Consider the following 142,668-nt stretch of genomic DNA (forward strand, 5'->3'; position numbering starts at 1 on the left):
CCTTCAAATACCTGAATGTGTGCAAAACAGCATGCTTTGCCCATAAAAAGAGCATGTGAAGGTCAGTGATAGCAAGATCTGAAGGAAAAGCTCTTGAGATGGGTACATAAGGTTTAGGTCTCCAAGCAGCCTCCAAGCTTCCTTGCTCCTTCAGAGCAGCTCTTTGCCTGTGGCTGGACGGAGAAAGGCAGCAAGAAGAGCAATCAAAGATGTCCTGCTAAGGGATGCAGCAATGAGTCTGGCCAAATACAGCACTGTCAAAACCTTGTAAGAATTCCCATCAGGGTCACTTGGGTACCTGCCTTCATCTCCCCAGCGAGGAAAGCTCGTGTTCAGAAGCACAGCTTGGTTGCAAAAGCATTTGTGCCCTGTGGCAATCGTGTCAGGTTAAGGACGCCTGCGCAACCTCAGATCCATGGGGCGTCAGCGAGGTTGAAAACCTGGCCCTGTCCAGGGCATTTGCAAAACTTTTTGCCTGTCTAGTGAAGTCTGGATTTTGCTGCTGGCCACTCACGTGCTTTGTGGCCATGTTAAGGACAAGCTGGTGACAGAGCAGGTTTCCCTGCCATGCTGTCTATTCACATGGGTGCGTGCATCTCTCTCTGCCCAAGTTGTGCCAATGCCCGGTCCATTCAAGAGAAGTTGGAAGAAACCTGGAATGACTCCTCCCAGTATGCGCTTCCAACTTCTCCCACCTTTGTTCCTCTTTAAATCCAAGTGGGCACCTTGTTCTTTCAAGGCAGTTTATTTCCCAGCCAGTGTTACGGTTTTCATGATTGTGAGGAGGGAACAAAGCTGCAGTGTTTGTTTGCTTCCAGATCTGTCCTCTCAGCTTAGTGTGAGTGCCTATTCTGAGGCTTCCCAGCTGCAGGGGGAGGTGGGGGTCTGACAGGATTCCATCCGCAGTGGCCCGTGTGTTTCTGTGGCTTGCAGAATGGTTCCCTGCTGGTCCCTTGCCTGGTGTTAAAGCCGTGGCCTGGAGCTCAGCTGCTGCTTCCCCTCTTCCCCCAAGTGTCTGTGCTCCTGTCTCATGTCAGCTGCCCTCAGTGGGGTGGTTCACAAGACTTCCCACAATGCTCCTGTAGCCTCCTCCCCAGTGAGAATTCATTCTGCTCCCTCTGGACTGTGAGATGCTGCAAATGAAGGTCACAAATTGAAATGGAAATGTTTTCAGTCCTGTTTCTGCCTCTTGGAGATTTTTTGCTTCTGCTGAGGGATCTCATTACCTTTTAATCTAGAGCTGTCTTTTTAGGGCTTTCTTTTCTCCTTTTCTTTCCCTCCCCTTTCCACAGATGCTGCCATTCACGTGAGGCCCATTTGGTTGTCCAAGGGCAGGGTTCTAAGGGCACATTTACACTTAAAATGGAACCAGATATCCTGGAGCGTGTAGCATGGCCTGGTTTGTCATGCTCTTGGCCCAGTGTGGAGCTAGGAGCTGACCTGAAATGCAGCACCAGCACTGGGGGCAGGGGAAAATGGATCTCTTGGTTCTCCCCTTCTCAGCTACGTGGAATCCCCATGTTTGCATGGTTGATGTTTAGGAGCACTGCAGTGACTCCCAGTTGGGCACTCAAGGCTCTGAGTGCAGCAAGTCCCCGGAGATCTGGACCCCTGCTTTAGGTCTGAACTCATGCAGATGGTGAATTCTGTTTGTTCTCTTCCAGAGAAGCTGATCGAACTGAGGCTTCGTAATGGAACCTACGGACAACCTGAACAGAGACAATAGGTAGGAATTAATTTGATGTAATCTTGGCTTCCCAGGTGCTCTGATGAATGTTGAGACAGTTTAAAAAATAATCCCCCCTTAATGCAGTTAAGTAAGGATTGTCCTGTCAGTGGGAGTGGCTTCAGAGCACCTTGGTATTTTCAGAGCTCCTGTAACAGGCTCAGGCCTGGATGATGTCGTGGGTCTGGGCAGGTTCTGGGCTGAACTTTCTGAAGCCAATCTCTTGTTCCTGGGGCCAGGGCACTCCCTTCTGCAGTTTGGGAAGCTTTGGGCCTAGGAGTATTTTCCTGTTTCAGTGTGCAGCAAAGCAGGAGCTGTGTTTTTTGGGGTGGGGGCGCTTTGTGCAAGTTTTTACTTCTTGTGGAACATGTTTGAAGGTGAGGAGGCCTGAGCTGATGTTTCAGGGCAGACATTCAGTTTCACTTGCCTCTTTGAACAGTCGGGATGTTTGGGTTTTCCTGGTGACACATCAAGTGTAGACCAGCTGCAGCAAGTACAGCACTGTTTTTAACTCTCCAATACTGAGCTGTGTTCCCCCTGGAGATGGAGGGGGTAGGACTGTGGAGTCCCCCTGTTCCAAGGTTCCCAGGTGCTGGGCGTGTTGGTGCTAAGGCTGGAGGTCCAGTTCCCAAAGCTTCCAAAGTTCCCTGGCCTTAAGGGAAGTGTGCAGGCTTGTGAGGAACAGCAGAGCGCAGGTTTGCAAAGGTTTTGAAGAGCATCTTGCCAAACACCTTCAATGGCCAGGGCAGAGATGGGCAGCAATGGTGTCTCCAGGGCTGCGGAGGCTGGGAGAGCTACGGGCTTATCTGAAGAAGCTGGGCATTTCAGTAGACAGCAGACTCTTCTACTCTGAATTAGGAATGCCATCCAGTGCAAAAACCTGATTTATTGCCAATAACAGCCCCTCAGCATGAGATGAGGCAGCTGTGCTTCTGCTCTAGGGGTGATTAAACTTTCAGGAGCTGATTATGGGTGTGGTATTTGGGAAGGTGTCATTGCAGGGGCACACAAGGCTCTCCCCTTGCATCCTGGGGCACTTGGGAAGTTGGATGAGTGAAGAAGAATCCAGGAATTGTAGGTATAGAGTAGACTGTGCAGTAGAGTAGAACTAGATTCCTGCATCTACCATGCCTGCTGCCTTTTCCTTCCCCAATGTCCACAAATGTCAGAGGCAGAGTTTCCCTCATTTTGCAGTAGCCTTTCACAGACCAGGGACAGTTTAAAGGATCTGGTTTCCCATGATGGGACACAGCCTTATCAGTGTTTTGATGTGGGGCTGGTGGAATTGAGTACATGCACATGTGGCTGAAGAGGAACAGGGGCATTTGAGCTGGTGTTTTCTGAATGTCTGAGATCTCCTATCTAATCTCGTTGGTGGGAAGGCTTTAAATGCAGCTACATGATTGTCAGTACGCAGCTCTCCGCATATCCGTTTACAGTAGAGAGTGCATTTGTAAGGCTGTTTATAAAGTGGACAAAGTTCAGGCGTTGAAAGTGGCAAGACCTTCAAAAGAGAGGATTCTCTTTGACGCTCAGTGGGAGAGTGGGGTGGGAAGTCAGAAAGAGAACAAGAATGGCAGTTTCTCCCATTGATCACTGCAAGTGGGTTTGCCAGCTCACCTGCTGACCGCCCCCAGTGACTGCTTCCCCATTTGTTTCACAGGGAAATGGGGGGACAGTTTTTCCCTTCCCACCCTTCTTGATGGCTGGGATGAGCAGTAGCAATCCCTGAGAAGGATGCGTGCTGTTCCTTGTGTGTCTCGTTGCTCTGGGGCACAGCACACGCTGGACAGAACTGATTTGGGCACTGTCACCATCCTGTGGATTTCAGCATTGCTTTGCTGCTGGACCTGTGCCCTTGTGTGAACGCCCCAGTGTGTGCAGGGAGTAGAAACAGGGCTTCAAGTGTTAACTCTCCTTTCTCTTTCTCTTTCTCTTTCTCTTTCTGAAAGCTGGCACAACAACAGAGACTTGCTCCGCATTCTGGAGCGAGACAGGCGCAGGAGGCAGGCGGCTCCAGAGGAGAAAGATCCATTCTCGGAGGAGACTCCCCTCTTTGCCAAACCCTACAAAGTAATGGGAGTGGGGTGCAGGCTGGAAGGAGAGGAGGAAGGAGGCTTGGGGTGGGAGAGGGAGCTGTGTCTTCTGCATGGGCTGTAGCAAACTTGAGCCTGACAACTGCAAACACAGCAGCTTCCCATGTGCTCCACTGAGCTTGCCTGACTTCCCTTGTGGCGATGCGTGGGGATTCCATGAAGATCCTGAGGAGTGTCTCTTGCTGAGCTGCATCTTTGCTTGGGGTGGGAGAGGGAGCTGTGTCTTCTGCATGGGCTGTAGCAAACTTGAGCCTGACAACTGCAAACACAGCAGCTTCCCATGTGCTCCACTGAGCTTGCCTGACTTCCCTTGTGGCGATGCGTGGGGATTCCATGAAGATCCTGAGGAGTGTCTCTTGCTGAGCTGCATCTCTTGCTTGGGGTGTTTTTGACATTCCCCCTCTCTGTTGTTCTGCTGCAGACTGATAAAGAAGATGAGCTGTCGAGGCGCGTTAAGAAGGTGCTGGGCGATTGGGACTTCAAGGCGCTTCTGAGCCACAAGTGCCCTCTGAATCCCATATGGATTCCAAGAAAGTCCAAGTCCCAGTCACACACCCGCAGGCATCGGCGGACCTGCAGTAAGACAAAGCCCTATGAGGACATCTGGGGAAAATCCTCACCGGAATCACCAGACCTCTCACCTCGCCCTGAGCAGAACTGTGACAGCGATGAGGGTCCCTCCAATTGGAAGGCAGAAGCCAAAGCGGAACAATCGCAACTCCTGCCTGTCAGGGTGAGTGCAGTTGTTGGGGGCTCTGTTGTTGGCAGCCCCTCAAGGCCAAGGGAGCAGCACACGGGCCCTGCCTTTCTCGGGGCTTGGCCTCGCCAGAGCTCAAAGGCATTTGGTTCCCAGGTGCATGTTGGGGTTTTGGCAGGCTCATCCTTCAGCATCCTGGGATATTGCTGTGCCCTATGGAATGTAGGAGCCCATGGTGCTGAGCCATGGCAGCTGGGCCAGGAGAGCCACAGGGAAGGTTTTCAAACTGTGTTTGGCCTCTGGAAGGAGAAGGAAGAGCTAGAGGCTGCAGGCAGCTTTTCCTGGGAAAGGCTGGTGATCAGCTGCAAGGGACTGTGGGCAATACCTTGTGGAAAATGAGAGGAAGCTGAGAGAAGTAAAGCAGTGCAGGGCCTTGCCTTCTGCAGGAGCCATTCTTCAGCATCAGTTGCCAAAAAGATAAAGCACGATCCTGGCTCTCAAAGTCTTGGGAGTGCAGAGTGCTGCAACCAGCCCTCAGGCCAGCAGAAGTGGGCAGTGTTTGTCCTTGCTGCTGGGAAGCCCAGTTAAGGAGTGTCAGTGTGAAGTAAGGAGCAGGGATGCTGCATCTGCCTTGGAGTGGGTGGTGAGGGGGGGGAAGGAGGGGCTGCGTTTCTGAGAGAGGGGTGGAGTCCCTGCCGGCTTCTGCCATCAGCTGGGGGGCGACTCAGCTCCCTGGGGTAGCCCAAAGGCAACTTGTCTCCACAGTGTGTCTCTGGGCACCCCTGCAGAACATGCATTTGTCCAAATTTGGCTGCTAAATCCATCACTTTGCCAGGCAATGGGAGAGTGAGAAATGGTAGCTGGGGAGTTGCAAGTCCTGCAGGGGCAAGAACAGGATGGATAAAGTCAGCCAGGATTTGCATGAACTGTGTTGCATCTTTCCCGATGTGTGAGATGTCAGTGTCTTGTCCACACTGCTGTGGACTTCAGAAGGACTAGGAGTCTCATTTATTTGGGTGAATGAGAAATATTCCTCTTGCTCTAGGACTGGCTTAGAAGAATTGGGAACTATTATTTCTAACTGTTCTTTTTAACTAAGGAAACTTTTTGCTCAACTCTTTTAAATGCAGAGGCAGCCTGTGCCTTTGAAAGCAAAGCTTGGCTGCCTCAAAGCAAAATTCCATAAAGGAAGCAGACTGCAGGAACATACTTATATAATAATAATAACAACAGTAATGATAAATAGTAGCAGTAGTAGCAGGAGTAGTAGTAATTTAAGAAAGGAAACATTGTTCTCTGACTGCCAGGTTGCAAAGGGAACACTGGCATTTTTCTCAGAGGAAGAGGAGGTGACTGTGGGGATTTCAGTTCATTTTCTACCTGGCCTCCATTAGTAACTCCCCCTCAGATGGGCCTTTTAATCCTTAGCAGCACTTTATTATTAATGGGCTTGCAGGACATTTCTAGAGCTGTTGGTAAGCAAATGCTGGCTGAGTGCATGTCAATTAGTAAAAAAACTAACAAAAAAAACGCAAACAAACTCCTTCTGCCTCCCTCGTTCTTGTTTCAGGAAAAGAAGCCCATTGAGGTGCCATCAACTGAAAACACTTGGAAGGTTGGTGCTCTTCAATAATAGATCTCTGGTTTTGCCTATGTTTTGCGTCCATTAAGGAATTGGGAATTCCTGAAAATTGGGAATTTCCTTGAAAAAGGAATTGGGTGGGGAAGAAATACATTGCTGAGCTCCTGTTCACTCAGCAGATGTTTCCCTCACTGAAAGTGTGTTTTGGGGTGTGCTGAGGAGAAGTAGAGGTAAAAGCTGGAGTTGTAAGATCAGCCTTCCTCTCAGTCTGTGAGTGTAGCATTCTCAAATGCAGTTCTAGAGCCGGAGTGACAACTCATCCCAGGCAGCCTGAGCTGCTCCTCCCTCAAGCTGGGGGTTGCTTTTCCCGAGTGGCCCTTGTCCAAAGGCTCTGCACCTGCTGCTCATGTCCTGAATGGACGTGCATGACACTTAGAGAGCTGCTGGTAATCAGATGTTTGCTGAGTGCATGCTTGTTTCCTGTCAATGAGTAAAATACCCAGACAAGCTCACACTGCTTCCCTCTTTCTTGTCTCAGCCCATTGTGCACATTTATGTGCAGTCCATTGAAGGAATATTGGAGGTAGGTGCTCTTCAATAACAGATCTCCAGGTGGAAGCCTGTACAAATCCATGAGGAGCTGGATCCCTCTGACTCTCTGCAGGGTGAAACGTTCTCTTGTGTCCATCAGCAAAACTCCTGAGAGCTGCTTCTCTCCCTCTCTTTCCAGAAAATGAGGAACTCACTGTCACTTCTCCTGCCACCTCTTCAGACGCCTCTGAGAAAAGAGACTTTCAATCTTCCATTGCCAGCAAAGGTAAGCCAGCCCATTTTTGCCAGGGCTGCTGATAAATTCCAAGAGATCTTTCTGCTGAGCAGAAGTTCAGCTCAGCTGTTTGGCAGCTCTTAGGATGTTTTAAAAGTATTTATTCAAAAATGCACATGTCCCTAATGTGCCAGCAACACACCGTTTAGGTGTCAGTGGATGTATTTATTGTGAAGCTACACGCTGAACTACTTTGCACTTTGTCCTTTAATCCTAGGAATCCCAACGTGATGGGCAAGTGGCCAGGGAGTTTCAGAAGAGTTTTGGCCAAGTGGCCAAGGAGTTTCAGAAGAGTTTTGGCCAAGTGGCCAAGACTTCTCCCAGAAGCTGTGGCCAAGTGGCCAAGGCTTCTCTGGAAGGTCACGTTACAAGCAAACAGAGCTTCCTGAAGCGTCCTGTGCACACTGACGGGCCCTTGCCCAGGAAGACCATGGGTATCAAAAGGCCCGGCCAGCCCCTGGTGCCTGATGAATCCAAGAGAGTCCGGAAGGTGGAGAGTGAGCCTGGTCCTTTGGAGGTCACAGAGAAGCCTTGCAAGGACCAGCCCAAAGTCCTAGAAACAGTGAAGCCAAAAGCCATCAAAAGGACAGAAAGACAAAAAAGACCCACAGACAGGAAAGACCTGAAGCCGGCACCTCACAAGCTCTCTGAGAAGCCAAAGGACAAGGGCTCCCAGCAGGCCAACGCCAAAGGCTTTCTGGAGCCCCGGCCCCTGGGAGCTGGCCAGGAACGTGACGCTCTCATCCCCAGCAGGCACAGGCCTGGCAATTTGCACAAGGAGAAAGTGCCCTTGCCTCCTGGGGAGAAGAAGTTGTTCTCGCCTGCAAGGAAGCCGGACTGGAAGAGGAAAGCCATGAAGAGTCCTGAGGAGCCCCCTGGAAAGAAGAAGGTGAGAGGGGCAGGGGGAGGTGGGTTTGGACAATGACCAAGGTGGTGTTTGGAAAACCCATGTGGAGTTTCCACTTCATAGGTTGGCAGTAGAGCCATGATCCTTCTCTAATGGTGTTACCAAACTTCTAAGGGGTGTGTTCCCACCGCTGTTTCCAATTGGTCACAGATCCCCTCCTGAGCAAATGGAAAGCCCTGTAAGCTGTCTAACATGCTCTGGTGTTTTGGGGCTTTTCTTGGAATCCTAGTTTCCTGCAAGAAGAAATCCCCAGCCCTCCTCTGTCAGAGGAGGTTTTGGCAGCAGGCTGTGGCAGCTTGTGGCTGACCAGCCCCCGCCAGCACTGCTGGGTTTCTCTGGGTTTCAGCCCAAGCAGAGCTTTGTAGGGTGGCGGTGCCCCCTTCCTGTGCCCCCCATTACAAGCAGTGTGGTACTGAGGCACTTGGCACATGGATAAATGGGCAAAAAGCTTGCTTGGGTTTCCTTGGAGCTGCTGTGATGCCAGCAGTGATGCCTGAGAGGTGGCTGGGTGCACTCAGGGGCTTTCCAGGGAGCCCTTTGCAGAGTCCCTCAGCCATTGCAGTGGCTTTCCCTTGAATTCCAAGAGAGCCCTTCATTTAACTGAGCAGGTCGATGCTCCCAAGTGTTTTTTGGGAAGCTGACTCCCAAAGGGGCCTGGGTCAGCTGCAGCAAGAGTTGTCTGCAGGCTTCATGGTGAATGGGCACTGCCTGTGGACTCCCTGACTGCAGGAAATCCCAAGTCAGAGCCTGTATCCCAGACGGGAGTGCAGCCTGGAAGGAGAACTCATTGAGAGCAGCACTGCTGAGAAGCTGCTCCATGGTTCCATGTTTCTCTGCACTCTGGGAGAGAGGCAGAAACCAGCAGGCACACTGTGGGTAATGCCAAGAGATAAGGGCACTTTCTTTTACATTTTCTTGGCTTGTAGCAAACGGTTCTGAAGTTTCTCCTTCAGCTGAGCTGATGATTTGCACACTTGATGCTGCACAATCGATGTTATAAAATCTGTAAAAATCTTTCAGTGATTGGCTCTCTGCCTTAATGGTTCCCGTGCTTCTGGAAGACAATGGCAGCAATTTTCACTGACTGTTTAAATTTCACCCCTCTCAGATTCTTGTCAATACAATCAGAACCCCCTGCACATCTGGGGGATCTCAGGGATCTCACTCTCCTGTGACTGGAGTTTTTCCTTCCCTTCGATAAGGGGTGTCACAAAGCACAATTGCTTACCGTTCTTGACTGTGCCCCAAGGCATCTGAATAAGTTTCTGTACCATTCAGACTGAGTAGGAGGACAAAAAGCCCATCCAGGACAGATGGAATGCTTGTTTTCAGCAATGGAAGGGCCTTACTTTAGATTACAGTTTGCATCGAGAGGTTTAGCAGTTCCATCCCTGCCACTGGAAAGCAATTAATGTATGCAAGCAAGATAGGTAAAATGTCATTTTAGGTTTACTTGTCAGTGAGCCTGAAAGCTCTATCTGCTGTGCTTGGGTTTCCACTTTGTGAGTTCCAGTATCTTATTTTTTCTGTTTTCAACCAGAATCTGTAAAACTGAGCTGTATTGGTCTGTACTTTGTGTGAACTTTCAAGACATGAGTGATTTTTTTTCCTCCTTTTTTCTTTCTTCCTGTTAGAGGGAAGACAAGGGGGATACTCCCAGGAAGAAAAAGGAATGAAAACACCCAACAAAATAATTTCAGCCTTCAGCAAACAAAGGCCCCAATAAACTGAAGTGAGTATGCAGTGGTAGGATGTCAGAAAGAAGTGTAAATCTTAGTTTTTGTTCAGAAGGGTGAGACCCAGAACCCTATCTCCTGTCCTGGCACTCGAGAGTTTGCTTGGAACATCGTGTGCCTTCTGCAACTCCAGATGCTGCAGACTGGCCTTACCAGGCTGGAAGCACCCGGTGCAGAAAGCAGCTCTGTAGGTGTGGGTGGGTAAGGGCAGGGAGTCTTTCCCTTCTGACATCCTCTTAAAGCACAGAGGTGTTGGGGCTGACGTTTGGCTGGGGGAAGGGATGTTCCCATTGCGGTAGGAATGGAAGAGCTTTAATTCTGGAGTTCCTTCCTGCCTTTTTTCAGGGAAAATGAGCAGCTGCCTTAGTCATGTGCTGGCTTCTGGGGTGGGAAGGGTAGGAGGTGTTTTTGGGGAGAGAGGGCTCTGGATCAGGTGGGGGATAGTGCTGTGCTCCGTGTCAAACCGTGCTCTGTGCAGCATCAGCTGTGCCAAGGCAGAGCAGCTGGAGAGCACGTGGGCAGTGAATAGGGACCAAAGCACTGGAAAAGTGGGTGCTGAAAGAGGGGAGAGGACTGTCCCACGCACAGCAGAGTCAGGCAAGAGGTGCAGCCTCACACCCGAGCCTTCCCACTGGGTTTAACTTCATTGCCTCTTCTGATGCTGCAGCCCATGGGCTGGGATTCGCTGTTGGTGTGTTCTTGGAAACTTTGAGAAGCTGACTAAAAATGGTGTCAGTGAGCAGTGGTGAAACAAGGCTGAGAGCTCTTTGGTGCTGCTTCTTGCTGCCAGAGTTCCCTGGCCATCCTGATTTCAGATGACCAGAAATCTGCTAGGCCACTCTGTTAGTGAATGTGAAAGTCTCTGCCAATTAAAAGTCTCTCTCGCTTGAAGCCTCTCAGCTTTGGAAGTGTTGCCTACTTGAGGCACTGGCAAGAACTGGCCAGTTCAGGATGTAGCCAAGTTTGTCAGAAATCCCTACGGTGTGTGTGCATCATATTCATGAATTTGCTTCTCTTGTCCTGACCATCAGAAGCTTCATTCCAAACCGAGAGGAAAACTGTGGTGCTGCCACCACTGCCGGCCATGACTGCTGCACAACGGGCACCAAACTCGACCACGACGGCTCAAAAGAGCCCCAGAACCGAGAGTGACGACCTGGACCTGCCTGCCATGGATAACCCTGCCAGGAACCAGGATCCTTTGTTTGCCACGCTCAGGAAAGTGGAGAAAGATCCCGAGGAACTATCCCAGGGCATCAACACTGGTATCCAGGAGAGCTGGCGGGAGGTTTCCTGCAACCCACGCGTGCTGTGTGGTTCTCTTCAGAAACGCCCTCTCACCTAAGTGACCACTTCTGGTTGTGGGCAACTGCAGATACAAGCCTGGTGGGAGGAGGAGTACGTTTATAATAAGAAAGGGTGGTTTGCTTAAAATGAAGAAACAACAAAGCTGTGGGTTTGGCTGCAACCTGGGCCTAAGGTTTTATAGCTTTTTTTACAAACTTGCTCATGACCCTTGCAGCTTTGCATTCCCTGGTAATAAAATTGGATTACTTGGCTGTTTGCTGATGGCTCGGGGTGCGGGGTCTAGGGCGTTGGGGGGTGTGTGTTAGGCCAGCCTGTGCACACTGTAGTAGCTGCCTTCTCACTGCTTGCTTTTTCCTGACAATTTTCCTGCTTGCAGCCCTCACAGCTCTTTCAGCCACTGAGCGAGGAAACCTGCTGCTGGATTTCTCCGCGCTTGGGAAAAGTGTAATGGTGCAAAGCATTGTGAGCTGCCAGGTGAGAAGCCAAGGTTCCATTTCCATTGTCGGAGGGATTGCTGGGGAAGAAGGCAAGAGGGGGAGAGCCTGGAGAAGAGACTGTGCCTGGGACCAATGAACATTTTCTCTGGAAACTTAGGAGAGCCAGGCTTTGGAATGGCTTTAGGCATCTCTCTCTGACCAGCTTGTTCTCTGTGGTTTTTCAGGGATCTGCAGGGGATGACAGGAATCCTTTCCCAGTGACTTTGCTGCCAAATGAAGACAAGACAAGAAGACCTCAAGTCTGAACAGTAAGTGTTTGTTTTACAGCCCTGCCTGGAGTTTCTGCAGCCACCAGGCAGGGCTGGCCCTGCAGCCACCCTGGCTTCTGCTTCCTCATGAGCACCTCCTTTAGGAGAAAGGAGAGAGATTGGGGAGAGCTGCCCTGTGAGGGCAGCACCTGCTAAGTAGCTTGGCTACAGCTGGGCAGCACTTGAATTTTTGACTCCTTGCTGGGCCTGTGACCAGTATTGGCCAACAGAAATTCCTCGAGTTGCTGCCACATTTTTTATTGTACACCTTAGTCATTACAAATGTTGTGTTGTCCTGTGGTGCAAGCAGTGGGGAATACTCAGAAGCTGTAACCTGCCATCCCACGGGGCCTTTGCAGTGTCATTTTCCATAAAACACAAAGCTCTGTGAGCCCCTCTGGGCAAAGGGATGCATTGCCTTGATCTGCTGGCAAGCTTGCAAAAGAAAATGAGCACGATGTGCCTGGCTGAAGGGCTGGGAGGCTGTAAAAACCCTCTCCCTAAAGCGGCACCTGCTGAAAGCCAAAAGGCTTTGCAGGTCCTCTTGGAGCCAAGTGACTGCAGTCATTGACTGGACTCTGCCAGTGTGCCTGTTGGATGAGTCCAACCAAATGTTTTCTCTTCCCTCCCTTTGTCCCAGACCTTTCTGCTGGACAAAGCCAAGTGACGTGACCAAGAGCCGGACTGACCTCGTGCACCGAATGAGACCGAATTTACAGTGACCCAGACTGGAATCCAGTGTGCCTTGACTGGGTCTCCAGGATGTAAATAGTTCCAAGTTCTCTGTTCTTTTGAAGCCTTACAAACAGTTCTGTTGTGTTTTTATTGTTCAATGCAAAGATCTGCATATTATTTTTGTTTGAAATACAGTTGTAAGTTATTTTGGTTACCTTTGGGAAACTTTGTGGTTTTTGAGGGTAATGCTTTTCTGCCTTGCAAAAGAAGAGATGGAGGGGGGTACCTGCCTTTAAAAAGACCACGTGAAATTTTTGGAAAGGCTGGTTATTTACTTTAAAAATAATGATTGGAACAAAACTGTTAGCACTTTCTGCTTAAAATCTGAGCCCAAAGAAAGGTTGGTGAGTTATGCTGTGGTCTGCACTTCATTAGAATGGCCTAAGCATGGCAGAATTGGGTCTGTTGGCAAACAACCGCAAAGTCAGAACAGAAAACGGGACTGTTTGGGAAACAACTCCTTCTCACACACTCAGCTGTGGTAAATGCAGAGATAGTTGTGACTGGAGTGAAAGGAGCTGGTGCTGACTCCAGCTGTGCACAGCTGTAATTAGCAGCCCTCACTCTGCCCTGAGCCAGTCATACAGTGCCATGCACGAGTGATCCCTACATTGTCCCTTCCTGGTGCAGTATCTGGCATCTGCTGACTGAGATGCCATCATCTAATGTAGCTTCACTTTGGAATTTACTAGGAAAACAAACAAAAACAGAGCAAATGCTCATAAGCTCTGCTCAGTTTTGGCCTGTTAAGAACACCGATCCAAAGGCAGCAGTTTTGTGTAAACAGAAATGATGAAAAGTCAGCTTTGCTGAGGAGTCCCAGATGCAGATTTCCTGTACAGCAGCACAGCTCCTACTGGCACAGGACATGAGTTCCTATTTGCCTGTGACTGATTTGCAAACACCTGCTGAGAACAAGCTGAGTAACCACACTTGGCTCTTCAAAAAGTCCAACAACGTGATATGTGTAGCAGTGTTAACAGCCAGGCCACAGCATGTCACACGTTGAATTGTCCTCGCAGCCCTCGAAGAAATCAGTTAAACTGCTTAAACTTAGCGAACCCTAAAGGAAAATGCTTTAATGCTGAAGCTTTAAAAGTATCCATTTTCACCAAAATGCCATCAAAGAATCCCAATCCAAAACAAACCACGAGCATTTGGTTTTAAAGTAGTCTAAATAAAAACTTTTTGAGCAAGCAGAAGGGAAAGATTTATTAAGTAGCTAAGCAGCACTTCATTTGTAATAGTGGTTGAGTGTACACATGCAGTAAGTGAAAGGAGCTAAACCTTAGTCTCCCAAATGGTGTCCTGCAAGTTAGAGAAAATCCCTTTTCTTTCAGTAAGTAAGTAAAACAAGCAAAATACTTTGCTTGTAGATTATTCAAGTGTTTCCCCCAGCATCTGGAAAAAATAAGCTCCCTTTTTAAATGTATTTTCCCGTATTTTGATGTTATTATCAAGCAAACAAATAGGCTCTTATTGTACAATATGGGAAAGCAGTCAATTATTCTGAAGTGCTAGAATCCATTTAAGAATGTTTGAAAGCATTTAAAGCATCGACATACTATTTTTCTAGTGTGGCTTTACAATAGTTTTAATTCTCACTGACTGTGTGCCATGCTTTCCTTGCAGACAACTGCAATTACAGCTTTACCTGTGAGAGCCTCCTGTCCTTATGGCTGGGATCCTCATTAAGATTTGAGACAACACTCTCTGCCACCTTAAAAAATACACCCAAACACATAGAAAGCCCCAACAAACCAGAACCCCCCTCGTGCACATTTACTATAAGCACCAAGTTTTCCATTTGGAAAGCACCAAGTATCAGATTCATCCAGACAGAGGTCCCAGGTCTGCTGTGAAATACATCTTAATTCAAGTCAATGGCAGAAAGAGGCACTTGGGGAAAGGATTCATCTTTTCTTAAGGCAGACTGCTGGAGTAGAGCAGATACAGTATGTTCTAAAAGAGCTTGTTTCTTCTTAGTGTCAATGCAGAAAGGCTATTGCATTTATCTAACAAAACACAGGTCTAATTCACGCAAAAACTCCACTTCAGGAGACCCAGAAAGAGGCACGGGGAATTCTAATTAATCTGACTTTTCTCTCCTTTTATTTCATAGAAATATATATATATGTAAATATATATGTTATATATATATACATCAATCACTTTTTTTTAAGTTGCAAGAAAATCAAGTCTAATTTCTTACGTTTTTCCCTATGCAAAAAGGCCCTCCGGATCTAAAAATGCCTGCCATCCCATGCATGCTTTGTTGACATACCAGGATCTTGAATCTGGGTGAGTCAGCCAGGCATCCATCCCAGACATCCATCCCTGTTCCTGATGGTCTGGCTGTACTTGGGCACTGCACCAGGGCAAAGGAACACCTCAGTGTTGCAGCTGAAGGAGACACAGAGATTCTGAACTGGATCCACCATCACTCACCCATAGATTTCAGATCCTGGTAAAGCGGATTAACACATTTACATTACACCAGTCAATCTAAAATTATTAAATCAGGTTGTTACCACGCTGTTCTCAAAAATTCTCAGGAGAGGAATTACCTAACTTTAGGCATATTTCTTTTTGTATGTAAAGACAGTGTGTTCCATGACCACCACTACTGTTTGATCATGGGTTTTAGTCTTACCTTCTGTTACAATTCATCCTGAATGGTGGCTCTTACAGTGCAGCTCTTTCTAAGGAAGTTCCCTTCTCTTCACTAGAGGGCAGCCCATAACCCCTTATAAGCAACTACCAGCCTGATAACATTACAGCAAGCAAAATAAAGTTCTTTAAGGACAGCTGAGTTTTAGACTGATAAATTGTAGATACAAAAATGCTGCTAGCAAGGATTTTCTTGCTATTTTCTAAGTCCGTGAGAGACTTTTCTCTCTCACAGAAGAGGTGGCAGGGAATGTAAACAACCAAGCCACCTGCAACCTTGAGAAGTCTTGTTTATGGTATAGTAGAAAAATATTTTGGCAATGGATGTTTTAGGATTTTAGCCAACCACCCCCAAGGGGTGGCTGATCCTTTGTCCAATTAGACTATAAAGAAAAAGTCTATAAAAGAGTTTGTAAAATAATTAAATAGATCAATCTTGCTGCACAATTCCTGCCTGCTGGATCTTCTGTCCTCCTCCTCCCTATGGCTGCAGGACATGGTGATATACCCTAGGGCCCAGGCCTGTGGTAATAATAAATCAGGGACCAATTAAAACCAAAATTATTTCTGGTCCAATACTGCCATTACTGTAAGTTTCACTGGAACCTGGTAACAGTTCCCATCAGTGAGTGAGTTCAGTGGGTGTGAGCATATGCCCTGGGCCAGAACTCAGAACAAGACCAAGAATGATTCTCTGTTTTAGATGAGTTATTCTGCATCCCGTCTGCAACTGAGAATAGCTGCATGACCAAGTCAAGGAGCCTCAGTGTACAAGTATTTGATTCCTGCACTTCTGATAGGAATAACCTAAGCAATGAAGTTTGCTTTCAAGAAAATAATTTATTAGAACAGTAGCTATTTTGTATTCCCCAAAGGAAAACTTACCAAAAAGAAAAGACGAAAGTACCGCTATATACAAAGACAACAAACTTTAACAGCAGTTAAAGCATTTTAAACAGCAGTTTCCTTGTTTTAGAAAATTAACTCTTTAGAGAAGCATTACATCTTTAGACGTATTCTGTACAATTCTTATGTGATCTGTTTTCACACAACAAAGGTAACCAATTAACAACTGGTCTTGAAGGCATAAGCTACCAGCTCATTAATTATCTTTCTTTTCTAGCAAAATCAGGCCTTATTTTCCAAGAAGTATGCTTTATTGTAAAAGATTATAACATCTAATTTCAGAAAATTTTCACTGCTTACAGGTAATGGACAAAGTCTAGACAAGAAATAAGCAAGATAAAAGTGGCTCACATCAAGAATTGACTCTGTTCTCCATTTAGCTGATGATTTTCCCAAAATTTGCAAAAAAAAAGTACTCCAGAAGCCTCTGCTTACTGAAAGAGACCATTTAATAAAACCAAAGATTGCTGAGCAACTTTTACTATGCACAATACTAATGTAAGTTTCAACACCTGTTTAATGTCTCACTAATTCTTCACCAATTCCATATTTCAGAACTGGGAAAAGGCTGGAACAGCAGGTATATTACCCTTTTTACAGTAACATTTTCCAGAGTTTTTAAGAGATACTAAGTGCATTCTAAGGAATCCATTCTTTATGTTGAGACTTTAGTACTTTTAGTCCAAAAATAACAAATGGGAAAACTTGATTCCATAAAGCTGAAAAATCACTCAGCTTCCTATTCGGTACTTTGTAGGAGGAATATGAAGGGGCAATTTCTAGGAAAAAGAAGCATTCACATTATGTACTTTACACTTGAATTTTTCAGAGAAACAACACTGAAAATTACAACAAATGGTATCTTTAAAACCGGCCAATATGAAATTAGAAGGTTGCCAGTTCTGCAGTTATGACCATAGAATCACAGAATGGTTTGGGTTGGGAGGGACCTTAAAGATCATCTCGTTCCAACCCTCTGCCATGGGCAGGGGCATCTTCCACTAGACCAAGTTGCTCAGAGCCCCATCCAGCCTGGCCTTGGACACTTCCAGGAGTGGGGCATCCACAACTTCTCTGAGCAACCTCTTCCAGTGCCTCATCATCCTCACAAGAATTTATTCCTAATACCTAATCTAAACCTTTTTCAGTTTGAAGTCATTCTCCCTTGTTTTGCCATGCTCTTCTAAATAGTCTCTCTCCATGTTTTCCTCTTGTCAAAATATATTTCATAAAAGCCTTGAATTTCATAAGAGACAGACGCCTCTTTTTAGTGTTTTCCTAAAAATACTGCCCTAGTTTACTGCTTTCTTGGTTTTATTACTCCTAAGGAGGAGTTGATGTCATGCCAAGTGTTACAAGACCTTGAGGAAAAGGATTAGATTGCTGTGAGCAGGTAAAAGCTGGCCATGTGCTTGGCACATGGATCCTGCTACTACGAAAAATGGATTTTCTTTCTGTAACCCTTAGAGACAGTATGAATATATATTTACCAGTACTAAACTAGTAAAGAACAGTACATTAATAATCCAAATGACAGGTCATTTCTTTTCTCTCTGATGAACAGTCCATCCCACCAGCATCTCAAACTTTGGTTTATTTTGGGTGGTTGGCACTGTTCCTATCAATTCCTTCAAGTGAAATTATATTTATTTACAACAGCTGTCCTGTGAATGCAAGAATATTTGCTGTTGGCTTTGATTTGCTGGATAGCTAAAATTTACTGAAAGAGGTCAGAAAGATAGAAAGCAGTTCAGGGGAATAAACAGTGAAGGAGATTAAAGGAGTGAAAAGTTGGAGAAACACAAAAGGAAGAAAACACCAAAACCCACCAGGTCTGAAAAAGAAAGTAGAAACCTATATGAAAGGGAAACAGTTGCAAATGCTGAAAAAGTTCAAAAGGAAGATGAGAGAGAGTATAAAATCTAAATTAATTTGTAACTTTAGCTAAATAATTAAGGCTTGGTAAAGTAAAAAATGGGGCCTCATCCCCCCAAAACCAAAAAAAACTTCAAAGACTATTTAGCAAGAGACAGAAAACAGGTCAGGAAATGCCAGTCTGCTGGGATCTAGGCCGTTTTTGTCTTTATTTTGATGGAAGTTACACTTCTCTGAAAAAAAACCCCAAACCCTCCAAGTGCTGCAGTCACCTTTCAGCTGACTTTGACAGGTTTTGGATCAATGCCATTTGTATAAGTGTAGCGGGTTTAGTTCAGAAACCGGGCAGAAACACTAATTAAGTGCAGTGGTTTGGTTCAAAATATCTATTACTTACTTATTTTCCTTCTGTGAGATAAGAACTAGGAAAAAGCAAAGCAGGCACAAACCTTAAACAGCTGCAGTAAGAGTTTTATTACTAATAGAATTAAAAGTAAAGAGAAATAACAAGAAATTAAAGCAAACCCCCTCCCACTCTCCAGCACTTTCCTCCTTTTATCCAACTCACACAAAGGGTAACAGAACATGGGATGTTAGTCAGTGTTACAGTTCTTGGTAAGTCTCTCTCTTACGCTTAAGGGAAAAAGGGTTTTCTTCAGCTGCACGTGGTTCCCAAACTGCCATCAACAGCAGACCCACCCAGAAAGAAACAATCTGCTCTGGTGTAAAACATCTCTTCCGTGAAAAATCTCAGTTCCTTCACACTGCCAAACATGGGCCATCACACGGGGTTATTAATCTTTTTAAGGACGAGTTATTTTGACCTGAACACAAAGGCGTTCTTCCCCACAAGCCTCTAAAAGCCTCTCACTGCTTCTATATAGCCTGGCATAGGCACTCTTCACAGTCTTCATGGGCCACACATGAATTCTCCATCCCCCCATGTACTTCAAATGGATTAAAGAGACAAACAGATTGTGATATTACAGTTTCTTCCCACGGCAGGCAAGAAAGTTTTTTTAAGCTACACGTGAAAAACGTGGCACCAGCCTCTTTTCTCCGGTTGCCATTTTCAGCTTTGTCTCACATGACTCACTTTCTCTTTCTCTCTGGCTCTGAAACTGCCATGTTGAAGAGTGTTCTTGTTCTGGCTTTACAGCAGAAGAAAGCCTCGCTCCCTCTGTGCTGCTGGCTGCATGGTGTCTTCCTCAGTTTAGCACGAAGTGTGCTGACTGCAGAAAGGAGGCTCCACTGGCTCCTGCTGGCTCCACCGGCTCCACGTGGAGAGGAGAGGGACCCGCCAGTCCCAAGAAGCCGCGCCGGATGGGTTTAGCTGTGTGGCAGACCATGGCTGGTTTTAGCTGCCTGCGGCTCTGGGATAGTTCCTCCCCCAGAGACCCAGGGTCCACGCTGCGGCATTGGGAAAAGGGGAAGGTAGCAGGGGGCCCGGCCCGGCCCAGCAGGGCCCAGAGGCTCGAAGCCCCCCCACCTTCTGGCAGGCGAACTGGGACAAAAGGCAATTCCCGCCTTTCCACGTGGTTTAAATATGTAAATTGCGAGAAGCGTCATTAGTCTAAAAGACTGTCCATCAACTCAGGTTCACCCACTACATTAAGGTATCTAGAGTCAAGTTGAAAGAACTGTTAAACAAAAGGTTTCATCGGCACAAATAGTTTCATTGTGCCTCAAACACAGCTGAGCAGCTTCCTTACTACAGTCATATTCCCCTGTATTCCCCCACAATCCACTGTATTTCAGTATGAAAACAAGTTATCAGTAATGGTCATAAGATGGTGAATAAAACATGGCTGCTTGGTATCAGTGAGAGATTCTGGAATCTTCATTTATCACCATGCTAGTCCAGTGTTACAGCAGCAGAAATACAACTAAAAGGTGAAAGCTTTCCATTTTTCCTCCACACTGTACATGTCTTTCATTAATACTCCTGATTCCAAATGGGGCTCAAGAATGTTTCTGCTCAATATTCACATAAAAGCATAAGGAATTCATAGCTAGGAGACAGTCCAAACCTGGGTGCAGCACAACAGACACAGCTGGCTCCTCAAGTTGTATGTCTGGGCCAATTAAAAAAAAAAAAAAAAAGGTAGCAAGCAAACAGAGAATGCAGAAATAGTTGCTCCAGAGGGTTTTTAAGGTGGAAAAGGAAATCTCCACCTGTTCCATTAAAAAATAAATAATCACTTCGCACTAGTTGCCCATGCATCACATTCCACAGGCTGCCAGCATTAGGATCATGTGGGTAGATGACAAGAATTCAAACTACTGACATCAATTATAATTCATTGGTGACATCAGCTCCTGGTTGGATCATTCCCTAAGTACTCTATCACTGTTACTCCCACCGTCACCAGGCTGAATATACACACAGGCCTTCTGATTCAGCTACACAGAACATATAAATACAAATGTTTAGTCATAAATTGAAATCATATAGCAAGGATTTGAATAATAGAAGATATTTTCCCTCTGTAAGGAAGTTATTTGAAGTATACCATAGCTGTACTTGCAGGATGTCAAGATCAAGCATAAGAATTTGGATTCTTCTTTCCCAGCTTTCCACAATTACATTAGAACAAAAAAATGCTGGTTTATATAGAAATTATTTTGTTCCATGAGTCAAACCGAGATAAGTTTGAGATTTCCTAGCTAGAATCCAACTATGTCAGTCCATTTTCAAAATAATGTGGGGTAACACAAATGATCCCACTTCATGAAGGGCAGCCACTGAGCTGGCTGGAAGGAACAGGGTATTGTTCCATGAAAGACTTCCAGGTTTCTTCTCTCCCCACAGCCCTGTAACTGTGTCATGGCACTGTGCCATAGGGAACATCCCAAGGAGGCCGGGAAATGCACTGGATTTATGGCAAAGGCAGGAAACGGGCCTGTTCTGTATCCCACACACTTCCAGAGCGCTGCCAAGGCACACGGGGCTGCAGGGACACGCCGTGTGCCAGGCGGGATTTGGTGTCACCCAGGTGCCTCAGCCCCAGGGCTGGCAGGGTTCCAGGCACAGGGCAGCTGCCCCCGTCCCGTTTCCCGGCAGCCCTCCCGGCTCCACGGGGGCCACAGGCCTTGCCCACAGCCGGACGCCGCTGGCAGCTTTCCCCTTCGGCCACGCACAATTCCCTCTCCCTCCGTGGCACCAGCGGCCCCCGGGCTGCCTGCCTGAGCCCTCCGCACCCCCGGCCTCTTCCCGGGCACCTTTGAAGCCCTCTCTACCCGAAAGAACGGCAGCAGCCCCCTCCCCGGTGCTGTGGGATGCGGCAGGAAGCTCCTGGGAAAGCCGCTCAGCCCTCCTGAGGCCGGGTGCCACAGCTGCCCTCAGGCTGCGAGGGAGAACAGCAGCGGCCTCTGCCAGCACCTGCCAACTCCCGCGGGTGCCTCCCGAGCCTCCTCTGCTCCAGGCTGAGCACCCCCAGCTCCCTCAGCTGCTCCTCATCACACCTGTGCTCCGGAGCCTGCACCAGCTCCATGCCCATCTCCTGGACGCGCCCCAGCCTCGTAGTGCGCTCCCAAAAGCGGGCCCGGGATTCCAGATGCACCCTCAGCAGTGCCGAGCACAGGAGCATTGCTCCAGGTCACAGAATCATAGAATATTCTGTGCTGGAAGGGCTCCACAAGGGCCCTGAAGTACAACCAAAACCTCTCACAGCGATGTTCAAATGTCAGAAGCAGCAGAAGAAAGGAAGACATTTTTCTTATCAGAGCATCAACCAACCTGAATTAATACAATGAAATGAAAAAACAGGTTAGGATGGAACACTCTCAACTTATTTACATACTGCCTTCCATCATTTTAAAACTTGACTTTATGTGGTTGGTTTCTAGCATTTTTCACTTTCCTTTTCCTGGCCAGAAATGAAATAGTTCCCTTAAAAATAAGACCAAGACGTGCCCACCGCTGGCCATAAAGGAGCCCATCAGCAATGGCAGTAATGCCGCTGGGATAAAATACTCAAGAGGGGGAAAAAAAGGTATGGCCCAGATTGCAGCCGGAGAAGAAACCACGGTGCCAAGAGAGAGCCTCAGGGAAATTGACTTTTTTAGATTATTTGTGTCTATTTGGCCGAGAGGATTTAAGACTGCATTCCCCATCTGATGGAGTCACTCAGTGTGCAGAATGCTTTTTCACATGAAGTCTCTCAAGACTTATCTCTGCTTGAAAGAATCAAGAACTTGCGAATGATATACATAAGTTGGGTTGTTCTGGTGTCTTGGTTTTTTATCCCATTACCAAGTAATTTACATGTGAAATTCTTGTTGCAGAGGCCCCAGTCCAGGGGCTCTCCTGTCTGGACCGGGACACAGCCTCCCTGAGTTTCCATCAGTGCTCAAGGGCCACAAGACGTGCAAGTCCCATCAGTGAATTTCTTGCCAGCTTTACTCATGGGATGCCCCTGAGCCTTTGGACAAAGCAGCTGCAGCTCTGGCCCTGGGCCCTGAGGGCTCCCTCAGTGGCTCCTTCTCAGCTGCCGGGCAGGGCCCTGCGGCTCGGTGGCGCAGGGCCGTGCGGCCCCGCCTCGGGCACAGCCCGTGTGCGGCTGCCGGGCAGGGCTGGGCTCCCGTGTGCAGCAGGGGGTGCGGGCGGGGCTCCAGCAGGGTTCCGTGCCCTCTGAGCCCCGCCCTGGGCACCTGGACACCGCCCCGGCCGTGCCTGTGACGCTCCGTTGCCACCGGGGCCATGGCAACAGCAGAAGCGTCTTCGGGAATCGCCCCGCGGGCTGCAGCAGCACGGAGCGAGCGCGGCTGCCATTGTGGGAGGCATTCCTTGGCCAGAGAGCCTGTTGGCAGCGCCACTGCCGTTCCCGGAGGCATTCCTTGGCCAGAGAGCCTGTTGGCAGCGGCACTGCCGTTCCCGGAGGCATTCCTTGGTCAGAGGGCCTGTTGGCAGCGGCACTGCCGTTCCCGGAGGCATTCCTTGGTCAGAGGGCCTGTTGGCAGCGGCACTGCCGTTCCAGGAGGCATTCCTCGCCCGCAAGGCCCACTTGTGCCAGGTGATTCTCCCCTTGGCTGCGCGGGGGCAAACGGGCCAGCCACGGATGGCTCTGCTGCCTTCCTGCACCGTGCAGCAACAGGAACAGCTTCAAATGCGGGTTCTTACTGCTGCCTCTGCGAGCTGACAGCAGTTTGCTGGGAAAGAGGCCTCTGACCAGAGCGACTGCCTTTAAGGCCTTGTTTGTGCAATTATTTCAGAGTATTATTACCCAGCCCTCAGTGGGACAAATTAATGTCGGGTGGAGAGGGCAAGGTTGCAGGAGGGCTTGCTGCTGATTCAGCTTTAATCCTCAGTGTCTTTGAGGCGCAGCAGAGCCAGGCAGTCCCTGGGAAAGGAGGGCAGCACAGAGGCCCCTGGGTTCTGCCCCGTGTGCTGCCAAAAGGTGCCAGCACTGAGGAGGAGAGGCTTGAGCGGAGAGCCAGCAGATGTGTGGCAGGGGAAACTCTGGGCTTTTCCTGGGCAGTGCCTGCAGCAGCTGGGGCCTGGGATTGCCCTGTTGTCGGGATTGAGAGCGGCTGCGAGGGGCCGCTCTTCCCGTTGAACTGTCACAGGCAGTGACTCCAGAGAGAGGTGGCAAAGCCGGTGTGGAAGAACCCACATCCCAAAGTGAAGCCAAAGCTATGGATTTATTACTTTCCACTTTTAAGAATCAAGGCCATTTTAATCACAATGGTCTTGTACATCTACTGGTATATTATATGTATATAAGTCCAATGGCCACCAGAATATTTTAATACTTTGAGTTCAGGTTGGACAGGCCTTTGAGCAGCCTGGTCTAGCGAAAGGTGTCCCTGCCCATGGAAGGAGGGTTGGAAGTAGATAATCTTTAAGGCCCCTTCCAAGCTAAAACATTCTGTGGTTCTGTAGTTCTGTATTTCTACGAATCCGGTGTGTTCTCTGCCTGTATGTCAAGGTGACCCTTCAAATACCTGAATGTGTGCAAAACAGCATGCTTTGCCCATAAAAAGAGCATGTGAAGGTCAGTGATAGCAAGATCTGAAGGAAAAGCTCTTGAGATGGGTACATAAGGTTTAGGTCTCCAAGCAGCCTCCAAGCTTCCTTGCTCCTTCAGAGCAGCTCTTTGCCTGTGGCTGGACGGAGAAAGGCAGCAAGAAGAGCAATCAAAGATGTCCTGCTAAGGGATGCAGCAATGAGTCTGGCCAAATACAGCACTGTCAAAACCTTGTAAGAATTCCCATCAGGGTCACTTGGGTACCTGCCTTCATCTCCCCAGCGAGGAAAGCTCGTGTTCAGAAGCACAGCTTGGTTGCAAAAGCATTTGTGCCCTGTGGCAATCGTGTCAGGTTAAGGACGCCTGCGCAACCTCAGATCCATGGGGCGTCAGCGAGGTTGAAAACCTGGCCCTGTCCAGGGCATTTGCAAAACTTTTTGCCTGTCTAGTGAAGTCTGGATTTTGCTGCTGGCCACTCACGTGCTTTGTGGCCATGTTAAGGACAAGCTGGTGACAGAGCAGGTTTCCCTGCCATGCTGTCTATTCACATGGGTGCGTGCATCTCTCTCTGCCCAAGTTGTGCCAATGCCCGGTCCATTCAAGAGAAGTTGGAAGAAACCTGGAATGACTCCTCCCAGTATGCGCTTCCAACTTCTCCCACCTTTGTTTCTCTTTAAATCCAAGTGGGCACCTTGTTCTTTCAAGGCAGTTTATTTCCCAGCCAGTGTTACGGTTTTCATGATTGTGAGGAGGGAACAAAGCTGCAGTGTTTGTTTGCTTCCAGATCTGTCCTCTCAGCTTAGTGTGAGTGCCTATTCTGAGGCTTCCCAGCTGCAGGGGGAGGTGGGGGTCTGACAGGATTCCATCCGCAGTGGCCCATGTGTTTCTGTGGCTTGCAGAATGGTTCCCTGCTGGTCCCTTGCCTGGTGTTAAAGCCGTGGCCTGGAGCTCAGCTGCTGCTTCCCCTCTTCCCCCAAGTGTCTGTGCTCCTGTCTCATGTCAGCTGCCCTCAGTGGGGTGGTTCACAAGACTTCCCACAATGCTCCTGTAGCCTCCTCCCCAGTGAGAATTCATTCTGCTCCCTCTGGACTGTGAGATGCTGCAAATGAAGGTCACAAATTGAAATGGAAATGTTTTCAGTCCTGTTTCTGCCTCTTGGAGATTTTTTGCTTCTGCTGAGGGATCTCATTACCTTTTAATCTAGAGCTGTCTTTTTAGGGCTTTCTTTTCTCCTTTTCTTTCCCTCCCCTTTCCACAGATGCTGCCATTCACGTGAGGCCCATTTGGTTGTCCAAGGGCAGGGTTCTAAGGGCACATTTACACTTAAAATGGAACCAGATATCCTGGAGCGTGTAGCATGGCCTGGTTTGTCATGCTCTTGGCCCAGTGTGGAGCTAGGAGCTGACCTGAAATGCAGCACCAGCACTGGGGGCAGGGGAAAATGGATCTCTTGGTTCTCCCCTTCTCAGCTACGTGGAATCCCCATGTTTGCATGGTTGATGTTTAGGAGCACTGCAGTGACTCCCAGTTGGGCACTCAAGGCTCTGAGTGCAGCAAGTCCCCGGAGATCTGGACCCCTGCTTTAGGTCTGAACTCATGCAGATGGTGAATTCTGTTTGTTCTCTTCCAGAGAAGCTGATCGAACTGAGGCTTCGTAATGGAACCTACGGACAACCTGAACAGAGACAATAGGTAGGAATTAATTTGATGTAATCTTGGCTTCCCAGGTGCTCTGATGAATGTTGAGACAGTTTAAAAAATAATCCCCCCTTAATGCAGTTAAGTAAGGATTGTCCTGTCAGTGGGAGTGGCTTCAGAGCACCTTGGTATTTTCAGAGCTCCTGTAACAGGCTCAGGCCTGGATGATGTCGTGGGTCTGGGCAGGTTCTGGGCTGAACTTTCTGAAGCCAATCTCTTGTTCCTGGGGCCAGGGCACTCCCTTCTGCAGTTTGGGAAGCTTTGGGCCTAGGAGTATTTTCCTGTTTCAGTGTGCAGCAAAGCAGGAGCTGTGTTTTTTGGGGTGGGGGCGCTTTGTGCAAGTTTTTACTTCTTGTGGAACATGTTTGAAGGTGAGGAGGCCTGAGCTGATGTTTCAGGGCAGACATTCAGTTTCACTTGCCTCTTTGAACAGTCGGGATGTTTGGGTTTTCCTGGTGACACATCAAGTGTAGACCAGCTGCAGCAAGTACAGCACTGTTTTTAACTCTCCAATACTGAGCTGTGTTCCCCCTGGAGATGGAGGGGGTAGGACTGTGGAGTCCCCCTGTTCCAAGGTTCCCAGGTGCTGGGCGTGTTGGTGCTAAGGCTGGAGGTCCAGTTCCCAAAGCTTCCAAAGTTCCCTGGCCTTAAGGGAAGTGTGCAGGCTTGTGAGGAACAGCAGAGCGCAGGTTTGCAAAGGTTTTGAAGAGCATCTTGCCAAACACCTTCAATGGCCAGGGCAGAGATGGGCAGCAATGGTGTCTCCAGGGCTGCGGAGGCTGGGAGAGCTACGGGCTTATCTGAAGAAGCTGGGCATTTCAGTAGACAGCAGACTCTTCTACTCTGAATTAGGAATGCCATCCAGTGCAAAAACCTGATTTATTGCCAATAACAGCCCCTCAGCATGAGATGAGGCAGCTGTGCTTCTGCTCTAGGGGTGATTAAACTTTCAGGAGCTGATTATGGGTGTGGTATTTGGGAAGGTGTCATTGCAGGGGCACACAAGGCTCTCCCCTTGCATCCTGGGGCACCTGGGAAGTTGGATGAGTGAAGAAGAATCCAGGAATTGTAGGTATAGAGTAGACTGTGCAGTAGAGTAGAACTAGATTCCTGCATCTACCATGCCTGCTGCCTTTTCCTTCCCCAATGTCCACAAATGTCAGAGGCAGAGTTTCCCTCATTTTGCAGTAGCCTTTCACAGACCAGGGACAGTTTAAAGGATCTGGTTTCCCATGATGGGACACAGCCTTATCAGTGTTTTGATGTGGGGCTGGTGGAATTGAGTACATGCACATGTGGCTGAGGAGGAACAGGGGCATTTGAGCTGGTGTTTTCTGAATGTCTGAGATCTCCTATCTAATCTCGTTGGTGGGAAGGCTTTAAATGCAGCTACATGATTGTCAGTACGCAGCTCTCCGCATATCCGTTTACAGTAGAGAGTGCATTTGTAAGGCTGTTTATAAAGTGGACAAAGTTCAGGCGTTGAAAGTGGCAAGACCTTCAAAAGAGAGGATTCTCTTTGACGCTCAGTGGGAGAGTGGGGTGGGAAGTCAGAAGGAGAACAAGAATGGCAGTTTCTCCCATTGATCACTGCAAGTGGGTTTGCCAGCTCACCTGCTGACTGCCCCCAGTGACTGCTTCCCCATTTGTTTCACAGGGAAATGGGGGGACAGTTTTTCCCTTCCCACCCTTCTTGATGGCTGGGATGAGCAGTAGCAATCCCTGAGAAGGATGCGTGCTGTTCCTTGTGTGTCTCGTTGCTCTGGGGCACAGCACACGCTGGACAGAACTGATTTGGGCACTGTCACCATCCTGTGGATTTCAGCATTGCTTTGCTGCTGGACCTGTGCCCTTGTGTGAACGCCCCAGTGTGTGCAGGGAGTAGAAACAGGGCTTCAAGTGTTAACTCTCCTTTCTCTTTCTCTTTCTCTTTCTCTTTCTGAAAGCTGGCACAACAACAGAGACTTGCTCCGCATTCTGGAGCGAGACAGGCGCAGGAGGCAGGCGGCTCCAGAGGAGAAAGATCCATTCTCGGAGGAGACTCCCCTCTTTGCCAAACCCTACAAAGTAATGGGAGTGGGGTGCAGGCTGGCAGGAGAGGAGGAAGGAGGCTTGGGGTGGGAGAGGGAGCTGTGTCTTCTGCATGGGCTGTAGCAAACTTGAGCCTGACAACTGCAAACACAGCAGCTTCCCATGTGCTCCACTGAGCTTGCCTGACTTCCCTTGTGGCGATGCGTGGGGATTCCATGAAGATCCTGAGGAGTGTCTCTTGCTGAGCTGCATCTTTGCTTGGGGTGGGAGAGGGAGCTGTGTCTTCTGCATGGGCTGTAGCAAACTTGAGCCTGACAACTGCAAACACAGCAGCTTCCCATGTGCTCCACTGAAGCTTGCCTGACTTCCCTTGTGGCGATGCGTGGGGATTCCATGAAGATCCTGAGGAGTGTCTCTTGCTGAGCTGCATCTCTTGCTTGGGGTGTTTTTGACATTCCCCCTCTCTGTTGTTCTGCTGCAGACTGATAAAGAAGATGAGCTGTCGAGGCGCGTTAAGAAGGTGCTGGGCGATTGGGACTTCAAGGCGCTTCTGAGCCACAAGTGCCCTCTGAATCCCATATGGATTCCAAGAAAGTCCAAGTCCCAGTCACACACCCGCAGGCATCGGCGGACCTGCAGTAAGACAAAGCCCTATGAGGACATCTGGGGAAAATCCTCACCGGAATCACCAGACCTCTCACCTCGCCCTGAGCAGAACTGTGACAGCGATGAGGGTCCCTCCAATTGGAAGGCAGAAGCCAAAGCGGAACAATCGCAACTCCTGCCTGTCAGGGTGAGTGCAGTTGTTGGGGGCTCTGTTGTTGGCAGCCCCTCAAGGCCAAGGGAGCAGCACACGGGCCCTGCCTTTCTCGGGGCTTGGCCTCGCCAGAGCTCAAAGGCATTTGGTTCCCAGGTGCATGTTGGGGTTTTGGCAGGCTCATCCTTCAGCATCCTGGGATATTGCTGTGCCCTATGGAATGTAGGAGCCCATGGTGCTGAGCCATGGCAGCTGGGCCAGGAGAGCCACAGGGAAGGTTTTCAAACTGTGTTTGGCCTCTGGAAGGAGAAGGAAGAGCTAGAGGCTGCAGGCAGCTTTTCCTGGGAAAGGCTGGTGATCAGCTGCAAGGGACTGTGGGCAATACCTTGTGGAAAATGAGAGGAAGCTGAGAGAAGTAAAGCAGTGCAGGGCCTTGCCTTCTGCAGGAGCCATTCTTCAGCATCAGTTGCCAAAAAGATAAAGCACGATCCTGGCTCTCAAAGTCTTGGGAGTGCAGAGTGCTGCAACCAGCCCTCAGGCCAGCAGAAGTGGGCAGTGTTTGTCCTTGCTGCTGGGAAGCCCAGTTAAGGAGTGTCAGTGTGAAGTAAGGAGCAGGGATGCTGCATCTGCCTTGGAGTGGGTGGTGAGGGGGGGGAAGGAGGGGCTGCGTTTCTGAGAGAGGGGTGGAGTCCCTGCCGGCTTCTGCCATCAGCTGGGGGGCGACTCAGCTCCCTGGGGTAGCCCAAAGGCAACTTGTCTCCACAGTGTGTCTCTGGGCACCCCTGCAGAACATGCATTTGTCCAAATTTGGCTGCTAAATCCATCACTTTGCCAGGCAATGGGAGAGTGAGAAATGGTAGCTGGGGAGTTGCAAGTCCTGCAGGGGCAAGAACAGGATGGATAAAGTCAGCCAGGATTTGCATGAACTGTGTTGCATCTTTCCCGATGTGTGAGATGTCAGTGTCTTGTCCACACTGCTGTGGACTTCAGAAGGACTAGGAGTCTCATTTATTTGGGTGAATGAGAAATATTCCTCTTGCTCTAGGACTGGCTTAGAAGAATTGGGAACTATTATTTCTAACTGTTCTTTTTAACTAAGGAAACTTTTTGCTCAACTCTTTTAAATGCAGAGGCAGCCTGTGCCTTTGAAAGCAAAGCTTGGCTGCCTCAAAGCAAAATTCCATAAAGGAAGCAGACTGCAGGAACATACTTATATAATAATAATAACAACAGTAATGATAAATAGTAGCAGTAGTAGCAGGAGTAGTAGTAATTTAAGAAAGGAAACATTGTTCTCTGACTGCCAGGTTGCAAAGGGAACACTGGCATTTTTCTCAGAGGAAGAGGAGGTGACTGTGGGGATTTCAGTTCATTTTCTACCTGGCCTCCATTAGTAACTCCCCCTCAGATGGGCCTTTTAATCCTTAGCAGCACTTTATTATTAATGGGCTTGCAGGACATTTCTAGAGCTGTTGGTAAGCAAATGCTGGCTGAGTGCATGTCAATTAGTAAAAAAACTAACAAAAAAAACGCAAACAAACTCCTTCTGCCTCCCTCGTTCTTGTTTCAGGAAAAGAAGCCCATTGAGGTGCCATCAACTGAAAACACTTGGAAGGTTGGTGCTCTTCAATAATAGATCTCTGGTTTTGCCTATGTTTTGCGTCCATTAAGGAATTGGGAATTCCTGAAAATTGGGAATTTCCTTGAAAAAGGAATTGGGTGGGGAAGAAATACATTGCTGAGCTCCTGTTCACTCAGCAGATGTTTCCCTCACTGAAAGTGTGTTTTGGGGTGTGCTGAGGAGAAGTAGAGGTAAAAGCTGGAGTTGTAAGATCAGCCTTCCTCTCAGTCTGTGAGTGTAGCATTCTCAAATGCAGTTCTAGAGCCAGAGTGACAACTCATCCCAGGCAGCCTGAGCTGCTCCTCCCTCAAGCTGGGGGTTGCTTTTCCCGAGTGGCCCTTGTCCAAAGGCTCTGCACCTGCTGCTCATGTCCTGAATGGACGTGCATGACACTTAGAGAGCTGCTGGTAATCAGATGTTTGCTGAGTGCATGCTTGTTTCCTGTCAATGAGTAAAATACCCAGACAAGCTCACACTGCTTCCCTCTTTCTTGTCTCAGCCCATTGTGCACATTTATGTGCAGTCCATTGAAGGAATATTGGAGGTAGGTGCTCTTCAATAACAGATCTCCAGGTGGAAGCCTGTACAAATCCATGAGGAGCTGGATCCCTCTGACTCTCTGCAGGGTGAAACGTTCTCTTGTGTCCATCAGCAAAACTCCTGAGAGCTGCTTCTCTCCCTCTCTTTCCAGAAAATGAGGAACTCACTGTCACTTCTCCTGCCACCTCTTCAGACGCCTCTGAGAAAAGAGACTTTCAATCTTCCATTGCCAGCAAAGGTAAGCCAGCCCATTTTTGCCAGGGCTGCTGATAAATTCCAAGAGATCTTTCTGCTGAGCAGAAGTTCAGCTCAGCTGTTTGGCAGCTCTTAGGATGTTTTAAAAGTATTTATTCAAAAATGCACATGTCCCTAATGTGCCAGCAACACACCGTTTAGGTGTCAGTGGATGTATTTATTGTGAAGCTACACGCTGAACTACTTTGCACTTTGTCCTTTAATCCTAGGAATCCCAACGTGATGGGCAAGTGGCCAGGGAGTTTCAGAAGAGTTTTGGCCAAGTGGCCAAGGAGTTTCAGAAGAGTTTTGGCCAAGTGGCCAAGACTTCTCCCAGAAGCTGTGGCCAAGTGGCCAAGGCTTCTCTGGAAGGTCACGTTACAAGCAAACAGAGCTTCCTGAAGCGTCCTGTGCACACTGACGGGCCCTTGCCCAGGAAGACCATGGGTATCAAAAGGCCCGGCCAGCCCCTGGTGCCTGATGAATCCAAGAGAGTCCGGAAGGTGGAGAGTGAGCCTGGTCCTTTGGAGGTCACAGAGAAGCCTTGCAAGGACCAGCCCAAAGTCCTAGAAACAGTGAAGCCAAAAGCCATCAAAAGGACAGAAAGACAAAAAAGACCCACAGACAGGAAAGACCTGAAGCCGGCACCTCACAAGCTCTCTGAGAAGCCAAAGGACAAGGGCTCCCAGCAGGCCAACGCCAAAGGCTTTCTGGAGCCCCGGCCCCTGGGAGCTGGCCAGGAACGTGACGCTCTCATCCCCAGCAGGCACAGGCCTGGCAATTTGCACAAGGAGAAAGTGCCCTTGCCTCCTGGGGAGAAGAAGTTGTTCTCGCCTGCAAGGAAGCCGGACTGGAAGAGGAAAGCCATGAAGAGTCCTGAGGAGCCCCCTGGAAAGAAGAAGGTGAGAGGGGCAGGGGGAGGTGGGTTTGGACAATGACCAAGGTGGTGTTTGGAAAACCCATGTGGAGTTTCCACTTCATAGGTTGGCAGTAGAGCCATGATCCTTCTCTAATGGTGTTACCAAACTTCTAAGGGGTGTGTTCCCACCGCTGTTTCCAATTGGTCACAGATCCCCTCCTGAGCAAATGGAAAGCCCTGTAAGCTGTCTAACATGCTCTGGTGTTTTGGGGCTTTTCTTGGAATCCTAGTTTCCTGCAAGAAGAAATCCCCAGCCCTCCTCTGTCAGAGGAGGTTTTGGCAGCAGGCTGTGGCAGCTTGTGGCTGACCAGCCCCCGCCAGCACTGCTGGGTTTCTCTGGGTTTCAGCCCAAGCAGAGCTTTGTAGGGTGGCGGTGCCCCCTTCCTGTGCCCCCCATTACAAGCAGTGTGGTACTGAGGCACTTGGCACATGGATAAATGGGCAAAAAGCTTGCTTGGGTTTCCTTGGAGCTGCTGTGATGCCAGCAGTGATGCCTGAGAGGTGGCTGGGTGCACTCAGGGGCTTTCCAGGGAGCCCTTTGCAGAGTCCCTCAGCCATTGCAGTGGCTTTCCCTTGAATTCCAAGAGAGCCCTTCATTTAACTGAGCAGGTCGATGCTCCCAAGTGTTTTTTGGGAAGCTGACTCCCAAAGGGGCCTGGGTCAGCTGCAGCAAGAGTTGTCTGCAGGCTTCATGGTGAATGGGCACTGCCTGTGGACTCCCTGACTGCAGGAAATCCCAAGTCAGAGCCTGTATCCCAGACGGGAGTGCAGCCTGGAAGGAGAACTCATTGAGAGCAGCACTGCTGAGAAGCTGCTCCATGGTTCCATGTTTCTCTGCACTCTGGGAGAGAGGCAGAAACCAGCAGGCACACTGTGGGTAATGCCAAGAGATAAGGGCACTTTCTTTTACATTTTCTTGGCTTGTAGCAAACGGTTCTGAAGTTTCTCCTTCAGCTGAGCTGATGATTTGCACACTTGATGCTGCACAATCGATGTTATAAAATCTGTAAAAATCTTTCAGTGATTGGCTCTCTGCCTTAATGGTTCCCGTGCTTCTGGAAGACAATGGCAGCAATTTTCACTGACTGTTTAAATTTCACCCCTCTCAGATTCTTGTCAATACAATCAGAACCCCCTGCACATCTGGGGGATCTCAGGGATCTCACTCTCCTGTGACTGGAGTTTTTCCTTCCCTTCGATAAGGGGTGTCACAAAGCACAATTGCTTACCGTTCTTGACTGTGCCCCAAGGCATCTGAATAAGTTTCTGTACCATTCAGACTGAGTAGGAGGACAAAAAGCCCATCCAGGACAGATGGAATGCTTGTTTTCAGCAATGGAAGGGCCTTACTTTAGATTACAGTTTGCATCGAGAGGTTTAGCAGTTCCATCCCTGCCACTGGAAAGCAATTAATGTATGCAAGCAAGATAGGTAAAATGTCATTTTAGGTTTACTTGTCAGTGAGCCTGAAAGCTCTATCTGCTGTGCTTGGGTTTCCACTTTGTGAGTTCCAGTATCTTATTTTTTCTGTTTTCAACCAGAATCTGTAAAACTGAGCTGTATTGGTCTGTACTTTGTGTGAACTTTCAAGACATGAGTGATTTTTTTTCCTCCTTTTTTCTTTCTTCCTGTTAGAGGGAAGACAAGGGGGATACTCCCAGGAAGAAAAAGGAATGAAAACACCCAACAAAATAATTTCAGCCTTCAGCAAACAAAGGCCCCAATAAACTGAAGTGAGTATGCAGTGGTAGGATGTCAGAAAGAAGTGTAAATCTTAGTTTTTGTTCAGAAGGGTGAGACCCAGAACCCTATCTCCTGTCCTGGCACTCGAGAGTTTGCTTGGAACATCGTGTGCCTTCTGCAACTCCAGATGCTGCAGACTGGCCTTACCAGGCTGGAAGCACCCGGTGCAGAAAGCAGCTCTGTAGGTGTGGGTGGGTAAGGGCAGGGAGTCTTTCCCTTCTGACATCCTCTTAAAGCACAGAGGTGTTGGGGCTGACGTTTGGCTGGGGGAAGGGATGTTCCCATTGCGGTAGGAATGGAAGAGCTTTAATTCTGGAGTTCCTTCCTGCCTTTTTTCAGGGAAAATGAGCAGCTGCCTTAGTCATGTGCTGGCTTCTGGGGTGGGAAGGGTAGGAGGTGTTTTTGGGGAGAGAGGGCTCTGGATCAGGTGGGGGATAGTGCTGTGCTCCGTGTCAAACCGTGCTCTGTGCAGCATCAGCTGTGCCAAGGCAGAGCAGCTGGAGAGCACGTGGGCAGTGAATAGGGACCAAAGCACTGGAAAAGTGGGTGCTGAAAGAGGGGAGAGGACTGTCCCACGCACAGCAGAGTCAGGCAAGAGGTGCAGCCTCACACCCGAGCCTTCCCACTGGGTTTAACTTCATTGCCTCTTCTGATGCTGCAGCCCATGGGCTGGGATTCGCTGTTGGTGTGTTCTTGGAAACTTTGAGAAGCTGACTAAAAATGGTGTCAGTGAGCAGTGGTGAAACAAGGCTGAGAGCTCTTTGGTGCTGCTTCTTGCTGCCAGAGTTCCCTGGCCATCCTGATTTCAGATGACCAGAAATCTGCTAGGCCACTCTGTTAGTGAATGTGAAAGTCTCTGCCAATTAAAAGTCTCTCTCGCTTGAAGCCTCTCAGCTTTGGAAGTGTTGCCTACTTGAGGCACTGGCAAGAACTGGCCAGTTCAGGATGTAGCCAAGTTTGTCAGAAATCCCTACGGTGTGTGTGCATCATATTCATGAATTTGCTTCTCTTGTCCTGACCATCAGAAGCTTCATTCCAAACCGAGAGGAAAACTGTGGTGCTGCCACCACTGCCGGCCATGACTGCTGCACAACGGGCACCAAACTCGACCACGACGGCTCAAAAGAGCCCCAGAACCGAGAGTGACGACCTGGACCTGCCTGCCATGGATAACCCTGCCAGGAACCAGGATCCTTTGTTTGCCACGCTCAGGAAAGTGGAGAAAGATCCCGAGGAACTATCCCAGGGCATCAACACTGGTATCCAGGAGAGCTGGCGGGAGGTTTCCTGCAACCCACGCGTGCTGTGTGGTTCTCTTCAGAAACGCCCTCTCACCTAAGTGACCACTTCTGGTTGTGGGCAACTGCAGATACAAGCCTGGTGGGAGGAGGAGTACGTTTATAATAAGAAAGGGTGGTTTGCTTAAAATGAAGAAACAACAAAGCTGTGGGTTTGGCTGCAACCTGGGCCTAAGGTTTTATAGCTTTTTTTACAAACTTGCTCATGACCCTTGCAGCTTTGCATTCCCTGGTAATAAAATTGGATTACTTGGCTGTTTGCTGATGGCTCGGGGTGCGGGGTCTAGGGCGTTGGGGGGTGTGTGTTAGGCCAGCCTGTGCACACTGTAGTAGCTGCCTTCTCACTGCTTGCTTTTTCCTGACAATTTTCCTGCTTGCAGCCCTCACAGCTCTTTCAGCCACTGAGCGAGGAAACCTGCTGCTGGATTTCTCCGCGCTTGGGAAAAGTGTAATGGTGCAAAGCATTGTGAGCTGCCAGGTGAGAAGCCAAGGTTCCATTTCCATTGTCGGAGGGATTGCTGGGGAAGAAGGCAAGAGGGGGAGAGCCTGGAGAAGAGACTGTGCCTGGGACCAATGAACATTTTCTCTGGAAACTTAGGAGAGCCAGGCTTTGGAATGGCTTTAGGCATCTCTCTCTGACCAGCTTGTTCTCTGTGGTTTTTCAGGGATCTGCAGGGGATGACAGGAATCCTTTCCCAGTGACTTTGCTGCCAAATGAAGACAAGACAAGAAGACCTCAAGTCTGAACAGTAAGTGTTTGTTTTACAGCCCTGCCTGGAGTTTCTGCAGCCACCAGGCAGGGCTGGCCCTGCAGCCACCCTGGCTTCTGCTTCCTCATGAGCACCTCCTTTAGGAGAAAGGAGAGAGATTGGGGAGAGCTGCCCTGTGAGGGCAGCACCTGCTAAGTAGCTTGGCTACAGCTGGGCAGCACTTGAATTTTTGACTCCTTGCTGGGCCTGTGACCAGTATTGGCCAACAGAAATTCCTCGAGTTGCTGCCACATTTTTTATTGTACACCTTAGTCATTACAAATGTTGTGTTGTCCTGTGGTGCAAGCAGTGGGGAATACTCAGAAGCTGTAACCTGCCATCCCACGGGGCCTTTGCAGTGTCATTTTCCATAAAACACAAAGCTCTGTGAGCCCCTCTGGGCAAAGGGATGCATTGCCTTGATCTGCTGGCAAGCTTGCAAAAGAAAATGAGCACGATGTGCCTGGCTGAAGGGCTGGGAGGCTGTAAAAACCCTCTCCCTAAAGCGGCACCTGCTGAAAGCCAAAAGGCTTTGCAGGTCCTCTTGGAGCCAAGTGACTGCAGTCATTGACTGGACTCTGCCAGTGTGCCTGTTGGATGAGTCCAACCAAATGTTTTCTCTTCCCTCCCTTTGTCCCAGACCTTTCTGCTGGACAAAGCCAAGTGACGTGACCAAGAGCCGGACTGACCTCGTGCACCGAATGAGACCGAATTTACAGTGACCCAGACTGGAATCCAGTGTGCCTTGACTGGGTCTCCAGGATGTAAATAGTTCCAAGTTCTCTGTTCTTTTGAAGCCTTACAAACAGTTCTGTTTTGTTTTTATTGTTCAATGCAAAGATCTGCATATTATTTTTGTTTGAAATACAGTTGTAAGTTATTTTGGTTACCTTTGGGAAACTTTGTGGTTTTTGAGGGTAATGCTTTTCTGCCTTGCAAAAGAAGAGATGGAGGGGGGTACCTGCCTTTAAAAAGACCACGTGAAATTTTTGGAAAGGCTGGTTATTTACTTTAAAAATAATGATTGGAACAAAACTGTTAGCACTTTCTGCTTAAAATCTGAGCCCAAAGAAAGGTTGGTGAGTTATGCTGTGGTCTGCACTTCATTAGAATGGCCTAAGCATGGCAGAATTGGGTCTGTTGGCAAACAACCGCAAAGTCAGAACAGAAAACGGGACTGTTTGGGAAACAACTCCTTCTCACACACTCAGCTGTGGTAAATGCAGAGATAGTTGTGACTGGAGTGAAAGGAGCTGGTGCTGACTCCAGCTGTGCACAGCTGTAATTAGCAGCCCTCACTCTGCCCTGAGCCAGTCATACAGTGCCATGCACGAGTGATCCCTACATTGTCCCTTCCTGGTGCAGTATCTGGCATCTGCTGACTGAGATGCCATCATCTAATGTAGCTTCACTTTGGAATTTACTAGGAAAACAAACAAAAACAGAGCAAATGCTCATAAGCTCTGCTCAGTTTTGGCCTGTTAAGAACACCGATCCAAAGGCAGCAGTTTTGTGTAAACAGAAATGATGAAAAGTCAGCTTTGCTGAGGAGTCCCAGATGCAGATTTCCTGTACAGCAGCACAGCTCCTACTGGCACAGGACATGAGTTCCTATTTGCCTGTGACTGATTTGCAAACACCTGCTGAGAACAAGCTGAGTAACCACACTTGGCTCTTCAAAAAGTCCAACAACGTGATATGTGTAGCAGTGTTAACAGCCAGGCCACAGCATGTCACACGTTGAATTGTCCTCGCAGCCCTCGAAGAAATCAGTTAAACTGCTTAAACTTAGCGAACCCTAAAGGAAAATGCTTTAATGCTGAAGCTTTAAAAGTATCCATTTTCACCAAAATGCCATCAAAGAATCCCAATCCAAAACAAACCACGAGCATTTGGTTTTAAAGTAGTCTAAATAAAAACTTTTTGAGCAAGCAGAAGGGAAAGATTTATTAAGTAGCTAAGCAGCACTTCATTTGTAATAGTGGTTGAGTGTACACATGCAGTAAGTGAAAGGAGCTAAACCTTAGTCTCCCAAATGGTGTCCTGCAAGTTAGAGAAAATCCCTTTTCTTTCAGTAAGTAAGTAAAACAAGCAAAATACTTTGCTTGTAGATTATTCAAGTGTTTCCCCCAGCATCTGGAAAAAATAAGCTCCCTTTTTAAATGTATTTTCCCGTATTTTGATGTTATTATCAAGCAAACAAATAGGCTCTTATTGTACAATATGGGAAAGCAGTCAATTATTCTGAAGTGCTAGAATCCATTTAAGAATGTTTGAAAGCATTTAAAGCATCGACATACTATTTTTCTAGTGTGGCTTTACAATAGTTTTAATTCTCACTGACTGTGTGCCATGCTTTCCTTGCAGACAACTGCAATTACAGCTTTACCTGTGAGAGCCTCCTGTCCTTATGGCTGGGATCCTCATTAAGATTTGAGACAACACTCTCTGCCACCTTAAAAAATACACCCAAACACATAGAAAGCCCCAACAAACCAGAACCCCCCTCGTGCACATTTACTATAAGCACCAAGTTTTCCATTTGGAAAGCACCAAGTATCAGATTCATCCAGACAGAGGTCCCAGGTCTGCTGTGAAATACATCTTAATTCAAGTCAATGGCAGAAAGAGGCACTTGGGGAAAGGATTCATCTTTTCTTAAGGCAGACTGCTGGAGTAGAGCAGATACAGTATGTTCTAAAAGAGCTTGTTTCTTCTTAGTGTCAATGCAGAAAGGCTATTGCATTTATCTAACAAAACACAGGTCTAATTCACGCAAAAACTCCACTTCAGGAGACCCAGAAAGAGGCACGGGGAATTCTAATTAATCTGACTTTTCTCTCCTTTTATTTCATAGAAATATATATATATGTAAATATATATGTTATATATATATACATCAATCACTTTTTTTTTAAGTTGCAAGAAAATCAAGTCTAATTTCTTACGTTTTTCCCTATGCAAAAAGGCCCTCCGGATCTAAAAATGCCTGCCATCCCATGCATGCTTTGTTGACATACCAGGATCTTGAATCTGGGTGAGTCAGCCAGGCATCCATCCCAGACATCCATCCCTGTTCCTGATGGTCTGGCTGTACTTGGGCACTGCACCAGGGCAAAGGAACACCTCAGTGTTGCAGCTGAAGGAGACACAGAGATTCTGAACTGGATCCACCATCACTCACCCATAGATTTCAGATCCTGGTAAAGCGGATTAACACATTTACATTACACCAGTCAATCTAAAATTATTAAATCAGGTTGTTACCACGCTGTTCTCAAAAATTCTCAGGAGAGGAATTACCTAACTTTAGGCATATTTCTTTTTGTATGTAAAGACAGTGTGTTCCATGACCACCACTACTGTTTGATCATGGGTTTTAGTCTTACCTTCTGTTACAATTCATCCTGAATGGTGGCTCTTACAGTGCAGCTCTTTCTAAGGAAGTTCCCTTCTCTTCACTAGAGGGCAGCCCATAACCCCTTATAAGCAACTACCAGCCTGATAACATTACAGCAAGCAAAATAAAGTTCTTTAAGGACAGCTGAGTTTTAGACTGATAAATTGTAGATACAAAAATGCTGCTAGCAAGGATTTTCTTGCTATTTTCTAAGTCCGTGAGAGACTTTTCTCTCTCACAGAAGAGGTGGCAGGGAATGTAAACAACCAAGCCACCTGCAACCTTGAGAAGTCTTGTTTATGGTATAGTAGAAAAATATTTTGGCAATGGATGTTTTAGGATTTTAGCCAACCACCCCCAAGGGGTGGCTGATCCTTTGTCCAATTAGACTATAAAGAAAAAGTCTATAAAAGAGTTTGTAAAATAATTAAATAGATCAATCTTGCTGCACAATTCCTGCCTGCTGGATCATCTCTCCTCCTCCTCCCTATGGCTGCAGGACATGGTGATATACCCTAGGGCCCAGGCCTGTGGTAATAATAAATCAGGGACCAATTAAAACCAAAATTATTTCTGCTCCAATACTGCCATTACTGTAAGTTTCACTGGAACCTGGTAACAGTTCCCATCAGTGAGTGAGTTCAGTGGGTGTGAGCATATGCCCTGGGCCAGAACTCAGAACAAGACCAAGAATGATTCTCTGTTTTAGATGAGTTATTCTGCATCCCGTCTGCAACTGAGAATAGCTGCATGACCAAGTCAAGGAGCCTCAGTGTACAAGTATTTGATTCCTGCACTTCTGATAGGAATAACCTAAGCAATGAAGTTTGCTTTCAAGAAAATAATTTATTAGAACAGTAGCTATTTTGTATTCCCCAAAGGAAAACTTACCAAAAAGAAAAGACGAAAGTACCGCTATATACAAAGACAACAAACTTTAACAGCAGTTAAAGCATTTTAAACAGCAGTTTCCTTGTTTTAGAAAATTAACTCTTTAGAGAAGCATTACATCTTTAGACGTATTCTGTACAATTCTTATGTGATCTGTTTTCACACAACAAAGGTAACCAATTAACAACTGGTCTTGAAGGCATAAGCTACCAGCTCATTAATTATCTTTCTTTTCTAGCAAAATCAGGCCTTATTTTCCAAGAAGTATGCTTTATTGTAAAAGATTATAACATCTAATTTCAGAAAATTTTCACTGCTTACAGGTAATGGACAAAGTCTAGACAAGAAATAAGCAAGATAAAAGTGGCTCACATCAAGAATTGACTCTGTTCTCCATTTAGCTGATGATTTTCCCAAAATTTGCAAAAAAAAAGTACTCCAGAAGCCTCTGCTTACTGAAAGAGACCATTTAATAAAACCAAAGATTGCTGAGCAACTTTTACTATGCACAATACTAATGTAAGTTTCAACACCTGTTTAATGTCTCACTAATTCTTCACCAATTCCATATTTCAGAACTGGGAAAAGGCTGGAACAGCAGGTATATTACCCTTTTTACAGTAACATTTTCCAGAGTTTTTAAGAGATACTAAGTGCATTCTAAGGAATCCATTCTTTATGTTGAGACTTTAGTACTTTTAGTCCAAAAATAACAAATGGGAAAACTTGATTCCATAAAGCTGAAAAATCACTCAGCTTCCTATTCGGTACTTTGTAGGAGGAATATGAAGGGGCAATTTCTAGGAAAAAGAAGCATTCACATTATGTACTTTACACTTGAATTTTTCAGAGAAACAACACTGAAAATTACAACAAATGGTATCTTTAAAACCGGCCAATATGAAATTAGAAGGTTGCCAGTTCTGCAGTTATGACCATAGAATCACAGAATGGTTTGGGTTGGGAGGGACCTTAAAGATCATCTCGTTCCAACCCTCTGCCATGGGCAGGGGCATCTTCCACTAGACCAAGTTGCTCAGAGCCCCATCCAGCCTGGCCTTGGACACTTCCAGGAGTGGGGCATCCACAACTTCTCTGAGCAACCTCTTCCAGTGCCTCATCATCCTCACAAGAATTTATTCCTAATACCTAATCTAAACCTTTTTCAGTTTGAAGTCATTCTCCCTTGTTTTGCCATGCTCTTCTAAATAGTCTCTCTCCATGTTTTCCTCTTGTCAAAATATATTTCATAAAAGCCTTGAATTTCATAAGAGACAGACGCCTCTTTTTAGTGTTTTCCTAAAAATACTGCCCTAGTTTACTGCTTTCTTGGTTTTATTACTCCTAAGGAGGAGTTGATGTCATGCCAAGTGTTACAAGACCTTGAGGAAAAGGATTAGATTGCTGTGAGCAGGTAAAAGCTGGCCATGTGCTTGGCACATGGATCCTGCTACTACGAAAAATGGATTTTCTTTCTGTAACCCTTAGAGACAGTATGAATATATATTTACCAGTACTAAACTAGTAAAGAACAGTACATTAATAATCCAAATGACAGGTCATTTCTTTTCTCTCTGATGAACAGTCCATCCCACCAGCATCTCAAACTTTGGTTTATTTTGGGTGGTTGGCACTGTTCCTATCAATTCCTTCAAGTGAAATTATATTTATTTACAACAGCTGTCCTGTGAATGCAAGAATATTTGCTGTTGGCTTTGATTTGCTGGATAGCTAAAATTTACTGAAAGAGGTCAGAAAGATAGAAAGCAGTTCAGGGGAATAAACAGTGAAGGAGATTAAAGGAGTGAAAAGTTGGAGAAACACAAAAGGAAGAAAACACCAAAACCCACCAGGTCTGAAAAAGAAAGTAGAAACCTATATGAAAGGGAAACAGTTGCAAATGCTGAAAAAGTTCAAAAGGAAGATGAGAGAGAGTATAAAATCTAAATTAATTTGTAACTTTAGCTAAATAATTAAGGCTTGGTAAAGTAAAAAATGGGGCCTCATCCCCCCAAAACCAAAAAAAACTTCAAAGACTATTTAGCAAGAGACAGAAAACAGGTCAGGAAATGCCAGTCTGCTGGGATCTAGGCCGTTTTTGTCTTTATTTTGATGGAAGTTACACTTCTCTGAAAAAAAACCCCAAACCCTCCAAGTGCTGCAGTCACCTTTCAGCTGACTTTGACAGGTTTTGGATCAATGCCATTTGTATAAGTGTAGCGGGTTTAGTTCAGAAACCGGGCAGAAACACTAATTAAGTGCAGTGGTTTGGTTCAAAATATCTATTACTTACTTATTTTCCTTCTGTGAGATAAGAACTAGGAAAAAGCAAAGCAGGCACAAACCTTAAACAGCTGCAGTAAGAGTTTTATTACTAATAGAATTAAAAGTAAAGAGAAATAACAAGAAATTAAAGCAAACCCCCTCCCACTCTCCAGCACTTTCCTCCTTTTATCCAACTCACACAAAGGGTAACAGAACATGGGATGTTAGTCAGTGTTACAGTTCTTGGTAAGTCTCTCTCTTACGCTTAAGGGAAAAAGGGTTTTCTTCAGCTGCACGTGGTTCCCAAACTGCCATCAACAGCAGACCCACCCAGAAAGAAACAATCTGCTCTGGTGTAAAACATCTCTTCCGTGAAAAATCTCAGTTCCTTCACACTGCCAAACATGGGCCATCACACGGGGTTATTAATCTTTTTAAGGACGAGTTATTTTGACCTGAACACAAAGGCGTTCTTCCCCACAAGCCTCTAAAAGCCTCTCACTGCTTCTATATAGCCTGGCATAGGCACTCTTCACAGTCTTCATGGGCCACACATGAATTCTCCATCCCCCCATGTACTTCAAATGGATTAAAGAGACAAACAGATTGTGATATTACAGTTTCTTCCCACGGCAGGCAAGAAAGTTTTTTTAAGCTACACGTGAAAAACGTGGCACCAGCCTCTTTTCTCCGGTTGCCATTTTCAGCTTTGTCTCACATGACTCACTTTCTCTTTCTCTCTGGCTCTGAAACTGCCATGTTGAAGAGTGTTCTTGTTCTGGCTTTACAGCAGAAGAAAGCCTCGCTCCCTCTGTGCTGCTGGCTGCATGGTGTCTTCCTCAGTTTAGCACGAAGTGTGCTGACTGCAGAAAGGAGGCTCCACTGGCTCCTGCTGGCTCCACCGGCTCCACGTGGAGAGGAGAGGGACCCGCCAGTCCCAAGAAGCCGCGCCGGATGGGTTTAGCTGTGTGGCAGACCATGGCTGGTTTTAGCTGCCTGCGGCTCTGGGATAGTTCCTCCCCCAGAGACCCAGGGTCCACGCTGCGGCATTGGGAAAAGGGGAAGGTAGCAGGGGGCCCGGCCTGGCCCAGCAGGGCCCAGAGGCTCGAAGCCCCCCCACCTTCTGGCAGGCGAACTGGGACAAAAGGCAATTCCCGCCTTTCCACGTGGTTTAAATATGTAAATTGCGAGAAGCGTCATTAGTCTAAAAGACTGTCCATCAACTCAGGTTCACCCACTACATTAAGGTATCTAGAGTCAAGTTGAAAGAACTGTTAAACAAAAGGTTTCATCGGCACAAATAGTTTCATTGTGCCTCAAACACAGCTGAGCAGCTTCCTTACTACAGTCATATTCCCCTGTATTCCCCCACAATCCACTGTATTTCAGTATGAAAACAAGTTATCAGTAATGGTCATAAGATGGTGAATAAAACATGGCTGCTTGGTATCAGTGAGAGATTCTGGAATCTTCATTTATCACCATGCTAGTCCAGTGTTACAGCAGCAGAAATACAACTAAAAGGTGAAAGCTTTCCATTTTTCCTCCACACTGTACATGTCTTTCATTAATACTCCTGATTCCAAATGGGGCTCAAGAATGTTTCTGCTCAATATTCACATAAAAGCATAAGGAATTCATAGCTAGGAGACAGTCCAAACCTGGGTGCAGCACAACAGACACAGCTGGCTCCTCAAGTTGTATGTCTGGGCCAATTAAAAAAAAAAAAAAAGGTAGCAAGCAAACAGAGAATGCAGAAATAGTTGCTCCAGAGGGTTTTTAAGGTGGAAAAGGAAATCTCCACCTGTTCCATTAAAAAATAAATAATCACTTCGCACTAGTTGCCCATGCATCACATTCCACAGGCTGCCAGCATTAGGATCATGTGGGTAGATGACAAGAATTCAAACTACTGACATCAATTATAATTCATTGGTGACATCAGCTCCTGGTTGGATCATTCCCTAAGTACTCTATCACTGTTACTCCCACCGTCACCAGGCTGAATATACACACAGGCCTTCTGATTCAGCTACACAGAACATATAAATACAAATGTTTAGTCATAAATTGAAATCATATAGCAAGGATTTGAATAATAGAAGATATTTTCCCTCTGTAAGGAAGTTATTTGAAGTATACCATAGCTGTACTTGCAGGATGTCAAGATCAAGCATAAGAATTTGGATTCTTCTTTCCCAGCTTTCCACAATTACATTAGAACAAAAAAATGCTGGTTTATATAGAAATTATTTTGTTCCATGAGTCAAACCGAGATAAGTTTGAGATTTCCTAGCTAGAATCCAACTATGTCAGTCCATTTTCAAAATAATGTGGGGTAACACAAATGATCCCACTTCATGAAGGGCAGCCACTGAGCTGGCTGGAAGGAACAGGGTATTGTTCCATGAAAGACTTCCAGGTTTCTTCTCTCCCCACAGCCCTGTAACTGTGTCATGGCACTGTGCCATAGGGAACATCCCAAGGAGGCCGGGAAATGCACTGGATTTATGGCAAAGGCAGGAAACGGGCCTGTTCTGTATCCCACACACTTCCAGAGCGCTGCCAAGGCACACGGGGCTGCAGGGACACGCCGTGTGCCAGGCGGGATTTGGTGTCACCCAGGTGCCTCAGCCCCAGGGCTGGCAGGGTTCCAGGCACAGGGCAGCTGCCCCCGTCCCGTTTCCCGGCAGCCCTCCCGGCTCCACGGGGGCCACAGGCCTTGCCCACAGCCGGACGCCGCTGGCAGCTTTCCCCTTCGGCCACGCACAATTCCCTCTCCCTCCGTGGCACCAGCGGCCCCCGGGCTGCCTGCCTGAGCCCTCCGCACCCCCGGCCTCTTCCCGGGCACCTTTGAAGCCCTCTCTACCCGAAAGAACGGCAGCAGCCCCCTCCCCGGTGCTGTGGGATGCGGCAGGAAGCTCCTGGGAAAGCCGCTCAGCCCTCCTGAGGCCGGGTGCCACAGCTGCCCTCAGGCTGCGAGGGAGAACAGCAGCGGCCTCTGCCAGCACCTGCCAACTCCCGCGGGTGCCTCCCGAGCCTCCTCTGCTCCAGGCTGAGCACCCCCAGCTCCCTCAGCTGCTCCTCATCACACCTGTGCTCCGGAGCCTGCACCAGCTCCATGCCCATCTCCTGGACGCGCCCCAGCCTCGTAGTGCGCTCCCAAAAGCGGGCCCGGGATTCCAGATGCACCCTCAGCAGTGCCGAGCACAGGAGCATTGCTCCAGGTCACAGAATCATAGAATATTCTGTGCTGGAAGGGCTCCACAAGGGCCCTGAAGTACAACCAAAACCTCTCACAGCGATGTTCAAATGTCAGAAGCAGCAGAAGAAAGGAAGACATTTTTCTTATCAGAGCATCAACCAACCTGAATTAATACAATGAAATGAAAAAACAGGTTAGGATGGAACACTCTCAACTTATTTACATACTGCCTTCCATCATTTTAAAACTTGACTTTATGTGGTTGGTTTCTAGCATTTTTCACTTTCCTTTTCCTGGCCAGAAATGAAATAGTTCCCTTAAAAATAAGACCAAGACGTGCCCACCGCTGGCCATAAAGGAGCCCATCAGCAATGGCAGTAATGCCGCTGGGATAAAATACTCAAGAGGGGGAAAAAAAGGTATGGCCCAGATTGCAGCCGGAGAAGAAACCACGGTGCCAAGAGAGAGCCTCAGGGAAATTGACTTTTTTAGATTATTTGTGTCTATTTGGCCGAGAGGATTTAAGACTGCATTCCCCATCTGATGGAGTCACTCAGTGTGCAGAATGCTTTTTCACATGAAGTCTCTCAAGACTTATCTCTGCTTGAAAGAATCAAGAACTTGCGAATGATATACATAAGTTGGGTTGTTCTGGTGTCTTGGTTTTTTATCCCATTACCAAGTAATTTACATGTGAAATTCTTGTTGCAGAGGCCCCAGTCCAGGGGCTCTCCTGTCTGGACCGGGACACAGCCTCCCTGAGTTTCCATCAGTGCTCAAGGGCCACAAGACGTGCAAGTCCCATCAGTGAATTTCTTGCCAGCTTTACTCATGGGATGCCCCTGAGCCTTTGGACAAAGCAGCTGCAGCTCTGGCCCTGGGCCCTGAGGGCTCCCTCAGTGGCTCCTTCTCAGCTGCCGGGCAGGGCCCTGCGGCTCGGTGGCGCAGGGCCGTGCGGCCCCGCCTCGGGCACAGCCCGTGTGCGGCTGCCGGGCAGGGCTGGGCTCCCGTGTGCAGCAGGGGGTGCGGGCGGGGCTCCAGCAGGGTTCCGTGCCCTCTGAGCCCCGCCCTGGGCACCTGGACACCGCCCCGGCCGTGCCTGTGACGCTCCGTTGCCACCGGGGCCATGGCAACAGCAGAAGCGTCTTCGGGAATCGCCCCGCGGGCTGCAGCAGCACGGAGCGAGCGCGGCTGCCATTGTGGGAGGCATTCCTTGGCCAGAGAGCCTGTTGGCAGCGGCACTGCCGTTCCCGGAGGCATTCCTTGGTCAGAGGGCCTGTTGGCAGCGGCACTGCCGTTCCCGGAGGCATTCCTTGGTCAGAGGGCCTGTTGGCAGCGGCACTGCCGTTCCAGGAGGCATTCCTCGCCCGCAAGGCCCACTTGTGCCAGGTGATTCTCCCCTTGGCTGCGCGGGGGCAAACGGGCCAGCCACGGATGGCTCTGCTGCCTTCCTGCACCGTGCAGCAACAGGAACAGCTTCAAATGCGGGTTCTTACTGCTGCCTCTGCGAGCTGACAGCAGTTTGCTGGGAAAGAGGCCTCTGACCAGAGCGACTGCCTTTAAGGCCTTGTTTGTGCAATTATTTCAGAGTATTATTACCCAGCCCTCAGTGGGACAAATTAATGTCGGGTGGAGAGGGCAAGGTTGCAGGAGGGCTTGCTGCTGATTCAGCTTTAATCCTCAGTGTCTTTGAGGCGCAGCAGAGCCAGGCAGTCCCTGGGAAAGGAGGGCAGCACAGAGGCCCCTGGGTTCTGCCCCGTGTGCTGCCAAAAGGTGCCAGCACTGAGGAGGAGAGGCTTGAGCGGAGAGCCAGCAGATGTGTGGCAGGGGAAACTCTGGGCTTTTCCTGGGCAGTGCCTGCAGCAGCTGGGGCCTGGGATTGCCCTGTTGTCGGGATTGAGAGCGGCTGCGAGGGGCCGCTCTTCCCGTTGAACTGTCACAGGCAGTGACTCCAGAGAGAGGTGGCAAAGCCGGTGTGGAAGAACCCACATCCCAAAGTGAAGCCAAAGCTATGGATTTATTACTTTCCACTTTTAAGAATCAAGGCCATTTTAATCACAATGGTCTTGTACATCTACTGGTATATTATATGTATATAAGTCCAATGGCCACCAGAATATTTTAATACTTTGAGTTCAGGTTGGACAGGCCTTTGAGCAGCCTGGTCTAGCGAAAGGTGTCCCTGCCCATGGAAGGAGGGTTGGAAGTAGATAATCTTTAAGGCCCCTTCCAAGCTAAAACATTCTGTGGTTCTGTAGTTCTGTATTTCTACGAATCCGGTGTGTTCTCTGCCTGTATGTCAAGGTGACCCTTCAAATACCTGAATGTGTGCAAAACAGCATGCTTTGCCCATAAAAAGAGCATGTGAAGGTCAGTGATAGCAAGATCTGAAGGAAAAGCTCTTGAGATGGGTACATAAGGTTTAGGTCTCCAAGCAGCCTCCAAGCTTCCTTGCTCCTTCAGAGCAGCTCTTTGCCTGTGGCTGGACGGAGAAAGGCAGCAAGAAGAGCAATCAAAGATGTCCTGCTAAGGGATGCAGCAATGAGTCTGGCCAAATACAGCACTGTCAAAACCTTGTAAGAATTCCCATCAGGGTCACTTGGGTACCTGCCTTCATCTCCCCAGCGAGGAAAGCTCGTGTTCAGAAGCACAGCTTGGTTGCAAAAGCATTTGTGCCCTGTGGCAATCGTGTCAGGTTAAGGACGCCTGCGCAACCTCAGATCCATGGGGCGTCAGCGAGGTTGAAAACCTGGCCCTGTCCAGGGCATTTGCAAAACTTTTTGCCTGTCTAGTGAAGTCTGGATTTTGCTGCTGGCCACTCACGTGCTTTGTGGCCATGTTAAGGACAAGCTGGTGACAGAGCAGGTTTCCCTGCCATGCTGTCTATTCACATGGGTGCGTGCATCTCTCTCTGCCCAAGTTGTGCCAATGCCCGGTCCATTCAAGAGAAGTTGGAAGAAACCTGGAATGACTCCTCCCAGTATGCGCTTCCAACTTCTCCCACCTTTGTTTCTCTTTAAATCCAAGTGGGCACCTTGTTCTTTCAAGGCAGTTTATTTCCCAGCCAGTGTTACGGTTTTCATGATTGTGAGGAGGGAACAAAGCTGCAGTGTTTGTTTGCTTCCAGATCTGTCCTCTCAGCTTAGTGTGAGTGCCTATTCTGAGGCTTCCCAGCTGCAGGGGGAGGTGGGGGTCTGACAGGATTCCATCCGCAGTGGCCCGTGTGTTTCTGTGGCTTGCAGAATGGTTCCCTGCTGGTCCCTTGCCTGGTGTTAAAGCCGTGGCCTGGAGCTCAGCTGCTGCTTCCCCTCTTCCCCCAAGTGTCTGTGCTCCTGTCTCATGTCAGCTGCCCTCAGTGGGGTGGTTCACAAGACTTCCCACAATGCTCCTGTAGCCTCCTCCCCAGTGAGAATTCATTCTGCTCCCTCTGGACTGTGAGATGCTGCAAATGAAGGTCACAAATTGAAATGGAAATGTTTTCAGTCCTGTTTCTGCCTCTTGGAGATTTTTTGCTTCTGCTGAGGGATCTCATTACCTTTTAATCTAGAGCTGTCTTTTTAGGGCTTTCTTTTCTCCTTTTCTTTCCCTCCCCTTTCCACAGATGCTGCCATTCACGTGAGGCCCATTTGGTTGTCCAAGGGCAGGGTTCTAAGGGCACATTTACACTTAAAATGGAACCAGATATCCTGGAGCGTGTAGCATGGCCTGGTTTGTCATGCTCTTGGCCCAGTGTGGAGCTAGGAGCTGACCTGAAATGCAGCACCAGCACTGGGGGCAGGGGAAAATGGATCTCTTGGTTCTCCCCTTCTCAGCTACGTGGAATCCCCATGTTTGCATGGTTGATGTTTAGGAGCACTGCAGTGACTCCCAGTTGGGCACTCAAGGCTCTGAGTGCAGCAAGTCCCCGGAGATCTGGACCCCTGCTTTAGGTCTGAACTCATGCAGATGGTGAATTCTGTTTGTTCTCTTCCAGAGAAGCTGATCGAACTGAGGCTTCGTAATGGAACCTACGGACAACCTGAACAGAGACAATAGGTAGGAATTAATTTGATGTAATCTTGGCTTCCCAGGTGCTCTGATGAATGTTGAGACAGTTTAAAAAATAATCCCCCCTTAATGCAGTTAAGTAAGGATTGTCCTGTCAGTGGGAGTGGCTTCAGAGCACCTTGGTATTTTCAGAGCTCCTGTAACAGGCTCAGGCCTGGATGATGTCGTGGGTCTGGGCAGGTTCTGGGCTGAACTTTCTGAAGCCAATCTCTTGTTCCTGGGGCCAGGGCACTCCCTTCTGCAGTTTGGGAAGCTTTGGGCCTAGGAGTATTTTCCTGTTTCAGTGTGCAGCAAAGCAGGAGCTGTGTTTTTTGGGGTGGGGGCGCTTTGTGCAAGTTTTTACTTCTTGTGGAACATGTTTGAAGGTGAGGAGGCCTGAGCTGATGTTTCAGGGCAGACATTCAGTTTCACTTGCCTCTTTGAACAGTCGGGATGTTTGGGTTTTCCTGGTGACACATCAAGTGTAGACCAGCTGCAGCAAGTACAGCACTGTTTTTAACTCTCCAATACTGAGCTGTGTTCCCCCTGGAGATGGAGGGGGTAGGACTGTGGAGTCCCCCTGTTCCAAGGTTCCCAGGTGCTGGGCGTGTTGGTGCTAAGGCTGGAGGTCCAGTTCCCAAAGCTTCCAAAGTTCCCTGGCCTTAAGGGAAGTGTGCAGGCTTGTGAGGAACAGCAGAGCGCAGGTTTGCAAAGGTTTTGAAGAGCATCTTGCCAAACACCTTCAATGGCCAGGGCAGAGATGGGCAGCAATGGTGTCTCCAGGGCTGCGGAGGCTGGGAGAGCTACGGGCTTATCTGAAGAAGCTGGGCATTTCAGTAGACAGCAGACTCTTCTACTCTGAATTAGGAATGCCATCCAGTGCAAAAACCTGATTTATTGCCAATAACAGCCCCTCAGCATGAGATGAGGCAGCTGTGCTTCTGCTCTAGGGGTGATTAAACTTTCAGGAGCTGATTATGGGTGTGGTATTTGGGAAGGTGTCATTGCAGGGGCACACAAGGCTCTCCCCTTGCATCCTGGGGCACTTGGGAAGTTGGATGAGTGAAGAAGAATCCAGGAATTGTAGGTATAGAGTAGACTGTGCAGTAGAGTAGAACTAGATTCCTGCATCTACCATGCCTGCTGCCTTTTCCTTCCCCAATGTCCACAAATGTCAGAGGCAGAGTTTCCCTCATTTTGCAGTAGCCTTTCACAGACCAGGGACAGTTTAAAGGATCTGGTTTCCCATGATGGGACACAGCCTTATCAGTGTTTTGATGTGGGGCTGGTGGAATTGAGTACATGCACATGTGGCTGAAGAGGAACAGGGGCATTTGAGCTGGTGTTTTCTGAATGTCTGAGATCTCCTATCTAATCTCGTTGGTGGGAAGGCTTTAAATGCAGCTACATGATTGTCAGTACGCAGCTCTCCGCATATCCGTTTACAGTAGAGAGTGCATTTGTAAGGCTGTTTATAAAGTGGACAAAGTTCAGGCGTTGAAAGTGGCAAGACCTTCAAAAGAGAGGATTCTCTTTGACGCTCAGTGGGAGAGTGGGGTGGGAAGTCAGAAAGAGAACAAGAATGGCAGTTTCTCCCATTGATCACTGCAAGTGGGTTTGCCAGCTCACCTGCTGACCGCCCCCAGTGACTGCTTCCCCATTTGTTTCACAGGGAAATGGGGGGACAGTTTTTCCCTTCCCACCCTTCTTGATGGCTGGGATGAGCAGTAGCAATCCCTGAGAAGGATGCGTGCTGTTCCTTGTGTGTCTCGTTGCTCTGGGGCACAGCACACGCTGGACAGAACTGATTTGGGCACTGTCACCATCCTGTGGATTTCAGCATTGCTTTGCTGCTGGACCTGTGCCCTTGTGTGAACGCCCCAGTGTGTGCAGGGAGTAGAAACAGGGCTTCAAGTGTTAACTCTCCTTTCTCTTTCTCTTTCTCTTTCTCTTTCTGAAAGCTGGCACAACAACAGAGACTTGCTCCGCATTCTGGAGCGAGACAGGCGCAGGAGGCAGGCGGCTCCAGAGGAGAAAGATCCATTCTCGGAGGAGACTCCCCTCTTTGCCAAACCCTACAAAGTAATGGGAGTGGGGTGCAGGCTGGAAGGAGAGGAGGAAGGAGGCTTGGGGTGGGAGAGGGAGCTGTGTCTTCTGCATGGGCTGTAGCAAACTTGAGCCTGACAACTGCAAACACAGCAGCTTCCCATGTGCTCCACTGAGCTTGCCTGACTTCCCTTGTGGCGATGCGTGGGGATTCCATGAAGATCCTGAGGAGTGTCTCTTGCTGAGCTGCATCTTTGCTTGGGGTGGGAGAGGGAGCTGTGTCTTCTGCATGGGCTGTAGCAAACTTGAGCCTGACAACTGCAAACACAGCAGCTTCCCATGTGCTCCACTGAGCTTGCCTGACTTCCCTTGTGGCGATGCGTGGGGATTCCATGAAGATCCTGAGGAGTGTCTCTTGCTGAGCTGCATCTTTGCTTGGGGTGGGAGAGGGAGCTGTGTCTTCTGCATGGGCTGTAGCAAACTTGAGCCTGACAACTGCAAACACAGCAGCTTCCCATGTGCTCCACTGAGCTTGCCTGACTTCCCTTGTGGCGATGCGTGGGGATTCCATGAAGATCCTGAGGAGTGTCTCTTGCTGAGCTGCATCTCTTGCTTGGGGTGTTTTTGACATTCCCCCTCTCTGTTGTTCTGCTGCAGACTGATAAAGAAGATGAGCTGTCGAGGCGCGTTAAGAAGGTGCTGGGCGATTGGGACTTCAAGGCGCTTCTGAGCCACAAGTGCCCTCTGAATCCCATATGGATTCCAAGAAAGTCCAAGTCCCAGTCACACACCCGCAGGCATCGGCGGACCTGCAGTAAGACAAAGCCCTATGAGGACATCTGGGGAAAATCCTCACCGGAATCACCAGACCTCTCACCTCGCCCTGAGCAGAACTGTGACAGCGATGAGGGTCCCTCCAATTGGAAGGCAGAAGCCAAAGCGGAACAATCGCAACTCCTGCCTGTCAGGGTGAGTGCAGTTGTTGGGGGCTCTGTTGTTGGCAGCCCCTCAAGGCCAAGGGAGCAGCACACGGGCCCTGCCTTTCTCGGGGCTTGGCCTCGCCAGAGCTCAAAGGCATTTGGTTCCCAGGTGCATGTTGGGGTTTTGGCAGGCTCATCCTTCAGCATCCTGGGATATTGCTGTGCCCTATGGAATGTAGGAGCCCATGGTGCTGAGCCATGGCAGCTGGGCCAGGAGAGCCACAGGGAAGGTTTTCAAACTGTGTTTGGCCTCTGGAAGGAGAAGGAAGAGCTAGAGGCTGCAGGCAGCTTTTCCTGGGAAAGGCTGGTGATCAGCTGCAAGGGACTGTGGGCAATACCTTGTGGAAAATGAGAGGAAGCTGAGAGAAGTAAAGCAGTGCAGGGCCTTGCCTTCTGCAGGAGCCATTCTTCAGCATCAGTTGCCAAAAAGATAAAGCACGATCCTGGCTCTCAAAGTCTTGGGAGTGCAGAGTGCTGCAACCAGCCCTCAGGCCAGCAGAAGTGGGCAGTGTTTGTCCTTGCTGCTGGGAAGCCCAGTTAAGGAGTGTCAGTGTGAAGTAAGGAGCAGGGATGCTGCATCTGCCTTGGAGTGGGTGGTGAGGGGGGGGAAGGAGGGGCTGCGTTTCTGAGAGAGGGGTGGAGTCCCTGCCGGCTTCTGCCATCAGCTGGGGGGCGACTCAGCTCCCTGGGGTAGCCCAAAGGCAACTTGTCTCCACAGTGTGTCTCTGGGCACCCCTGCAGAACATGCATTTGTCCAAATTTGGCTGCTAAATCCATCACTTTGCCAGGCAATGGGAGAGTGAGAAATGGTAGCTGGGGAGTTGCAAGTCCTGCAGGGGCAAGAACAGGATGGATAAAGTCAGCCAGGATTTGCATGAACTGTGTTGCATCTTTCCCGATGTGTGAGATGTCAGTGTCTTGTCCACACTGCTGTGGACTTCAGAAGGACTAGGAGTCTCATTTATTTGGGTGAATGAGAAATATTCCTCTTGCTCTAGGACTGGCTTAGAAGAATTGGGAACTATTATTTCTAACTGTTCTTTTTAACTAAGGAAACTTTTTGCTCAACTCTTTTAAATGCAGAGGCAGCCTGTGCCTTTGAAAGCAAAGCTTGGCTGCCTCAAAGCAAAATTCCATAAAGGAAGCAGACTGCAGGAACATACTTATATAATAATAATAACAACAGTAATGATAAATAGTAGCAGTAGTAGCAGGAGTAGTAGTAATTTAAGAAAGGAAACATTGTTCTCTGACTGCCAGGTTGCAAAGGGAACACTGGCATTTTTCTCAGAGGAAGAGGAGGTGACTGTGGGGATTTCAGTTCATTTTCTACCTGGCCTCCATTAGTAACTCCCCCTCAGATGGGCCTTTTAATCCTTAGCAGCACTTTATTATTAATGGGCTTGCAGGACATTTCTAGAGCTGTTGGTAAGCAAATGCTGGCTGAGTGCATGTCAATTAGTAAAAAAACTAACAAAAAAAACGCAAACAAACTCCTTCTGCCTCCCTCGTTCTTGTTTCAGGAAAAGAAGCCCATTGAGGTGCCATCAACTGAAAACACTTGGAAGGTTGGTGCTCTTCAATAATAGATCTCTGGTTTTGCCTATGTTTTGCGTCCATTAAGGAATTGGGAATTCCTGAAAATTGGGAATTTCCTTGAAAAAGGAATTGGGTGGGGAAGAAATACTTTGCTGAGCTCCTGTTCACTCAGCAGATGTTTCCCTCACTGAAAGTGTGTTTTGGGGTGTGCTGAGGAGAAGTAGAGGTAAAAGCTGGAGTTGTAAGATCAGCCTTCCTCTCAGTCTGTGAGTGTAGCATTCTCAAATGCAGTTCTAGAGCCAGAGTGACAACTCATCCCAGGCAGCCTGAGCTGCTCCTCCCTCAAGCTGGGGGTTGCTTTTCCCGAGTGGCCCTTGTCCAAAGGCTCTGCACCTGCTGCTCATGTCCTGAATGGACGTGCATGACACTTAGAGAGCTGCTGGTAATCAGATGTTTGCTGAGTGCATGCTTGTTTCCTGTCAATGAGTAAAATACCCAGACAAGCTCACACTGCTTCCCTCTTTCTTGTCTCAGCCCATTGTGCACATTTATGTGCAGTCCATTGAAGGAATATTGGAGGTAGGTGCTCTTCAATAACAGATCTCCAGGTGGAAGCCTGTACAAATCCATGAGGAGCTGGATCCCTCTGACTCTCTGCAGGGTGAAACGTTCTCTTGTGTCCATCAGCAAAACTCCTGAGAGCTGCTTCTCTCCCTCTCTTTCCAGAAAATGAGGAACTCACTGTCACTTCTCCTGCCACCTCTTCAGACGCCTCTGAGAAAAGAGACTTTCAATCTTCCATTGCCAGCAAAGGTAAGCCAGCCCATTTTTGCCAGGGCTGCTGATAAATTCCAAGAGATCTTTCTGCTGAGCAGAAGTTCAGCTCAGCTGTTTGGCAGCTCTTAGGATGTTTTAAAAGTATTTATTCAAAAATGCACATGTCCCTAATGTGCCAGCAACACACCGTTTAGGTGTCAGTGGATGTATTTATTGTGAAGCTACACGCTGAACTACTTTGCACTTTGTCCTTTAATCCTAGGAATCCCAACGTGATGGGCAAGTGGCCAGGGAGTTTCAGAAGAGTTTTGGCCAAGTGGCCAAGGAGTTTCAGAAGAGTTTTGGCCAAGTGGCCAAGACTTCTCCCAGAAGCTGTGGCCAAGTGGCCAAGGCTTCTCTGGAAGGTCACGTTACAAGCAAACAGAGCTTCCTGAAGCGTCCTGTGCACACTGACGGGCCCTTGCCCAGGAAGACCATGGGTATCAAAAGGCCCGGCCAGCCCCTGGTGCCTGATGAATCCAAGAGAGTCCGGAAGGTGGAGAGTGAGCCTGGTCCTTTGGAGGTCACAGAGAAGCCTTGCAAGGACCAGCCCAAAGTCCTAGAAACAGTGAAGCCAAAAGCCATCAAAAGGACAGAAAGACAAAAAAGACCCACAGACAGGAAAGACCTGAAGCCGGCACCTCACAAGCTCTCTGAGAAGCCAAAGGACAAGGGCTCCCAGCAGGCCAACGCCAAAGGCTTTCTGGAGCCCCGGCCCCTGGGAGCTGGCCAGGAACGTGACGCTCTCATCCCCAGCAGGCACAGGCCTGGCAATTTGCACAAGGAGAAAGTGCCCTTGCCTCCTGGGGAGAAGAAGTTGTTCTCGCCTGCAAGGAAGCCGGACTGGAAGAGGAAAGCCATGAAGAGTCCTGAGGAGCCCCCTGGAAAGAAGAAGGTGAGAGGGGCAGGGGGAGGTGGGTTTGGACAATGACCAAGGTGGTGTTTGGAAAACCCATGTGGAGTTTCCACTTCATAGGTTGGCAGTAGAGCCATGATCCTTCTCTAATGGTGTTACCAAACTTCTAAGGGGTGTGTTCCCACCGCTGTTTCCAATTGGTCACAGATCCCCTCCTGAGCAAATGGAAAGCCCTGTAAGCTGTCTAACATGCTCTGGTGTTTTGGGGCTTTTCTTGGAATCCTAGTTTCCTGCAAGAAGAAATCCCCAGCCCTCCTCTGTCAGAGGAGGTTTTGGCAGCAGGCTGTGGCAGCTTGTGGCTGACCAGCCCCCGCCAGCACTGCTGGGTTTCTCTGGGTTTCAGCCCAAGCAGAGCTTTGTAGGGTGGCGGTGCCCCCTTCCTGTGCCCCCCATTACAAGCAGTGTGGTACTGAGGCACTTGGCACATGGATAAATGGGCAAAAAGCTTGCTTGGGTTTCCTTGGAGCTGCTGTGATGCCAGCAGTGATGCCTGAGAGGTGGCTGGGTGCACTCAGGGGCTTTCCAGGGAGCCCTTTGCAGAGTCCCTCAGCCATTGCAGTGGCTTTCCCTTGAATTCCAAGAGAGCCCTTCATTTAACTGAGCAGGTCGATGCTCCCAAGTGTTTTTTGGGAAGCTGACTCCCAAAGGGGCCTGGGTCAGCTGCAGCAAGAGTTGTCTGCAGGCTTCATGGTGAATGGGCACTGCCTGTGGACTCCCTGACTGCAGGAAATCCCAAGTCAGAGCCTGTATCCCAGACGGGAGTGCAGCCTGGAAGGAGAACTCATTGAGAGCAGCACTGCTGAGAAGCTGCTCCATGGTTCCATGTTTCTCTGCACTCTGGGAGAGAGGCAGAAACCAGCAGGCACACTGTGGGTAATGCCAAGAGATAAGGGCACTTTCTTTTACATTTTCTTGGCTTGTAGCAAACGGTTCTGAAGTTTCTCCTTCAGCTGAGCTGATGATTTGCACACTTGATGCTGCACAATCGATGTTATAAAATCTGTAAAAATCTTTCAGTGATTGGCTCTCTGCCTTAATGGTTCCCGTGCTTCTGGAAGACAATGGCAGCAATTTTCACTGACTGTTTAAATTTCACCCCTCTCAGATTCTTGTCAATACAATCAGAACCCCCTGCACATCTGGGGGATCTCAGGGATCTCACTCTCCTGTGACTGGAGTTTTTCCTTCCCTTCGATAAGGGGTGTCACAAAGCACAATTGCTTACCGTTCTTGACTGTGCCCCAAGGCATCTGAATAAGTTTCTGTACCATTCAGACTGAGTAGGAGGAAAAAAGCCCATCCAGGACAGATGGAATGCTTGTTTTCAGCAATGGAAGGGCCTTACTTTAGATTACAGTTTGCATCGAGAGGTTTAGCAGTTCCATCCCTGCCACTGGAAAGCAATTAATGTATGCAAGCAAGATAGGTAAAATGTCATTTTAGGTTTACTTGTCAGTGAGCCTGAAAGCTCTATCTGCTGTGCTTGGGTTTCCACTTTGTGAGTTCCAGTATCTTATTTTTTCTGTTTTCAACCAGAATCTGTAAAACTGAGCTGTATTGGTCTGTACTTTGTGTGAACTTTCAAGACATGAGTGATTTTTTTTCCTCCTTTTTTCTTTCTTCCTGTTAGAGGGAAGACAAGGGGGATACTCCCAGGAAGAAAAAGGAATGAAAACACCCAACAAAATAATTTCAGCCTTCAGCAAACAAAGGCCCCAATAAACTGAAGTGAGTATGCAGTGGTAGGATGTCAGAAAGAAGTGTAAATCTTAGTTTTTGTTCAGAAGGGTGAGACCCAGAACCCTATCTCCTGTCCTGGCACTCGAGAGTTTGCTTGGAACATCGTGTGCCTTCTGCAACTCCAGATGCTGCAGACTGGCCTTACCAGGCTGGAAGCACCCGGTGCAGAAAGCAGCTCTGTAGGTGTGGGTGGGTAAGGGCAGGGAGTCTTTCCCTTCTGACATCCTCTTAAAGCACAGAGGTGTTGGGGCTGACGTTTGGCTGGGGGAAGGGATGTTCCCATTGCGGTAGGAATGGAAGAGCTTTAATTCTGGAGTTCCTTCCTGCCTTTTTTCAGGGAAAATGAGCAGCTGCCTTAGTCATGTGCTGGCTTCTGGGGTGGGAAGGGTAGGAGGTGTTTTTGGGGAGAGAGGGCTCTGGATCAGGTGGGGGATAGTGCTGTGCTCCGTGTCAAACCGTGCTCTGTGCAGCATCAGCTGTGCCAAGGCAGAGCAGCTGGAGAGCACGTGGGCAGTGAATAGGGACCAAAGCACTGGAAAAGTGGGTGCTGAAAGAGGGGAGAGGACTGTCCCACGAACAGCAGAGTCAGGCAAGAGGTGCAGCCTCACACCCGAGCCTTCCCACTGGGTTTAACTTCATTGCCTCTTCTGATGCTGCAGCCCATGGGCTGGGATTCGCTGTTGGTGTGTTCTTGGAAACTTTGAGAAGCTGACTAAAAATGGTGTCAGTGAGCAGTGGTGAAACAAGGCTGAGAGCTCTTTGGTGCTGCTTCTTGCTGCCAGAGTTCCCTGGCCATCCTGATTTCAGATGACCAGAAATCTGCTAGGCCACTCTGTTAGTGAATGTGAAAGTCTCTGCCAATTAAAAGTCTCTCTCGCTTGAAGCCTCTCAGCTTTGGAAGTGTTGCCTACTTGAGGCACTGGCAAGAACTGGCCAGTTCAGGATGTAGCCAAGTTTGTCAGAAATCCCTACGGTGTGTGTGCATCATATTCATGAATTTGCTTCTCTTGTCCTGACCATCAGAAGCTTCATTCCAAACCGAGAGGAAAACTGTGGTGCTGCCACCACTGCCGGCCATGACTGCTGCACAACGGGCACCAAACTCGACCACGACGGCTCAAAAGAGCCCCAGAACCGAGAGTGACGACCTGGACCTGCCTGCCATGGATAACCCTGCCAGGAACCAGGATCCTTTGTTTGCCACGCTCAGGAAAGTGGAGAAAGATCCCGAGGAACTATCCCAGGGCATCAACACTGGTATCCAGGAGAGCTGGCGGGAGGTTTCCTGCAACCCACGCGTGCTGTGTGGTTCTCTTCAGAAACGCCCTCTCACCTAAGTGACCACTTCTGGTTGTGGGCAACTGCAGATACAAGCCTGGTGGGAGGAGGAGTACGTTTATAATAAGAAAGGGTGGTTTGCTTAAAATGAAGAAACAACAAAGCTGTGGGTTTGGCTGCAACCTGGGCCTAAGGTTTTATAGCTTTTTTTACAAACTTGCTCATGACCCTTGCAGCTTTGCATTCCCTGGTAATAAAATTGGATTACTTGGCTGTTTGCTGATGGCTCGGGGTGCGGGGTCTAGGGCGTTGGGGGGTGTGTGTTAGGCCAGCCTGTGCACACTGTAGTAGCTGCCTTCTCACTGCTTGCTTTTTCCTGACAATTTTCCTGCTTGCAGCCCTCACAGCTCTTTCAGCCACTGAGCGAGGAAACCTGCTGCTGGATTTCTCCGCGCTTGGGAAAAGTGTAATGGTGCAAAGCATTGTGAGCTGCCAGGTGAGAAGCCAAGGTTCCATTTCCATTGTCGGAGGGATTGCTGGGGAAGAAGGCAAGAGGGGGAGAGCCTGGAGAAGAGACTGTGCCTGGGACCAATGAACATTTTCTCTGGAAACTTAGGAGAGCCAGGCTTTGGAATGGCTTTAGGCATCTCTCTCTGACCAGCTTGTTCTCTGTGGTTTTTCAGGGATCTGCAGGGGATGACAGGAATCCTTTCCCAGTGACTTTGCTGCCAAATGAAGACAAGACAAGAAGACCTCAAGTCTGAACAGTAAGTGTTTGTTTTACAGCCCTGCCTGGAGTTTCTGCAGCCACCAGGCAGGGCTGGCCCTGCAGCCACCCTGGCTTCTGCTTCCTCATGAGCACCTCCTTTAGGAGAAAGGAGAGAGATTGGGGAGAGCTGCCCTGTGAGGGCAGCACCTGCTAAGTAGCTTGGCTACAGCTGGGCAGCACTTGAATTTTTGACTCCTTGCTGGGCCTGTGACCAGTATTGGCCAACAGAAATTCCTCGAGTTGCTGCCACATTTTTTATTGTACATCTTAGTCATTACAAATGTTGTGTTGTCCTGTGGTGCAAGCAGTGGGGAATACTCAGAAGCTGTAACCTGCCATCCCACGGGGCCTTTGCAGTGTCATTTTCCATAAAACACAAAGCTCTGTGAGCCCCTCTGGGCAAAGGGATGCATTGCCTTGATCTGCTGGCAAGCTTGCAAAAGAAAATGAGCACGATGTGCCTGGCTGAAGGGCTGGGAGGCTGTAAAAACCCTCTCCCTAAAGCGGCACCTGCTGAAAGCCAAAAGGCTTTGCAGGTCCTCTTGGAGCCAAGTGACTGCAGTCATTGACTGGACTCTGCCAGTGTGCCTGTTGGATGAGTCCAACCAAATGTTTTCTCTTCCCTCCCTTTGTCCCAGACCTTTCTGCTGGACAAAGCCAAGTGACGTGACCAAGAGCCGGACTGACCTCGTGCACCGAATGAGACCGAATTTACAGTGACCCAGACTGGAATCCAGTGTGCCTTGACTGGGTCTCCAGGATGTAAATAGTTCCAAGTTCTCTGTTCTTTTGAAGCCTTACAAACAGTTCTGTTTTGTTTTTATTGTTCAATGCAAAGATCTGCATATTATTTTTGTTTGAAATACAGTTGTAAGTTATTTTGGTTACCTTTGGGAAACTTTGTGGTTTTTGAGGGTAATGCTTTTCTGCCTTGCAAAAGAAGAGATGGAGGGGGGTACCTGCCTTTAAAAAGACCACGTGAAATTTTTGGAAAGGCTGGTTATTTACTTTAAAAATAATGATTGGAACAAAACTGTTAGCACTTTCTGCTTAAAATCTGAGCCCAAAGAAAGGTTGGTGAGTTATGCTGTGGTCTGCACTTCATTAGAATGGCCTAAGCATGGCAGAATTGGGTCTGTTGGCAAACAACCGCAAAGTCAGAACAGAAAACGGGACTGTTTGGGAAACAACTCCTTCTCACACACTCAGCTGTGGTAAATGCAGAGATAGTTGTGACTGGAGTGAAAGGAGCTGGTGCTGACTCCAGCTGTGCACAGCTGTAATTAGCAGCCCTCACTCTGCCCTGAGCCAGTCATACAGTGCCATGCACGAGTGATCCCTACATTGTCCCTTCCTGGTGCAGTATCTGGCATCTGCTGACTGAGATGCCATCATCTAATGTAGCTTCACTTTGGAATTTACTAGGAAAACAAACAAAAACAGAGCAAATGCTCATAAGCTCTGCTCAGTTTTGGCCTGTTAAGAACACCGATCCAAAGGCAGCAGTTTTGTGTAAACAGAAATGATGAAAAGTCAGCTTTGCTGAGGAGTCCCAGATGCAGATTTCCTGTACAGCAGCACAGCTCCTACTGGCACAGGACATGAGTTCCTATTTGCCTGTGACTGATTTGCAAACACCTGCTGAGAACAAGCTGAGTAACCACACTTGGCTCTTCAAAAAGTCCAACAACGTGATATGTGTAGCAGTGTTAACAGCCAGGCCACAGCATGTCACACGTTGAATTGTCCTCGCAGCCCTCGAAGAAATCAGTTAAACTGCTTAAACTTAGCGAACCCTAAAGGAAAATGCTTTAATGCTGAAGCTTTAAAAGTATCCATTTTCACCAAAATGCCATCAAAGAATCCCAATCCAAAACAAACCACGAGCATTTGGTTTTAAAGTAGTCTAAATAAAAACTTTTTGAGCAAGCAGAAGGGAAAGATTTATTAAGTAGCTAAGCAGCACTTCATTTGTAATAGTGGTTGAGTGTACACATGCAGTAAGTGAAAGGAGCTAAACCTTAGTCTCCCAAATGGTGTCCTGCAAGTTAGAGAAAATCCCTTTTCTTTCAGTAAGTAAGTAAAACAAGCAAAATACTTTGCTTGTAGATTATTCAAGTGTTTCCCCCAGCATCTGGAAAAAATAAGCTCCCTTTTTAAATGTATTTTCCCGTATTTTGATGTTATTATCAAGCAAACAAATAGGCTCTTATTGTACAATATGGGAAAGCAGTCAATTATTCTGAAGTGCTAGAATCCATTTAAGAATGTTTGAAAGCATTTAAAGCATCGACATACTATTTTTCTAGTGTGGCTTTACAATAGTTTTAATTCTCACTGACTGTGTGCCATGCTTTCCTTGCAGACAACTGCAATTACAGCTTTACCTGTGAGAGCCTCCTGTCCTTATGGCTGGGATCCTCATTAAGATTTGAGACAACACTCTCTGCCACCTTAAAAAATACACCCAAACACATAGAAAGCCCCAACAAACCAGAACCCCCCTCGTGCACATTTACTATAAGCACCAAGTTTTCCATTTGGAAAGCACCAAGTATCAGATTCATCCAGACAGAGGTCCCAGGTCTGCTGTGAAATACATCTTAATTCAAGTCAATGGCAGAAAGAGGCACTTGGGGAAAGGATTCATCTTTTCTTAAGGCAGACTGCTGGAGTAGAGCAGATACAGTATGTTCTAAAAGAGCTTGTTTCTTCTTAGTGTCAATGCAGAAAGGCTATTGCATTTATCTAACAAAACACAGGTCTAATTCACGCAAAAACTCCACTTCAGGAGACCCAGAAAGAGGCACGGGGAATTCTAATTAATCTGACTTTTCTCTCCTTTTATTTCATAGAAATATATATATATGTAAATATATATGTTATATATATATACATCAATCACTTTTTTTTTAAGTTGCAAGAAAATCAAGTCTAATTTCTTACGTTTTTCCCTATGCAAAAAGGCCCTCCGGATCTAAAAATGCCTGCCATCCCATGCATGCTTTGTTGACATACCAGGATCTTGAATCTGGGTGAGTCAGCCAGGCATCCATCCCAGACATCCATCCCTGTTCCTGATGGTCTGGCTGTACTTGGGCACTGCACCAGGGCAAAGGAACACCTCAGTGTTGCAGCTGAAGGAGACACAGAGATTCTGAACTGGATCCACCATCACTCACCCATAGATTTCAGATCCTGGTAAAGCGGATTAACACATTTACATTACACCAGTCAATCTAAAATTATTAAATCAGGTTGTTACCACGCTGTTCTCAAAAATTCTCAGGAGAGGAATTACCTAACTTTAGGCATATTTCTTTTTGTATGTAAAGACAGTGTGTTCCATGACCACCACTACTGTTTGATCATGGGTTTTAGTCTTACCTTCTGTTACAATTCATCCTGAATGGTGGCTCTTACAGTGCAGCTCTTTCTAAGGAAGTTCCCTTCTCTTCACTAGAGGGCAGCCCATAACCCCTTATAAGCAACTACCAGCCTGATAACATTACAGCAAGCAAAATAAAGTTCTTTAAGGACAGCTGAGTTTTAGACTGATAAATTGTAGATACAAAAATGCTGCTAGCAAGGATTTTCTTGCTATTTTCTAAGTCCGTGAGAGACTTTTCTCTCTCACAGAAGAGGTGGCAGGGAATGTAAACAACCAAGCCACCTGCAACCTTGAGAAGTCTTGTTTATGGTATAGTAGAAAAATATTTTGGCAATGGATGTTTTAGGATTTTAGCCAACCACCCCCAAGGGGTGGCTGATCCTTTGTCCAATTAGACTATAAAGAAAAAGTCTATAAAAGAGTTTGTAAAATAATTAAATAGATCAATCTTGCTGCACAATTCCTGCCTGCTGGATCATCTCTCCTCCTCCTCCCTATGGCTGCAGGACATGGTGATATACCCTAGGGCCCAGGCCTGTGGTAATAATAAATCAGGGACCAATTAAAACCAAAATTATTTCTGCTCCAATACTGCCATTACTGTAAGTTTCACTGGAACCTGGTAACAGTTCCCATCAGTGAGTGAGTTCAGTGGGTGTGAGCATATGCCCTGGGCCAGAACTCAGAACAAGACCAAGAATGATTCTCTGTTTTAGATGAGTTATTCTGCATCCCGTCTGCAACTGAGAATAGCTGCATGACCAAGTCAAGGAGCCTCAGTGTACAAGTATTTGATTCCTGCACTTCTGATAGGAATAACCTAAGCAATGAAGTTTGCTTTCAAGAAAATAATTTATTAGAACAGTAGCTATTTTGTATTCCCCAAAGGAAAACTTACCAAAAAGAAAAGACGAAAGTACCGCTATATACAAAGACAACAAACTTTAACAGCAGTTAAAGCATTTTAAACAGCAGTTTCCTTGTTTTAGAAAATTAACTCTTTAGAGAAGCATTACATCTTTAGACGTATTCTGTACAATTCTTATGTGATCTGTTTTCACACAACAAAGGTAACCAATTAACAACTGGTCTTGAAGGCATAAGCTACCAGCTCATTAATTATCTTTCTTTTCTAGCAAAATCAGGCCTTATTTTCCAAGAAGTATGCTTTATTGTAAAAGATTATAACATCTAATTTCAGAAAATTTTCACTGCTTACAGGTAATGGACAAAGTCTAGACAAGAAATAAGCAAGATAAAAGTGGCTCACATCAAGAATTGACTCTGTTCTCCATTTAGCTGATGATTTTCCCAAAATTTGCAAAAAAAAAGTACTCCAGAAGCCTCTGCTTACTGAAAGAGACCATTTAATAAAACCAAAGATTGCTGAGCAACTTTTACTATGCACAATACTAATGTAAGTTTCAACACCTGTTTAATGTCTCACTAATTCTTCACCAATTCCATATTTCAGAACTGGGAAAAGGCTGGAACAGCAGGTATATTACCCTTTTTACAGTAACATTTTCCAGAGTTTTTAAGAGATACTAAGTGCATTCTAAGGAATCCATTCTTTATGTTGAGACTTTAGTACTTTTAGTCCAAAAATAACAAATGGGAAAACTTGATTCCATAAAGCTGAAAAATCACTCAGCTTTCTATTCGGTACTTTGTAGGAGGAATATGAAGGGGCAATTTCTAGGAAAAAGAAGCATTCACATTATGTACTTTACACTTGAATTTTTCAGAGAAACAACACTGAAAATTACAACAAATGGTATCTTTAAAACCGGCCAATATGAAATTAGAAGGTTGCCAGTTCTGCAGTTATGACCATAGAATCACAGAATGGTTTGGGTTGGGAGGGACCTTAAAGATCATCTCGTTCCAACCCTCTGCCATGGGCAGGGGCATCTTCCACTAGACCAAGTTGCTCAGAGCCCCATCCAGCCTGGCCTTGGACACTTCCAGGAGTGGGGCATCCACAACTTCTCTGAGCAACCTCTTCCAGTGCCTCATCATCCTCACAAGAATTTATTCCTAATACCTAATCTAAACCTTTTTCAGTTTGAAGTCATTCTCCCTTGTTTTGCCATGCTCTTCTAAATAGTCTCTCTCCATGTTTTCCTCTTGTCAAAATATATTTCATAAAAGCCTTGAATTTCATAAGAGACAGACGCCTCTTTTTAGTGTTTTCCTAAAAATACTGCCCTAGTTTACTGCTTTCTTGGTTTTATTACTCCTAAGGAGGAGTTGATGTCATGCCAAGTGTTACAAGACCTTGAGGAAAAGGATTAGATTGCTGTGAGCAGGTAAAAGCTGGCCATGTGCTTGGCACATGGATCCTGCTACTACGAAAAATGGATTTTCTTTCTGTAACCCTTAGAGACAGTATGAATATATATTTACCAGTACTAAACTAGTAAAGAACAGTACATTAATAATCCAAATGACAGGTCATTTCTTTTCTCTCTGATGAACAGTCCATCCCACCAGCATCTCAAACTTTGGTTTATTTTGGGTGGTTGGCACTGTTCCTATCAATTCCTTCAAGTGAAATTATATTTATTTACAACAGCTGTCCTGTGAATGCAAGAATATTTGCTGTTGGCTTTGATTTGCTGGATAGCTAAAATTTACTGAAAGAGGTCAGAAAGATAGAAAGCAGTTCAGGGGAATAAACAGTGAAGGAGATTAAAGGAGTGAAAAGTTGGAGAAACACAAAAGGAAGAAAACACCAAAACCCACCAGGTCTGAAAAAGAAAGTAGAAACCTATATGAAAGGGAAACAGTTGCAAATGCTGAAAAAGTTCAAAAGGAAGATGAGAGAGAGTATAAAATCTAAATTAATTTGTAACTTTAGCTAAATAATTAAGGCTTGGTAAAGTAAAAAATGGGGCCTCATCCCCCCAAAACCAAAAAAAACTTCAAAGACTATTTAGCAAGAGACAGAAAACAGGTCAGGAAATGCCAGTCTGCTGGGATCTAGGCCGTTTTTGTCTTTATTTTGATGGAAGTTACACTTCTCTGAAAAAAAACCCCAAACCCTCCAAGTGCTGCAGTCACCTTTCAGCTGACTTTGACAGGTTTTGGATCAATGCCATTTGTATAAGTGTAGCGGGTTTAGTTCAGAAACCGGGCAGAAACACTAATTAAGTGCGGTGGTTTGGTTCAAAATATCTATTACTTACTTATTTTCCTTCTGTGAGATAAGAACTAGGAAAAAGCAAAGCAGGCACAAACCTTAAACAGCTGCAGTAAGAGTTTTATTACTAATAGAATTAAAAGTAAAGAGAAATAACAAGAAATTAAAGCAAACCCCCTCCCACTCTCCAGCACTTTCCTCCTTTTATCCAACTCACACAAAGGGTAACAGAACATGGGATGTTAGTCAGTGTTACAGTTCTTGGTAAGTCTCTCTCTTACGCTTAAGGGAAAAAGGGTTTTCTTCAGCTGCACGTGGTTCCCAAACTGCCATCAACAGCAGACCCACCCAGAAAGAAACAATCTGCTCTGGTGTAAAACATCTCTTCCGTGAAAAATCTCAGTTCCTTCACACTGCCAAACATGGGCCATCACACGGGGTTATTAATCTTTTTAAGGACGAGTTATTTTGACCTGAACACAAAGGCGTTCTTCCCCACAAGCCTCTAAAAGCCTCTCACTGCTTCTATATAGCCTGGCATAGGCACTCTTCACAGTCTTCATGGGCCACACATGAATTCTCCATCCCCCCATGTACTTCAAATGGATTAAAGAGACAAACAGATTGTGATATTACAGTTTCTTCCCACGGCAGGCAAGAAAGTTTTTTTAAGCTACACGTGAAAAACGTGGCACCAGCCTCTTTTCTCCGGTTGCCATTTTCAGCTTTGTCTCACATGACTCACTTTCTCTTTCTCTCTGGCTCTGAAACTGCCATGTTGAAGAGTGTTCTTGTTCTGGCTTTACAGCAGAAGAAAGCCTCGCTCCCTCTGTGCTGCTGGCTGCATGGTGTCTTCCTCAGTTTAGCACGAAGTGTGCTGACTGCAGAAAGGAGGCTCCACTGGCTCCTGCTGGCTCCACCGGCTCCACGTGGAGAGGAGAGGGACCCGCCAGTCCCAAGAAGCCGCGCCGGATGGGTTTAGCTGTGTGGCAGACCATGGCTGGTTTTAGCTGCCTGCGGCTCTGGGATAGTTCCTCCCCCAGAGACCCAGGGTCCACGCTGCGGCATTGGGAAAAGGGGAAGGTAGCAGGGGGCCCGGCCTGGCCCAGCAGGGCCCAGAGGCTCGAAGCCCCCCCACCTTCTGGCAGGCGAACTGGGACAAAAGGCAATTCCCGCCTTTCCACGTGGTTTAAATATGTAAATTGCGAGAAGCGTCATTAGTCTAAAAGACTGTCCATCAACTCAGGTTCACCCACTACATTAAGGTATCTAGAGTCAAGTTGAAAGAACTGTTAAACAAAAGGTTTCATCGGCACAAATAGTTTCATTGTGCCTCAAACACAGCTGAGCAGCTTCCTTACTACAGTCATATTCCCCTGTATTCCCCCACAATCCACTGTATTTCAGTATGAAAACAAGTTATCAGTAATGGTCATAAGATGGTGAATAAAACATGGCTGCTTGGTATCAGTGAGAGATTCTGGAATCTTCATTTATCACCATGCTAGTCCAGTGTTACAGCAGCAGAAATACAACTAAAAGGTGAAAGCTTTCCATTTTTCCTCCACACTGTACATGTCTTTCATTAATACTCCTGATTCCAAATGGGGCTCAAGAATGTTTCTGCTCAATATTCACATAAAAGCATAAGGAATTCATAGCTAGGAGACAGTCCAAACCTGGGTGCAGCACAACAGACACAGCTGGCTCCTCAAGTTGTATGTCTAGGCCAATTAAAAAAAAAAAAAAAAGGTAGCAAGCAAACAGAGAATGCAGAAATAGTTGCTCCAGAGGGTTTTTAAGGTGGAAAAGGAAATCTCCACCTGTTCCATTAAAAAATAAATAATCACTTCGCACTAGTTGCCCATGCATCACATTCCACAGGCTGCCAGCATTAGGATCATGTGGGTAGATGACAAGAATTCAAACTACTGACATCAATTATAATTCATTGGTGACATCAGCTCCTGGTTGGATCATTCCCTAAGTACTCTATCACTGTTACTCCCACCGTCACCAGGCTGAATATACACACAGGCCTTCTGATTCAGCTACACAGAACATATAAATACAAATGTTTAGTCATAAATTGAAATCATATAGCAAGGATTTGAATAATAGAAGATATTTTCCCTCTGTAAGGAAGTTATTTGAAGTATACCATAGCTGTACTTGCAGGATGTCAAGATCAAGCATAAGAATTTGGATTCTTCTTTCCCAGCTTTCCACAATTACATTAGAACAAAAAAATGCTGGTTTATATAGAAATTATTTTGTTCCATGAGTCAAACCGAGATAAGTTTGAGATTTCCTAGCTAGAATCCAACTATGTCAGTCCATTTTCAAAATAATGTGGGGTAACACAAATGATCCCACTTCATGAAGGGCAGCCACTGAGCTGGCTGGAAGGAACAGGGTATTGTTCCATGAAAGACTTCCAGGTTTCTTCTCTCCCCACAGCCCTGTAACTGTGTCATGGCACTGTGCCATAGGGAACATCCCAAGGAGGCCGGGAAATGCACTGGATTTATGGCAAAGGCAGGAAACGGGCCTGTTCTGTATCCCACACACTTCCAGAGCGCTGCCAAGGCACACGGGGCTGCAGGGACACGCCGTGTGCCAGGCGGGATTTGGTGTCACCCAGGTGCCTCAGCCCCAGGGCTGGCAGGGTTCCAGGCACAGGGCAGCTGCCCCCGTCCCGTTTCCCGGCAGCCCTCCCGGCTCCACGGGGGCCACAGGCCTTGCCCACAGCCGGACGCCGCTGGCAGCTTTCCCCTTCGGCCACGCACAATTCCCTCTCCCTCCGTGGCACCAGCGGCCCCCGGGCTGCCTGCCTGAGCCCTCCGCACCCCCGGCCTCTTCCCGGGCACCTTTGAAGCCCTCTCTACCCGAAAGAACGGCAGCAGCCCCCTCCCCGGTGCTGTGGGATGCGGCAGGAAGCTCCTGGGAAAGCCGCTCAGCCCTCCTGAGGCCGGGTGCCACAGCTGCCCTCAGGCTGCGAGGGAGAACAGCAGCGGCCTCTGCCAGCACCTGCCAACTCCCGCGGGTGCCTCCCGAGCCTCCTCTGCTCCAGGCTGAGCACCCCCAGCTCCCTCAGCTGCTCCTCATCACACCTGTGCTCCGGAGCCTGCACCAGCTCCATGCCCATCTCCTGGACGCGCCCCAGCCTCGTAGTGCGCTCCCAAAAGCGGGCCCGGGATTCCAGATGCACCCTCAGCAGTGCCGAGCACAGGAGCATTGCTCCAGGTCACAGAATCATAGAATATTCTGTGCTGGAAGGGCTCCACAAGGGCCCTGAAGTACAACCAAAACCTCTCACAGCGATGTTCAAATGTCAGAAGCAGCAGAAGAAAGGAAGACATTTTTCTTATCAGAGCATCAACCAACCTGAATTAATACAATGAAATGAAAAAACAGGTTAGGATGGAACACTCTCAACTTATTTACATACTGCCTTCCATCATTTTAAAACTTGACTTTATGTGGTTGGTTTCTAGCATTTTTCACTTTCCTTTTCCTGGCCAGAAATGAAATAGTTCCCTTAAAAATAAGACCAAGACGTGCCCACCGCTGGCCATAAAGGAGCCCATCAGCAATGGCAGTAATGCCGCTGGGATAAAATACTCAAGAGGGGGAAAAAAAGGTATGGCCCAGATTGCAGCCGGAGAAGAAACCACGGTGCCAAGAGAGAGCCTCAGGGAAATTGACTTTTTTAGATTATTTGTGTCTATTTGGCCGAGAGGATTTAAGACTGCATTCCCCATCTGATGGAGTCACTCAGTGTGCAGAATGCTTTTTCACATGAAGTCTCTCAAGACTTATCTCTGCTTGAAAGAATCAAGAACTTGCGAATGATATACATAAGTTGGGTTGTTCTGGTGTCTTGGTTTTTTATCCCATTACCAAGTAATTTACATGTGAAATTCTTGTTGCAGAGGCCCCAGTCCAGGGGCTCTCCTGTCTGGACCGGGACACAGCCTCCCTGAGTTTCCATCAGTGCTCAAGGGCCACAAGACGTGCAAGTCCCATCAGTGAATTTCTTGCCAGCTTTACTCATGGGATGCCCCTGAGCCTTTGGACAAAGCAGCTGCAGCTCTGGCCCTGGGCCCTGAGGGCTCCCTCAGTGGCTCCTTCTCAGCTGCCGGGCAGGGCCCTGCGGCTCGGTGGCGCAGGGCCGTGCGGCCCCGCCTCGGGCACAGCCCGTGTGCGGCTGCCGGGCAGGGCTGGGCTCCCGTGTGCAGCAGGGGGTGCGGGCGGGGCTCCAGCAGGGTTCCGTGCCCTCTGAGCCCCGCCCTGGGCACCTGGACACCGCCCCGGCCGTGCCTGTGACGCTCCGTTGCCACCGGGGCCATGGCAACAGCAGAAGCGTCTTCGGGAATCGCCCCGCGGGCTGCAGCAGCACGGAGCGAGCGCGGCTGCCATTGTGGGAGGCATTCCTTGGCCAGAGAGCCTGTTGGCAGCGCCACTGCCGTTCCCGGAGGCATTCCTTGGCCAGAGAGCCTGTTGGCAGCGGCACTGCCGTTCCCGGAGGCATTCCTTGGTCAGAGGGCCTGTTGGCAGCGGCACTGCCGTTCCCGGAGGCATTCCTTGGTCAGAGGGCCTGTTGGCAGCGGCACTGCCGTTCCAGGAGGCATTCCTCGCCCGCAAGGCCCACTTGTGCCAGGTGATTCTCCCCTTGGCTGCGCGGGGGCAAACGGGCCAGCCACGGATGGCTCTGCTGCCTTCCTGCACCGTGCAGCAACAGGAACAGCTTCAAATGCGGGTTCTTACTGCTGCCTCTGCGAGCTGACAGCAGTTTGCTGGGAAAGAGGCCTCTGACCAGAGCGACTGCCTTTAAGGCCTTGTTTGTGCAATTATTTCAGAGTATTATTACCCAGCCCTCAGTGGGACAAATTAATGTCGGGTGGAGAGGGCAAGGTTGCAGGAGGGCTTGCTGCTGATTCAGCTTTAATCCTCAGTGTCTTTGAGGCGCAGCAGAGCCAGGCAGTCCCTGGGAAAGGAGGGCAGCACAGAGGCCCCTGGGTTCTGCCCCGTGTGCTGCCAAAAGGTGCCAGCACTGAGGAGGAGAGGCTTGAGCGGAGAGCCAGCAGATGTGTGGCAGGGGAAACTCTGGGCTTTTCCTGGGCAGTGCCTGCAGCAGCTGGGGCCTGGGATTGCCCTGTTGTCGGGATTGAGAGCGGCTGCGAGGGGCCGCTCTTCCCGTTGAACTGTCACAGGCAGTGACTCCAGAGAGAGGTGGCAAAGCCGGTGTGGAAGAACCCACATCCCAAAGTGAAGCCAAAGCTATGGATTTATTACTTTCCACTTTTAAGAATCAAGGCCATTTTAATCACAATGGTCTTGTACATCTACTGGTATATTATATGTATATAAGTCCAATGGCCACCAGAATATTTTAATACTTTGAGTTCAGGTTGGACAGGCCTTTGAGCAGCCTGGTCTAGCGAAAGGTGTCCCTGCCCATGGAAGGAGGGTTGGAAGTAGATAATCTTTAAGGCCCCTTCCAAGCTAAAACATTCTGTGGTTCTGTAGTTCTGTATTTCTACGAATCCGGTGTGTTCTCTGCCTGTATGTCAAGGTGACCCTTCAAATACCTGAATGTGTGCAAAACAGCATGCTTTGCCCATAAAAAGAGCATGTGAAGGTCAGTGATAGCAAGATCTGAAGGAAAAGCTCTTGAGATGGGTACATAAGGTTTAGGTCTCCAAGCAGCCTCCAAGCTTCCTTGCTCCTTCAGAGCAGCTCTTTGCCTGTGGCTGGACGGAGAAAGGCAGCAAGAAGAGCAATCAAAGATGTCCTGCTAAGGGATGCAGCAATGAGTCTGGCCAAATACAGCACTGTCAAAACCTTGTAAGAATTCCCATCAGGGTCACTTGGGTACCTGCCTTCATCTCCCCAGCGAGGAAAGCTCGTGTTCAGAAGCACAGCTTGGTTGCAAAAGCATTTGTGCCCTGTGGCAATCGTGTCAGGTTAAGGACGCCTGCGCAACCTCAGATCCATGGGGCGTCAGCGAGGTTGAAAACCTGGCCCTGTCCAGGGCATTTGCAAAACTTTTTGCCTGTCTAGTGAAGTCTGGATTTTGCTGCTGGCCACTCACGTGCTTTGTGGCCATGTTAAGGACAAGCTGGTGACAGAGCAGGTTTCCCTGCCATGCTGTCTATTCACATGGGTGCGTGCATCTCTCTCTGCCCAAGTTGTGCCAATGCCCGGTCCATTCAAGAGAAGTTGGAAGAAACCTGGAATGACTCCTCCCAGTATGCGCTTCCAACTTCTCCCACCTTTGTTTCTCTTTAAATCCAAGTGGGCACCTTGTTCTTTCAAGGCAGTTTATTTCCCAGCCAGTGTTACGGTTTTCATGATTGTGAGGAGGGAACAAAGCTGCAGTGTTTGTTTGCTTCCAGATCTGTCCTCTCAGCTTAGTGTGAGTGCCTATTCTGAGGCTTCCCAGCTGCAGGGGGAGGTGGGGGTCTGACAGGATTCCATCCGCAGTGGCCCGTGTGTTTCTGTGGCTTGCAGAATGGTTCCCTGCTGGTCCCTTGCCTGGTGTTAAAGCCGTGGCCTGGAGCTCAGCTGCTGCTTCCCCTCTTCCCCCAAGTGTCTGTGCTCCTGTCTCATGTCAGCTGCCCTCAGTGGGGTGGTTCACAAGACTTCCCACAATGCTCCTGTAGCCTCCTCCCCAGTGAGAATTCATTCTGCTCCCTCTGGACTGTGAGATGCTGCAAATGAAGGTCACAAATTGAAATGGAAATGTTTTCAGTCCTGTTTCTGCCTCTTGGAGATTTTTTGCTTCTGCTGAGGGATCTCATTACCTTTTAATCTAGAGCTGTCTTTTTAGGGCTTTCTTTTCTCCTTTTCTTTCCCTCCCCTTTCCACAGGTGCTGCCATTCACGTGAGGCCCATTTGGTTGTCCAAAGGCAGGGTTCTAAGGGCACATTTACACTTAAAATGGAACCAGATATCCTGGAGCGTGTAGCATGGCCTGGTTTGTCATGCTCTTGGCCCAGTGTGGAGCTAGGAGCTGACCTGAAATGCAGCACCAGCACTGGGGGCAGGGGAAAATGGATCTCTTGGTTCTCCCCTTCTCAGCTACGTGGAATCCCCATGTTTGCATGGTTGATGTTTAGGAGCACTGCAGTGACTCCCAGTTGGGCACTCAAGGCTCTGAGTGCAGCAAGTCCCCGGAGATCTGGACCCCTGCTTTAGGTCTGAACTCATGCAGATGGTGAATTCTGTTTGTTCTCTTCCAGAGAAGCTGATCGAACTGAGGCTTCGTAATGGAACCTACGGACAACCTGAACAGAGACAATAGGTAGGAATTAATTTGATGTAATCTTGGCTTCCCAGGTGCTCTGATGAATGTTGAGACAGTTTAAAAAATAATCCCCCCTTAATGCAGTTAAGTAAGGATTGTCCTGTCAGTGGGAGTGGCTTCAGAGCACCTTGGTATTTTCAGAGCTCCTGTAACAGGCTCAGGCCTGGATGATGTCGTGGGTCTGGGCAGGTTCTGGGCTGAACTTTCTGAAGCCAATCTCTTGTTCCTGGGGCCAGGGCACTCCCTTCTGCAGTTTGGGAAGCTTTGGGCCTAGGAGTATTTTCCTGTTTCAGTGTGCAGCAAAGCAGGAGCTGTGTTTTTTGGGGTGGGGGCGCTTTGTGCAAGTTTTTACTTCTTGTGGAACATGTTTGAAGGTGAGGAGGCCTGAGCTGATGTTTCAGGGCAGACATTCAGTTTCACTTGCCTCTTTGAACAGTCGGGATGTTTGGGTTTTCCTGGTGACACATCAAGTGTAGACCAGCTGCAGCAAGTACAGCACTGTTTTTAACTCTCCAATACTGAGCTGTGTTCCCCCTGGAGATGGAGGGGGTAGGACTGTGGAGTCCCCCTGTTCCAAGGTTCCCAGGTGCTGGGCGTGTTGGTGCTAAGGCTGGAGGTCCAGTTCCCAAAGCTTCCAAAGTTCCCTGGCCTTAAGGGAAGTGTGCAGGCTTGTGAGGAACAGCAGAGCGCAGGTTTGCAAAGGTTTTGAAGAGCATCTTGCCAAACACCTTCAATGGCCAGGGCAGAGATGGGCAGCAATGGTGTCTCCAGGGCTGCGGAGGCTGGGAGAGCTACGGGCTTATCTGAAGAAGCTGGGCATTTCAGTAGACAGCAGACTCTTCTACTCTGAATTAGGAATGCCATCCAGTGCAAAAACCTGATTTATTGCCAATAACAGCCCCTCAGCATGAGATGAGGCAGCTGTGCTTCTGCTCTAGGGGTGATTAAACTTTCAGGAGCTGATTATGGGTGTGGTATTTGGGAAGGTGTCATTGCAGGGGCACACAAGGCTCTCCCCTTGCATCCTGGGGCACTTGGGAAGTTGGATGAGTGAAGAAGAATCCAGGAATTGTAGGTATAGAGTAGACTGTGCAGTAGAGTAGAACTAGATTCCTGCATCTACCATGCCTGCTGCCTTTTCCTTCCCCAATGTCCACAAATGTCAGAGGCAGAGTTTCCCTCATTTTGCAGTAGCCTTTCACAGACCAGGGACAGTTTAAAGGATCTGGTTTCCCATGATGGGACACAGCCTTATCAGTGTTTTGATGTGGGGCTGGTGGAATTGAGTACATGCACATGTGGCTGAAGAGGAACAGGGGCATTTGAGCTGGTGTTTTCTGAATGTCTGAGATCTCCTATCTAATCTCGTTGGTGGGAAGGCTTTAAATGCAGCTACATGATTGTCAGTACGCAGCTCTCCGCATATCCGTTTACAGTAGAGAGTGCATTTGTAAGGCTGTTTATAAAGTGGACAAAGTTCAGGCGTTGAAAGTGGCAAGACCTTCAAAAGAGAGGATTCTCTTTGACGCTCAGTGGGAGAGTGGGGTGGGAAGTCAGAAAGAGAACAAGAATGGCAGTTTCTCCCATTGATCACTGCAAGTGGGTTTGCCAGCTCACCTGCTGACCGCCCCCAGTGACTGCTTCCCCATTTGTTTCACAGGGAAATGGGGGGACAGTTTTTCCCTTCCCACCCTTCTTGATGGCTGGGATGAGCAGTAGCAATCCCTGAGAAGGATGCGTGCTGTTCCTTGTGTGTCTCGTTGCTCTGGGGCACAGCACACGCTGGACAGAACTGATTTGGGCACTGTCACCATCCTGTGGATTTCAGCATTGCTTTGCTGCTGGACCTGTGCCCTTGTGTGAACGCCCCAGTGTGTGCAGGGAGTAGAAACAGGGCTTCAAGTGTTAACTCTCCTTTCTCTTTCTCTTTCTCTTTCTCTTTCTGAAAGCTGGCACAACAACAGAGACTTGCTCCGCATTCTGGAGCGAGACAGGCGCAGGAGGCAGGCGGCTCCAGAGGAGAAAGATCCATTCTCGGAGGAGACTCCCCTCTTTGCCAAACCCTACAAAGTAATGGGAGTGGGGTGCAGGCTGGAAGGAGAGGAGGAAGGAGGCTTGGGGTGGGAGAGGGAGCTGTGTCTTCTGCATGGGCTGTAGCAAACTTGAGCCTGACAACTGCAAACACAGCAGCTTCCCATGTGCTCCACTGAGCTTGCCTGACTTCCCTTGTGGCGATGCGTGGGGATTCCATGAAGATCCTGAGGAGTGTCTCTTGCTGAGCTGCATCTTTGCTTGGGGTGGGAGAGGGAGCTGTGTCTTCTGCATGGGCTGTAGCAAACTTGAGCCTGACAACTGCAAACACAGCAGCTTCCCATGTGCTCCACTGAGCTTGCCTGACTTCCCTTGTGGCGATGCGTGGGGATTCCATGAAGATCCTGAGGAGTGTCTCTTGCTGAGCTGCATCTTTGCTTGGGGTGGGAGAGGGAGCTGTGTCTTCTGCATGGGCTGTAGCAAACTTGAGCCTGACAACTGCAAACACAGCAGCTTCCCATGTGCTCCACTGAGCTTGCCTGACTTCCCTTGTGGCGATGCGTGGGGATTCCATGAAGATCCTGAGGAGTGTCTCTTGCTGAGCTGCATCTCTTGCTTGGGGTGTTTTTGACATTCCCCCTCTCTGTTGTTCTGCTGCAGACTGATAAAGAAGATGAGCTGTCGAGGCGCGTTAAGAAGGTGCTGGGCGATTGGGACTTCAAGGCGCTTCTGAGCCACAAGTGCCCTCTGAATCCCATATGGATTCCAAGAAAGTCCAAGTCCCAGTCACACACCCGCAGGCATCGGCGGACCTGCAGTAAGACAAAGCCCTATGAGGACATCTGGGGAAAATCCTCACCGGAATCACCAGACCTCTCACCTCGCCCTGAGCAGAACTGTGACAGCGATGAGGGTCCCTCCAATTGGAAGGCAGAAGCCAAAGCGGAACAATCGCAACTCCTGCCTGTCAGGGTGAGTGCAGTTGTTGGGGGCTCTGTTGTTGGCAGCCCCTCAAGGCCAAGGGAGCAGCACACGGGCCCTGCCTTTCTCGGGGCTTGGCCTCGCCAGAGCTCAAAGGCATTTGGTTCCCAGGTGCATGTTGGGGTTTTGGCAGGCTCATCCTTCAGCATCCTGGGATATTGCTGTGCCCTATGGAATGTAGGAGCCCATGGTGCTGAGCCATGGCAGCTGGGCCAGGAGAGCCACAGGGAAGGTTTTCAAACTGTGTTTGGCCTCTGGAAGGAGAAGGAAGAGCTAGAGGCTGCAGGCAGCTTTTCCTGGGAAAGGCTGGTGATCAGCTGCAAGGGACTGTGGGCAATACCTTGTGGAAAATGAGAGGAAGCTGAGAGAAGTAAAGCAGTGCAGGGCCTTGCCTTCTGCAGGAGCCATTCTTCAGCATCAGTTGCCAAAAAGATAAAGCACGATCCTGGCTCTCAAAGTCTTGGGAGTGCAGAGTGCTGCAACCAGCCCTCAGGCCAGCAGAAGTGGGCAGTGTTTGTCCTTGCTGCTGGGAAGCCCAGTTAAGGAGTGTCAGTGTGAAGTAAGGAGCAGGGATGCTGCATCTGCCTTGGAGTGGGTGGTGAGGGGGGGGAAGGAGGGGCTGCGTTTCTGAGAGAGGGGTGGAGTCCCTGCCGGCTTCTGCCATCAGCTGGGGGGCGACTCAGCTCCCTGGGGTAGCCCAAAGGCAACTTGTCTCCACAGTGTGTCTCTGGGCACCCCTGCAGAACATGCATTTGTCCAAATTTGGCTGCTAAATCCATCACTTTGCCAGGCAATGGGAGAGTGAGAAATGGTAGCTGGGGAGTTGCAAGTCCTGCAGGGGCAAGAACAGGATGGATAAAGTCAGCCAGGATTTGCATGAACTGTGTTGCATCTTTCCCGATGTGTGAGATGTCAGTGTCTTGTCCACACTGCTGTGGACTTCAGAAGGACTAGGAGTCTCATTTATTTGGGTGAATGAGAAATATTCCTCTTGCTCTAGGACTGGCTTAGAAGAATTGGGAACTATTATTTCTAACTGTTCTTTTTAACTAAGGAAACTTTTTGCTCAACTCTTTTAAATGCAGAGGCAGCCTGTGCCTTTGAAAGCAAAGCTTGGCTGCCTCAAAGCAAAATTCCATAAAGGAAGCAGACTGCAGGAACATACTTATATAATAATAATAACAACAGTAATGATAAATAGTAGCAGTAGTAGCAGGAGTAGTAGTAATTTAAGAAAGGAAACATTGTTCTCTGACTGCCAGGTTGCAAAGGGAACACTGGCATTTTTCTCAGAGGAAGAGGAGGTGACTGTGGGGATTTCAGTTCATTTTCTACCTGGCCTCCATTAGTAACTCCCCCTCAGATGGGCCTTTTAATCCTTAGCAGCACTTTATTATTAATGGGCTTGCAGGACATTTCTAGAGCTGTTGGTAAGCAAATGCTGGCTGAGTGCATGTCAATTAGTAAAAAAACTAACAAAAAAAACGCAAACAAACTCCTTCTGCCTCCCTCGTTCTTGTTTCAGGAAAAGAAGCCCATTGAGGTGCCATCAACTGAAAACACTTGGAAGGTTGGTGCTCTTCAATAATAGATCTCTGGTTTTGCCTATGTTTTGCGTCCATTAAGGAATTGGGAATTCCTGAAAATTGGGAATTTCCTTGAAAAAGGAATTGGGTGGGGAAGAAATACTTTGCTGAGCTCCTGTTCACTCAGCAGATGTTTCCCTCACTGAAAGTGTGTTTTGGGGTGTGCTGAGGAGAAGTAGAGGTAAAAGCTGGAGTTGTAAGATCAGCCTTCCTCTCAGTCTGTGAGTGTAGCATTCTCAAATGCAGTTCTAGAGCCAGAGTGACAACTCATCCCAGGCAGCCTGAGCTGCTCCTCCCTCAAGCTGGGGGTTGCTTTTCCCGAGTGGCCCTTGTCCAAAGGCTCTGCACCTGCTGCTCATGTCCTGAATGGACGTGCATGACACTTAGAGAGCTGCTGGTAATCAGATGTTTGCTGAGTGCATGCTTGTTTCCTGTCAATGAGTAAAATACCCAGACAAGCTCACACTGCTTCCCTCTTTCTTGTCTCAGCCCATTGTGCACATTTATGTGCAGTCCATTGAAGGAATATTGGAGGTAGGTGCTCTTCAATAACAGATCTCCAGGTGGAAGCCTGTACAAATCCATGAGGAGCTGGATCCCTCTGACTCTCTGCAGGGTGAAACGTTCTCTTGTGTCCATCAGCAAAACTCCTGAGAGCTGCTTCTCTCCCTCTCTTTCCAGAAAATGAGGAACTCACTGTCACTTCTCCTGCCACCTCTTCAGACGCCTCTGAGAAAAGAGACTTTCAATCTTCCATTGCCAGCAAAGGTAAGCCAGCCCATTTTTGCCAGGGCTGCTGATAAATTCCAAGAGATCTTTCTGCTGAGCAGAAGTTCAGCTCAGCTGTTTGGCAGCTCTTAGGATGTTTTAAAAGTATTTATTCAAAAATGCACATGTCCCTAATGTGCCAGCAACACACCGTTTAGGTGTCAGTGGATGTATTTATTGTGAAGCTACACGCTGAACTACTTTGCACTTTGTCCTTTAATCCTAGGAATCCCAACGTGATGGGCAAGTGGCCAGGGAGTTTCAGAAGAGTTTTGGCCAAGTGGCCAAGGAGTTTCAGAAGAGTTTTGGCCAAGTGGCCAAGACTTCTCCCAGAAGCTGTGGCCAAGTGGCCAAGGCTTCTCTGGAAGGTCACGTTACAAGCAAACAGAGCTTCCTGAAGCGTCCTGTGCACACTGACGGGCCCTTGCCCAGGAAGACCATGGGTATCAAAAGGCCCGGCCAGCCCCTGGTGCCTGATGAATCCAAGAGAGTCCGGAAGGTGGAGAGTGAGCCTGGTCCTTTGGAGGTCACAGAGAAGCCTTGCAAGGACCAGCCCAAAGTCCTAGAAACAGTGAAGCCAAAAGCCATCAAAAGGACAGAAAGACAAAAAAGACCCACAGACAGGAAAGACCTGAAGCCGGCACCTCACAAGCTCTCTGAGAAGCCAAAGGACAAGGGCTCCCAGCAGGCCAACGCCAAAGGCTTTCTGGAGCCCCGGCCCCTGGGAGCTGGCCAGGAACGTGACGCTCTCATCCCCAGCAGGCACAGGCCTGGCAATTTGCACAAGGAGAAAGTGCCCTTGCCTCCTGGGGAGAAGAAGTTGTTCTCGCCTGCAAGGAAGCCGGACTGGAAGAGGAAAGCCATGAAGAGTCCTGAGGAGCCCCCTGGAAAGAAGAAGGTGAGAGGGGCAGGGGGAGGTGGGTTTGGACAATGACCAAGGTGGTGTTTGGAAAACCCATGTGGAGTTTCCACTTCATAGGTTGGCAGTAGAGCCATGATCCTTCTCTAATGGTGTTACCAAACTTCTAAGGGGTGTGTTCCCACCGCTGTTTCCAATTGGTCACAGATCCCCTCCTGAGCAAATGGAAAGCCCTGTAAGCTGTCTAACATGCTCTGGTGTTTTGGGGCTTTTCTTGGAATCCTAGTTTCCTGCAAGAAGAAATCCCCAGCCCTCCTCTGTCAGAGGAGGTTTTGGCAGCAGGCTGTGGCAGCTTGTGGCTGACCAGCCCCCGCCAGCACTGCTGGGTTTCTCTGGGTTTCAGCCCAAGCAGAGCTTTGTAGGGTGGCGGTGCCCCCTTCCTGTGCCCCCCATTACAAGCAGTGTGGTACTGAGGCACTTGGCACATGGATAAATGGGCAAAAAGCTTGCTTGGGTTTCCTTGGAGCTGCTGTGATGCCAGCAGTGATGCCTGAGAGGTGGCTGGGTGCACTCAGGGGCTTTCCAGGGAGCCCTTTGCAGAGTCCCTCAGCCATTGCAGTGGCTTTCCCTTGAATTCCAAGAGAGCCCTTCATTTAACTGAGCAGGTCGATGCTCCCAAGTGTTTTTTGGGAAGCTGACTCCCAAAGGGGCCTGGGTCAGCTGCAGCAAGAGTTGTCTGCAGGCTTCATGGTGAATGGGCACTGCCTGTGGACTCCCTGACTGCAGGAAATCCCAAGTCAGAGCCTGTATCCCAGACGGGAGTGCAGCCTGGAAGGAGAACTCATTGAGAGCAGCACTGCTGAGAAGCTGCTCCATGGTTCCATGTTTCTCTGCACTCTGGGAGAGAGGCAGAAACCAGCAGGCACACTGTGGGTAATGCCAAGAGATAAGGGCACTTTCTTTTACATTTTCTTGGCTTGTAGCAAACGGTTCTGAAGTTTCTCCTTCAGCTGAGCTGATGATTTGCACACTTGATGCTGCACAATCGATGTTATAAAATCTGTAAAAATCTTTCAGTGATTGGCTCTCTGCCTTAATGGTTCCCGTGCTTCTGGAAGACAATGGCAGCAATTTTCACTGACTGTTTAAATTTCACCCCTCTCAGATTCTTGTCAATACAATCAGAACCCCCTGCACATCTGGGGGATCTCAGGGATCTCACTCTCCTGTGACTGGAGTTTTTCCTTCCCTTCGATAAGGGGTGTCACAAAGCACAATTGCTTACCGTTCTTGACTGTGCCCCAAGGCATCTGAATAAGTTTCTGTACCATTCAGACTGAGTAGGAGGAAAAAAGCCCATCCAGGACAGATGGAATGCTTGTTTTCAGCAATGGAAGGGCCTTACTTTAGATTACAGTTTGCATCGAGAGGTTTAGCAGTTCCATCCCTGCCACTGGAAAGCAATTAATGTATGCAAGCAAGATAGGTAAAATGTCATTTTAGGTTTACTTGTCAGTGAGCCTGAAAGCTCTATCTGCTGTGCTTGGGTTTCCACTTTGTGAGTTCCAGTATCTTATTTTTTCTGTTTTCAACCAGAATCTGTAAAACTGAGCTGTATTGGTCTGTACTTTGTGTGAACTTTCAAGACATGAGTGATTTTTTTTCCTCCTTTTTTCTTTCTTCCTGTTAGAGGGAAGACAAGGGGGATACTCCCAGGAAGAAAAAGGAATGAAAACACCCAACAAAATAATTTCAGCCTTCAGCAAACAAAGGCCCCAATAAACTGAAGTGAGTATGCAGTGGTAGGATGTCAGAAAGAAGTGTAAATCTTAGTTTTTGTTCAGAAGGGTGAGACCCAGAACCCTATCTCCTGTCCTGGCACTCGAGAGTTTGCTTGGAACATCGTGTGCCTTCTGCAACTCCAGATGCTGCAGACTGGCCTTACCAGGCTGGAAGCACCCGGTGCAGAAAGCAGCTCTGTAGGTGTGGGTGGGTAAGGGCAGGGAGTCTTTCCCTTCTGACATCCTCTTAAAGCACAGAGGTGTTGGGGCTGACGTTTGGCTGGGGGAAGGGATGTTCCCATTGCGGTAGGAATGGAAGAGCTTTAATTCTGGAGTTCCTTCCTGCCTTTTTTCAGGGAAAATGAGCAGCTGCCTTAGTCATGTGCTGGCTTCTGGGGTGGGAAGGGTAGGAGGTGTTTTTGGGGAGAGAGGGCTCTGGATCAGGTGGGGGATAGTGCTGTGCTCCGTGTCAAACCGTGCTCTGTGCAGCATCAGCTGTGCCAAGGCAGAGCAGCTGGAGAGCACGTGGGCAGTGAATAGGGACCAAAGCACTGGAAAAGTGGGTGCTGAAAGAGGGGAGAGGACTGTCCCACGCACAGCAGAGTCAGGCAAGAGGTGCAGCCTCACACCCGAGCCTTCCCACTGGGTTTAACTTCATTGCCTCTTCTGATGCTGCAGCCCATGGGCTGGGATTCGCTGTTGGTGTGTTCTTGGAAACTTTGAGAAGCTGACTAAAAATGGTGTCAGTGAGCAGTGGTGAAACAAGGCTGAGAGCTCTTTGGTGCTGCTTCTTGCTGCCAGAGTTCCCTGGCCATCCTGATTTCAGATGACCAGAAATCTGCTAGGCCACTCTGTTAGTGAATGTGAAAGTCTCTGCCAATTAAAAGTCTCTCTCGCTTGAAGCCTCTCAGCTTTGGAAGTGTTGCCTACTTGAGGCACTGGCAAGAACTGGCCAGTTCAGGATGTAGCCAAGTTTGTCAGAAATCCCTACGGTGTGTGTGCATCATATTCATGAATTTGCTTCTCTTGTCCTGACCATCAGAAGCTTCATTCCAAACCGAGAGGAAAACTGTGGTGCTGCCACCACTGCCGGCCATGACTGCTGCACAACGGGCACCAAACTCGACCACGACGGCTCAAAAGAGCCCCAGAACCGAGAGTGACGACCTGGACCTGCCTGCCATGGATAACCCTGCCAGGAACCAGGATCCTTTGTTTGCCACGCTCAGGAAAGTGGAGAAAGATCCCGAGGAACTATCCCAGGGCATCAACACTGGTATCCAGGAGAGCTGGCGGGAGGTTTCCTGCAACCCACGCGTGCTGTGTGGTTCTCTTCAGAAACGCCCTCTCACCTAAGTGACCACTTCTGGTTGTGGGCAACTGCAGATACAAGCCTGGTGGGAGGAGGAGTACGTTTATAATAAGAAAGGGTGGTTTGCTTAAAATGAAGAAACAACAAAGCTGTGGGTTTGGCTGCAACCTGGGCCTAAGGTTTTATAGCTTTTTTTACAAACTTGCTCATGACCCTTGCAGCTTTGCATTCCCTGGTAATAAAATTGGATTACTTGGCTGTTTGCTGATGGCTCGGGGTGCGGGGTCTAGGGCGTTGGGGGGTGTGTGTTAGGCCAGCCTGTGCACACTGTAGTAGCTGCCTTCTCACTGCTTGCTTTTTCCTGACAATTTTCCTGCTTGCAGCCCTCACAGCTCTTTCAGCCACTGAGCGAGGAAACCTGCTGCTGGATTTCTCCGCGCTTGGGAAAAGTGTAATGGTGCAAAGCATTGTGAGCTGCCAGGTGAGAAGCCAAGGTTCCATTTCCATTGTCGGAGGGATTGCTGGGGAAGAAGGCAAGAGGGGGAGAGCCTGGAGAAGAGACTGTGCCTGGGACCAATGAACATTTTCTCTGGAAACTTAGGAGAGCCAGGCTTTGGAATGGCTTTAGGCATCTCTCTCTGACCAGCTTGTTCTCTGTGGTTTTTCAGGGATCTGCAGGGGATGACAGGAATCCTTTCCCAGTGACTTTGCTGCCAAATGAAGACAAGACAAGAAGACCTCAAGTCTGAACAGTAAGTGTTTGTTTTACAGCCCTGCCTGGAGTTTCTGCAGCCACCAGGCAGGGCTGGCCCTGCAGCCACCCTGGCTTCTGCTTCCTCATGAGCACCTCCTTTAGGAGAAAGGAGAGAGATTGGGGAGAGCTGCCCTGTGAGGGCAGCACCTGCTAAGTAGCTTGGCTACAGCTGGGCAGCACTTGAATTTTTGACTCCTTGCTGGGCCTGTGACCAGTATTGGCCAACAGAAATTCCTCGAGTTGCTGCCACATTTTTTATTGTACACCTTAGTCATTACAAATGTTGTGTTGTCCTGTGGTGCAAGCAGTGGGGAATACTCAGAAGCTGTAACCTGCCATCCCACGGGGCCTTTGCAGTGTCATTTTCCATAAAACACAAAGCTCTGTGAGCCCCTCTGGGCAAAGGGATGCATTGCCTTGATCTGCTGGCAAGCTTGCAAAAGAAAATGAGCACGATGTGCCTGGCTGAAGGGCTGGGAGGCTGTAAAAACCCTCTCCCTAAAGCGGCACCTGCTGAAAGCCAAAAGGCTTTGCAGGTCCTCTTGGAGCCAAGTGACTGCAGTCATTGACTGGACTCTGCCAGTGTGCCTGTTGGATGAGTCCAACCAAATGTTTTCTCTTCCCTCCCTTTGTCCCAGACCTTTCTGCTGGACAAAGCCAAGTGACGTGACCAAGAGCCGGACTGACCTCGTGCACCGAATGAGACCGAATTTACAGTGACCCAGACTGGAATCCAGTGTGCCTTGACTGGGTCTCCAGGATGTAAATAGTTCCAAGTTCTCTGTTCTTTTGAAGCCTTACAAACAGTTCTGTTGTGTTTTTATTGTTCAATGCAAAGATCTGCATATTATTTTTGTTTGAAATACAGTTGTAAGTTATTTTGGTTACCTTTGGGAAACTTTGTGGTTTTTGAGGGTAATGCTTTTCTGCCTTGCAAAAGAAGAGATGGAGGGGGGTACCTGCCTTTAAAAAGACCACGTGAAATTTTTGGAAAGGCTGGTTATTTACTTTAAAAATAATGATTGGAACAAAACTGTTAGCACTTTCTGCTTAAAATCTGAGCCCAAAGAAAGGTTGGTGAGTTATGCTGTGGTCTGCACTTCATTAGAATGGCCTAAGCATGGCAGAATTGGGTCTGTTGGCAAACAACCGCAAAGTCAGAACAGAAAACGGGACTGTTTGGGAAACAACTCCTTCTCACACACTCAGCTGTGGTAAATGCAGAGATAGTTGTGACTGGAGTGAAAGGAGCTGGTGCTGACTCCAGCTGTGCACAGCTGTAATTAGCAGCCCTCACTCTGCCCTGAGCCAGTCATACAGTGCCATGCACGAGTGATCCCTACATTGTCCCTTCCTGGTGCAGTATCTGGCATCTGCTGACTGAGATGCCATCATCTAATGTAGCTTCACTTTGGAATTTACTAGGAAAACAAACAAAAACAGAGCAAATGTTCATAAGCTCTGCTCAGTTTTGGCCTGTTAAGAACACCGATCCAAAGGCAGCAGTTTTGTGTAAACACAAATGATGAAAAGTCAGCTTTGCTGAGGAGTCCCAGATGCAGATTTCCTGTACAGCAGCACAGCTCCTACTGGCACAGGACATGAGTTCCTATTTGCCTGTGACTGATTTGCAAACACCTGCTGAGAACAAGCTGAGTAACCACACTTGGCTCTTCAAAAAGTCCAACAACGTGATATGTGTAGCAGTGTTAACAGCCAGGCCACAGCATGTCACACGTTGAATTGTCCTCGCAGCCCTCGAAGAAATCAGTTAAACTGCTTAAACTTAGCGAACCCTAAAGGAAAATGCTTTAATGCTGAAGCTTTAAAAGTATCCATTTTCACCAAAATGCCATCAAAGAATCCCAATCCAAAACAAACCACGAGCATTTGGTTTTAAAGTAGTCTAAATAAAAACTTTTTGAGCAAGCAGAAGGGAAAGATTTATTAAGTAGCTAAGCAGCACTTCATTTGTAATAGTGGTTGAGTGTACACATGCAGTAAGTGAAAGGAACTAAACCTTAGTCTCCCAAATGGTGTCCTGCAAGTTAGAGAAAATCCCTTTTCTTTCAGTAAGTAAGTAAAACAAGCAAAATACTTTGCTTGTAGATTATTCAAGTGTTTCCCCCAGCATCTGGAAAAAATAAGCTCCCTTTTTAAATGTATTTTCCCGTATTTTGATGTTATTATCAAGCAAACAAATAGGCTCTTATTGTACAATATGGGAAAGCAGTCAATTATTCTGAAGTGCTAGAATCCATTTAAGAATGTTTGAAAGCATTTAAAGCATCGACATACTATTTTTCTAGTGTGGCTTTACAATAGTTTTAATTCTCACTGACTGTGTGCCATGCTTTCCTTGCAGACAACTGCAATTACAGCTTTACCTGTGAGAGCCTCCTGTCCTTATGGCTGGGATCCTCATTAAGATTTGAGACAACACTCTCTGCCACCTTAAAAAATACACCCAAACACATAGAAAGCCCCAACAAACCAGAACCCCCCTCGTGCACATTTACTATAAGCACCAAGTTTTCCATTTGGAAAGCACCAAGTATCAGATTCATCCAGACAGAGGTCCCAGGTCTGCTGTGAAATACATCTTAATTCAAGTCAATGGCAGAAAGAGGCACTTGGGGAAAGGATTCATCTTTTCTTAAGGCAGACTGCTGGAGTAGAGCAGATACAGTATGTTCTAAAAGAGCTTGTTTCTTCTTAGTGTCAATGCAGAAAGGCTATTGCATTTATCTAACAAAACACAGGTCTAATTCACGCAAAAACTCCACTTCAGGAGACCCAGAAAGAGGCACGGGGAATTCTAATTAATCTGACTTTTCTCTCCTTTTATTTCATAGAAATATATATATATGTAAATATATATGTTATATATATATACATCAATCACTTTTTTTTTAAGTTGCAAGAAAATCAAGTCTAATTTCTTACGTTTTTCCCTATGCAAAAAGGCCCTCCGGATCTAAAAATGCCTGCCATCCCATGCATGCTTTGTTGACATACCAGGATCTTGAATCTGGGTGAGTCAGCCAGGCATCCATCCCAGACATCCATCCCTGTTCCTGATGGTCTGGCTGTACTTGGGCACTGCACCAGGGCAAAGGAACACCTCAGTGTTGCAGCTGAAGGAGACACAGAGATTCTGAACTGGATCCACCATCACTCACCCATAGATTTCAGATCCTGGTAAAGCGGATTAACACATTTACATTACACCAGTCAATCTAAAATTATTAAATCAGGTTGTTACCACGCTGTTCTCAAAAATTCTCAGGAGAGGAATTACCTAACTTTAGGCATATTTCTTTTTGTATGTAAAGACAGTGTGTTCCATGACCACCACTACTGTTTGATCATGGGTTTTAGTCTTACCTTCTGTTACAATTCATCCTGAATGGTGGCTCTTACAGTGCAGCTCTTTCTAAGGAAGTTCCCTTCTCTTCACTAGAGGGCAGCCCATAACCCCTTATAAGCAACTACCAGCCTGATAACATTACAGCAAGCAAAATAAAGTTCTTTAAGGACAGCTGAGTTTTAGACTGATAAATTGTAGATACAAAAATGCTGCTAGCAAGGATTTTCTTGCTATTTTCTAAGTCCGTGAGAGACTTTTCTCTCTCACAGAAGAGGTGGCAGGGAATGTAAACAACCAAGCCACCTGCAACCTTGAGAAGTCTTGTTTATGGTATAGTAGAAAAATATTTTGGCAATGGATGTTTTAGGATTTTAGCCAACCACCCCCAAGGGGTGGCTGATCCTTTGTCCAATTAGACTATAAAGAAAAAGTCTATAAAAGAGTTTGTAAAATAATTAAATAGATCAATCTTGCTGCACAATTCCTGCCTGCTGGATCATCTCTCCTCCTCCTCCCTATGGCTGCAGGACATGGTGATATACCCTAGGGCCCAGGCCTGTGGTAATAATAAATCAGGGACCAATTAAAACCAAAATTATTTCTGCTCCAATACTGCCATTACTGTAAGTTTCACTGGAACCTGGTAACAGTTCCCATCAGTGAGTGAGTTCAGTGGGTGTGAGCATATGCCCTGGGCCAGAACTCAGAACAAGACCAAGAATGATTCTCTGTTTTAGATGAGTTATTCTGCATCCCGTCTGCAACTGAGAATAGCTGCATGACCAAGTCAAGGAGCCTCAGTGTACAAGTATTTGATTCCTGCACTTCTGATAGGAATAACCTAAGCAATGAAGTTTGCTTTCAAGAAAATAATTTATTAGAACAGTAGCTATTTTGTATTCCCCAAAGGAAAACTTACCAAAAAGAAAAGACGAAAGTACCGCTATATACAAAGACAACAAACTTTAACAGCAGTTAAAGCATTTTAAACAGCAGTTTCCTTGTTTTAGAAAATTAACTCTTTAGAGAAGCATTACATCTTTAGACGTATTCTGTACAATTCTTATGTGATCTGTTTTCACACAACAAAGGTAACCAATTAACAACTGGTCTTGAAGGCATAAGCTACCAGCTCATTAATTATCTTTCTTTTCTAGCAAAATCAGGCCTTATTTTCCAAGAAGTATGCTTTATTGTAAAAGATTATAACATCTAATTTCAGAAAATTTTCACTGCTTACAGGTAATGGACAAAGTCTAGACAAGAAATAAGCAAGATAAAAGTGGCTCACATCAAGAATTGACTCTGTTCTCCATTTAGCTGATGATTTTCCCAAAATTTGCAAAAAAAAAGTACTCCAGAAGCCTCTGCTTACTGAAAGAGACCATTTAATAAAACCAAAGATTGCTGAGCAACTTTTACTATGCACAATACTAATGTAAGTTTCAACACCTGTTTAATGTCTCACTAATTCTTCACCAATTCCATATTTCAGAACTGGGAAAAGGCTGGAACAGCAGGTATATTACCCTTTTTACAGTAACATTTTCCAGAGTTTTTAAGAGATACTAAGTGCATTCTAAGGAATCCATTCTTTATGTTGAGACTTTAGTACTTTTAGTCCAAAAATAACAAATGGGAAAACTTGATTCCATAAAGCTGAAAAATCACTCAGCTTCCTATTCGGTACTTTGTAGGAGGAATATGAAGGGGCAATTTCTAGGAAAAAGAAGCATTCACATTATGTACTTTACACTTGAATTTTTCAGAGAAACAACACTGAAAATTACAACAAATGGTATCTTTAAAACCGGCCAATATGAAATTAGAAGGTTGCCAGTTCTGCAGTTATGACCATAGAATCACAGAATGGTTTGGGTTGGGAGGGACCTTAAAGATCATCTCGTTCCAACCCTCTGCCATGGGCAGGGGCATCTTCCACTAGACCAAGTTGCTCAGAGCCCCATCCAGCCTGGCCTTGGACACTTCCAGGAGTGGGGCATCCACAACTTCTCTGAGCAACCTCTTCCAGTGCCTCATCATCCTCACAAGAATTTATTCCTAATACCTAATCTAAACCTTTTTCAGTTTGAAGTCATTCTCCCTTGTTTTGCCATGCTCTTCTAAATAGTCTCTCTCCATGTTTTCCTCTTGTCAAAATATATTTCATAAAAGCCTTGAATTTCATAAGAGACAGACGCCTCTTTTTAGTGTTTTCCTAAAAATACTGCCCTAGTTTACTGCTTTCTTGGTTTTATTACTCCTAAGGAGGAGTTGATGTCATGCCAAGTGTTACAAGACCTTGAGGAAAAGGATTAGATTGCTGTGAGCAGGTAAAAGCTGGCCATGTGCTTGGCACATGGATCCTGCTACTACGAAAAATGGATTTTCTTTCTGTAACCCTTAGAGACAGTATGAATATATATTTACCAGTACTAAACTAGTAAAGAACAGTACATTAATAATCCAAATGACAGGTCATTTCTTTTCTCTCTGATGAACAGTCCATCCCACCAGCATCTCAAACTTTGGTTTATTTTGGGTGGTTGGCACTGTTCCTATCAATTCCTTCAAGTGAAATTATATTTATTTACAACAGCTGTCCTGTGAATGCAAGAATATTTGCTGTTGGCTTTGATTTGCTGGATAGCTAAAATTTACTGAAAGAGGTCAGAAAGATAGAAAGCAGTTCAGGGGAATAAACAGTGAAGGAGATAAAAGGAGTGAAAAGTTGGAGAAACACAAAAGGAAGAAAACACCAAAACCCACCAGGTCTGAAAAAGAAAGTAGAAACCTATATGAAAAGGAAACAGTTGCAAATGCTGAAAAAGTTCAAAAGGAAGATGAGAGAGAGTATAAAATCTAAATTAATTTGTAACTTTAGCTAAATAATTAAGGCTTGGTAAAGTAAAAAATGGGGCCTCATCCCCCCAAAACCAAAAGAACTTCAAAGACTATTTAGCAAGAGACAGAAAACAGGTCAGGAAATGCCAGTCTGCTGGGATCTAGGCCGTTTTTGTCTTTATTTTGATGGAAGTTACACTTCTCTGAAAAAAAACCCCAAACCCTCCAAGTGCTGCAGTCACCTTTCAGCTGACTTTGACAGGTTTTGGATCAATGCCATTTGTATAAGTGTAGCGGGTTTAGTTCAGAAACCGGGCAGAAACACTAATTAAGTGCAGTGGTTTGGTTCAAAATATCTATTACTTACTTATTTTCCTTCTGTGAGATAAGAACTAGGAAAAAGCAAAGCAGGCACAAACCTTAAACAGCTGCAGTAAGAGTTTTATTACTAATAGAATTAAAAGTAAAGAGAAATAACAAGAAATTAAAGCAAACCCCCTCCCACTCTCCAGCACTTTCCTCCTTTTATCCAACTCACACAAAGGGTAACAGAACATGGGATGTTAGTCAGTGTTACAGTTCTTGGTAAGTCTCTCTCTTACGCTTAAGGGAAAAAGGGTTTTCTTCAGCTGCACGTGGTTCCCAAACTGCCATCAACAGCAGACCCACCCAGAAAGAAACAATCTGCTCTGGTGTAAAACATCTCTTCCGTGAAAAATCTCAGTTCCTTCACACTGCCAAACATGGGCCATCACACGGGGTTATTAATCTTTTTAAGGACGAGTTATTTTGACCTGAACACAAAGGCGTTCTTCCCCACAAGCCTCTAAAAGCCTCTCACTGCTTCTATATAGCCTGGCATAGGCACTCTTCACAGTCTTCATGGGCCACACATGAATTCTCCATCCCCCCATGTACTTCAAATGGATTAAAGAGACAAACAGATTGTGATATTACAGTTTCTTCCCACGGCAGGCAAGAAAGTTTTTTTAAGCTACACGTGAAAAACGTGGCACCAGCCTCTTTTCTCCGGTTGCCATTTTCAGCTTTGTCTCACATGACTCACTTTCTCTTTCTCTCTGGCTCTGAAACTGCCATGTTGAAGAGTGTTCTTGTTCTGGCTTTACAGCAGAAGAAAGCCTCGCTCCCTCTGTGCTGCTGGCTGCATGGTGTCTTCCTCAGTTTAGCACGAAGTGTGCTGACTGCAGAAAGGAGGCTCCACTGGCTCCTGCTGGCTCCACCGGCTCCACGTGGAGAGGAGAGGGACCCGCCAGTCCCAAGAAGCCGCGCCGGATGGGTTTAGCTGTGTGGCAGACCATGGCTGGTTTTAGCTGCCTGCGGCTCTGGGATAGTTCCTCCCCCAGAGACCCAGGGTCCACGCTGCGGCATTGGGAAAAGGGGAAGGTAGCAGGGGGCCCGGCCTGGCCCAGCAGGGCCCAGAGGCTCGAAGCCCCCCCACCTTCTGGCAGGCGAACTGGGACAAAAGGCAATTCCCGCCTTTCCACGTGGTTTAAATATGTAAATTGCGAGAAGCGTCATTAGTCTAAAAGACTGTCCATCAACTCAGGTTCACCCACTACATTAAGGTATCTAGAGTCAAGTTGAAAGAACTGTTAAACAAAAGGTTTCATCGGCACAAATAGTTTCATTGTGCCTCAAACACAGCTGAGCAGCTTCCTTACTACAGTCATATTCCCCTGTATTCCCCCACAATCCACTGTATTTCAGTATGAAAACAAGTTATCAGTAATGGTCATAAGATGGTGAATAAAACATGGCTGCTTGGTATCAGTGAGAGATTCTGGAATCTTCATTTATCACCATGCTAGTCCAGTGTTACAGCAGCAGAAATACAACTAAAAGGTGAAAGCTTTCCATTTTTCCTCCACACTGTACATGTCTTTCATTAATACTCCTGATTCCAAATGGGGCTCAAGAATGTTTCTGCTCAATATTCACATAAAAGCATAAGGAATTCATAGCTAGGAGACAGTCCAAACCTGGGTGCAGCACAACAGACACAGCTGGCTCCTCAAGTTGTATGTCTGGGCCAATTAAAAAAAAAAAAAAAAGGTAGCAAGCAAACAGAGAATGCAGAAATAGTTGCTCCAGAGGGTTTTTAAGGTGGAAAAGGAAATCTCCACCTGTTCCATTAAAAAATAAATAATCACTTCGCACTAGTTGCCCATGCATCACATTCCACAGGCTGCCAGCATTAGGATCATGTGGGTAGATGACAAGAATTCAAACTACTGACATCAATTATAATTCATTGGTGACATCAGCTCCTGGTTGGATCATTCCCTAAGTACTCTATCACTGTTACTCCCACCGTCACCAGGCTGAATATACACACAGGCCTTCTGATTCAGCTACACAGAACATATAAATACAAATGTTTAGTCATAAATTGAAATCATATAGCAAGGATTTGAATAATAGAAGATATTTTCCCTCTGTAAGGAAGTTATTTGAAGTATACCATAGCTGTACTTGCAGGATGTCAAGATCAAGCATAAGAATTTGGATTCTTCTTTCCCAGCTTTCCACAATTACATTAGAACAAAAAAATGCTGGTTTATATAGAAATTATTTTGTTCCATGAGTCAAACCGAGATAAGTTTGAGATTTCCTAGCTAGAATCCAACTATGTCAGTCCATTTTCAAAATAATGTGGGGTAACACAAATGATCCCACTTCATGAAGGGCAGCCACTGAGCTGGCTGGAAGGAACAGGGTATTGTTCCATGAAAGACTTCCAGGTTTCTTCTCTCCCCACAGCCCTGTAACTGTGTCATGGCACTGTGCCATAGGGAACATCCCAAGGAGGCCGGGAAATGCACTGGATTTATGGCAAAGGCAGGAAACGGGCCTGTTCTGTATCCCACACACTTCCAGAGCGCTGCCAAGGCACACGGGGCTGCAGGGACACGCCGTGTGCCAGGCGGGATTTGGTGTCACCCAGGTGCCTCAGCCCCAGGGCTGGCAGGGTTCCAGGCACAGGGCAGCTGCCCCCGTCCCGTTTCCCGGCAGCCCTCCCGGCTCCACGGGGGCCACAGGCCTTGCCCACAGCCGGACGCCGCTGGCAGCTTTCCCCTTCGGCCACGCACAATTCCCTCTCCCTCCGTGGCACCAGCGGCCCCCGGGCTGCCTGCCTGAGCCCTCCGCACCCCCGGCCTCTTCCCGGGCACCTTTGAAGCCCTCTCTACCCGAAAGAACGGCAGCAGCCCCCTCCCCGGTGCTGTGGGATGCGGCAGGAAGCTCCTGGGAAAGCCGCTCAGCCCTCCTGAGGCCGGGTGCCACAGCTGCCCTCAGGCTGCGAGGGAGAACAGCAGCGGCCTCTGCCAGCACCTGCCAACTCCCGCGGGTGCCTCCCGAGCCTCCTCTGCTCCAGGCTGAGCACCCCCAGCTCCCTCAGCTGCTCCTCATCACACCTGTGCTCCGGAGCCTGCACCAGCTCCATGCCCATCTCCTGGACGCGCCCCAGCCTCGTAGTGCGCTCCCAAAAGCGGGCCCGGGATTCCAGATGCACCCTCAGCAGTGCCGAGCACAGGAGCATTGCTCCAGGTCACAGAATCATAGAATATTCTGTGCTGGAAGGGCTCCACAAGGGCCCTGAAGTACAACCAAAACCTCTCACAGCGATGTTCAAATGTCAGAAGCAGCAGAAGAAAGGAAGACATTTTTCTTATCAGAGCATCAACCAACCTGAATTAATACAATGAAATGAAAAAACAGGTTAGGATGGAACACTCTCAACTTATTTACATACTGCCTTCCATCATTTTAAAACTTGACTTTATGTGGTTGGTTTCTAGCATTTTTCACTTTCCTTTTCCTGGCCAGAAATGAAATAGTTCCCTTAAAAATAAGACCAAGACGTGCCCACCGCTGGCCATAAAGGAGCCCATCAGCAATGGCAGTAATGCCGCTGGGATAAAATACTCAAGAGGGGGAAAAAAAGGTATGGCCCAGATTGCAGCCGGAGAAGAAACCACGGTGCCAAGAGAGAGCCTCAGGGAAATTGACTTTTTTAGATTATTTGTGTCTATTTGGCCGAGAGGATTTAAGACTGCATTCCCCATCTGATGGAGTCACTCAGTGTGCAGAATGCTTTTTCACATGAAGTCTCTCAAGACTTATCTCTGCTTGAAAGAATCAAGAACTTGCGAATGATATACATAAGTTGGGTTGTTCTGGTGTCTTGGTTTTTTATCCCATTACCAAGTAATTTACATGTGAAATTCTTGTTGCAGAGGCCCCAGTCCAGGGGCTCTCCTGTCTGGACCGGGACACAGCCTCCCTGAGTTTCCATCAGTGCTCAAGGGCCACAAGACGTGCAAGTCCCATCAGTGAATTTCTTGCCAGCTTTACTCATGGGATGCCCCTGAGCCTTTGGACAAAGCAGCTGCAGCTCTGGCCCTGGGCCCTGAGGGCTCCCTCAGTGGCTCCTTCTCAGCTGCCGGGCAGGGCCCTGCGGCTCGGTGGCGCAGGGCCGTGCGGCCCCGCCTCGGGCACAGCCCGTGTGCGGCTGCCGGGCAGGGCTGGGCTCCCGTGTGCAGCAGGGGGTGCGGGCGGGGCTCCAGCAGGGTTCCGTGCCCTCTGAGCCCCGCCCTGGGCACCTGGACACCGCCCCGGCCGTGCCTGTGACGCTCCGTTGCCACCGGGGCCATGGCAACAGCAGAAGCGTCTTCGGGAATCGCCCCGCGGGCTGCAGCAGCACGGAGCGAGCGCGGCTGCCATTGTGGGAGGCATTCCTTGGCCAGAGAGCCTGTTGGCAGCGCCACTGCCGTTCCCGGAGGCATTCCTTGGCCAGAGAGCCTGTTGGCAGCGGCACTGCCGTTCCCGGAGGCATTCCTTGGTCAGAGGGCCTGTTGGCAGCGGCACTGCCGTTCCCGGAGGCATTCCTTGGCCAGAGGGCCTGTTGGCAGCGGCACTGCCGTTCCAGGAGGCATTCCTCGCCCGCAAGGCCCACTTGTGCCAGGTGATTCTCCCCTTGGCTGCGCGGGGGCAAACGGGCCAGCCACGGATGGCTCTGCTGCCTTCCTGCACCGTGCAGCAACAGGAACAGCTTCAAATGCGGGTTCTTACTGCTGCCTCTGCGAGCTGACAGCAGTTTGCTGGGAAAGAGGCCTCTGACCAGAGCGACTGCCTTTAAGGCCTTGTTTGTGCAATTATTTCAGAGTATTATTACCCAGCCCTCAGTGGGACAAATTAATGTCGGGTGGAGAGGGCAAGGTTGCAGGAGGGCTTGCTGCTGATTCAGCTTTAATCCTCAGTGTCTTTGAGGCGCAGCAGAGCCAGGCAGTCCCTGGGAAAGGAGGGCAGCACAGAGGCCCCTGGGTTCTGCCCCGTGTGCTGCCAAAAGGTGCCAGCACTGAGGAGGAGAGGCTTGAGCGGAGAGCCAGCAGATGTGTGGCAGGGGAAACTCTGGGCTTTTCCTGGGCAGTGCCTGCAGCAGCTGGGGCCTGGGATTGCCCTTTGTCGGGATTGAGAGCGGCTGCGAGGGGCCGCTCTTCCCGTTGAACTGTCACAGGCAGTGACTCCAGAGAGAGGTGGCAAAGCCGGTGTGGAAGAACCCACATCCCAAAGTGAAGCCAAAGCTATGGATTTATTACTTCCCACTTTTAAGAATCAAGGCCATTTTAATCACAATGGTCTTGTACATCTACTGGTATATTATATGTATATAAGTCCAATGGCCACCAGAATATTTTAATACTTTGAGTTCAGGTTGGACAGGCCTTTGAGCAGCCTGGTCTAGCGAAAGGTGTCCCTGCCCATGGAAGGAGGGTTGGAAGTAGATAATCTTTAAGGCCCCTTCCAAGCTAAAACATTCTGTGGTTCTGTAGTTCTGTATTTCTACGAATCCGGTGTGTTCTCTGCCTGTATGTCAAGGTGACCCTTCAAATACCTGAATGTGTGCAAAACAGCATGCTTTGCCCATAAAAAGAGCATGTGAAGGTCAGTGATAGCAAGATCTGAAGGAAAAGCTCTTGAGATGGGTACATAAGGTTTAGGTCTCCAAGCAGCCTCCAAGCTTCCTTGCTCCTTCAGAGCAGCTCTTTGCCTGTGGCTGGACGGAGAAAGGCAGCAAGAAGAGCAATCAAAGATGTCCTGCTAAGGGATGCAGCAATGAGTCTGGCCAAATACAGCACTGTCAAAACCTTGTAAGAATTCCCATCAGGGTCACTTGGGTACCTGCCTTCATCTCCCCAGCGAGGAAAGCTCGTGTTCAGAAGCACAGCTTGGTTGCAAAAGCATTTGTGCCCTGTGGCAATCGTGTCAGGTTAAGGACGCCTGCGCAACCTCAGATCCATGGGGCGTCAGCGAGGTTGAAAACCTGGCCCTGTCCAGGGCATTTGCAAAACTTTTTGCCTGTCTAGTGAAGTCTGGATTTTGCTGCTGGCCACTCACGTGCTTTGTGGCCATGTTAAGGACAAGCTGGTGACAGAGCAGGTTTCCCTGCCATGCTGTCTATTCACATGGGTGCGTGCATCTCTCTCTGCCCAAGTTGTGCCAATGCCCGGTCCATTCAAGAGAAGTTGGAAGAAACCTGGAATGACTCCTCCCAGTATGCGCTTCCAACTTCTCCCACCTTTGTTTCTCTTTAAATCCAGGTGGGCACCTTGTTCTTTCAAGGCAGTTTATTTCCCAGCCAGTGTTACGGTTTTCATGATTGTGAGGAGGGAACAAAGCTGCAGTGTTTGTTTGCTTCCAGATCTGTCCTCTCAGCTTAGTGTGAGTGCCTATTCTGAGGCTTCCCAGCTGCAGGGGGAGGTGGGGGTCTGACAGGATTCCATCCGCAGTGGCCCGTGTGTTTCTGTGGCTTGCAGAATGGTTCCCTGCTGGTCCCTTGCCTGGTGTTAAAGCCGTGGCCTGGAGCTCAGCTGCTGCTTCCCCTCTTCCCCCAAGTGTCTGTGCTCCTGTCTCATGTCAGCTGCCCTCAGTGGGGTGGTTCACAAGACTTCCCACAATGCTCCTGTAGCCTCCTCCCCAGTGAGAATTCATTCTGCTCCCTCTGGACTGTGAGATGCTGCAAATGAAGGTCACAAATTGAAATGGAAATGTTTTCAGTCCTGTTTCTGCCTCTTGGAGATTTTTTGCTTCTGCTGAGGGATCTCATTACCTTTTAATCTAGAGCTGTCTTTTTAGGGCTTTCTTTTCTCCTTTTCTTTCCCTCCCCTTTCCACAGGTGCTGCCATTCACGTGAGGCCCATTTGGTTGTCCAAAGGCAGGGTTCTAAGGGCACATTTACACTTAAAATGGAACCAGATATCCTGGAGCGTGTAGCATGGCCTGGTTTGTCATGCTCTTGGCCCAGTGTGGAGCTAGGAGCTGACCTGAAATGCAGCACCAGCACTGGGGGCAGGGGAAAATGGATCTCTTGGTTCTCCCCTTCTCAGCTACGTGGAATCCCCATGTTTGCATGGTTGATGTTTAGGAGCACTGCAGTGACTCCCAGTTGGGCACTCAAGGCTCTGAGTGCAGCAAGTCCCCGGAGATCTGGACCCCTGCTTTAGGTCTGAACTCATGCAGATGGTGAATTCTGTTTGTTCTCTTCCAGAGAAGCTGATCGAACTGAGGCTTCGTAATGGAACCTACGGACAACCTGAACAGAGACAATAGGTAGGAATTAATTTGATGTAATCTTGGCTTCCCAGGTGCTCTGATGAATGTTGAGACAGTTTAAAAAATAATCCCCCCTTAATGCAGTTAAGTAAGGATTGTCCTGTCAGTGGGAGTGGCTTCAGAGCACCTTGGTATTTTCAGAGCTCCTGTAACAGGCTCAGGCCTGGATGATGTCGTGGGTCTGGGCAGGTTCTGGGCTGAACTTTCTGAAGCCAATCTCTTGTTCCTGGGGCCAGGGCACTCCCTTCTGCAGTTTGGGAAGCTTTGGGCCTAGGAGTATTTTCCTGTTTCAGTGTGCAGCAAAGCAGGAGCTGTGTTTTTTGGGGTGGGGGCGCTTTGTGCAAGTTTTTACTTCTTGTGGAACATGTTTGAAGGTGAGGAGGCCTGAGCTGATGTTTCAGGGCAGACATTCAGTTTCACTTGCCTCTTTGAACAGTCGGGATGTTTGGGTTTTCCTGGTGACACATCAAGTGTAGACCAGCTGCAGCAAGTACAGCACTGTTTTTAACTCTCCAATACTGAGCTGTGTTCCCCCTGGAGATGGAGGGGGTAGGACTGTGGAGTCCCCCTGTTCCAAGGTTCCCAAGTGCTGGGCATGTTGGTGCTAAGGCTGGAGGTCCAGTTCCCAAAGCTTCCAAAGTTCCCTGGCCTTAAGGGAAGTGTGCAGGCTTGTGAGGAACAGCAGAGCGCAGGTTTGCAAAGGTTTTGAAGAGCATCTTGCCAAACACCTTCAATGGCCAGGGCAGAGATGGGCAGCAATGGTGTCTCCAGGGCTGCGGAGGCTGGGAGAGCTACGGGCTTATCTGAAGAAGCTGGGCATTTCAGTAGACAGCAGACTCTTCTACTCTGAATTAGGAATGCCATCCAGTGCAAAAACCTGATTTATTGCCAATAACAGCCCCTCAGCATGAGATGAGGCAGCTGTGCTTCTGCTCTAGGGGTGATTAAACTTTCAGGAGCTGATTATGGGTGTGGTATTTGGGAAGGTGTCATTGCAGGGGCACACAAGGCTCTCCCCTTGCATCCTGGGGCACTTGGGAAGTTGGATGAGTGAAGAAGAATCCAGGAATTGTAGGTATAGAGTAGACTGTGCAGTAGAGTAGAACTAGATTCCTGCATCTACCATGCCTGCTGCCTTTTCCTTCCCCAATGTCCACAAATGTCAGAGGCAGAGTTTCCCTCATTTTGCAGTAGCCTTTCACAGACCAGGGACAGTTTAAAGGATCTGGTTTCCCATGATGGGACACAGCCTTATCAGTGTTTTGATGTGGGGCTGGTGGAATTGAGTACATGCACATGTGGCTGAGGAGGAACAGGGGCATTTGAGCTGGTGTTTTCTGAATGTCTGAGATCTCCTATCTAATCTCGTTGGTGGGAAGGCTTTAAATGCAGCTACATGATTGTCAGTACGCAGCTCTCCGCATATCCGTTTACAGTAGAGAGTGCATTTGTAAGGCTGTTTATAAAGTGGACAAAGTTCAGGCGTTGAAAGTGGCAAGACCTTCAAAAGAGAGGATTCTCTTTGACGCTCAGTGGGAGAGTGGGGTGGGAAGTCAGAAGGAGAACAAGAATGGCAGTTTCTCCCATTGATCACTGCAAGTGGGTTTGCCAGCTCACCTGCTGACCGCCCCCAGTGACTGCTTCCCCATTTGTTTCACAGGGAAATGGGGGGACAGTTTTTCCCTTCCCACCCTTCTTGATGGCTGGGATGAGCAGTAGCAATCCCTGAGAAGGATGCGTGCTGTTCCTTGTGTGTCTCGTTGCTCTGGGGCACAGCACACGCTGGACAGAACTGATTTGGGCACTGTCACCATCCTGTGGATTTCAGCATTGCTTTGCTGCTGGACCTGTGCCCTTGTGTGAACGCCCCAGTGTGTGCAGGGAGTAGAAACAGGGCTTCAAGTGTTAACTCTCCTTTCTCTTTCTCTTTCTCTTTCTCTTTCTGAAAGCTGGCACAACAACAGAGACTTGCTCCGCATTCTGGAGCGAGACAGGCGCAGGAGGCAGGCGGCTCCAGAGGAGAAAGATCCATTCTCGGAGGAGACTCCCCTCTTTGCCAAACCCTACAAAGTAATGGGAGTGGGGTGCAGGTTGGAAGGAGAGGAGGAAGGAGGCTTGGGGTGGGAGAGGGAGCTGTGTCTTCTGCATGGGCTGTAGCAAACTTGAGCCTGACAACTGCAAACACAGCAGCTTCCCATGTGCTCCACTGAGCTTGCCTGACTTCCCTTGTGGCGATGCGTGGGGATTCCATGAAGATCCTGAGGAGTGTCTCTTGCTGAGCTGCATCTCTTGCTTGGGGTGTTTTTGACATTCCCCCTCTCTGTTGTTCTGCTGCAGACTGATAAAGAAGATGAGCTGTCGAGGCGCGTTAAGAAGGTGCTGGGCGATTGGGACTTCAAGGCGCTTCTGAGCCACAAGTGCCCTCTGAATCCCATATGGATTCCAAGAAAGTCCAAGTCCCAGTCACACACCCGCAGGCATCGGCGGACCTGCAGTAAGACAAAGCCCTATGAGGACATCTGGGGAAAATCCTCACCGGAATCACCAGACCTCTCACCTCGCCCTGAGCAGAACTGTGACAGCGATGAGGGTCCCTCCAATTGGAAGGCAGAAGCCAAAGCGGAACAATCGCAACTCCTGCCTGTCAGGGTGAGTGCAGTTGTTGGGGGCTCTGTTGTTGGCAGCCCCTCAAGGCCAAGGGAGCAGCACACGGGCCCTGCCTTTCTCGGGGCTTGGCCTCGCCAGAGCTCAAAGGCATTTGGTTCCCAGGTGCATGTTGGGGTTTTGGCAGGCTCATCCTTCAGCATCCTGGGATATTGCTGTGCCCTATGGAATGTAGGAGCCCATGGTGCTGAGCCATGGCAGCTGGGCCAGGAGAGCCACAGGGAAGGTTTTCAAACTGTGTTTGGCCTCTGGAAGGAGAAGGAAGAGCTAGAGGCTGCAGGCAGCTTTTCCTGGGAAAGGCTGGTGATCAGCTGCAAGGGACTGTGGGCAATACCTTGTGGAAAATGAGAGGAAGCTGAGAGAAGTAAAGCAGTGCAGGGCCTTGCCTTCTGCAGGAGCCATTCTTCAGCATCAGTTGCCAAAAAGATAAAGCACGATCCTGGCTCTCAAAGTCTTGGGAGTGCGGAGTGCTGCAACCAGCCCTCAGGCCAGCAGAAGTGGGCAGTGTTTGTCCTTGCTGCTGGGAAGCCCAGTTAAGGAGTGTCAGTGTGAAGTAAGGAGCAGGGATGCTGCATCTGCCTTGGAGTGGGTGGTGAGGGGGGGGAAGGAGGGGCTGCGTTTCTGAGAGAGGGGTGGAGTCCCTGCCGGCTTCTGCCATCAGCTGGGGGGCGACTCAGCTCCCTGGGGTAGCCCAAAGGCAACTTGTCTCCACAGTGTGTCTCTGGGCACCCCTGCAGAACATGCATTTGTCCAAATTTGGCTGCTAAATCCATCACTTTGCCAGGCAATGGGAGAGTGAGAAATGGTAGCTGGGGAGTTGCAAGTCCTGCAGGGGCAAGAACAGGATGGATAAAGTCAGCCAGGATTTGCATGAACTGTGTTGCATCTTTCCCGATGTGTGAGATGTCAGTGTCTTGTCCACACTGCTGTGGACTTCAGAAGGACTAGGAGTCTCATTTATTTGGGTGAATGAGAAATATTCCTCTTGCTCTAGGACTGGCTTAGAAGAATTGGGAACTATTATTTCTAACTGTTCTTTTTAACTAAGGAAACTTTTTGCTCAACTCTTTTAAATGCAGAGGCAGCCTGTGCCTTTGAAAGCAAAGCTTGGCTGCCTCAAAGCAAAATTCCATAAAGGAAGCAGACTGCAGGAACATACTTATATAATAATAATAACAACAGTAATGATAAATAGTAGCAGTAGTAGCAGGAGTAGTAGTAATTTAAGAAAGGAAACATTGTTCTCTGACTGCCAGGTTGCAAAGGGAACACTGGCATTTTTCTCAGAGGAAGAGGAGGTGACTGTGGGGATTTCAGTTCATTTTCTACCTGGCCTCCATTAGTAACTCCCCCTCAGATGGGCCTTTTAATCCTTAGCAGCACTTTATTATTAATGGGCTTGCAGGACATTTCTAGAGCTGTTGGTAAGCAAATGCTGGCTGAGTGCATGTCAATTAGTAAAAAACGCAAACAAACTCCTTCTGCCTCCCTCGTTCTTGTTTCAGGAAAAGAAGCCCATTGAGGTGCCATCAACTGAAAACACTTGGAAGGTTGGTGCTCTTCAATAATAGATCTCTGGTTTTGCCTATGTTTTGCGTCCATTAAGGAATTGGGAATTCCTGAAAATTGGGAATTTCCTTGAAAAAGGAATTGGGTGGGGAAGAAATACATTGCTGAGCTCCTGTTCACTCAGCAGATGTTTCCCTCACTGAAAGTGTGTTTTGGGGTGTGCTGAGGAGAAGTAGAGGTAAAAGCTGGAGTTGTAAGATCAGCCTTCCTCTCAGTCTGTGAGTGTAGCATTCTCAAATGCAGTTCTAGAGCCAGAGTGACAACTCATCCCAGGCAGCCTGAGCTGCTCCTCCCTCAAGCTGGGGGTTGCTTTTCCCGAGTGGCCCTTGTCCAAAGGCTCTGCACCTGCTGCTCATGTCCTGAATGGACGTGCATGACACTTAGAGAGCTGCTGGTAATCAGATGTTTGCTGAGTGCATGCTTGTTTCCTGTCAATGAGTAAAATACCCAGACAAGCTCACACTGCTTCCCTCTTTCTTGTCTCAGCCCATTGTGCACATTTATGTGCAGTCCATTGAAGGAATATTGGAGGTAGGTGCTCTTCAATAACAGATCTCCAGGTGGAAGCCTGTACAAATCCATGAGGAGCTGGATCCCTCTGACTCTCTGCAGGGTGAAACGTTCTCTTGTGTCCATCAGCAAAACTCCTGAGAGCTGCTTCTCTCCCTCTCTTTCCAGAAAATGAGGAACTCACTGTCACTTCTCCTGCCACCTCTTCAGACGCCTCTGAGAAAAGAGACTTTCAATCTTCCATTGCCAGCAAAGGTAAGCCAGCCCATTTTTGCCAGGGCTGCTGATAAATTCCAAGAGATCTTTCTGCTGAGCAGAAGTTCAGCTCAGCTGTTTGGCAGCTCTTAGGATGTTTTAAAAGTATTTATTCAAAAATGCACATGTCCCTAATGTGCCAGCAACACACCGTTTAGGTGTCAGTGGATGTATTTATTGTGAAGCTACACGCTGAACTACTTTGCACTTTGTCCTTTAATCCTAGGAATCCCAACGTGATGGGCAAGTGGCCAGGGAGTTTCAGAAGAGTTTTGGCCAAGTGGCCAAGGAGTTTCAGAAGAGTTTTGGCCAAGTGGCCAAGACTTCTCCCAGAAGCTGTGGCCAAGTGGCCAAGGCTTCTCTGGAAGGTCACGTTACAAGCAAACAGAGCTTCCTGAAGCGTCCTGTGCACACTGACGGGCCCTTGCCCAGGAAGACCATGGGTATCAAAAGGCCCGGCCAGCCCCTGGTGCCTGATGAATCCAAGAGAGTCCGGAAGGTGGAGAGTGAGCCTGGTCCTTTGGAGGTCACAGAGAAGCCTTGCAAGGACCAGCCCAAAGTCCTAGAAACAGTGAAGCCAAAAGCCATCAAAAGGACAGAAAGACAAAAAAGACCCACAGACAGGAAAGACCTGAAGCCGGCACCTCACAAGCTCTCTGAGAAGCCAAAGGACAAGGGCTCCCAGCAGGCCAACGCCAAAGGCTTTCTGGAGCCCCGGCCCCTGGGAGCTGGCCAGGAACGTGACGCTCTCATCCCCAGCAGGCACAGGCCTGGCAATTTGCACAAGGAGAAAGTGCCCTTGCCTCCTGGGGAGAAGAAGTTGTTCTCGCCTGCAAGGAAGCCGGACTGGAAGAGGAAAGCCATGAAGAGTCCTGAGGAGCCCCCTGGAAAGAAGAAGGTGAGAGGGGCAGGGGGAGGTGGGTTTGGACAATGACCAAGGTGGTGTTTGGAAAACCCATGTGGAGTTTCCACTTCATAGGTTGGCAGTAGAGCCATGATCCTTCTCTAATGGTGTTACCAAACTTCTAAGGGGTGTGTTCCCACCGCTGTTTCCAATTGGTCACAGATCCCCTCCTGAGCAAATGGAAAGCCCTGTAAGCTGTCTAACATGCTCTGGTGTTTTGGGGCTTTTCTTGGAATCCTAGTTTCCTGCAAGAAGAAATCCCCAGCCCTCCTCTGTCAGAGGAGGTTTTGGCAGCAGGCTGTGGCAGCTTGTGGCTGACCAGCCCCCGCCAGCACTGCTGGGTTTCTCTGGGTTTCAGCCCAAGCAGAGCTTTGTAGGGTGGCGGTGCCCCCTTCCTGTGCCCCCCATTACAAGCAGTGTGGTACTGAGGCACTTGGCACATGGATAAATGGGCAAAAAGCTTGCTTGGGTTTCCTTGGAGCTGCTGTGATGCCAGCAGTGATGCCTGAGAGGTGGCTGGGTGCACTCAGGGGCTTTCCAGGGAGCCCTTTGCGGAGTCCCTCAGCCATTGCAGTGGCTTTCCCTTGAATTCCAAGAGAGCCCTTCATTTAACTGAGCAGGTCGATGCTCCCAAGTGTTTTTTGGGAAGCTGACTCCCAAAGGGGCCTGGGTCAGCTGCAGCAAGAGTTGTCTGCAGGCTTCATGGTGAATGGGCACTGCCTGTGGACTCCCTGACTGCAGGAAATCCCAAGTCAGAGCCTGTATCCCAGACGGGAGTGCAGCCTGGAAGGAGAACTCATTGAGAGCAGCACTGCTGAGAAGCTGCTCCATGGTTCCATGTTTCTCTGCACTCTGGGAGAGAGGCAGAAACCAGCAGGCACACTGTGGGTAATGCCAAGAGATAAGGGCACTTTCTTTTACATTTTCTTGGCTTGTAGCAAACGGTTCTGAAGTTTCTCCTTCAGCTGAGCTGATGATTTGCACACTTGATGCTGCACAATCGATGTTATAAAATCTGTAAAAATCTTTCAGTGATTGGCTCTCTGCCTTAATGGTTCCCGTGCTTCTGGAAGACAATGGCAGCAATTTTCACTGACTGTTTAAATTTCACCCCTCTCAGATTCTTGTCAATACAATCAGAACCCCCTGCACATCTGGGGGATCTCAGGGATCTCACTCTCCTGTGACTGGAGTTTTTCCTTCCCTTCGATAAGGGGTGTCACAAAGCACAATTGCTTACAGTTCTTGACTGTGCCCCAAGGCATCTGAATAAGTTTCTGTACCATTCAGACTGAGTAGGAGGAAAAAAGCCCATCCAGGACAGATGGAATGCTTGTTTTCAGCAATGGAAGGGCCTTACTTTAGATTACAGTTTGCATCGAGAGGTTTAGCAGTTCCATCCCTGCCACTGGAAAGCAATTAATGTATGCAAGCAAGATAGGTAAAATGTCATTTTAGGTTTACTTGTCAGTGAGCCTGAAAGCTCTATCTGCTGTGCTTGGGTTTCCACTTTGTGAGTTCCAGTATCTTATTTTTTCTGTTTTCAACCAGAATCTGTAAAACTGAGCTGTATTGGTCTGTACTTTGTGTGAACTTTCAAGACATGAGTGATTTTTTTTCCTCCTTTTTTCTTTCTTCCTGTTAGAGGGAAGACAAGGGGGATACTCCCAGGAAGAAAAAGGAATGAAAACACCCAACAAAATAATTTCAGCCTTCAGCAAACAAAGGCCCCAATAAACTGAAGTGAGTATGCAGTGGTAGGATGTCAGAAAGAAGTGTAAATCTTAGTTTTTGTTCAGAAGGGTGAGACCCAGAACCCTATCTCCTGTCCTGGCACTCGAGAGTTTGCTTGGAACATCGTGTGCCTTCTGCAACTCCAGATGCTGCAGACTGGCCTTACCAGGCTGGAAGCACCCGGTGCAGAAAGCAGCTCTGTAGGTGTGGGTGGGTAAGGGCAGGGAGTCTTTCCCTTCTGACATCCTCTTAAAGCACAGAGGTGTTGGGGCTGACGTTTGGCTGGGGGAAGGGATGTTCCCATTGCGGTAGGAATGGAAGAGCTTTAATTCTGGAGTTCCTTCCTGCCTTTTTTCAGGGAAAATGAGCAGCTGCCTTAGTCATGTGCTGGCTTCTGGGGTGGGAAGGGTAGGAGGTGTTTTTGGGGAGAGAGGGCTCTGGATCAGGTGGGGGATAGTGCTGTGCTCCGTGTCAAACCGTGCTCTGTGCAGCATCAGCTGTGCCAAGGCAGAGCAGCTGGAGAGCACGTGGGCAGTGAATAGGGACCAAAGCACTGGAAAAGTGGGTGCTGAAAGAGGGGAGAGGACTGTCCCACGAACAGCAGAGTCAGGCAAGAGGTGCAGCCTCACACCCGAGCCTTCCCACTGGGTTTAACTTCATTGCCTCTTCTGATGCTGCAGCCCATGGGCTGGGATTCGCTGTTGGTGTGTTCTTGGAAACTTTGAGAAGCTGACTAAAAATGGTGTCAGTGAGCAGTGGTGAAACAAGGCTGAGAGCTCTTTGGTGCTGCTTCTTGCTGCCAGAGTTCCCTGGCCATCCTGATTTCAGATGACCAGAAATCTGCTAGGCCACTCTGTTAGTGAATGTGAAAGTCTCTGCCAATTAAAAGTCTCTCTCGCTTGAAGCCTCTCAGCTTTGGAAGTGTTGCCTACTTGAGGCACTGGCAAGAACTGGCCAGTTCAGGATGTAGCCAAGTTTGTCAGAAATCCCTACGGTGTGTGTGCATCATATTCATGAATTTGCTTCTCTTGTCCTGACCATCAGAAGCTTCATTCCAAACCGAGAGGAAAACTGTGGTGCTGCCACCACTGCCGGCCATGACTGCTGCACAACGGGCACCAAACTCGACCACGACGGCTCAAAAGAGCCCCAGAACCGAGAGTGACGACCTGGACCTGCCTGCCATGGATAACCCTGCCAGGAACCAGGATCCTTTGTTTGCCACGCTCAGGAAAGTGGAGAAAGATCCCGAGGAACTATCCCAGGGCATCAACACTGGTATCCAGGAGAGCTGGCGGGAGGTTTCCTGCAACCCACGCGTGCTGTGTGGTTCTCTTCAGAAACGCCCTCTCACCTAAGTGACCACTTCTGGTTGTGGGCAACTGCAGATACAAGCCTGGTGGGAGGAGGAGTACGTTTATAATAAGAAAGGGTGGTTTGCTTAAAATGAAGAAACAACAAAGCTGTGGGTTTGGCTGCAACCTGGGCCTAAGGTTTTATAGCTTTTTTTACAAACTTGCTCATGACCCTTGCAGCTTTGCATTCCCTGGTAATAAAATTGGATTACTTGGCTGTTTGCTGATGGCTCGGGGTGCGGGGTCTAGGGCGTTGGGGGGTGTGTGTTAGGCCAGCCTGTGCACACTGTAGTAGCTGCCTTCTCACTGCTTGCTTTTTCCTGACAATTTTCCTGCTTGCAGCCCTCACAGCTCTTTCAGCCACTGAGCGAGGAAACCTGCTGCTGGATTTCTCCGCGCTTGGGAAAAGTGTAATGGTGCAAAGCATTGTGAGCTGCCAGGTGAGAAGCCAAGGTTCCATTTCCATTGTCGGAGGGATTGCTGGGGAAGAAGGCAAGAGGGGGAGAGCCTGGAGAAGAGACTGTGCCTGGGACCAATGAACATTTTCTCTGGAAACTTAGGAGAGCCAGGCTTTGGAATGGCTTTAGGCATCTCTCTCTGACCAGCTTGTTCTCTGTGGTTTTTCAGGGATCTGCAGGGGATGACAGGAATCCTTTCCCAGTGACTTTGCTGCCAAATGAAGACAAGACAAGAAGACCTCAAGTCTGAACAGTAAGTGTTTGTTTTACAGCCCTGCCTGGAGTTTCTGCAGCCACCAGGCAGGGCTGGCCCTGCAGCCACCCTGGCTTCTGCTTCCTCATGAGCACCTCCTTTAGGAGAAAGGAGAGAGATTGGGGAGAGCTGCCCTGTGAGGGCAGCACCTGCTAAGTAGCTTGGCTACAGCTGGGCAGCACTTGAATTTTTGACTCCTTGCTGGGCCTGTGACCAGTATTGGCCAACAGAAATTCCTCGAGTTGCTGCCACATTTTTTATTGTACATCTTAGTCATTACAAATGTTGTGTTGTCCTGTGGTGCAAGCAGTGGGGAATACTCAGAAGCTGTAACCTGCCATCCCACGGGGCCTTTGCAGTGTCATTTTCCATAAAACACAAAGCTCTGTGAGCCCCTCTGGGCAAAGGGATGCATTGCCTTGATCTGCTGGCAAGCTTGCAAAAGAAAATGAGCACGATGTGCCTGGCTGAAGGGCTGGGAGGCTGTAAAAACCCTCTCCCTAAAGCGGCACCTGCTGAAAGCCAAAAGGCTTTGCAGGTCCTCTTGGAGCCAAGTGACTGCAGTCATTGACTGGACTCTGCCAGTGTGCCTGTTGGATGAGTCCAACCAAATGTTTTCTCTTCCCTCCCTTTGTCCCAGACCTTTCTGCTGGACAAAGCCAAGTGACGTGACCAAGAGCCGGACTGACCTCGTGCACCGAATGAGACCGAATTTACAGTGACCCAGACTGGAATCCAGTGTGCCTTGACTGGGTCTCCAGGATGTAAATAGTTCCAAGTTCTCTGTTCTTTTGAAGCCTTACAAACAGTTCTGTTTTGTTTTTATTGTTCAATGCAAAGATCTGCATATTATTTTTGTTTGAAATACAGTTGTAAGTTATTTTGGTTACCTTTGGGAAACTTTGTGGTTTTTGAGGGTAATGCTTTTCTGCCTTGCAAAAGAAGAGATGGAGGGGGGTACCTGCCTTTAAAAAGACCACGTGAAATTTTTGGAAAGGCTGGTTATTTACTTTAAAAATAATGATTGGAACAAAACTGTTAGCACTTTCTGCTTAAAATCTGAGCCCAAAGAAAGGTTGGTGAGTTATGCTGTGGTCTGCACTTCATTAGAATGGCCTAAGCATGGCAGAATTGGGTCTGTTGGCAAACAACCGCAAAGTCAGAACAGAAAACGGGACTGTTTGGGAAACAACTCCTTCTCACACACTCAGCTGTGGTAAATGCAGAGATAGTTGTGACTGGAGTGAAAGGAGCTGGTGCTGACTCCAGCTGTGCACAGCTGTAATTAGCAGCCCTCACTCTGCCCTGAGCCAGTCATACAGTGCCATGCACGAGTGATCCCTACATTGTCCCTTCCTGGTGCAGTATCTGGCATCTGCTGACTGAGATGCCATCATCTAATGTAGCTTCACTTTGGAATTTACTAGGAAAACAAACAAAAACAGAGCAAATGCTCATAAGCTCTGCTCAGTTTTGGCCTGTTAAGAACACCGATCCAAAGGCAGCAGTTTTGTGTAAACAGAAATGATGAAAAGTCAGCTTTGCTGAGGAGTCCCAGATGCAGATTTCCTGTACAGCAGCACAGCTCCTACTGGCACAGGACATGAGTTCCTATTTGCCTGTGACTGATTTGCAAACACCTGCTGAGAACAAGCTGAGTAACCACACTTGGCTCTTCAAAAAGTCCAACAACGTGATATGTGTAGCAGTGTTAACAGCCAGGCCACAGCATGTCACACGTTGAATTGTCCTCGCAGCCCTCGAAGAAATCAGTTAAACTGCTTAAACTTAGCGAACCCTAAAGGAAAATGCTTTAATGCTGAAGCTTTAAAAGTATCCATTTTCACCAAAATGCCATCAAAGAATCCCAATCCAAAACAAACCACGAGCATTTGGTTTTAAAGTAGTCTAAATAAAAACTTTTTGAGCAAGCAGAAGGGAAAGATTTATTAAGTAGCTAAGCAGCACTTCATTTGTAATAGTGGTTGAGTGTACACATGCAGTAAGTGAAAGGAGCTAAACCTTAGTCTCCCAAATGGTGTCCTGCAAGTTAGAGAAAATCCCTTTTCTTTCAGTAAGTAAGTAAAACAAGCAAAATACTTTGCTTGTAGATTATTCAAGTGTTTCCCCCAGCATCTGGAAAAAATAAGCTCCCTTTTTAAATGTATTTTCCCGTATTTTGATGTTATTATCAAGCAAACAAATAGGCTCTTATTGTACAATATGGGAAAGCAGTCAATTATTCTGAAGTGCTAGAATCCATTTAAGAATGTTTGAAAGCATTTAAAGCATCGACATACTATTTTTCTAGTGTGGCTTTACAATAGTTTTAATTCTCACTGACTGTGTGCCATGCTTTCCTTGCAGACAACTGCAATTACAGCTTTACCTGTGAGAGCCTCCTGTCCTTATGGCTGGGATCCTCATTAAGATTTGAGACAACACTCTCTGCCACCTTAAAAAATACACCCAAACACATAGAAAGCCCCAACAAACCAGAACCCCCCTCGTGCACATTTACTATAAGCACCAAGTTTTCCATTTGGAAAGCACCAAGTATCAGATTCATCCAGACAGAGGTCCCAGGTCTGCTGTGAAATACATCTTAATTCAAGTCAATGGCAGAAAGAGGCACTTGGGGAAAGGATTCATCTTTTCTTAAGGCAGACTGCTGGAGTAGAGCAGATACAGTATGTTCTAAAAGAGCTTGTTTCTTCTTAGTGTCAATGCAGAAAGGCTATTGCATTTATCTAACAAAACACAGGTCTAATTCACGCAAAAACTCCACTTCAGGAGACCCAGAAAGAGGCACGGGGAATTCTAATTAATCTGACTTTTCTCTCCTTTTATTTCATAGAAATATATATATATGTAAATATATATGTTATATATATATACATCAATCACTTTTTTTTTAAGTTGCAAGAAAATCAAGTCTAATTTCTTACGTTTTTCCCTATGCAAAAAGGCCCTCCGGATCTAAAAATGCCTGCCATCCCATGCATGCTTTGTTGACATACCAGGATCTTGAATCTGGGTGAGTCAGCCAGGCATCCATCCCAGACATCCATCCCTGTTCCTGATGGTCTGGCTGTACTTGGGCACTGCACCAGGGCAAAGGAACACCTCAGTGTTGCAGCTGAAGGAGACACAGAGATTCTGAACTGGATCCACCATCACTCACCCATAGATTTCAGATCCTGGTAAAGCGGATTAACACATTTACATTACACCAGTCAATCTAAAATTATTAAATCAGGTTGTTACCACGCTGTTCTCAAAAATTCTCAGGAGAGGAATTACCTAACTTTAGGCATATTTCTTTTTGTATGTAAAGACAGTGTGTTCCATGACCACCACTACTGTTTGATCATGGGTTTTAGTCTTACCTTCTGTTACAATTCATCCTGAATGGTGGCTCTTACAGTGCAGCTCTTTCTAAGGAAGTTCCCTTCTCTTCACTAGAGGGCAGCCCATAACCCCTTATAAGCAACTACCAGCCTGATAACATTACAGCAAGCAAAATAAAGTTCTTTAAGGACAGCTGAGTTTTAGACTGATAAATTGTAGATACAAAAATGCTGCTAGCAAGGATTTTCTTGCTATTTTCTAAGTCCGTGAGAGACTTTTCTCTCTCACAGAAGAGGTGGCAGGGAATGTAAACAACCAAGCCACCTGCAACCTTGAGAAGTCTTGTTTATGGTATAGTAGAAAAATATTTTGGCAATGGATGTTTTAGGATTTTAGCCAACCACCCCCAAGGGGTGGCTGATCCTTTGTCCAATTAGACTATAAAGAAAAAGTCTATAAAAGAGTTTGTAAAATAATTAAATAGATCAATCTTGCTGCACAATTCCTGCCTGCTGGATCATCTCTCCTCCTCCTCCCTATGGCTGCAGGACATGGTGATATACCCTAGGGCCCAGGCCTGTGGTAATAATAAATCAGGGACCAATTAAAACCAAAATTATTTCTGCTCCAATACTGCCATTACTGTAAGTTTCACTGGAACCTGGTAACAGTTCCCATCAGTGAGTGAGTTCAGTGGGTGTGAGCATATGCCCTGGGCCAGAACTCAGAACAAGACCAAGAATGATTCTCTGTTTTAGATGAGTTATTCTGCATCCCGTCTGCAACTGAGAATAGCTGCATGACCAAGTCAAGGAGCCTCAGTGTACAAGTATTTGATTCCTGCACTTCTGATAGGAATAACCTAAGCAATGAAGTTTGCTTTCAAGAAAATAATTTATTAGAACAGTAGCTATTTTGTATTCCCCAAAGGAAAACTTACCAAAAAGAAAAGACGAAAGTACCGCTATATACAAAGACAACAAACTTTAACAGCAGTTAAAGCATTTTAAACAGCAGTTTCCTTGTTTTAGAAAATTAACTCTTTAGAGAAGCATTACATCTTTAGACGTATTCTGTACAATTCTTATGTGATCTGTTTTCACACAACAAAGGTAACCAATTAACAACTGGTCTTGAAGGCATAAGCTACCAGCTCATTAATTATCTTTCTTTTCTAGCAAAATCAGGCCTTATTTTCCAAGAAGTATGCTTTATTGTAAAAGATTATAACATCTAATTTCAGAAAATTTTCACTGCTTACAGGTAATGGACAAAGTCTAGACAAGAAATAAGCAAGATAAAAGTGGCTCACATCAAGAATTGACTCTGTTCTCCATTTAGCTGATGATTTTCCCAAAATTTGCAAAAAAAAAGTACTCCAGAAGCCTCTGCTTACTGAAAGAGACCATTTAATAAAACCAAAGATTGCTGAGCAACTTTTACTATGCACAATACTAATGTAAGTTTCAACACCTGTTTAATGTCTCACTAATTCTTCACCAATTCCATATTTCAGAACTGGGAAAAGGCTGGAACAGCAGGTATATTACCCTTTTTACAGTAACATTTTCCAGAGTTTTTAAGAGATACTAAGTGCATTCTAAGGAATCCATTCTTTATGTTGAGACTTTAGTACTTTTAGTCCAAAAATAACAAATGGGAAAACTTGATTCCATAAAGCTGAAAAATCACTCAGCTTCCTATTCGGTACTTTGTAGGAGGAATATGAAGGGGCAATTTCTAGGAAAAAGAAGCATTCACATTATGTACTTTACACTTGAATTTTTCAGAGAAACAACACTGAAAATTACAACAAATGGTATCTTTAAAACCGGCCAATATGAAATTAGAAGGTTGCCAGTTCTGCAGTTATGACCATAGAATCACAGAATGGTTTGGGTTGGGAGGGACCTTAAAGATCATCTCGTTCCAACCCTCTGCCATGGGCAGGGGCATCTTCCACTAGACCAAGTTGCTCAGAGCCCCATCCAGCCTGGCCTTGGACACTTCCAGGAGTGGGGCATCCACAACTTCTCTGAGCAACCTCTTCCAGTGCCTCATCATCCTCACAAGAATTTATTCCTAATACCTAATCTAAACCTTTTTCAGTTTGAAGTCATTCTCCCTTGTTTTGCCATGCTCTTCTAAATAGTCTCTCTCCATGTTTTCCTCTTGTCAAAATATATTTCATAAAAGCCTTGAATTTCATAAGAGACAGACGCCTCTTTTTAGTGTTTTCCTAAAAATACTGCCCTAGTTTACTGCTTTCTTGGTTTTATTACTCCTAAGGAGGAGTTGATGTCATGCCAAGTGTTACAAGACCTTGAGGAAAAGGATTAGATTGCTGTGAGCAGGTAAAAGCTGGCCATGTGCTTGGCACATGGATCCTGCTACTACGAAAAATGGATTTTCTTTCTGTAACCCTTAGAGACAGTATGAATATATATTTACCAGTACTAAACTAGTAAAGAACAGTACATTAATAATCCAAATGACAGGTCATTTCTTTTCTCTCTGATGAACAGTCCATCCCACCAGCATCTCAAACTTTGGTTTATTTTGGGTGGTTGGCACTGTTCCTATCAATTCCTTCAAGTGAAATTATATTTATTTACAACAGCTGTCCTGTGAATGCAAGAATATTTGCTGTTGGCTTTGATTTGCTGGATAGCTAAAATTTACTGAAAGAGGTCAGAAAGATAGAAAGCAGTTCAGGGGAATAAACAGTGAAGGAGATTAAAGGAGTGAAAAGTTGGAGAAACACAAAAGGAAGAAAACACCAAAACCCACCAGGTCTGAAAAAGAAAGTAGAAACCTATATGAAAGGGAAACAGTTGCAAATGCTGAAAAAGTTCAAAAGGAAGATGAGAGAGAGTATAAAATCTAAATTAATTTGTAACTTTAGCTAAATAATTAAGGCTTGGTAAAGTAAAAAATGGGGCCTCATCCCCCCAAAACCAAAAAAAACTTCAAAGACTATTTAGCAAGAGACAGAAAACAGGTCAGGAAATGCCAGTCTGCTGGGATCTAGGCCGTTTTTGTCTTTATTTTGATGGAAGTTACACTTCTCTGAAAAAAAACCCCAAACCCTCCAAGTGCTGCAGTCACCTTTCAGCTGACTTTGACAGGTTTTGGATCAATGCCATTTGTATAAGTGTAGCGGGTTTAGTTCAGAAACCGGGCAGAAACACTAATTAAGTGCAGTGGTTTGGTTCAAAATATCTATTACTTACTTATTTTCCTTCTGTGAGATAAGAACTAGGAAAAAGCAAAGCAGGCACAAACCTTAAACAGCTGCAGTAAGAGTTTTATTACTAATAGAATTAAAAGTAAAGAGAAATAACAAGAAATTAAAGCAAACCCCCTCCCACTCTCCAGCACTTTCCTCCTTTTATCCAACTCACACAAAGGGTAACAGAACATGGGATGTTAGTCAGTGTTACAGTTCTTGGTAAGTCTCTCTCTTACGCTTAAGGGAAAAAGGGTTTTCTTCAGCTGCACGTGGTTCCCAAACTGCCATCAACAGCAGACCCACCCAGAAAGAAACAATCTGCTCTGGTGTAAAACATCTCTTCCGTGAAAAATCTCAGTTCCTTCACACTGCCAAACATGGGCCATCACACGGGGTTATTAATCTTTTTAAGGACGAGTTATTTTGACCTGAACACAAAGGCGTTCTTCCCCACAAGCCTCTAAAAGCCTCTCACTGCTTCTATATAGCCTGGCATAGGCACTCTTCACAGTCTTCATGGGCCACACATGAATTCTCCATCCCCCCATGTACTTCAAATGGATTAAAGAGACAAACAGATTGTGATATTACAGTTTCTTCCCACGGCAGGCAAGAAAGTTTTTTTAAGCTACACGTGAAAAACGTGGCACCAGCCTCTTTTCTCCGGTTGCCATTTTCAGCTTTGTCTCACATGACTCACTTTCTCTTTCTCTCTGGCTCTGAAACTGCCATGTTGAAGAGTGTTCTTGTTCTGGCTTTACAGCAGAAGAAAGCCTCGCTCCCTCTGTGCTGCTGGCTGCATGGTGTCTTCCTCAGTTTAGCACGAAGTGTGCTGACTGCAGAAAGGAGGCTCCACTGGCTCCTGCTGGCTCCACCGGCTCCACGTGGAGAGGAGAGGGACCCGCCAGTCCCAAGAAGCCGCGCCGGATGGGTTTAGCTGTGTGGCAGACCATGGCTGGTTTTAGCTGCCTGCGGCTCTGGGATAGTTCCTCCCCCAGAGACCCAGGGTCCACGCTGCGGCATTGGGAAAAGGGGAAGGTAGCAGGGGGCCCGGCCTGGCCCAGCAGGGCCCAGAGGCTCGAAGCCCCCCCACCTTCTGGCAGGCGAACTGGGACAAAAGGCAATTCCCGCCTTTCCACGTGGTTTAAATATGTAAGTTGCGAGAAGCGTCATTAGTCTAAAAGACTGTCCATCAACTCAGGTTCACCCACTACATTAAGGTATCTAGAGTCAAGTTGAAAGAACTGTTAAACAAAAGGTTTCATCGGCACAAATAGTTTCATTGTGCCTCAAACACAGCTGAGCAGCTTCCTTACTACAGTCATATTCCCCTGTATTCCCCCACAATCCACTGTATTTCAGTATGAAAACAAGTTATCAGTAATGGTCATAAGATGGTGAATAAAACATGGCTGCTTGGTATCAGTGAGAGATTCTGGAATCTTCATTTATCACCATGCTAGTCCAGTGTTACAGCAGCAGAAATACAACTAAAAGGTGAAAGCTTTCCATTTTTCCTCCACACTGTACATGTCTTTCATTAATACTCCTGATTCCAAATGGGGCTCAAGAATGTTTCTGCTCAATATTCACATAAAAGCATAAGGAATTCATAGCTAGGAGACAGTCCAAACCTGGGTGCAGCACAACAGACACAGCTGGCTCCTCAAGTTGTATGTCTGGGCCAATTAAAAAAAAAAAAAAAAGGTAGCAAGCAAACAGAGAATGCAGAAATAGTTGCTCCAGAGGGTTTTTAAGGTGGAAAAGGAAATCTCCACCTGTTCCATTAAAAAATAAATAATCACTTCGCACTAGTTGCCCATGCATCACATTCCACAGGCTGCCAGCATTAGGATCATGTGGGTAGATGACAAGAATTCAAACTACTGACATCAATTATAATTCATTGGTGACATCAGCTCCTGGTTGGATCATTCCCTAAGTACTCTATCACTGTTACTCCCACCGTCACCAGGCTGAATATACACACAGGCCTTCTGATTCAGCTACACAGAACATATAAATACAAATGTTTAGTCATAAATTGAAATCATATAGCAAGGATTTGAATAATAGAAGATATTTTCCCTCTGTAAGGAAGTTATTTGAAGTATACCATAGCTGTACTTGCAGGATGTCAAGATCAAGCATAAGAATTTGGATTCTTCTTTCCCAGCTTTCCACAATTACATTAGAACAAAAAAATGCTGGTTTATATAGAAATTATTTTGTTCCATGAGTCAAACCGAGATAAGTTTGAGATTTCCTAGCTAGAATCCAACTATGTCAGTCCATTTTCAAAATAATGTGGGGTAACACAAATGATCCCACTTCATGAAGGGCAGCCACTGAGCTGGCTGGAAGGAACAGGGTATTGTTCCATGAAAGACTTCCAGGTTTCTTCTCTCCCCACAGCCCTGTAACTGTGTCATGGCACTGTGCCATAGGGAACATCCCAAGGAGGCCGGGAAATGCACTGGATTTATGGCAAAGGCAGGAAACGGGCCTGTTCTGTATCCCACACACTTCCAGAGCGCTGCCAAGGCACACGGGGCTGCAGGGACACGCCGTGTGCCAGGCGGGATTTGGTGTCACCCAGGTGCCTCAGCCCCAGGGCTGGCAGGGTTCCAGGCACAGGGCAGCTGCCCCCGTCCCGTTTCCCGGCAGCCCTCCCGGCTCCACGGGGGCCACAGGCCTTGCCCACAGCCGGACGCCGCTGGCAGCTTTCCCCTTCGGCCACGCACAATTCCCTCTCCCTCCGTGGCACCAGCGGCCCCCGGGCTGCCTGCCTGAGCCCTCCGCACCCCCGGCCTCTTCCCGGGCACCTTTGAAGCCCTCTCTACCCGAAAGAACGGCAGCAGCCCCCTCCCCGGTGCTGTGGGATGCGGCAGGAAGCTCCTGGGAAAGCCGCTCAGCCCTCCTGAGGCCGGGTGCCACAGCTGCCCTCAGGCTGCGAGGGAGAACAGCAGCGGCCTCTGCCAGCACCTGCCAACTCCCGCGGGTGCCTCCCGAGCCTCCTCTGCTCCAGGCTGAGCACCCCCAGCTCCCTCAGCTGCTCCTCATCACACCTGTGCTCCGGAGCCTGCACCAGCTCCATGCCCATCTCCTGGACGCGCCCCAGCCTCGTAGTGCGCTCCCAAAAGCGGGCCCGGGATTCCAGATGCACCCTCAGCAGTGCCGAGCACAGGAGCATTGCTCCAGGTCACAGAATCATAGAATATTCTGTGCTGGAAGGGCTCCACAAGGGCCCTGAAGTACAACCAAAACCTCTCACAGCGATGTTCAAATGTCAGAAGCAGCAGAAGAAAGGAAGACATTTTTCTTATCAGAGCATCAACCAACCTGAATTAATACAATGAAATGAAAAAACAGGTTAGGATGGAACACTCTCAACTTATTTACATACTGCCTTCCATCATTTTAAAACTTGACTTTATGTGGTTGGTTTCTAGCATTTTTCACTTTCCTTTTCCTGGCCAGAAATGAAATAGTTCCCTTAAAAATAAGACCAAGACGTGCCCACCGCTGGCCATAAAGGAGCCCATCAGCAATGGCAGTAATGCCGCTGGGATAAAATACTCAAGAGGGGGAAAAAAAGGTATGGCCCAGATTGCAGCCGGAGAAGAAACCACGGTGCCAAGAGAGAGCCTCAGGGAAATTGACTTTTTTAGATTATTTGTGTCTATTTGGCCGAGAGGATTTAAGACTGCATTCCCCATCTGATGGAGTCACTCAGTGTGCAGAATGCTTTTTCACATGAAGTCTCTCAAGACTTATCTCTGCTTGAAAGAATCAAGAACTTGCGAATGATATACATAAGTTGGGTTGTTCTGGTGTCTTGGTTTTTTATCCCATTACCAAGTAATTTACATGTGAAATTCTTGTTGCAGAGGCCCCAGTCCAGGGGCTCTCCTGTCTGGACCGGGACACAGCCTCCCTGAGTTTCCATCAGTGCTCAAGGGCCACAAGACGTGCAAGTCCCATCAGTGAATTTCTTGCCAGCTTTACTCATGGGATGCCCCTGAGCCTTTGGACAAAGCAGCTGCAGCTCTGGCCCTGGGCCCTGAGGGCTCCCTCAGTGGCTCCTTCTCAGCTGCCGGGCAGGGCCCTGCGGCTCGGTGGCGCAGGGCCGTGCGGCCCCGCCTCGGGCACAGCCCGTGTGCGGCTGCCGGGCAGGGCTGGGCTCCCGTGTGCAGCAGGGGGTGCGGGCGGGGCTCCAGCAGGGTTCCGTGCCCTCTGAGCCCCGCCCTGGGCACCTGGACACCGCCCCGGCCGTGCCTGTGACGCTCCGTTGCCACCGGGGCCATGGCAACAGCAGAAGCGTCTTCGGGAATCGCCCCGCGGGCTGCAGCAGCACGGAGCGAGCGCGGCTGCCATTGTGGGAGGCATTCCTTGGCCAGAGAGCCTGTTGGCAGCGCCACTGCCGTTCCCGGAGGCATTCCTTGGCCAGAGAGCCTGTTGGCAGCGCCACTGCCGTTCCCGGAGGCATTCCTTGGTCAGAGGGCCTGTTGGCAGCGGCACTGCCGTTCCCGGAGGCATTCCTTGGCCAGAGGGCCTGTTGGCAGCGGCACTGCCGTTCCAGGAGGCATTCCTCGCCCGCAAGGCCCACTTGTGCCAGGTGATTCTCCCCTTGGCTGCGCGGGGGCAAACGGGCCAGCCACGGATGGCTCTGCTGCCTTCCTGCACCGTGCAGCAACAGGAACAGCTTCAAATGCGGGTTCTTACTGCTGCCTCTGCGAGCTGACAGCAGTTTGCTGGGAAAGAGGCCTCTGACCAGAGCGACTGCCTTTAAGGCCTTGTTTGTGCAATTATTTCAGAGTATTATTACCCAGCCCTCAGTGGGACAAATTAATGTCGGGTGGAGAGGGCAAGGTTGCAGGAGGGCTTGCTGCTGATTCAGCTTTAATCCTCAGTGTCTTTGAGGCGCAGCAGAGCCAGGCAGTCCCTGGGAAAGGAGGGCAGCACAGAGGCCCCTGGGTTCTGCCCCGTGTGCTGCCAAAAGGTGCCAGCACTGAGGAGGAGAGGCTTGAGCGGAGAGCCAGCAGATGTGTGGCAGGGGAAACTCTGGGCTTTTCCTGGGCAGTGCCTGCAGCAGCTGGGGCCTGGGATTGCCCTTTGTCGGGATTGAGAGCGGCTGCGAGGGGCCGCTCTTCCCGTTGAACTGTCACAGGCAGTGACTCCAGAGAGAGGTGGCAAAGCCGGTGTGGAAGAACCCACATCCCAAAGTGAAGCCAAAGCTATGGATTTATTACTTCCCACTTTTAAGAATCAAGGCCATTTTAATCACAATGGTCTTGTACATCTACTGGTATATTATATGTATATAAGTCCAATGGCCACCAGAATATTTTAATACTTTGAGTTCAGGTTGGACAGGCCTTTGAGCAGCCTGGTCTAGCGAAAGGTGTCCCTGCCCATGGAAGGAGGGTTGGAAGTAGATAATCTTTAAGGCCCCTTCCAAGCTAAAACATTCTGTGGTTCTGTAGTTCTGTATTTCTACGAATCCGGTGTGTTCTCTGCCTGTATGTCAAGGTGACCCTTCAAATACCTGAATGTGTGCAAAACAGCATGCTTTGCCCATAAAAAGAGCATGTGAAGGTCAGTGATAGCAAGATCTGAAGGAAAAGCTCTTGAGATGGGTACATAAGGTTTAGGTCTCCAAGCAGCCTCCAAGCTTCCTTGCTCCTTCAGAGCAGCTCTTTGCCTGTGGCTGGACGGAGAAAGGCAGCAAGAAGAGCAATCAAAGATGTCCTGCTAAGGGATGCAGCAATGAGTCTGGCCAAATACAGCACTGTCAAAACCTTGTAAGAATTCCCATCAGGGTCACTTGGGTACCTGCCTTCATCTCCCCAGCGAGGAAAGCTCGTGTTCAGAAGCACAGCTTGGTTGCAAAAGCATTTGTGCCCTGTGGCAATCGTGTCAGGTTAAGGACGCCTGCGCAACCTCAGATCCATGGGGCGTCAGCGAGGTTGAAAACCTGGCCCTGTCCAGGGCATTTGCAAAACTTTTTGCCTGTCTAGTGAAGTCTGGATTTTGCTGCTGGCCACTCACGTGCTTTGTGGCCATGTTAAGGACAAGCTGGTGACAGAGCAGGTTTCCCTGCCATGCTGTCTATTCACATGGGTGCGTGCATCTCTCTCTGCCCAAGTTGTGCCAATGCCCGGTCCATTCAAGAGAAGTTGGAAGAAACCTGGAATGACTCCTCCCAGTATGCGCTTCCAACTTCTCCCACCTTTGTTTCTCTTTAAATCCAGGTGGGCACCTTGTTCTTTCAAGGCAGTTTATTTCCCAGCCAGTGTTACGGTTTTCATGATTGTGAGGAGGGAACAAAGCTGCAGTGTTTGTTTGCTTCCAGATCTGTCCTCTCAGCTTAGTGTGAGTGCCTATTCTGAGGCTTCCCAGCTGCAGGGGGAGGTGGGGGTCTGACAGGATTCCATCCGCAGTGGCCCGTGTGTTTCTGTGGCTTGCAGAATGGTTCCCTGCTGGTCCCTTGCCTGGTGTTAAAGCCGTGGCCTGGAGCTCAGCTGCTGCTTCCCCTCTTCCCCCAAGTGTCTGTGCTCCTGTCTCATGTCAGCTGCCCTCAGTGGGGTGGTTCACAAGACTTCCCACAATGCTCCTGTAGCCTCCTCCCCAGTGAGAATTCATTCTGCTCCCTCTGGACTGTGAGATGCTGCAAATGAAGGTCACAAATTGAAATGGAAATGTTTTCAGTCCTGTTTCTGCCTCTTGGAGATTTTTTGCTTCTGCTGAGGGATCTCATTACCTTTTAATCTAGAGCTGTCTTTTTAGGGCTTTCTTTTCTCCTTTTCTTTCCCTCCCCTTTCCACAGATGCTGCCATTCACGTGAGGCCCATTTGGTTGTCCAAGGGCAGGGTTCTAAGGGCACATTTACACTTAAAATGGAACCAGATATCCTGGAGCGTGTAGCATGGCCTGGTTTGTCATGCTCTTGGCCCAGTGTGGAGCTAGGAGCTGACCTGAAATGCAGCACCAGCACTGGGGGCAGGGGAAAATGGATCTCTTGGTTCTCCCCTTCTCAGCTACGTGGAATCCCCATGTTTGCATGGTTGATGTTTAGGAGCACTGCAGTGACTCCCAGTTGGGCACTCAAGGCTCTGAGTGCAGCAAGTCCCCGGAGATCTGGACCCCTGCTTTAGGTCTGAACTCATGCAGATGGTGAATTCTGTTTGTTCTCTTCCAGAGAAGCTGATCGAACTGAGGCTTCGTAATGGAACCTACGGACAACCTGAACAGAGACAATAGGTAGGAATTAATTTGATGTAATCTTGGCTTCCCAGGTGCTCTGATGAATGTTGAGACAGTTTAAAAAATAATCCCCCCTTAATGCAGTTAAGTAAGGATTGTCCTGTCAGTGGGAGTGGCTTCAGAGCACCTTGGTATTTTCAGAGCTCCTGTAACAGGCTCAGGCCTGGATGATGTCGTGGGTCTGGGCAGGTTCTGGGCTGAACTTTCTGAAGCCAATCTCTTGTTCCTGGGGCCAGGGCACTCCCTTCTGCAGTTTGGGAAGCTTTGGGCCTAGGAGTATTTTCCTGTTTCAGTGTGCAGCAAAGCAGGAGCTGTGTTTTTTGGGGTGGGGGCGCTTTGTGCAAGTTTTTACTTCTTGTGGAACATGTTTGAAGGTGAGGAGGCCTGAGCTGATGTTTCAGGGCAGACATTCAGTTTCACTTGCCTCTTTGAACAGTCGGGATGTTTGGGTTTTCCTGGTGACACATCAAGTGTAGACCAGCTGCAGCAAGTACAGCACTGTTTTTAACTCTCCAATACTGAGCTGTGTTCCCCCTGGAGATGGAGGGGGTAGGACTGTGGAGTCCCCCTGTTCCAAGGTTCCCAGGTGCTGGGCGTGTTGGTGCTAAGGCTGGAGGTCCAGTTCCCAAAGCTTCCAAAGTTCCCTGGCCTTAAGGGAAGTGTGCAGGCTTGTGAGGAACAGCAGAGCGCAGGTTTGCAAAGGTTTTGAAGAGCATCTTGCCAAACACCTTCAATGGCCAGGGCAGAGATGGGCAGCAATGGTGTCTCCAGGGCTGCGGAGGCTGGGAGAGCTACGGGCTTATCTGAAGAAGCTGGGCATTTCAGTAGACAGCAGACTCTTCTACTCTGAATTAGGAATGCCATCCAGTGCAAAAACCTGATTTATTGCCAATAACAGCCCCTCAGCATGAGATGAGGCAGCTGTGCTTCTGCTCTAGGGGTGATTAAACTTTCAGGAGCTGATTATGGGTGTGGTATTTGGGAAGGTGTCATTGCAGGGGCACACAAGGCTCTCCCCTTGCATCCTGGGGCACTTGGGAAGTTGGATGAGTGAAGAAGAATCCAGGAATTGTAGGTATAGAGTAGACTGTGCAGTAGAGTAGAACTAGATTCCTGCATCTACCATGCCTGCTGCCTTTTCCTTCCCCAATGTCCACAAATGTCAGAGGCAGAGTTTCCCTCATTTTGCAGTAGCCTTTCACAGACCAGGGACAGTTTAAAGGATCTGGTTTCCCATGATGGGACACAGCCTTATCAGTGTTTTGATGTGGGGCTGGTGGAATTGAGTACATGCACATGTGGCTGAAGAGGAACAGGGGCATTTGAGCTGGTGTTTTCTGAATGTCTGAGATCTCCTATCTAATCTCGTTGGTGGGAAGGCTTTAAATGCAGCTACATGATTGTCAGTACGCAGCTCTCCGCATATCCGTTTACAGTAGAGAGTGCATTTGTAAGGCTGTTTATAAAGTGGACAAAGTTCAGGCGTTGAAAGTGGCAAGACCTTCAAAAGAGAGGATTCTCTTTGACGCTCAGTGGGAGAGTGGGGTGGGAAGTCAGAAAGAGAACAAGAATGGCAGTTTCTCCCATTGATCACTGCAAGTGGGTTTGCCAGCTCACCTGCTGACCGCCCCCAGTGACTGCTTCCCCATTTGTTTCACAGGGAAATGGGGGGACAGTTTTTCCCTTCCCACCCTTCTTGATGGCTGGGATGAGCAGTAGCAATCCCTGAGAAGGATGCGTGCTGTTCCTTGTGTGTCTCGTTGCTCTGGGGCACAGCACACGCTGGACAGAACTGATTTGGGCACTGTCACCATCCTGTGGATTTCAGCATTGCTTTGCTGCTGGACCTGTGCCCTTGTGTGAACGCCCCAGTGTGTGCAGGGAGTAGAAACAGGGCTTCAAGTGTTAACTCTCCTTTCTCTTTCTCTTTCTCTTTCTCTTTCTGAAAGCTGGCACAACAACAGAGACTTGCTCCGCATTCTGGAGCGAGACAGGCGCAGGAGGCAGGCGGCTCCAGAGGAGAAAGATCCATTCTCGGAGGAGACTCCCCTCTTTGCCAAACCCTACAAAGTAATGGGAGTGGGGTGCAGGCTGGAAGGAGAGGAGGAAGGAGGCTTGGGGTGGGAGAGGGAGCTGTGTCTTCTGCATGGGCTGTAGCAAACTTGAGCCTGACAACTGCAAACACAGCAGCTTCCCATGTGCTCCACTGAGCTTGCCTGACTTCCCTTGTGGCGATGCGTGGGGATTCCATGAAGATCCTGAGGAGTGTCTCTTGCTGAGCTGCATCTTTGCTTGGGGTGGGAGAGGGAGCTGTGTCTTCTGCATGGGCTGTAGCAAACTTGAGCCTGACAACTGCAAACACAGCAGCTTCCCATGTGCTCCACTGAGCTTGCCTGACTTCCCTTGTGGCGATGCGTGGGGATTCCATGAAGATCCTGAGGAGTGTCTCTTGCTGAGCTGCATCTTTGCTTGGGGTGGGAGAGGGAGCTGTGTCTTCTGCATGGGCTGTAGCAAACTTGAGCCTGACAACTGCAAACACAGCAGCTTCCCATGTGCTCCACTGAGCTTGCCTGACTTCCCTTGTGGCGATGCGTGGGGATTCCATGAAGATCCTGAGGCGTGTCTCTTGCTGAGCTGCATCTCTTGCTTGGGGTGTTTTTGACATTCCCCCTCTCTGTTGTTCTGCTGCAGACTGATAAAGAAGATGAGCTGTCGAGGCGCGTTAAGAAGGTGCTGGGCGATTGGGACTTCAAGGCGCTTCTGAGCCACAAGTGCCCTCTGAATCCCATATGGATTCCAAGAAAGTCCAAGTCCCAGTCACACACCCGCAGGCATCGGCGGACCTGCAGTAAGACAAAGCCCTATGAGGACATCTGGGGAAAATCCTCACCGGAATCACCAGACCTCTCACCTCGCCCTGAGCAGAACTGTGACAGCGATGAGGGTCCCTCCAATTGGAAGGCAGAAGCCAAAGCGGAACAATCGCAACTCCTGCCTGTCAGGGTGAGTGCAGTTGTTGGGGGCTCTGTTGTTGGCAGCCCCTCAAGGCCAAGGGAGCAGCACACGGGCCCTGCCTTTCTCGGGGCTTGGCCTCGCCAGAGCTCAAAGGCATTTGGTTCCCAGGTGCATGTTGGGGTTTTGGCAGGCTCATCCTTCAGCATCCTGGGATATTGCTGTGCCCTATGGAATGTAGGAGCCCATGGTGCTGAGCCATGGCAGCTGGGCCAGGAGAGCCACAGGGAAGGTTTTCAAACTGTGTTTGGCCTCTGGAAGGAGAAGGAAGAGCTAGAGGCTGCAGGCAGCTTTTCCTGGGAAAGGCTGGTGATCAGCTGCAAGGGACTGTGGGCAATACCTTGTGGAAAATGAGAGGAAGCTGAGAGAAGTAAAGCAGTGCAGGGCCTTGCCTTCTGCAGGAGCCATTCTTCAGCATCAGTTGCCAAAAAGATAAAGCACGATCCTGGCTCTCAAAGTCTTGGGAGTGCAGAGTGCTGCAACCAGCCCTCAGGCCAGCAGAAGTGGGCAGTGTTTGTCCTTGCTGCTGGGAAGCCCAGTTAAGGAGTGTCAGTGTGAAGTAAGGAGCAGGGATGCTGCATCTGCCTTGGAGTGGGTGGTGAGGGGGGGGAAGGAGGGGCTGCGTTTCTGAGAGAGGGGTGGAGTCCCTGCCGGCTTCTGCCATCAGCTGGGGGGCGACTCAGCTCCCTGGGGTAGCCCAAAGGCAACTTGTCTCCACAGTGTGTCTCTGGGCACCCCTGCAGAACATGCATTTGTCCAAATTTGGCTGCTAAATCCATCACTTTGCCAGGCAATGGGAGAGTGAGAAATGGTAGCTGGGGAGTTGCAAGTCCTGCAGGGGCAAGAACAGGATGGATAAAGTCAGCCAGGATTTGCATGAACTGTGTTGCATCTTTCCCGATGTGTGAGATGTCAGTGTCTTGTCCACACTGCTGTGGACTTCAGAAGGACTAGGAGTCTCATTTATTTGGGTGAATGAGAAATATTCCTCTTGCTCTAGGACTGGCTTAGAAGAATTGGGAACTATTATTTCTAACTGTTCTTTTTAACTAAGGAAACTTTTTGCTCAACTCTTTTAAATGCAGAGGCAGCCTGTGCCTTTGAAAGCAAAGCTTGGCTGCCTCAAAGCAAAATTCCATAAAGGAAGCAGACTGCAGGAACATACTTATATAATAATAATAACAACAGTAATGATAAATAGTAGCAGTAGTAGCAGGAGTAGTAGTAATTTAAGAAAGGAAACATTGTTCTCTGACTGCCAGGTTGCAAAGGGAACACTGGCATTTTTCTCAGAGGAAGAGGAGGTGACTGTGGGGATTTCAGTTCATTTTCTACCTGGCCTCCATTAGTAACTCCCCCTCAGATGGGCCTTTTAATCCTTAGCAGCAATTTATTATTAATGGGCTTGCAGGACATTTCTAGAGCTGTTGGTAAGCAAATGCTGGCTGAGTGCATGTCAATTAGTAAAAAACGCAAACAAACTCCTTCTGCCTCCCTCGTTCTTGTTTCAGGAAAAGAAGCCCATTGAGGTGCCATCAACTGAAAACACTTGGAAGGTTGGTGCTCTTCAATAATAGATCTCTGGTTTTGCCTATGTTTTGCGTCCATTAAGGAATTGGGAATTCCTGAAAATTGGGAATTTCCTTGAAAAAGGAATTGGGTGGGGAAGAAATACTTTGCTGAGCTCCTGTTCACTCAGCAGATGTTTCCCTCACTGAAAGTGTGTTTTGGGGTGTGCTGAGGAGAAGTAGAGGTAAAAGCTGGAGTTGTAAGATCAGCCTTCCTCTCAGTCTGTGAGTGTAGCATTCTCAAATGCAGTTCTAGAGCCAGAGTGACAACTCATCCCAGGCAGCCTGAGCTGCTCCTCCCTCAAGCTGGGGGTTGCTTTTCCCGAGTGGCCCTTGTCCAAAGGCTCTGCACCTGCTGCTCATGTCCTGAATGGACGTGCATGACACTTAGAGAGCTGCTGGTAATCAGATGTTTGCTGAGTGCATGCTTGTTTCCTGTCAATGAGTAAAATACCCAGACAAGCTCACACTGCTTCCCTCTTTCTTGTCTCAGCCCATTGTGCACATTTATGTGCAGTCCATTGAAGGAATATTGGAGGTAGGTGCTCTTCAATAACAGATCTCCAGGTGGAAGCCTGTACAAATCCATGAGGAGCTGGATCCCTCTGACTCTCTGCAGGGTGAAACGTTCTCTTGTGTCCATCAGCAAAACTCCTGAGAGCTGCTTCTCTCCCTCTCTTTCCAGAAAATGAGGAACTCACTGTCACTTCTCCTGCCACCTCTTCAGACGCCTCTGAGAAAAGAGACTTTCAATCTTCCATTGCCAGCAAAGGTAAGCCAGCCCATTTTTGCCAGGGCTGCTGATAAATTCCAAGAGATCTTTCTGCTGAGCAGAAGTTCAGCTCAGCTGTTTGGCAGCTCTTAGGATGTTTTAAAAGTATTTATTCAAAAATGCACATGTCCCTAATGTGCCAGCAACACACCGTTTAGGTGTCAGTGGATGTATTTATTGTGAAGCTACACGCTGAACTACTTTGCACTTTGTCCTTTAATCCTAGGAATCCCAACGTGATGGGCAAGTGGCCAGGGAGTTTCAGAAGAGTTTTGGCCAAGTGGCCAAGGAGTTTCAGAAGAGTTTTGGCCAAGTGGCCAAGACTTCTCCCAGAAGCTGTGGCCAAGTGGCCAAGGCTTCTCTGGAAGGTCACGTTACAAGCAAACAGAGCTTCCTGAAGCGTCCTGTGCACACTGACGGGCCCTTGCCCAGGAAGACCATGGGTATCAAAAGGCCCGGCCAGCCCCTGGTGCCTGATGAATCCAAGAGAGTCCGGAAGGTGGAGAGTGAGCCTGGTCCTTTGGAGGTCACAGAGAAGCCTTGCAAGGACCAGCCCAAAGTCCTAGAAACAGTGAAGCCAAAAGCCATCAAAAGGACAGAAAGACAAAAAAGACCCACAGACAGGAAAGACCTGAAGCCGGCACCTCACAAGCTCTCTGAGAAGCCAAAGGACAAGGGCTCCCAGCAGGCCAACGCCAAAGGCTTTCTGGAGCCCCGGCCCCTGGGAGCTGGCCAGGAACGTGACGCTCTCATCCCCAGCAGGCACAGGCCTGGCAATTTGCACAAGGAGAAAGTGCCCTTGCCTCCTGGGGAGAAGAAGTTGTTCTCGCCTGCAAGGAAGCCGGACTGGAAGAGGAAAGCCATGAAGAGTCCTGAGGAGCCCCCTGGAAAGAAGAAGGTGAGAGGGGCAGGGGGAGGTGGGTTTGGACAATGACCAAGGTGGTGTTTGGAAAACCCATGTGGAGTTTCCACTTCATAGGTTGGCAGTAGAGCCATGATCCTTCTCTAATGGTGTTACCAAACTTCTAAGGGGTGTGTTCCCACCGCTGTTTCCAATTGGTCACAGATCCCCTCCTGAGCAAATGGAAAGCCCTGTAAGCTGTCTAACATGCTCTGGTGTTTTGGGGCTTTTCTTGGAATCCTAGTTTCCTGCAAGAAGAAATCCCCAGCCCTCCTCTGTCAGAGGAGGTTTTGGCAGCAGGCTGTGGCAGCTTGTGGCTGACCAGCCCCCGCCAGCACTGCTGGGTTTCTCTGGGTTTCAGCCCAAGCAGAGCTTTGTAGGGTGGCGGTGCCCCCTTCCTGTGCCCCCCATTACAAGCAGTGTGGTACTGAGGCACTTGGCACATGGATAAATGGGCAAAAAGCTTGCTTGGGTTTCCTTGGAGCTGCTGTGATGCCAGCAGTGATGCCTGAGAGGTGGCTGGGTGCACTCAGGGGCTTTCCAGGGAGCCCTTTGCAGAGTCCCTCAGCCATTGCAGTGGCTTTCCCTTGAATTCCAAGAGAGCCCTTCATTTAACTGAGCAGGTCGATGCTCCCAAGTGTTTTTTGGGAAGCTGACTCCCAAAGGGGCCTGGGTCAGCTGCAGCAAGAGTTGTCTGCAGGCTTCATGGTGAATGGGCACTGCCTGTGGACTCCCTGACTGCAGGAAATCCCAAGTCAGAGCCTGTATCCCAGACGGGAGTGCAGCCTGGAAGGAGAACTCATTGAGAGCAGCACTGCTGAGAAGCTGCTCCATGGTTCCATGTTTCTCTGCACTCTGGGAGAGAGGCAGAAACCAGCAGGCACACTGTGGGTAATGCCAAGAGATAAGGGCACTTTCTTTTACATTTTCTTGGCTTGTAGCAAACGGTTCTGAAGTTTCTCCTTCAGCTGAGCTGATGATTTGCACACTTGATGCTGCACAATCGATGTTATAAAATCTGTAAAAATCTTTCAGTGATTGGCTCTCTGCCTTAATGGTTCCCGTGCTTCTGGAAGACAATGGCAGCAATTTTCACTGACTGTTTAAATTTCACCCCTCTCAGATTCTTGTCAATACAATCAGAACCCCCTGCACATCTGGGGGATCTCAGGGATCTCACTCTCCTGTGACTGGAGTTTTTCCTTCCCTTCGATAAGGGGTGTCACAAAGCACAATTGCTTACCGTTCTTGACTGTGCCCCAAGGCATCTGAATAAGTTTCTGTACCATTCAGACTGAGTAGGAGGAAAAAAGCCCATCCAGGACAGATGGAATGCTTGTTTTCAGCAATGGAAGGGCCTTACTTTAGATTACAGTTTGCATCGAGAGGTTTAGCAGTTCCATCCCTGCCACTGGAAAGCAATTAATGTATGCAAGCAAGATAGGTAAAATGTCATTTTAGGTTTACTTGTCAGTGAGCCTGAAAGCTCTATCTGCTGTGCTTGGGTTTCCACTTTGTGAGTTCCAGTATCTTATTTTTTCTGTTTTCAACCAGAATCTGTAAAACTGAGCTGTATTGGTCTGTACTTTGTGTGAACTTTCAAGACATGAGTGATTTTTTTTCCTCCTTTTTTCTTTCTTCCTGTTAGAGGGAAGACAAGGGGGATACTCCCAGGAAGAAAAAGGAATGAAAACACCCAACAAAATAATTTCAGCCTTCAGCAAACAAAGGCCCCAATAAACTGAAGTGAGTATGCAGTGGTAGGATGTCAGAAAGAAGTGTAAATCTTAGTTTTTGTTCAGAAGGGTGAGACCCAGAACCCTATCTCCTGTCCTGGCACTCGAGAGTTTGCTTGGAACATCGTGTGCCTTCTGCAACTCCAGATGCTGCAGACTGGCCTTACCAGGCTGGAAGCACCCGGTGCAGAAAGCAGCTCTGTAGGTGTGGGTGGGTAAGGGCAGGGAGTCTTTCCCTTCTGACATCCTCTTAAAGCACAGAGGTGTTGGGGCTGACGTTTGGCTGGGGGAAGGGATGTTCCCATTGCGGTAGGAATGGAAGAGCTTTAATTCTGGAGTTCCTTCCTGCCTTTTTTCAGGGAAAATGAGCAGCTGCCTTAGTCATGTGCTGGCTTCTGGGGTGGGAAGGGTAGGAGGTGTTTTTGGGGAGAGAGGGCTCTGGATCAGGTGGGGGATAGTGCTGTGCTCCGTGTCAAACCGTGCTCTGTGCAGCATCAGCTGTGCCAAGGCAGAGCAGCTGGAGAGCACGTGGGCAGTGAATAGGGACCAAAGCACTGGAAAAGTGGGTGCTGAAAGAGGGGAGAGGACTGTCCCACGCACAGCAGAGTCAGGCAAGAGGTGCAGCCTCACACCCGAGCCTTCCCACTGGGTTTAACTTCATTGCCTCTTCTGATGCTGCAGCCCATGGGCTGGGATTCGCTGTTGGTGTGTTCTTGGAAACTTTGAGAAGCTGACTAAAAATGGTGTCAGTGAGCAGTGGTGAAACAAGGCTGAGAGCTCTTTGGTGCTGCTTCTTGCTGCCAGAGTTCCCTGGCCATCCTGATTTCAGATGACCAGAAATCTGCTAGGCCACTCTGTTAGTGAATGTGAAAGTCTCTGCCAATTAAAAGTCTCTCTCGCTTGAAGCCTCTCAGCTTTGGAAGTGTTGCCTACTTGAGGCACTGGCAAGAACTGGCCAGTTCAGGATGTAGCCAAGTTTGTCAGAAATCCCTACGGTGTGTGTGCATCATATTCATGAATTTGCTTCTCTTGTCCTGACCATCAGAAGCTTCATTCCAAACCGAGAGGAAAACTGTGGTGCTGCCACCACTGCCGGCCATGACTGCTGCACAACGGGCACCAAACTCGACCACGACGGCTCAAAAGAGCCCCAGAACCGAGAGTGACGACCTGGACCTGCCTGCCATGGATAACCCTGCCAGGAACCAGGATCCTTTGTTTGCCACGCTCAGGAAAGTGGAGAAAGATCCCGAGGAACTATCCCAGGGCATCAACACTGGTATCCAGGAGAGCTGGCGGGAGGTTTCCTGCAACCCACGCGTGCTGTGTGGTTCTCTTCAGAAACGCCCTCTCACCTAAGTGACCACTTCTGGTTGTGGGCAACTGCAGATACAAGCCTGGTGGGAGGAGGAGTACGTTTATAATAAGAAAGGGTGGTTTGCTTAAAATGAAGAAACAACAAAGCTGTGGGTTTGGCTGCAACCTGGGCCTAAGGTTTTATAGCTTTTTTTACAAACTTGCTCATGACCCTTGCAGCTTTGCATTCCCTGGTAATAAAATTGGATTACTTGGCTGTTTGCTGATGGCTCGGGGTGCGGGGTCTAGGGCGTTGGGGGGTGTGTGTTAGGCCAGCCTGTGCACACTGTAGTAGCTGCCTTCTCACTGCTTGCTTTTTCCTGACAATTTTCCTGCTTGCAGCCCTCACAGCTCTTTCAGCCACTGAGCGAGGAAACCTGCTGCTGGATTTCTCCGCGCTTGGGAAAAGTGTAATGGTGCAAAGCATTGTGAGCTGCCAGGTGAGAAGCCAAGGTTCCATTTCCATTGTCGGAGGGATTGCTGGGGAAGAAGGCAAGAGGGGGAGAGCCTGGAGAAGAGACTGTGCCTGGGACCAATGAACATTTTCTCTGGAAACTTAGGAGAGCCAGGCTTTGGAATGGCTTTAGGCATCTCTCTCTGACCAGCTTGTTCTCTGTGGTTTTTCAGGGATCTGCAGGGGATGACAGGAATCCTTTCCCAGTGACTTTGCTGCCAAATGAAGACAAGACAAGAAGACCTCAAGTCTGAACAGTAAGTGTTTGTTTTACAGCCCTGCCTGGAGTTTCTGCAGCCACCAGGCAGGGCTGGCCCTGCAGCCACCCTGGCTTCTGCTTCCTCATGAGCACCTCCTTTAGGAGAAAGGAGAGAGATTGGGGAGAGCTGCCCTGTGAGGGCAGCACCTGCTAAGTAGCTTGGCTACAGCTGGGCAGCACTTGAATTTTTGACTCCTTGCTGGGCCTGTGACCAGTATTGGCCAACAGAAATTCCTCGAGTTGCTGCCACATTTTTTATTGTACACCTTAGTCATTACAAATGTTGTGTTGTCCTGTGGTGCAAGCAGTGGGGAATACTCAGAAGCTGTAACCTGCCATCCCACGGGGCCTTTGCAGTGTCATTTTCCATAAAACACAAAGCTCTGTGAGCCCCTCTGGGCAAAGGGATGCATTGCCTTGATCTGCTGGCAAGCTTGCAAAAGAAAATGAGCACGATGTGCCTGGCTGAAGGGCTGGGAGGCTGTAAAAACCCTCTCCCTAAAGCGGCACCTGCTGAAAGCCAAAAGGCTTTGCAGGTCCTCTTGGAGCCAAGTGACTGCAGTCATTGACTGGACTCTGCCAGTGTGCCTGTTGGATGAGTCCAACCAAATGTTTTCTCTTCCCTCCCTTTGTCCCAGACCTTTCTGCTGGACAAAGCCAAGTGACGTGACCAAGAGCCGGACTGACCTCGTGCACCGAATGAGACCGAATTTACAGTGACCCAGACTGGAATCCAGTGTGCCTTGACTGGGTCTCCAGGATGTAAATAGTTCCAAGTTCTCTGTTCTTTTGAAGCCTTACAAACAGTTCTGTTTTGTTTTTATTGTTCAATGCAAAGATCTGCATATTATTTTTGTTTGAAATACAGTTGTAAGTTATTTTGGTTACCTTTGGGAAACTTTGTGGTTTTTGAGGGTAATGCTTTTCTGCCTTGCAAAAGAAGAGATGGAGGGGGGTACCTGCCTTTAAAAAGACCACGTGAAATTTTTGGAAAGGCTGGTTATTTACTTTAAAAATAATGATTGGAACAAAACTGTTAGCACTTTCTGCTTAAAATCTGAGCCCAAAGAAAGGTTGGTGAGTTATGCTGTGGTCTGCACTTCATTAGAATGGCCTAAGCATGGCAGAATTGGGTCTGTTGGCAAACAACCGCAAAGTCAGAACAGAAAACGGGACTGTTTGGGAAACAACTCCTTCTCACACACTCAGCTGTGGTAAATGCAGAGATAGTTGTGACTGGAGTGAAAGGAGCTGGTGCTGACTCCAGCTGTGCACAGCTGTAATTAGCAGCCCTCACTCTGCCCTGAGCCAGTCATACAGTGCCATGCACGAGTGATCCCTACATTGTCCCTTCCTGGTGCAGTATCTGGCATCTGCTGACTGAGATGCCATCATCTAATGTAGCTTCACTTTGGAATTTACTAGGAAAACAAACAAAAACAGAGCAAATGCTCATAAGCTCTGCTCAGTTTTGGCCTGTTAAGAACACCGATCCAAAGGCAGCAGTTTTGTGTAAACAGAAATGATGAAAAGTCAGCTTTGCTGAGGAGTCCCAGATGCAGATTTCCTGTACAGCAGCACAGCTCCTACTGGCACAGGACATGAGTTCCTATTTGCCTGTGACTGATTTGCAAACACCTGCTGAGAACAAGCTGAGTAACCACACTTGGCTCTTCAAAAAGTCCAACAACGTGATATGTGTAGCAGTGTTAACAGCCAGGCCACAGCATGTCACACGTTGAATTGTCCTCGCAGCCCTCGAAGAAATCAGTTAAACTGCTTAAACTTAGCGAACCCTAAAGGAAAATGCTTTAATGCTGAAGCTTTAAAAGTATCCATTTTCACCAAAATGCCATCAAAGAATCCCAATCCAAAACAAACCACGAGCATTTGGTTTTAAAGTAGTCTAAATAAAAACTTTTTGAGCAAGCAGAAGGGAAAGATTTATTAAGTAGCTAAGCAGCACTTCATTTGTAATAGTGGTTGAGTGTACACATGCAGTAAGTGAAAGGAACTAAACCTTAGTCTCCCAAATGGTGTCCTGCAAGTTAGAGAAAATCCCTTTTCTTTCAGTAAGTAAGTAAAACAAGCAAAATACTTTGCTTGTAGATTATTCAAGTGTTTCCCCCAGCATCTGGAAAAAATAAGCTCCCTTTTTAAATGTATTTTCCCGTATTTTGATGTTATTATCAAGCAAACAAATAGGCTCTTATTGTACAATATGGGAAAGCAGTCAATTATTCTGAAGTGCTAGAATCCATTTAAGAATGTTTGAAAGCATTTAAAGCATCGACATACTATTTTTCTAGTGTGGCTTTACAATAGTTTTAATTCTCACTGACTGTGTGCCATGCTTTCCTTGCAGACAACTGCAATTACAGCTTTACCTGTGAGAGCCTCCTGTCCTTATGGCTGGGATCCTCATTAAGATTTGAGACAACACTCTCTGCCACCTTAAAAAATACACCCAAACACATAGAAAGCCCCAACAAACCAGAACCCCCCTCGTGCACATTTACTATAAGCACCAAGTTTTCCATTTGGAAAGCACCAAGTATCAGATTCATCCAGACAGAGGTCCCAGGTCTGCTGTGAAATACATCTTAATTCAAGTCAATGGCAGAAAGAGGCACTTGGGGAAAGGATTCATCTTTTCTTAAGGCAGACTGCTGGAGTAGAGCAGATACAGTATGTTCTAAAAGAGCTTGTTTCTTCTTAGTGTCAATGCAGAAAAGGCTATTGCATTTATCTAACAAAACACAGGTCTAATTCACACAAAAACTCCACTTCAGGAGACCCAGAAAGAGGCACGGGGAATTCTAATTAATCTGACTTTTCTCTCCTTTTATTTCATAGAAATATATATATATGTAAATATATATGTTATATATATATACATCAATCACTTTTTTTTAAGTTGCAAGAAAATCAAGTCTAATTTCTTACGTTTTTCCCTATGCAAAAAGGCCCTCCGGATCTAAAAATGCCTGCCATCCCATGCATGCTTTGTTGACATACCAGGATCTTGAATCTGGGTGAGTCAGCCAGGCATCCATCCCAGACATCCATCCCTGTTCCTGATGGTCTGGCTGTACTTGGGCACTGCACCAGGGCAAAGGAACACCTCAGTGTTGCAGCTGAAGGAGACACAGAGATTCTGAACTGGATCCACCATCACTCACCCATAGATTTCAGATCCTGGTAAAGCGGATTAACACATTTACATTACACCAGTCAATCTAAAATTATTAAATCAGGTTGTTACCACGCTGTTCTCAAAAATTCTCAGGAGAGGAATTACCTAACTTTAGGCATATTTCTTTTTGTATGTAAAGACAGTGTGTTCCATGACCACCACTACTGTTTGATCATGGGTTTTAGTCTTACCTTCTGTTACAATTCATCCTGAATGGTGGCTCTTACAGTGCAGCTCTTTCTAAGGAAGTTCCCTTCTCTTCACTAGAGGGCAGCCCATAACCCCTTATAAGCAACTACCAGCCTGATAACATTACAGCAAGCAAAATAAAGTTCTTTAAGGACAGCTGAGTTTTAGACTGATAAATTGTAGATACAAAAATGCTGCTAGCAAGGATTTTCTTGCTATTTTCTAAGTCCGTGAGAGACTTTTCTCTCTCACAGAAGAGGTGGCAGGGAATGTAAACAACCAAGCCACCTGCAACCTTGAGAAGTCTTGTTTATGGTATAGTAGAAAAATATTTTGGCAATGGATGTTTTAGGATTTTAGCCAACCACCCCCAAGGGGTGGCTGATCCTTTGTCCAATTAGACTATAAAGAAAAAGTCTATAAAAGAGTTTGTAAAATAATTAAATAGATCAATCTTGCTGCACAATTCCTGCCTGCTGGATCTTCTGTCCTCCTCCTCCCTATGGCTGCAGGACATGGTGATATACCCTAGGGGCCAGGCCTGCGGTAATATTTGGTGCTGCACTCTCTGACGTGTCCTGCTGCTGCGAGCCAAGCCGAATTCCTCTAGAGGTACGCTGCTTCCCTTTGCCCCCTGGGACCGGGAGGTCCGACAGGACTGAGAAATGGCGAACAGTGGCTCACAGACCAATGCTGTGGTACTGCTCTGTAAAGGTGTGTTTTCAGTATAATGCACACCTCCACTCCTGAAAACTCAGTTCGGGAATTATTAGACTGGGCTACCTTAAAAGGGATTTCCATGGACAGAGATACTGCCCTGGACTTTGCCTTATGGCAGGAACTCAGCTGTGCTGTCCGACACGAGCTCCCGACTGGGGGGCCAGCAGCGTTAGAATTATACAAAACCTGGCGTTCGTTATTTATCCTGCTGACAGACCTTGACTGTGACAGCAGGGCTGGCTCGCCTGTTTCGGTGATGAGTGATGGAGGAATGTCCGGGGGGACCCCACTGACTGGGCTTCCGGGGCAAATGATGGTGGATTTGGAAAAACCCTCCCGGCTCCACAGGCAGAGCCTGCGCTGCCTCACCCTCCACAATCGCAGGACTCCGCGGCCCCCAGGGACCCCGCACCGGCAGAGGCAGGGGGGTCGGGGCAGCAGGAGGCTACACAGGCTGCCTTGCCGCTCAGCTCGGCGGTGGCCACGGCTTATCCAGGGCCGCAAATTAGCGGCTTAGCAAACTGGACCCCCAGAGCGGCTCCTCGCTCAGTTACGTATGCACCTGGATCTAACTTCTTAGCCAGCATAGCGCCGGGTGTGCCTGCTCCGAGACTGCCTGGGTGTGGTCCGCTGCCCTCCTTGGCACTGGACTGTTCTGCGCAGTTGCAGAACTGAGCCATCAATGTTTTAATACAGCATCTGCCTTTGCTGACAGAGTTACCGAACATATCCCAAAGGGTGGAGGACCTGTTCAGCTTGGGAAAGCAGCGGATGCCAGAGCAACCCTGCCGTGCGGGGCGCGCCAAGCCTGCGCTGCCAGCACCCCCCGCGCCACCCGCGGGAGCCGCGGCTCCGAACCAGGAAACGGAGCGGCCGGCGGTGAACCCGGAGGCAGCGGCGGCTGAGGAACGGCAGCCAGGGGCGGCGGCGCCGAGCACGGCCATGGAGCAAGGGCCAAGAGTGGCACCGAGTGTGGCTGTAGCCCCAGAGATGGCGGCAGCAGTTCCAGTAGCGGCTCGGTCGGAACTGGCCGAGACAGCATCCTGTAAAGAAGCTGCTGTCCAAACTGCAGTGCAGCCAACTGCAGTCTGTGCTGTCTGTTCTGCCTCTAGCAAACTTAGCCAAAGTGACCCTCCCTGTCCATTTCTGTTCACTCCCAGCACCTCAGAGTTGCCTTTGCCTGATGATTCTTCGTCAGGCAGTGAGGCAGATGAGGTTCTGGCCCCGGGGCGTCAGGCGGCTGTAGCCGCACGGCGAAGGAAAAGGCTGCGCCGGTCTTGCCCCTGGACCTTTCAGGACTGCACAGCAACAGTGCGTCCGACCCACTACAATCGCTTCTTAGAGTCAGTTAAGATGCGAGCATTGGAGGAGGGTGACTGGAGGTTATTGGAAACACTTGGAATGCCAAATAGCTTTGAGGATTCTGGGCGTAACTGGGGAGCTGTCACACTTCATCCACAGGCTGTGCCAGAAGTTCAGGATGGTAGTGACTCCCCAAAAGGGGAGATCCAAGCTTTCCCAGTGTATAAGACTCTCCCAAATTCAGGCAAGCATGACAAGCATGAGGTAATTGCTTGGAAAGTTGCCCAAGACCTCCAATCCAAGGTGGCACAATATGGGCTAGGTTCTGCTGAGGTTATGCAGATAATAAGGGTGATAAATACAGATTTGCTTTCTCCATTTGATATCAGACACTTAGGTCCAATTCTATTTCAACCTGTACCATTTACAGTTTTTGAGAAAACCTGGAGAAAGCTGGCCAACAAGGTTGCATTAGGGAATATGCAGCTCCCTGCAGCTGATCCTAGACGGACAGCAGGAATGGATGCTTTGATGGGGACTGGTCCCTTCTCTGATCCCAGTCTACAGGGTACCTTTTCCTCTAGCATCCTGCAGCAAGCTCAACAGGTCAGCATGGCTGCCCTGTTGAAAACCATAGAGTTGTCTGCACCTAGAAAGCAATATACTGAAATAGTTCAAGGCAAATCAGAGTCATTCCTCTCTTTTGTAGAGAAAGTCGCTGCTTCTCTTGAGAAGCAGGTTGAGAATGATGGGTTAAGACAGATGTTGTTAAGGCAGTTAGTGAGAGATAACGCAAACGAGGAGCGCAGAAAAATCATAGATGCTTTACCAGGGGATCCTGAGGTAACAGACACGGTCGAAGCCTGTGCTAAGGTGGAATATGGGAACCAGAGAAGGTCTGCTTTGGCTGCGTTCCTGCAGCCTGTTCGTGCATCTTCTGGTTGTGAACCAAAGCAACCAAAACAGGTGAAGAAACGGAAGCGGCCTAAGCCGAGCCAAAAAGAGAACACACCGATCCCCCAGTGCAAGAGGTGTGGCAGGCCAGGGCATTGCTCGGACTATTGTAGATCCCCGACTCATGCCAATGGTCGGCCGTTGTCGGGAAACTTCTGCCGGGGTGCAAGGAGGGGGAATTGCTCTCCGATGCAGTCTCTCCCCCAGAGAGTGGCACAGGTACAGGCACAGGCCTACTCAGCCACCCTAGAGACGGCACCCAGGGATCAGACAGCACCCAGGGATCAGACGGGTTTGACGTCCACACCGCAGCCGCAGTCGTCTTAGACTCTAGCGGTATTTATAAGGTTCCCTTGGACGCATATGGACCCCTAGCCATATGCTAGGATACAGTGCAATGCTGGTGGGGAAACCTGACGTTGCCCATCAGGGAATCTTAGTGCACTCAGGAGTTATTGACGCTGCCTTTAAAGGTCAGATTTGCGCTATGGTCTCCACGCAAAAACCCCCTGTAGCTATTCCTGAAAAGACCTGCCTTGCTAAATTAGTGCCTTTTAAGTCTTGTGTCCCCAGGATAGAACAACAAACTCACAAAGATAACGGCAGTGGATCTACGGGACTTCCGCAGGCCTTCTGGACTGCAGACATCTCTGACCAAAGGCCACGATGACATGTACCCTGATCCTGCCAAACGCCCGTCTGCTCCGGATTCAGCTTCGATGTTTGATTGATACAGGTGCTGATGTAACTGTCATCTCCTTCTCTGCATGGCCTCCCTCATGGCCTTTAGCCCCGGTGGGATTGGCCATCACAGGAGTAGGAGGAACCACACAGAGCTATTGAAGCGAACGGCCTGTGATAGTGAAGGACTCAGAGGGGCACCCAGCTATGATTAGGCCTTATGTTGCCACCACTTCCTGCAACCTTTGGGGGCGGGATGCGTTGGCAGCTTGGGGCGTACGGATTGGGACAAATTTTTAGCAGGGGTCACTGTGCGTAAGGGCACACAGTATCCTACACTGCCTTTGCGGTGGCTGACTAACACACCAATCCGAGTCAGGCTCTGCTCAGTTAGTTGAATTAAGGGCTGTTACCATGGCTTTTCAATGATTCTCACAGAAACCTTTGAATTTGGTTACTGAAGCCGACTAGCAAAAGCTTTGTATACAATTAATCACCTTAGAGTACCACAAAATTCAAATAATCCTGTTATTCTGAATCATTTTCTCTCATTGCAGTCTGCAGGCAAGACACAACTGCCCCGAGCAAAAGTCTGGGTACGGAATTTACTCACTAACCAGTGGGAAGGCCCTCATGAGCTCATCATTTGGGGTCGTGGGTATGCTTGCATTTCCACAGATACTGGGATACGGTGGCTACCTTCAAAATGCACCAGAGGCAGAACAGGCAACCTCCAAATGATGACCAGAACGCCAACCATCCAAATGGTGACCAGAATGTAGATCATCAGCCTAATGACTCTTCTGATGATGACCAAAATGTCAACCATCAGGTCCTTCCACAAGCAGAGACTGGGATGGTCCTTCCACAAGCAGAGACTGAACTTTAAAATTCTTGTTCTGGAGTCAGATAGTTAAAGCCTTAAGGACATATTTAGAATTAATAACTGATATAGATTTCTATTTAGGATTAATAGTAGAGTTGTTACCTTATAAAACAAAAAGGGGGAATTGTAGATACAAAAATGCTGCTAGCAAGGATTTTCTTGCTATTTTCTAAGTCCGTGAGAGACTTTTCTCTCTCACAGAAGAGGTGGCAGGGAATGTAAACAACCAAGCCACCTGCAACCTTGGAAAGTCTTGTTTATGGTATAGTAGAAAAATATTTTGGCAATGGATGTTTTAGGATTTTAGCCAACCACCCCCAAGGGGTGGCTGATCCTTTGTCCAATTAGACTATAAAGAAAAAGTCTATAAAAGAGTTTGTAAAATAATTAAATAGATCAATCTTGCTGCACAATTCCTGCCTGCTGGATCATCTCTCCTCCTCCTCCCTATGGCTGCAGGACATGGTGATATACCCTAGGGCCCAGGCCTGTGGTAATAATAAATCAGGGACCAATTAAAACCAAAATTATTTCTGGTCCAATACTGCCATTACTGTAAGTTTCACTGGAACCTGGTAACAGTTCCCATCAGTGAGTGAGTTCAGTGGGTGTGAGCATATGCCCTGGGCCAGAACTCAGAACAAGACCAAGAATGATTCTCTGTTTTAGATGAGTTATTCTGCATCCCGTCTGCAACTGAGAATAGCTGCATGACCAAGTCAAGGAGCCTCAGTGTACAAGTATTTGATTCCTGCACTTCTGATAGGAATAACCTAAGCAATGAAGTTTGCTTTCAAGAAAATAATTTATTAGAACAGTAGCTATTTTGTATTCCCCAAAGGAAAACTTACCAAAAAGAAAAGACGAAAGTACCGCTATATACAAAGACAACAAACTTTAACAGCAGTTAAAGCATTTTAAACAGCAGTTTCCTTGTTTTAGAAAATTAACTCTTTAGAGAAGCATTACATCTTTAGACGTATTCTGTACAATTCTTATGTGATCTGTTTTCACACAACAAAGGTAACCAATTAACAACTGGTCTTGAAGGCATAAGCTACCAGCTCATTAATTATCTTTCTTTTCTAGCAAAATCAGGCCTTATTTTCCAAGAAGTATGCTTTATTGTAAAAGATTATAACATCTAATTTCAGAAAATTTTCACTGCTTACAGGTAATGGACAAAGTCTAGACAAGAAATAAGCAAGATAAAAGTGGCTCACATCAAGAATTGACTCTGTTCTCCATTTAGCTGATGATTTTCCCAAAATTTGCAAAAAAAAAGTACTCCAGAAGCCTCTGCTTACTGAAAGAGACCATTTAATAAAACCAAAGATTGCTGAGCAACTTTTACTATGCACAATACTAATGTAAGTTTCAACACCTGTTTAATGTCTCACTAATTCTTCACCAATTCCATATTTCAGAACTGGGAAAAGGCTGGAACAGCAGGTATATTACCCTTTTTACAGTAACATTTTCCAGAGTTTTTAAGAGATACTAAGTGCATTCTAAGGAATCCATTCTTTATGTTGAGACTTTAGTACTTTTAGTCCAAAAATAACAAATGGGAAAACTTGATTCCATAAAGCTGAAAAATCACTCAGCTTCCTATTCGGTACTTTGTAGGAGGAATATGAAGGGGCAATTTCTAGGAAAAAGAAGCATTCACATTATGTACTTTACACTTGAATTTTTCAGAGAAACAACACTGAAAATTACAACAAATGGTATCTTTAAAACCGGCCAATATGAAATTAGAAGGTTGCCAGTTCTGCAGTTATGACCATAGAATCACAGAATGGTTTGGGTTGGGAGGGACCTTAAAGATCATCTCGTTCCAACCCTCTGCCATGGGCAGGGGCATCTTCCACTAGACCAAGTTGCTCAGAGCCCCATCCAGCCTGGCCTTGGACACTTCCAGGAGTGGGGCATCCACAACTTCTCTGAGCAACCTCTTCCAGTGCCTCATCATCCTCACAAGAATTTATTCCTAATACCTAATCTAAACCTTTTTCAGTTTGAAGTCATTCTCCCTTGTTTTGCCATGCTCTTCTAAATAGTCTCTCTCCATGTTTTCCTCTTGTCAAAATATATTTCATAAAAGCCTTGAATTTCATAAGAGACAGACGCCTCTTTTTAGTGTTTTCCTAAAAATACTGCCCTAGTTTACTGCTTTCTTGGTTTTATTACTCCTAAGGAGGAGTTGATGTCATGCCAAGTGTTACAAGACCTTGAGGAAAAGGATTAGATTGCTGTGAGCAGGTAAAAGCTGGCCATGTGCTTGGCACATGGATCCTGCTACTACGAAAAATGGATTTTCTTTCTGTAACCCTTAGAGACAGTATGAATATATATTTACCAGTACTAAACTAGTAAAGAACAGTACATTAATAATCCAAATGACAGGTCATTTCTTTTCTCTCTGATGAACAGTCCATCCCACCAGCATCTCAAACTTTGGTTTATTTTGGGTGGTTGGCACTGTTCCTATCAATTCCTTCAAGTGAAATTATATTTATTTACAACAGCTGTCCTGTGAATGCAAGAATATTTGCTGTTGGCTTTGATTTGCTGGATAGCTAAAATTTACTGAAAGAGGTCAGAAAGATAGAAAGCAGTTCAGGGGAATAAACAGTGAAGGAGATTAAAGGAGTGAAAAGTTGGAGAAACACAAAAGGAAGAAAACACCAAAACCCACCAGGTCTGAAAAAGAAAGTAGAAACCTATATGAAAGGGAAACAGTTGCAAATGCTGAAAAAGTTCAAAAGGAAGATGAGAGAGAGTATAAAATCTAAATTAATTTGTAACTTTAGCTAAATAATTAAGGCTTGGTAAAGTAAAAAATGGGGCCTCATCCCCCCAAAACCAAAAAAAACTTCAAAGACTATTTAGCAAGAGACAGAAAACAGGTCAGGAAATGCCAGTCTGCTGGGATCTAGGCCGTTTTTGTCTTTATTTTGATGGAAGTTACACTTCTCTGAAAAAAAACCCCAAACCCTCCAAGTGCTGCAGTCACCTTTCAGCTGACTTTGACAGGTTTTGGATCAATGCCATTTGTATAAGTGTAGCGGGTTTAGTTCAGAAACCGGGCAGAAACACTAATTAAGTGCAGTGGTTTGGTTCAAAATATCTATTACTTACTTATTTTCCTTCTGTGAGATAAGAACTAGGAAAAAGCAAAGCAGGCACAAACCTTAAACAGCTGCAGTAAGAGTTTTATTACTAATAGAATTAAAAGTAAAGAGAAATAACAAGAAATTAAAGCAAACCCCCTCCCACTCTCCAGCACTTTCCTCCTTTTATCCAACTCACACAAAGGGTAACAGAACATGGGATGTTAGTCAGTGTTACAGTTCTTGGTAAGTCTCTCTCTTACGCTTAAGGGAAAAAGGGTTTTCTTCAGCTGCACGTGGTTCCCAAACTGCCATCAACAGCAGACCCACCCAGAAAGAAACAATCTGCTCTGGTGTAAAACATCTCTTCCGTGAAAAATCTCAGTTCCTTCACACTGCCAAACATGGGCCATCACACGGGGTTATTAATCTTTTTAAGGACGAGTTATTTTGACCTGAACACAAAGGCGTTCTTCCCCACAAGCCTCTAAAAGCCTCTCACTGCTTCTATATAGCCTGGCATAGGCACTCTTCACAGTCTTCATGGGCCACACATGAATTCTCCATCCCCCCATGTACTTCAAATGGATTAAAGAGACAAACAGATTGTGATATTACAGTTTCTTCCCACGGCAGGCAAGAAAGTTTTTTTAAGCTACACGTGAAAAACGTGGCACCAGCCTCTTTTCTCCGGTTGCCATTTTCAGCTTTGTCTCACATGACTCACTTTCTCTTTCTCTCTGGCTCTGAAACTGCCATGTTGAAGAGTGTTCTTGTTCTGGCTTTACAGCAGAAGAAAGCCTCGCTCCCTCTGTGCTGCTGGCTGCATGGTGTCTTCCTCAGTTTAGCACGAAGTGTGCTGACTGCAGAAAGGAGGCTCCACTGGCTCCTGCTGGCTCCACCGGCTCCACGTGGAGAGGAGAGGGACCCGCCAGTCCCAAGAAGCCGCGCCGGATGGGTTTAGCTGTGTGGCAGACCATGGCTGGTTTTAGCTGCCTGCGGCTCTGGGA

This window comes from Aphelocoma coerulescens, chromosome 4, assembly GCF_041296385.1.
Source record: "Aphelocoma coerulescens isolate FSJ_1873_10779 chromosome 4, UR_Acoe_1.0, whole genome shotgun sequence".
NCBI classification, from domain to species: Eukaryota; Metazoa; Chordata; class Aves; order Passeriformes; family Corvidae; genus Aphelocoma; species Aphelocoma coerulescens.